This window comes from Palaemon carinicauda, chromosome 19 (assembly GCF_036898095.1).
Source record: "Palaemon carinicauda isolate YSFRI2023 chromosome 19, ASM3689809v2, whole genome shotgun sequence".
Taxonomy (NCBI): Eukaryota; Metazoa; Arthropoda; class Malacostraca; order Decapoda; family Palaemonidae; genus Palaemon; species Palaemon carinicauda.
This window is the reverse complement of record NC_090743.1, coordinates 59,680,382-59,824,560: the sequence shown is the minus strand read 5'-3', so window position 1 is coordinate 59,824,560 and position 144,179 is coordinate 59,680,382. Positions and strand designations below refer to the sequence as shown.

General features: G+C 46.2%; 1 long non-coding RNA gene and 2 pseudogenes across 3 annotated transcripts; all 3 read right to left on the bottom strand.

Moving 5' to 3' along the window:
* Positions 1 to 41,000: 41,000 nt before the first annotated feature.
* On the bottom strand, positions 41,001 to 132,997 carry LOC137658251 (uncharacterized). 3 transcript variants are annotated; one of them, XR_011047299.1, is made up of 5 exons: positions 132,295 to 132,997; positions 131,185 to 131,352; positions 66,388 to 66,493; positions 54,424 to 54,764; positions 41,001 to 44,386 (listed from the first exon to the last, which is right to left on the bottom strand). It is a non-coding gene; the product is annotated as an uncharacterized lncRNA (long non-coding RNA). The 3 variants fall into 3 exon arrangements; XR_011047301.1 differs by lacking the exon at positions 131,185 to 131,352 and having other exon boundaries at positions 132,295 to 132,404; XR_011047300.1 differs by lacking the exons at positions 131,185 to 131,352; positions 132,295 to 132,997 and adding an exon at positions 72,827 to 72,926.
* Positions 76,122 to 76,240, bottom strand: LOC137659349 (5S ribosomal RNA; annotated as a pseudogene).
* On the bottom strand, positions 81,361 to 81,479 carry LOC137659398 (5S ribosomal RNA; annotated as a pseudogene).
* Positions 132,998 to 144,179: the final 11,182 nt, after the last annotated feature.

The window sequence follows — 144,179 nt, the reverse complement described above, 5'->3', positions numbered from 1 at the left end:
CAGGAACTACTGAGCAAGAGAGTAATAAAGAAAGCAAAGTCCATCAAATTCCAAGGAAGGCTATTCTGTGTTCCGAAGAAGGATTCGGAAAAGCTCAGAGTCATTCTGGACTTATCACCACTCAACAAGTTCATTGTGAACTACAAGTTCAGAATGCTGACGCTTCAGCACATAAGGACCCTTCTGCCCAAAAGGGCATTCACAGTCTCCATAGACATGACGGACGCATACTGGCATGTGCCAATCAACCGTCAAGTTTCCCCCTACCTGGGATTCAAGCTCCAGAAAAGAAAATACGTTTTCAGAGCTATGCCTTTCGGTTTGAATATTGCTCCAAGAATATTCACAAAGCTTGCGAATGCAGTTGTTCGACAACTACGCCTAAAAGGGGTTCAGGTGATGGCCTACCTGGATGACTGGCTGGTGTGGGCAGCATCCAAAGAAGAATGCTTGCAAGCCTCCAGAAAAGTGATCCAATTCCTAGAGTACCTAGGGTTCAAGATCAACCTGAAAAAGTCTCGGCTGTCTCCAGCTCGAAAGTTCCAGTGGTTGGGAATCTACTGGGACTTACAGTCACATTGCCTCTCCTTGCCAAAGGCAAAGAGAAAGGAGATTGCAGGGGCCGTCAAAAATCTGCTTCGGTCACGAAAGATTTCAAGAAGACAACAGGAGAGTGTGTTGGGGTCTCTCCAGTTTGCCTCTTTGACGGACCCACTTTTGAGAGCACAATTAAAAAATGCCTCAGGGATCTGGAGAAAATACGCTTACAACGATCGAAGAGATCTACTAAGACCGTTACCAAATCGTCTGCGGTCGATTCTCAAGCCATGGTCGGAGACAAAGAACTTAAGAAGGAAAGTATCCTTGCAACCACCTCCTCCTACAGTCACCGTCCACACGGATGCTTCAAAGGAAGGATGGGGGTGTCATTCTCATCTTCGGAAAGTGCAAGGAACTTGGTCTCCCCTGTTCAAGACCTTCCACATCAACTATCTGGAAGCCATGGCAGTGTTTCTTTCCCTGAAGAAACTGAAACTTCGCCGATCAATCCATATTCGCCTGGTCCTAGACAGCGAAGTAGTGATGAGATGCATAAATCGTCAAGGTTCAAGATCTCCTCAGTTGAATCAGGTAGTAATAGCCATCCTTCATCTGTCCAAGAAGATGAAATGGCACTTATCAGCAGTCCACCTTCAAGGATTCCGCAATGTGATGGCGGACGCTCTATCCAGGTTCGACCCGATAGAGTCCGAATGGTCCCTAGACGCAGGATCATTCTCCTTCATATTGAGCAAAGTCCCAGGATTGCAAGTAGATCTCTTCGCAACGAGCAACAACAAGAAGTTAGCCCGGTACGTAGCCCCGTACGAGGATCCTCTAGCGGAAGCGACGGACGCGATGTCTCTAGATTGGAACAGATGGTCCAGGATCTACCTGTTCCCACCAACCAACCTGTTGTTGAAACCCCTCGACAAATTGAGATCCTTTCGCGGGAGGGCAGCGATAGTGGCCCACAAGTGGCCAGGCAGTGTCTGGTTTCCATTGATAACAGAACTACGCCTGAAGCTGATCCTGTTGCCGGAACCAGTTCTGACTCAGCTAGTACAGAAATCGACTGTCTACGCTTCATCAGAGAAAACCCAGAACCTTCATCTCATGATTTTCTCGCCCTAGCGGTCAAGAAGAGGTTTGGGATTTCCGAAGACAGCATTAATTTCTTGGATGAATATAAGTCAAAGTCAACTAGAAGACAATACGAATCTTCCTGGAAGAAATGGGTGGCCTTTGTTAAGGCGAAAAAACCTCAAGAGATTTCTACGGATTTCTGCCTGTCCTTTTTCATCCATCTTCACGGACAAGGACTAGCGGCTAATACGATCACGACATGTAAATCTGCCTTAGCTAGACCGATTCTATATGCCTTCCAAGTGGATTTTTCAAGCGAAATCTTCACCAAGATTCCGAAAGCCTGCGCAAAACTTCGGCCTGCAGCTCCTCCAAAGCCTATTTCATGGTCTTTGGATAAGGTTCTTCATCTGGCCTCTACCTTGAACAATGAAGATTGCTCGCTGAAAGACTTGACTCAGAAAGTGATATTTCTATTTGCACTAGCCTCAGGAGCCAGAGTCAGTGAAATAGTGGCCCTCTCGAGGGATGATGGTCACATTCAGTTTACACCGAACGGAGAACTAAATCTCTTTCCGGATCCGACTTTTCTTGCCAAGAATGAGCTACCCACTAAAAGATGGGGTCCCTGGAAAATCTGCCCTCTGAAGGAAGAAGCATCCCTCTGTCCAGTGGAATGCCTAAAGGTCTATCTTCGTAGAACTTCAGACTTTGGGGGAGGCCAGCTTTTTAGGGGAGAAACTTCGGGTTCAACGTTATCCTTGAAACAGATAAGGTCGAAAATCACTTACTTTATTCGCAGAGCGGATCCTGACAGTACACCCGCAGGTCATGATCCGAGGAAGGTTGCCTCGTCTCTTAACTTCTTTCAAACTATGTCGTTTGATAACCTACGTGCTTACACTAGTTGGAAATCTTCCAGAGTCTTTTTTAAGCACTATGCGAAGCAATTGCAAGAAATCAAATTTCATGTGGTGGCTGCAGGCAGTGTAATAAAGCCTGTAGTTTGATTACTGCGAAGGACAGTGCACTAATTGGGACTGTTAGTGAAGGGTGTGCATGATAGACTTAGGTATATCATGTTGATTTTTAGTGTTGACATAAACATTATAAACTGTCTTCCATAGTTAAGTGAACTTAGAAGCATAATACTTTGACATGAGTGCCAGCATATTTATGCTTAATGTCTTTTAGTAATAACATATATTTTGAAATTTCCTAATTTCACGGAGTGGCATTGTTTTCTCTTTCAGATAAAACCTTTTACCGTGTTATTACTGTTATGCTTGTTATGTCTATGTCTAGCATAAACATTTTGCTTAATCATAACTTCTGTGTTTCTTGTAAATAAACTATAGAAGGAATCTTTGCGTCTCTCTCGCCTTAAGATTATACATTGTATTCAGAGTATATTTGATCCTCTTATGGACTATGTGGGACAGAGTTTCCCTTACCATGCAATCAGGTAAGTTTAGTTGTGCTATGTTTGTCTACTGTTTTACGTTTCCCACGTGAACATAAACTCGTCTGTCTGATCCAGACCTGGACCTGGGAGGTACTGTACTCTATTCAGAACTCTAGTACAAACTATGCTTTACGTATATACGACACGATATACTTTCTGCTTGCTTGTTGTTCTTTGAACTCACAATCTCGGGTTTTTTCCTAGAGTCTATATAGACTCTTCCCTGTAGGGGACAGGAAGAGCTGGCATATGGTATGCTCAGTTAATTGATGTATTAGGGTAACATCAAGTGTCTTTGGTCATGGCGACCGGTTAGGAAATGGTCAATTCGGGATAACGGCACTATTAAATCCACAGATACATTATTGCTCTGGTAAACTTCCATCAGCACGACATGGCCTAAGCCCAAACTTCGCTCAAAAATCTATTTTTGGGCTCAAGCCATGGCGTCCTGATGGAAGGTTCCTTTTTGGTAGCTTCCTTGGGTATATAACTACTAAATATTCCCAGAGAATTTAACCACAGGTTATCACAGAATTCTAACTTCTGGAGCGAGTATCCTAAAGGTTTCCCTTTAAGACATCGTATATCAACAGGGGACGCATGTATTAACGTGCCACATAGCTATCTACACCCCAAACAGAGTTAACACTTCGATGTGTAGGGGCGGAGAATAGCTGGGGAGCCGTTCCACAGCTAATCTCGTTCGTGGCTACTTTTGGTACTCGAGACGTAAACAAACGGGCGCCATTGCTAAATGACGTCACGTCCGTCCTCATCCTTCGTTTAGTAGCTTGCCTTATTAGTCGGACTTTTCCCTGTGCGTACTTTATCGACTTGCATCTTAGCCATGTCTCTACCCTCGGCCTCGCCTTCTTCTGGAAAGTTGAGTACAAGGTTCCAGTATTGTTTAAATAAGCTCTGACCGTAAAGTAACTTTTACTTTTCGAGATATTTGATGTTTTGTGGCAGAGCTGTGCCTCGACCGGACCCGCCATTTTATGGCGTCGCTGTTGTTTTGCATGCCTTATTTAGATAGCCTCAACAGCGTTTTCCGGCCTCATTAACTAATCGATACTATTAGTTATTTAGTCTTCATAGCTAGGAACTTTTATATCGTGTTTTGACGCCTTGTTATTGGTCATCATTTGACCCCATACCAGTTGGCTAGTCTAGCCCCTAGGCCAGAGCGCCTAACATCAGTGTTCATGCATGATATATTTCAGTGATCCTAGGTTTAATTATGAAGATAGTGGCATTATTTTACAATACTATTGACTGTGATGCAAGTGTTTTCGCCTTCAGGGACCATATAGGGGACAGGTTAGATAGTGTGCCTTTCTAACCTAACCTACAAGTAGGACCCCTATATGCTTCCTTCATCCCCTGCCTTAGGGCATCCCCTCTGTGTAGCCTTGCTCCCCCTACCACGTAAGGGGATCAAGCTCTTATCAGAGTATATATCGCTTCTCTGACCCCCCTAAGGGAATGATCCCCCCTTAGGGTTGCGTCCGAGAATGAGGAACGGCTAGTCCGTCCTCTATTGCTGGGGCTAGGTCTCCGACCTTTCCTGCAATAGCGATACGTCTTCCATCCTTCCTAGTTCAGGGTGTAACATCCCTGCTCTAGGTTAGGTTTTGGGGGAGTTAGCTCTGTACCTTGCTGAAACGATACCCATGCACCGTTTTCAGACAGGCTGCCTTACCTTAGGCTAGGGAGTGTCCTCCCTTCCTTGGTGGCCGCTTTGGTACAGAGCCTCCTCCACAGAAGACCCTTCTCTTCTCCCCCCCCCCCCACCTATCTCTTGTATGGCCTAGCCTATACTTAGGTTAGTCTATACCCATCTGTCCCCTGTCCTACAACTCCTCCTTAGGGTGGAGTGATAGGGCTACCTTGAGCTCCTGTGTGCAGTCCGCTCTGGTACATATACCCTTCATAGTGTCCTATGGGGTTAGCCACTGGATGCGTTTTGTCTGCAGGGGTTCTCCCCCCCTCTTGGGTGTTCCCTAGCCCTCCCTTGGGCTACCTTGGCTCCCGGTCCTCTGCGGCCCCTGCTTCTGGTTGATAGGGCTAGCCTCTATCACGGGTACACCCACTCAGGTGGGATGTTTTTTGGGTGAAAGAGCCATGTCGTCCTGATGGACCCACCCTCCTTTAGTAAAAGGATGTTAATCCCTCCCTTTTGGTGCTGTATCTGTAAAACTTACAAAGCTACGGAGAATGGTTTGGTGGCGCCGTGCGGCGGCAGATGGCCAAACTATTGGCAGTACATTAGGAGAGTCGAATAGTTTTACCTCTTGAACGACTCTCTTATTTTCTTGCCACTTTTCCTCTCGAAGTGAAAGGCTATTTGGGGTGTAAATAGCTATGAGAGGTGTCAAGTTACGTCCTTACGCGATATCCCTTGGAGTAATTTAAGGGATACTCGCTCCAGGAGTTAGAATTCTGGATACCTTCGGTAAATTCTCTGGGATATATCACTGTAGTCACATATAACTTAGGAAGCTACTAATGAAGGAACTTCCATCAGGACGACATGGCTCTTTCACCCAACAATAGATTTTTCGCTTCGCTCAAAATCCGTTTTATTATGTATCCCCTGATGTTCATACCACTTTACCCCTGGCAAAGATTCCTATTTTGGATTTGAACGAGCAGCCTTGCCTCGTTATGAGACGGATACTCTGTTCTCTGACAGTTCTCTTTGATTGCTTACTATTACTAAGTAATTATATCAGGGAAGGGTATAACGCTCAACTTCATGGATACTTTACTCCTGAGGAGAATTGGAAGTTTGGCCTTGCCTTTTAACAAGCCGGCTACACTGCCCTCTAACGATTTGCGTCGATCTTTTGTTATTACTCATGGTAATTAGATTTTCTAGAGAGGAAGGGTATACCTCTTAACTTTTTGGAGAACTTCCTCCTAAGGAAAACTCCATATAAATGACTCAAAAGTTTGTATCTGCGTAGGAGTAAACTACAAATTTTAAACAATTCGTATTTTTCGTAGCTATACAAACCTGAGTCATTTACCAAGGGTCCTGCCTCAACTGCCCTGTAAGTCTTTGACCAGGTGAGTGTTATGAAGAGACACTGTGACCAAGTGTCCTCTTGCTCCTTGCACATCCGCTGTGTTTACCCAGGAATGAAGCATGATGCAATCAACCAAAGTTTTGATTGGCAAGTCATAGAAAGCATCATTAGTAGTTACCCCTTTTAAATAACTCTGGGTTGTATAGTTAGGAAAGATGAAATTATATAAAATTTCCAGGTTTTAGAGGTTAGAACATTACATTCCATCCATATACCAAAGGCACTTCCCCCAATTTTGGGGGGTAGCCGACATCAACAAAGAAACAAAACAAAAAGGGGACCTCTACTCTCTACATTCCTTCAGCCTAACCAGGGACTCGACCGAGTTCAGCTGGTACTGCTAGGGTGCCACAGCCCAACCTCCCACATTATCCACCACAGATGAAGCTTCATAATGCTGAATCCCCTACTGCTGCTACCTCTGCGGTCATCTAAGGCACCGGAGGAAGCAGCAGGGCCTACCGGAACTGCGTCACAATCGCTCGCCATTCATTCCTATTTCTAGCACGCTCTCTTGCCTCTCTCACATCTATCCTCCTATCACCCAGAGCTTTCTTCACACCATCCATCCACCCAAACCTTGGCCTTCCTCTTGTACTTCTCCCATCAACTCTTGCATTCATCACCTTCTTTAGCAGACAACCATTTTCCATTCTCTCAACATGGCCAAACCACCTCAACACATTCATATCCACTCTAACCGCTAACTCATTTCTTACACCCGTTCTCTCCCTCACCACTTCGTTCCTAACCCTATCTACTCGAGATACACCAGCCATACTCCTTAGATACTTCATCTCAAACACATTCAATTTCTGTCTCTCCATCACTTTCATTCCCCACAACTCCGATCCATACATCACAGTTGGTACAATCACTTTCTCATATAGAACTCTCTTTACATTCATGCCCAACCCTCTATTTTTTACTACTCCCTTAACTGCCCCCAACACTTTGCAACCTTCATTCACTCTCTGACGTACATCTGCTTCCACTCCACCATTTGCTGCAACAACAGACCCCAAGTACTTAAACTGATCCACCTCCTCAAGTAACTCTCCATTCAACATGACATTCAACCTTGCACCACCTTCCCTTCTCGTACATCTCATAACCTTACTCTTACCCACATTAACTCTCAACTTCCTTCTCTCACACACCCTTCCAAATTCTGTCACTAGTCGATCAAGCTTCTCTTCTGTGTCTGCTACCAGTACAGTATCATCCGCAAACAACAACTGATTTACCTCCCATTCATGGTCATTCTCGTCTACCAGTTTCAATCCTCGTCCAAGCACTCGAGCATTCACCTCTCTCACCACTCCATCAACATACAAGTTAAACAACCACGGCGACATCACACATCCCTGTCTCAGCCCCACTCTCACCGGAAACCAATCACTCACTTCATTTCCTATCCTAACACATGCTTTACTACCTTTGTAGAAACTTTTCACTGCTTGCAACAACCTTCCACCAACTCCATATAACCTCATCACATTGCACGTTGCTTCCCTATCAACTCTATCATATGCTTTCTCCAGATCCATAAACGCAACATACACCTCCTTACCTTTTGCTAAATATTTCTCGCATATCTACCTAACTGTAAAAATCTGATTCATACAACCCCTACCTCTTCTAAAACCACCCTGTACTTCCAAGATTGCATTCTCTGTTTTATCCTTAATCCTATTAATCAGTACTCTACCATACACTTTTCCAACTACACTCAACAAACTAATACCTCTTGAATTACAACACTCATGCACATCTCCCTTACCCTTATATAATGGTACAATACATGCACAAACCCAATCTACTGGTACCATTGACAACACAAAACACACATTAAACAATCTCACCCTCCATTCAAGTACAGTCACACCCCCTTCCTTCAACATCTCAGCTTTCACACCATCCATACCAGATGCTTTTCCTACTCTCGTTTCATCTAGTGCTCTCCTCACTTCCTCTATTGTAATCTCTCTCTCATTCTCATCTCCCATCACTGGCACCTCAACACCTGGAACAGCAATTATATCTGCCTCCCTATTATCCTCAACATTCAGCAAACTTTCAAAATATTCCGCCCACCTTTTCCTTGCCTCCTCTCCTTTTAACAACCTTCCATTTCCATCTTTCACTGTCTCTTCAATTCTTGCGCCAGCCTTCCTTACTCTCTTCACTTCTTTCCAAAACTTCTTCTTATTCTCTTCATATGACTGACCCAATCCCTGACCCCACCTCAGGTCAGCTGCCCTCTTTGCCTCACGTACCTTGCGCTTTACTTCCACATTTTTCTCTCTATATTTTTCATACTTCTCTATACTATTACTCTGCAGCCATTCTTCAAAAGCCCTCTTTTTCTCTTCCACTTTTACCTTCACTCCTTCATTCCACCATTCACTGCCCTTCCTCATGCTGCCTCCAACAACCTTCTTGCCACATACATCACTTGCAATCCCAACAAAATTTTCTTTTACTAACTTCCACTCCTCCTCTAAATTACCAGTTTCTCTTACTCTCACCTCGTCATATGCCATTTTCAACCTTTCCTGATATTTACTTTTTACCCCCGGTTTTATTAGCTCTTCAACCCTCACTAGCTCCCTTTTACATCCACCTACTCTATTCCCCCACTCTTTTGCTACAACTAATTTTCCTTCCACCAAAAAATGATCAGACACACCGTTAGCCATTACATTACATTAATATCTAATAAGAAAAGGGAGTGCAAAACTGTATCTCTTATTCTAAGAGTTATCCTCCTGCCTCTTATTGTGACCAGCTATCACTTAAATGACTAGGATTTAGTTCTTTCTTTTGTGCCATATGGTGAATATGAGTATTTTTCAAGTGGAAAGTTGGGGTAAAATGCCACTTATTTCAGAAATAATGTTATATTGCAAAGGTCTAACTGGTGAGGGACCTATGGTCGTGGTTCTATCACGCCTCAGTAACTATACCGACACTCATTGAGTGAGCGAGCTGGGTTAATTCCTGGCATTCCATGCATTCCTTTTTTCTCTAGTATATTTAGCAATATTTATACCTTAGAAATGGTGCTATAAGGAGCATTTCACTGGGCGACACAGGTTCCTTGCTTAGAAATAGATTTTTCCTTCGTCAAAATCCCTTTATTTCTTCAGTCATTATACAAATCTTTTTCACCAGAACATAACATGACCGATTTCCTTCCCCATCGTCTGCTTACGAGTCAGTCTTTTGCCATGAATGTGAAGATATTCCAGAGAAGGAAGAGTTTCAAATGAATTTCTCAATAGGAACCAGTCCCGTCAGGAGCTGGGCCTAGATCCAGATCCTTCATCATTTATAATTATCAGATTCTAAGTAAACATTTGGATCCAGATGAAGCATTAGGTTTTATGAGGATATGCGTCTTATCTGCCATAGTGTTGGCTATGGAGAACCTCTCCATGCTCAGGTGACTGGGAGGTGGTTTCTTTCTGAGCCACCCAAGTGCACGTTATATGTTAGGAGTACCACTCTCTAATCACAATATACACCATGATGGTCTTAATAAAGCAGTTTTCAGATGAAGAAAATTCTGAGGTTGATCGGGTCATCATGTCTACCTACCCTCTCTTGGCAGGGGAAGGTCTATGTGCATATGGAAACGCTAACTCCTACCTATTGAACTGGAGGAGCTGTCATAACACAGGGCATTTCTAGTGAATGATCTAGTCATTCAACATCAGCATTTACTGCCTCTTAAGTCGTAGCATCTAGAGACTGTATCAGGGTCGCCGTTCCAATCAGATAATGCTTCGATGTAGTCCATGCTATGCTTCGCTTTGTGTCTTGTGCTTTTTCTTTGCTTTCAGTACATTTGGGATTGAGTATTTCTCAAGTGAATATGAGAACGTGCCCCAATCTCGGGGGAAGGTCCTTCTGGCACCTGTCATGGTAAGCAATGCTTCTTTACCTAAACTTGTGAATTTTGCATGATTTGGGAAAAATCAAATAGGCGTCGGATTCCTCCCCTTTTGTGTCTTCTTCTGCAGAAATCAAGAAGCTAAAGCCTTCCTTCCCAACTTCTGTCCTTTCTCTTTCAAATCCATCCTTATTGGAGTTTACCGCAATAAAGATTTAGCTAAAATTAGTTCATGGTGCAAATATGGGCATGCAGTTGAACCCTAACAAAACTCAAAATGATTGTAAGTTGGTCGAGGACAATCGCTCTGTAATTGTCGTGTTTCTTTATCTGTGTATGACTTAAAATTTTAGGTGCGATTCTTGATAGCAAATTTACTTTTGAGAAACACATTCGGTCTTTCTCTTCTTCAATTGCACAAAATGTTGGTGTATTAAGAAAGTCAAGGTTTTTGGTGATCAACATATTCTGAAGAAATGTTTTAATTCTTTCATTCTGCCTTGTCTTAGTATTGATCTCCTGAGCTGCTGAATCTCATTTCAACTTACTGTCTATTTAAATGTCTTATTTCTGGTCTAAACATTGATATCTTCCTCCGTTTTTCATTTAGTTCGTGAGCCTATGCATGTTGCACAAAAATTTTTCCTAATTCTGACTATCCTTTGCAGTTAATTCTAATAGTCATGCTTTCTCCATCATAAAGCTTAACACTACACAGTATTCTAGAATTTTCTTCCTAATCAGCTAGTTGAATTGGTGAAATTAGTTCAAACTTGCAGTGAATTTTCTTATGTTGAACATGCTGACATAAATCTCTCTTATAGTTACTTGTAGTTTATATATTTCCATTCCTCACTGGGCTATTTTCCACTGTTGTAGTCCTTGGGCCCATAGCATCCTGATTTTCCAACTAAGGTTGTAGTTAAGTGAGTAATGATAGTAATAATAATGATGACCTATGCCCTTTCAGGCCTATCTACAAATGGAAATACTAATGTAACTTTTGCTATGCTTGTCCATACTGTATATCGGTTAAAGTAGCTTCAGGCGATTTTAAACCTAATCCCAGATAACTGGAGAGTTTTGAGAGGAAGTGTACAGCTGAGCCATACCCGCCATTTTCCTCGTGTCACACTAAATATGGTGCCTGCCTTTGGAAGGAGTGAGTGTCCTTGTGACTACCACAGAGTGGCGACTTTTCCCTGCTCTTAAAATATTTTATTTTTCCTTGTTTCCTTTCCTTACTGGGCTATTTTCCCTGTTGGGGCCCCAGGGCTTATAGCATCCTGCTTTTCCACAAGGGTTGTAGCTTAGCGAGTAATAATAATGATCATCATAAAGGGATTTTGATGAAGGAAAAATCTATTTCTGAGGAGAGACCTGTGACGCCCGGTGAAAAGGGTCCTTCTTTACACTTTTCTAATATAAATCTTCCAAATATACTAGAGAAAGATAAAAGCATGGAATGCAGAGGTTACAACCCTCGCGCGAACACCTTGTTGGTGTCGTGTATTTAACAAGGGCGTGTGTAAACCACTATTCACAGGCTGTCTTCCATTTAGATAATCCCTTCATCAAAGGGGAGGGCCGTGACAGGCCCTAGAGAATACAGTTGGACTACTCCACCGACACCTACTACTCGCGCTCTCCAGGTCATCCTTCTGCAAGAACATATGGCATGGCAAGGAAAGGGTGGGTCCGTACAAAAATAACCGGGAAGGGTTTCACCGGGCGTCACAGGTCTCTTCCCAGAAATAGATTTTTCCTTCGTCAAAATCCCTTTTCTGGGTCGATCTGTGACGGCCAGTGAAAAAGTACCAGAGAATGCCTTCCAAGCCCAATAAAGTAATAACATAATGCGGAGAATACAATCACCATGTACGACAATAATATAAAATAATAATGTAAGAAACGTCCAATTACCAACTACAGTAGCCAAATGACATAGGGAGCGTAAGGCTAAATAACTAAGACGACAAGGAATCAACTGAGTGTCGAATCGCAAAAGGCATCAAACCTTACATGTCTAAGCATATCTAAACCTTAAAGGAACCGTAACTACAATAACAGTTAAACCATAGGAATTAAACATGGCAAATATCATAGGGCTAACGAACTACCCGGGAGAGTGGCGACGTGGTGTGAGTGGCGGGTAGGAGGGAGAAGAGAAGAGATGGAAGAAAGGAAGAAGTAGAGATTAATGGGGAGGGGAAAGGCTCCCCGCTGCCATCGTCGGGTATTTAAGAGCCTGTAAGATCTTTAGATAGTGGCGTTTGACAACCATAGGGGATTTCCAACCCATATATTTTTTAAAAATCATCAAAGTCCCTGTTCTGGAAGTAATTGATGGAGGTATCTACTGTCCGTATATCATGAGCCTGGGGAAATGATTCCGAATTAGTATGTTTAAAGAAGTAGAGGATTTGTTGCCTGATACCGTGAATGGAAATAGTACCTCCTTGTTCCCTGATAACCAAGGGGCCAGGCGAGCGGGTGGCAGTTCTAGCTAAAAAGGCCTTGAGAGTAGTGACTGGACACAGAGAAAAGATCCTGGGGAAGAAGAATAATCTTCCGAGGGGAGCACCTATTTTGCGGATCCTAATTTTTTAGCTAGGAAAGCATTGTCTGGAGAAAGGAGTACTTCGGCTGAAGGGAGGAAATCTATGTTTTCCGGGTTCGTGAGAGAGCTGCTAGTTCTGATCTATTGAGGCCAAAGCCGTTATAAATAAAGTCTTCCTAAGAAGAGTGATAAGAGCAGGATTCATTGTCCATGTCCGGCGCAAGTTTTGAGGACACCGTTCATAGACCAGAGTCCTTTTGTGGCCGAACCGAAGGTCAAAGCCTATTACATGTTTTTGGAATAGATGAGAAATAGGAATCAGCTAGGTTAATGTTAAACCCAACAAGGAAGATCTTCTCCAAATCTGACTTGATGGTGGTTAAAGTTCTAACTGTTAGGCCTTTGCCAAATAAGAACCTCAAGAAAGAGATGTCTATATTCGGAGACATATGAGTATGGTCTGAACTCTTAGGGAGTCTGCTAGTTGTTAACGGCTGAATCATATTGGCGAATTGTCGAGTCCCTTTTGTCTGATTTGATGAAGAGATCGATTTCTGGTTCAATGTTTGCGTCTCTACGAGCTGCAAACTTCCTGTAGTCCACAAAGTCAGAGTTTTGGCTATCCTTGAGCAATCTGACACAGTGAGTTTGGATTACTGTACTTGAGTCAGTTTGGGGAACGGAATCCGGAAGGGACGGAGTTTCAACTCGAGGGGGAGAGGAAACCAACTGTTCTTGGCCAGTGAGGTGGTACTAAATCCACTGCCCCCCGGAAGGAACATAGTTTGTGTAAAAGTCTCATTAGAAGATTCACTGGGGGAAATAGGTAAACCTTCTTCTAATGGTTCCTGAGTATTCACCGGAATGAAATTATGTCTAGAGACCATTCTGACTCCAGTGGTTTCGTCCTGGCTAGTGAGTCCTCTCTCACATTCTGGACTCCCGCAAGGTGAGTTACTGACAGGCTCCAGTTCTTTTCTGTTGGCCAGGCGTAGATAGCGACCAGGATCCGATTCAGGTTGGGTGACTTGGATCCTCCCCTGTTGACGCAGTGTACTACGTCTGTGCTGGCTGACACTACTCTGATGTGGCTCGACCTCGGAGGAGAGAGTCTCTTCAGGGTCAAGAACACTGCCATGTCTTCGAGAACATTGATATGGGTCTGTTTCATGGCGGGTGACCAAGACCCCTAAAACATCTGAAGTTCGGAGTAATCCCCCCATCCACTTAGAGGCGCGGCTGTATGGAATGTCTCTTGTGGAGGTGGGAATTGTAGAGGAACCGATTGGAGAGGTTCCTCAGTTCGGACTATGGGCGTAGTCTCATTTTCAAGACAGAGTGGATCTTCGAGACTTTGTCTCTTAAAGGTACTGTAGCTCTCTTTCTCCAAACTCGATTGAGGTCTTTGCATTTTTGTTATTGAAGTGAATTGGAGAAGGCCGATGATACTTTCTAAGGTTCTTCTGGACATCTGTTTGTGTTTGAGAAAATTCTTGACCTTGGAAGCTATTCCTCTTACCTTTTGGAAGGGAGAGAGAACGTGTGCTTCGAAAGGTCCCACTGAATGTCTAACCATTCTAAGTGGCCTGATGGTTGCAGGCGAGACTTTTGGAGATTGACCCGAAATCACAGGTTGTCGAGAAATCGAAGTACTTCCTTCGTAGCTCTGTTGCCTTCTATGGCCGACCGGGCCCAAATGAGCCAACCGTCCAGATAAGCCATGATCTGTATCTCTTGGTTCCTGAGTTGTACTAACACTGTCTCTCCCAGTTTCGTGAATATCCTGGGATCAATGTTGAGGCTGAAGGGCATGTCTTGAACGCAAAGGCTTTCCTGCCTAGGCGGAAACCCAGATAAGAAGAGAAGTTTCGAGCTATAGGCACATGATAATAGTCGTTGGAAAGATCGACAGAGGTGGTGACGGCCCCAAGGGGAAGTAAGGTCCGTACCTGAGAGATAGTCATCATCCGGAACTTGTCGCAGAGAATGTAAGAGTTTAGCTTTGACAAGTCCCGGTCCACTCTCAATGCCGACAAGCCTTTCTTCGGAATTGTGAACAGGAGGCCTTGGAACTTCGGTGATCGGTCCCGTTTGATTGCTTTCTCCTTTAGTAAATCTGTGGTGTACTCTTTCAGGATGGGAGTGGATTTCTGGGAGAAGGTCACTGGTGGAGGAGGAGGACCTTGTGGCCATTTCCACCTCAAACTTTACTGCAACCATCAGTAGGTCCTCAGTAGTGTTGATGAACGACAGCATGACTTCAGAGAAGTATGTTTACAAACAAGGAGAGACTGTTATGCCTCCTTTGCTAATAGTCGATGTGAATGTCATTCACCTCTCAGCCCTCTACATCCCAGTTAAATAAGAGTGATGGGAGTAATAGACAATCAGTCAACTAGGATGATAATTACTTCTGTTTTGTCTTTGAATCGTTAATTACTGAGAAATCTCATCATTTGGGGTTCCTCAATTATAAATAGGTTTGATGATTATTTAAATCTAAAATTGGCAGCACATTATTCTCCAGTTCTGTTCCAGATGCTGGCCATCTCTCCTGGGAGGGGATGGATGTTTTAAGACTTTCCCCGGTTCTGACTAATCTGTCAGGTCCTATAAAAGGTCTGAATGCCACCAGACCTACTGGTAAGAATAGTTTCAGGTGGAGTGGTACCTTAACTTTATAGATATAATCATAGAAGTTCCAAGGAGCTTCCAGATTGGCCAATTCTGCTGCAATAACTGCACTTGATTAAGTTCCACTTTGCTGTTTTGTAAATACTGTATCTCCACAGTTAAAGTTTACCTACCACCTCTGAAAGAGGGACTTCGAGGCTGACTCCAAAGTAACTTTGAGATCCCTGTCACTGGTGTCATCTACAGAACACTGCATCATTCTAGACTACTATTCTTGATGTTTATGAGAGCATGTTTATCTTTGAGAGAAGCATCTGATGGGGTCCCTCCCGAGGCATATATAGATGGTAATGCAGCAACTATGGCTTCAGCAAGTACCTTAATGGCACCTCTTACTCCCCTCAACAAGGCTTCTGGTCGAGACCTACTACTAAAGACAGTCTTCCTTTTAGCTGTAGCCTCATCAAAAAGAGTGAGCAAACTACATGACCTATTTTTTTTTCCAAACTCTAGAGGGTGGAAAGATCTGTCATTTACTTTTGTTACAGAATTTATAGCCAAGATCCAAAATCTTTCTAGTAATGATACCAGGTTTCACTCTTCTACAGTACTGTCATTTAATAAGGTAACTGATGATTTACACAGTTTACTTTTTCCTGTAAGGGCAGTTTACTTATACAGTACCTTAAGAGAATGCTCCCTGCCAACTGTCCTTCCATATCTTTGTTTGTTAGCACAGTTCAAAACAAGAAAGGCAGGTCCAAGATCACAATCTCCTGGTCACGGGGATGCGATTATGAGAGTTTATATCTTTGGTAAAAGCCCATGACATTCTTGGCCTTTCCTCAACCTTAGCGTTATGCAATAACCACTCGGTAGACGTGGAGAGAGAGAGGCTGTTTGGAGAGCCTTCAAACCCTCGGGTTACCTAGCCCCTCTCAGGGCTCACAATATTCATGGGCTTGCTGCGAACATAGCTTCTAGCAAGATCCAAAATCCACCTTTTTGTGTCGACTAATCTGACTTTCATCACTCAAGAAGGGACTGAATTACTACTATGCCCTGTTAGGGCAGTCTCTCTCTCTATTTGATAAAGGCTGAACTTTGTCGAACCCAGTGTCCAACTTATTTGTCAACAATGGGTAAAAGAAAAAGAGTAACCAAAAATACAGTTTCTCTTTGAGTACAAAAGGCTATTATGAAGCCTCTATCCCTTTGGAGCGCTTCTCCCAGGGCTCATACTATCCGTGGTCTTGCCGCAAAGATTGTTTTCACTAAAACCACTGGGTATCGTTGCTACTTTTAGCAGGAACTTGGAAGAGGAAAACTACCTTTCTTATTTGGTAAATGGTGCATACAAGATCCTAGACACCTGCTCTCTAGGCTTTGCAGTGGTTGTCGCCCAATATTTGGTGTAGAAGCTATGCTTCAGCAGTAGTGTTATCATAGTGTCAACTCATCAGTTACTTATTAATACCTGATGTGTGAGCTGAATTTAAGGAACCTTTCGCCCCATCGTAACTCTTGCGGCTGTGGTAGTATCAGTACCTCTTTGAATCATGGGGTTACTTGAGTGTGGTGAAAGGGTTTGTGTATCGCCTTGATCAGCAAAACTGTACTAGTCAAGGACACCATACTAAGTTGGTTTGCTGTAAATACTTACTGTATAGTTGGGACCTCGTACCAGAAAGTATTTGTATTTATTGTGGGGATACCTGAATATGTTAAGTCTTGTCGAAGCTAGTCAGATAATTATACAGCACTCGTATGACATTGATAATTTGGAAGGTTTCTTTCTCCTTATGTCCCACAGTTTGTGGTGAGGACAAAGGACTTGTCAATATGGGATTCTAGCAATCAAGACGATCTGCTACTTTGTCCTGTGAGGGCGTTCAGATGCTAAGTCAAAAGAATAAAACGCTTCACACCTTGGCATCGGAGAACATTTCACAGCTGTGAATCATAAGGTTAAGAAAATGATCTCCAGAAACACTGTTTCCTTCTGGCTTTTAAAACTATCAGACATTCCTACCACTCTTTGGAGGTGCAAGGCGCTGGACCCTCGAGAGTGAGGGCACACAAAGTCTGGAGTATCCGGGTCGGTTAGCCAAGCCAGGTTTGGTCTTAGGAACTTCATCCCTCCTCAGGATAAGTCTCCCATTCAAAGTTGATGGTTTGTTACACCATGTTGCACAGCCCTCCTCAACCACCCTGCAGGCACCCAGGCCAAAGGTCAAAGTGAAGGCCAAGCTGCCTATCGAGTGGCGGCTTACCTTCCACCCAGTAAGCGGCTATGTTTACCTTGTTAAAGTTTAACAGCTGTTTAGCTCCGCTGATTGTCATGCTTCTAATAAAAGTGTCTTGGTTTGTATGGTTAGGAAACATACAAGTTACCGTAAATTTGCCATCTTTAGCTGCTCATCACCTTTCATTTTTACTTGGTTTTGTCTGACTTTTACTTGTAATACTATTATATGATGTTTTATTGCAAGTTCCCTAATTTATATTTTTCGTAGACTTTTTTATTGTTGCTTTTGCATATACTGTATATCCTAATCTCACTGAAAGGCCACTATAGTAAATCCCGTCTGTTGGTTTAGTATTCTCGTTTCCATTTAAATCATGGCCTCCATGCAGGGTCCTTTGCTGACGTGTCAATTTACAGGTTGGGATAATATTGCAGATTTCAACATTAATTCTCTGGTGCCCTTTATGCTAGGTACAGTAAGAATATTTTTTGGAATTTTAATGACAGCATCATTATTTTTGGTGCTACTCAGTCATGAAACATATTTTTAAAACTGCCGTAAAATGCAGGCATCACAATTCCACATGAAACTGGTGCCCTATTTCCCTCTACTGTCAAGTCTTAACAGTTCTCACCTTGTTTCTAAATCTTCTGTCATTCAAGAGATTGATATTGTATAGTTTCCCTCAATTTTTAATCTTTAGATTTAGATGTGTATCATGTTAGGAGAGGACCTTTCACCCTTTACCTTATGCTTATCCGATAAGATTGTTCTGAAGGCTCTGCATAGCATCGCTTTTTTTGGTCATCACTGTTTCTATGTTTCTAATTTTCAACACGATCTCTTTCGGGTCTTTGTAAATAGCCGTCCAGTCTCTGTTTTAGCCCAAGAGATGTATAAGGTCGCGTTTTCACGCCACTGTCTATCCTGTGTCATTTTAAGTGGCTAGTCTCTGCCTCCTCCTTGTACCTACTTTTTTTTTAAATAAAAAACTTCAGAAAAATTCAAGAAAATTTTTTACACTTCTCAAGTTCTCTCCTAGTTTTGAGAAATTTGTTAAGTTACAATAACACAGTTACTTTTTTTCTTTTCTGTAGTTATTTACCTGAGAAATTACCAGAAATATTATTGCATAGGTTTTTAATGTATACATACATACACCAAGGCACTTCCCCCAATTTTGGGGGGTAGCCGACATCAAACAAATGAACAAAAAAGGGGATGTCTCTTCTCGATGTTTTGTATAGGAAAATAGCTGTATTGGTTGCTTTGTGGTTCTCTTGTATTGCCATATAATTTGCTGTACCACTTAAGAAAATAGTCATCTTTTGCTGAGTGCTACCGATTAATTAGTGCTATTTGCTTGTAATGTCAATATGTAATCTGTCTTTGTACAGTAGTTTGAGATTTTATGATTTTGAGATGTTCTACTTTCATTTAGCTTATTCACAGTTTTGCTTTGATAGAGAATCAATTTACATCCTTAAGCCAAGTTTAGGTTCATTATCTATCTTTATTGCCCCCTTTTCTTTGTCATAGAAATATTTATGTAAAATTTCTTTAGACTAATTATGTTTGTCCACTTTTAAATGGTGCCAAATCTGTTGCCAAAGTCAAAATCGATTTTAATCAGTCTAAAATCCAGTAAAATATTTATTGTAAAATTTCTTTGGATAGATTTTGTTTATTCAATTTTAAATGTTGCCAAAGTCAGAAGAGATTTCTATCAAGATAAAATCCAGTGAAATATTTGTGTAAAAGTTCTAAGACTAATTTTGTTTCTATTTTAATTGCCAAAACTTTTGTGTTGATAGATTTATACTTAACTTTATTGATTAAATAACTGACTTATGGTAATAACTGCATTGGTTAGAAGGTATCTCGGTTTGCATTTTTATTTCCAAGTGTTTACATTTCATTACAAGAATAATTTGCATCACTGTACACTATGTATCATACATTTGAGTTATTAGACCACATAATTTAGCAATTCTGGTCAAAGTTTCAGATGTAAAAGCATGTTTTAATTTTTATTATTTGTACAGCTGACTGGAGAGATTAGTTGAAGTCCCACAAAAGTACTTATGAATCCCAAGGATTCTTATGGTCATCTTTGTGGGTCATTGACTAGATCTCTCAAGTCAGTTGTGCAAAAACCATTTCACATCCAAAACTTTGACCACAATTGCTAAATTTGGTGGACTACTAACTCAAATGCATGATACATAAGTGTACAGTGATACAAATTATTCTTGTAATGGACTTTTAAACACTCGGAAATAAAAATGCAAAGCGAGATACCTTCTAACCAATGCAGTTATTACCGTAAGTCAGTTATTTAATCAATAAAGTTAAGTGTAAATCTATTATCACTAAAGTTTTGGCAATTAAAATAGAAATGCAAGATACATATATCATGAAATTTATGTAAAATTGTACTATCTAAAAAATGCTTTTGTAAAAATTAACTTTGAAAGAATACAATAAAAGAAAAATTTAGAACAAGAAACTTTTATTTACCATAAAAATACAAGGGAAAATTATAACAAAATAAAAAAAATATATTTTTTTTATTAATTATTTTTTCTGGACATATTAGTGTCCCCCCCCAAATAAGGGGCTGACCTCAGAATTGCATTTGCTGGCTCTAGCTGCTGCCCAGCATACCAGAGAACCTTACAAAGTCAAAGAGTCCCGTAACGTCTCCTGTGATGAGTACGGTGACATCATTTCATTCCTCTGAATGGAGAAGTTGAAATTGTACGGCAACTGGAAGCAGACTATCGCTGGTACATCTCCCAGTTGGTTAACATTTAAGGAAATGGGTATCATAACTAGAAACTGCTGCTGCGGACAATTTTTTATCTTATTGAGAGAACACTAAGAAGCAATTCAAAGTGTTTCAGTATACCACAGTACCAAAAATATCTCTGAACACAGAATCTTAAAGGAAAAATCTGAAATTCGTAACTTAATTATGTTATTAAAGTTCCATTTAGAGTTTGTTGACTTTTAAAATCATGACTTATCTAAAGCAACAAATGGAAGTAAGGTTCTTAATTTCTTGCAGTGATTAAGAACATATTGGACATTACAGTTTCATATACCATTTGAAGAACTTTGCCAATCAAAAGTAATCCTGGTTAACCATACCCGGAATGTGTAGTTCTAAAAATTAGTACAGTACTTAGATAATTTTACCTTGGACTTAATAGTTAACTCTTTATAAGACACTTCACAGGCAATTCAGTTTTGTTAACATATCTTAACACTATAATATACTGCATAGTCTATAATCTAAGTCCAGTTTACAAAACTAGAACCTTCAGAAAGCAGAAATATTAGCCATAACTCTTCCACACATCTTTGAGCGCAAAACTATTTTATTAAGCAGAATATGTTAAACTGCGTAAAAGCAACATTTGTCAAAGTACAAATTAATCTTTAAACACATTTAATGTATAGCAAATGTCTCCCTGGATTTAAGATTATTTGGATTATATCAAAGGATTTCTCTACTACTTTTCAAGCGGATATATCTCTTTAATTTGGTCAGAATAAGAACAATTTCAGGTGTTATCTTAATTAAACTTAAGTTGTTGGTAATGTGACATTTAAAACCCCCAAAGAAACTTTAATATTTAAACTTGTATCTTACGTTACAACTGACATTAAAGTATAAACTTATCAATGCCATCATTTATTAAATGCAAAGAAACAAGACTAAAAAATTCCCATTTAAACCCCTTAATGTGAACGAATTATCATTAAAGTTCAGACATTTATAGTTCACTTTTATGTCTCAAGTCACCACTGAGGACAGGAGTCATCATTTCAAATACAGTCCAATATACCTGGATGAAAAAGCTTTATAGAAAGCAACAAGACCAAATACACCACCAAGGTAAAATTCATGCGATGTTTCTCAAATGCAAAAAAGACTCTGGAAAAGGGGATGACATCAAATGCAGGGTACTACCCCGACACCCTGGCTATGTGCCAGATCGGACTGACGTCGCATTCCCCTGCACCGACGAGTTAGCACAGGCAGCGCACCCTTCAAGGGGGCACTGAAAGACATGGCATTGGTACTAAGGTAAACCTTAAATACCAAAATGCATCTGCCAGTACTTTCCTTGGAGGGTGACTGCCTGACCTTTACATTAAATCTAAATGTTTTTACATAGTCAAGTTATTTCCTGCATATTCTGAACCAAAAGATAAAAATATGGTTGAAATGTGCCCTTCTAAACTGTGGTCTTTTGAGCAAATGGCTGTCTCTAATAAATATTTGGCCTTAATTTGTCTTATAACATGATTGCTGTCTTCATTTCAAGGGATTTCAATAACCTAGACTCTGTCAAAAGCAAACCCTGATGCACCATCAATTTTAAAAAACAGACGTAAGTTGCTCCAACAAACAAGAATCTTTCTGACTTGAGTAAACTGTTGGAAATGAAACCAGTTTTTTTCTAGACTTGTCACAATTAGATAAACTTACGCATCTTTCTGACTTGAGTAAACTGTTGGAAATGAAACCAGTTTTTTTCTAGACTTGTCACAATTAGATAAACTTACGCATCTTTCTGACTTGAGTAAACTGTTGGAAATGAAACCAGTTTTTTTCTAGACTTGTCACAATTAGATAAACTTACGCATAAAATGCCAACAACCAAAAGAAAAAATCAACAGACTAGTCGATGTGAAATAATATTGCCAGAATAATCAAGAACAGATTTCTTTTTAACATGTGCAACAAAAAGAGGCATCCTCAGCAATTTCCTCTCAAGCAAACTAAAGGGAAAATATAGCTACTCTTATTTCCTCATAGGAGGCCATGTCATTCACATAAAGCAGTTGAAAAAGGTGCTTAGGTTATAATACAAATACCTTTCTTAAATTGAGTATAAATGTACTAGGCTAATCCGAGCTCATTCTGCGTCAACAAAACCTAAGAAACGGTAATCGTACTGATGTGATACCTCACAGAACATGTAAAACCTCAAGTACTTGGGAATTACTATCAGAGCAAAAACTGATATCAAATGCATTTCATTGCTCAATGAGAAAGACAATACTTGATTTTCCGTAAAGGAGTTTTCTTAGTAGCAAAATAAATAGAGAAAAGCTAAATGGAGAACCTCATGAGAATCACTAGAGAACGACACAAGTTTATCACTTGCTAATAAGTGTGAGACCCGTGAAATTCAAATGGAAGACTAAGAAGTTTATGAAACTCGTCCAGGCTATTTTCTATCTAAGAATCATTGCACTGAAATGCACTAGCTATGCTACTGGAAACTTAAGAACTATACAAAATTCTATGACCACTAGATCAGCTCCTCATACAGCTGAACTAGAGTACTTTACTCTAAGGAAACCATAAGTTTCTTCCTCAAAGAAATAAAGAGAACAAGGGCATTATCAATAGATTAGGGATCAATTTCTGCTAAAGATTCCTGCACCACCCTCTCTCCTGTCGCTTGTTTTTCCTTCTTCCTTAGAGGCAACAGTCCAACAACTTCTTGAATGGGAGCTGAGCCAAAAGCAATTGCTTGGATCATTGTTAATAATTTTCCTACAATGACAATGATTAAACAATCCACACGAGGCAAATAGAGATAATCACAATGTCTCTAAAACCCAACTAAACACAACATAAAATGACTTGTACTTTGGATTTAGACAATCAACACCAAGAAAATGAAAGCACAATGGGATTCCAACACTTAAGAAATCCTGACCTCAACTGAGCAGGGACTAACATCATAGTCAACCCTAATTGGATATTACAAATCCAGATTCAAATCTAACACTTGTAATAATAAAAAAGCAAAATTGCGATCATTTAGAGAAGGGTAAATCCTTAGACCACATCTCATAAGAAGGGACATTCCAAGTGAGTTAGCTTGCTTGCAAAAAATGCTTGTTGAACTTAGAAACAATAAGTATGTCATAGAGTGCAGAACACTACCTCTGCCAGACCTCAAAGTTCCATCTTATCACAGCTATGATCCAAAACAAAGCGCACAGTGACAAGGACAAAGTTCTACACCATCTTACACTCCCAACAAGGATTGAGAAATAAATTTTTATTATATGCCTTCGGTGTTTAGTGAGACAAAATAATTTTTGTTTGTTCTTTCTAGAATACAAAACCTGAACTGGAACATACTGTTATAAATTCTCAACCACTGAGCATTGGTATGTACAATGGAGTTGGTGATTTCAATGTATTTCCCTCTAAAATAACATGAGTATGAAAGTACTAAGTGCTTGAGGAGAAATTTCCTAAACTCCACAATATGCCAGCTGTCAAAAGACATCAAAGTCCATCTCAATTACTAGCAAACTGCACTTATATATAAAGTGATAAAAGATTTCAAAATACAAAGCAATAGCAAATGACAGTTGTACACTAAGTACAGCAGAAATGCTGATGTAAATTCCTTGAACAAATAGTGTACTAGTAAAAATAAGAGTGACCAGGATACTGAAAATAGCTAGTGACACCAACAATCAAAGGACTGGACAGTGCTACACTGATTCAGATCAACAAAAGGGCAGATCTAATGATATCCACAGTAAGCAATATGAAGTAGAGGATAAAAGACAATGAGCCAAACAAATAATTAACAGCCTCCTTGTGCACATAAGTCAGCTACAACCAGAGCTATGGAACTCAAAAGAGAAATATGGATCAACACTCACTGTATCAATAGCTGTTCATAAAAGCATTGATACAGGTATAATAATTCCCTAAAAGCACTATGGAACTGAATTCCTTCCTTAAAATGATTGCACAAGGGAAATGTTGCAAACCAAACGATGAAAATGACTACCGCCTCTTACTGATAGCTGAAGATGAAAGTCCACATATCTCAGGACAAGCTAATAAAATAAAATGCTGAAAGTACAGTAATCAATTGCCTTTGTGCTATGTTGCATTCTGAGTTGCACTGAAAGCAGTATTCTTTTCATCAAGATACTGAACACAACAGAATAGATAATTTCTTTGGCTTCTTTAATGGAGAAATTTCCTCCCAAGGAAATATGAAAATAAGTACAAAAAGAGCAATAATAAAGAACTGTTTTCACCAAGTCTCTAAAACAGTACAATCTCAGGAAAAACTGAAAGGTCTCAGGAGAATATCCTCACTATAACAAAAGTAGCCCAATATTTAGGCATGCAGCTACAGAGAGTAGTACTCAAAACACATACTGACAGAAAGAGCAATGAACAAAGAAAAATATACGTCAAAATCAGCTATCGAATGCATCATCCAAACAAAGATCAACAAGAAGCAATTGACTCAAAGCATTTGAAATGAACAATTAAAGAAGAGTTTCCAAATACCATGATACCTAGACCAAGCATCATACTCACAGAAGCTGCTTTTATTAGAGAGCAAACAGGATGCATTTAGCTTCTTATGCCAAGTAGACTTATGTCATTCTTGGGAAAACTGAATCTTTTAGATCCTCAGGAAAAGATACTCGAATCAGACATAAAATTGCAACGAGCATACATATTCCTTAGAGAAGATAGAATGAAATCTATAATAGATTTATCAAAAGCAAGCGTCAAACGGTTGGTTTGACGCTTGCTTTTGATAAAAGTTAATCTACAAGTTTTTGTGCAAATGAAGCTCAATTTTGGCAGTATTTAAATCCATCAGAAAAAAATCAACACATCACACACGACCTGAGTGGAATAGATTTTGGTCAAGAACTAATTAAATTCTTCGAGCCAAGGAGAAAGTAATCTCGAAACATCTTCAGACTGGGAAAAAATCTAGAATGAATTCAATTGCTTGAGTATTACATTGGAAAAGGATTGACAATGACAAGTATTTTTTATATCTTTCATCCAAAAAGAAAAATACAGAATATTTCTGGATCACCAACGACAATATGGCTTCAAATGAGCTTCTGAACAGTTGAATTGATTAATAAGAATTTCTATGGCAGAACTCATTCAATGTGAAAATCTAAACTATACAGTATTTTCCAAAGCAGTTATCTAAAAGATCTCAATGGAGAAATAAACTTAGCAGTCTACAACTAGAGACTTTCAGCCCATAATATAACTCTAAAATGTGTACAGTAACTTCTCCAATGTCATTCAGTACTGAGCTTTCAATGTATATCAGCTTAACTGAAACCTTAGATGTACTGACATCCTTTACCATTAAGCTACAGTGAACCCTCGCTACTTCGCGGTTCGACCATCGCGGATTCACCACTTCGCGGATTTTTTCCATAACCCATATATATACAGTAATAATTTATATATATATATATATATATATATATATATATATATATATATATATATATATGTATGCATGTATTTATGTATATATGTAGGTATGTATATGTGTATACATATAAATATATATATATATATATATACACACACACATATATATGTATATATATATATATATATATATATATATATATATATATATATATATATATATATATATATATATATATATATATATATCTATATATCTAAAGTAGGAAGATGTGATGTAGTTCTAAGGGAAAAGTATGGGAAATATGTCTGGGTAATAAGCAAAGCTCTACCTCCAGTTTGTTTCTACATTATGATCAGAGATAAATGTAAACAAAACATTGGTTGCCATTTTTTATCGTGCTTTTTAGCATGTTTAGGAAATGCATGATATAAAATCACCTTTAATATTTGTGCCTGTTTTAGTTTAAGGTACTGTAGTACATGCATTAAGTGTTCTGTACATTAAAGGGTAGTTTGTTAACAGTACTACGTACAAGGGAAGGTTTTAAAAGTCTGAATATACATGTTGAATAAATAGGTAAATATGGTGTCACTACTTCGCGGATTTTCACCTATCGCGGCCGCGACTGGAACCTATCTACCGCGATAAACGAAGGTTCACTGTATAGCCAATATGAAAAAGCTTCATCCGGAAAAGTCTTGTAGACTAAAAACAAAACTCAACAAAATTATTTACGCTTTAAAAAGAAAATTGTCTCAAGATCTGATAATTTTTGAAAGGTACAGCCAAATTATTCAGTACTCTTCCCTACTGCAAACTATCTCCTGATACGTACTGTACATTAGTTCAAGTACTGTATAACACATCTAAAATCTCTCAAATAAAGTAGAAATCTTAAACTTCACGATCAAAGACTTTTGAACTGCTTATGATGGAGATGAAATCTGTGGTCAAAGCAAGATATTACTGTAGTTTTTGTAACAAAGATGACAGATGACTTCTGCAAGTTTAAAGATTGCTTATAAACGGCAGAGGCAAGGGACAGTAACGGTGCCCTTGAGACTGACAACATATACATATGGTCATCAGCTAAAGCCCCTCTCCACCCAAGCTAAGACCAGTGAGGGCTACCTAATTGCTGCTGATGACTCAGTAGGTAGACCTATAGGCTTCCCCCAAGCTTCAGCGGGTCTCAACCTTAATCCGAACATTTACGATTCCCGAATATTGATACAGTATTTCTATTTCACAGAAATATTCTAATGACTTTTTTTGCAATAATATGTTCATTAAAATTAGATTTCATTTTAAAATGCAATAGTTTTCAAACATGTAAATCCAGGTAAAACCTATTACTGTAAGTGTGCATCCCAGGATAACAAGAAAGTAATGAATATCCATCATCAAGTTTCATGCAATATTCCTAAATAAAAACTTTCAGCATCATCAAGCTTTCAGTTTTGACAAACTCTCTGTACAGTACATTCTTTTTTTCATAAAACAATAAGTTTTTATGATTTTCATGTACATAATTTTTTATATGAAATATGAGAAAGTAAGAGTATGAAACTAATCTTTGTTTGACACATTTAGCACTCATGAAAGTCTGTTAACCATCAACTTTCTCAGCTTAGAAACCAGCTGAAATGTGTAAAGCGATTACAAAGATTTCCACTAAAATAGTGTAAGAAACAATGAGATTATCTAACATGCTTCTTGATACATAATTTTTTATATGAAATATGAGAAAGTAAGAGTAAGAAACTAATCTTTGTTTGACACATTTAGCACTCATGAAAGTCTGTTAACCATCAACTTTCTCAGCTTAGAAACCAGCTGAAATGTGTAAAGCGATTACAAAGATTTCCACTAAAATAGTGTAAGAAACAATGAGATTATCTAACATGCTTCTTGATAACAGTTTGAACAGTTTTCGTTAAAAAATCTTGACCTTTCAGGACTCCAAAGTCTAACTGTCTACCATGTCACTTCAATCTATTTTAGAAGGTAGCCGACACAAAATAGAAACAAAAAAGGATTTTTTTCTCATCATTCCTCTTTGCCCGACGAGGCACTCAGCCGAGTTTGGTTGGTACTACTAGGGTGCCATAGCCCTGTTTTCCACCACAAATGAAGCTTCATATGCTGACTCACTTACTGCCACTACCTCAGTGGTCACCAAGAGGACCCAAGGTAGCACAACAAAGGGATAGTAGATTCTCCAAAAACACCAGTGCTTAATCAAGAAAAGCAATTGTCAATCTTAATAGATTTGGTGTAACAAAATCTACATAAAATGATGGCTTTACAGATCTAAGCTTCAAATATAAGTGTGCTCTTTGACCAATACTGAAGTAGAGCCAAACAGGACCACGTAAAGCCAAAGAATATTGAAGACAAAAATAAAAAAGAAGCTATGCCTTCTGCCTGTGATTCAAGCCTAAAATTACGAATGAGAGACACATCCAAATCAAGTCCTGTTAACAAAATAGCTCAATACAGTATGTATTAATGACCACAGCATAACAAGTATGCATGACATAGTTGGCAATATATTAGGGCAATGTTCAACTCTCTAGAACACAACTAAACTTGTTCTACTAAATACCATCACTTTGTCACAAGAATCTGACAAGGCCATTAGCTCTATCTTTTGGTACAGGGAATAACAAAATATGTAAAGATTTAAATAATGATAGGTTACCGCACCATATTTGGGCCAAAAATGACGCAGCAATGTGCATGTTGCACTTCTCCTCGGTCAATGAAGCATTCGAGAAACATAACATGCATCTAATCTTGGAACATGTAAAAGGTGATGCCGGTCGTCTCTCTAAAAAGCTATTGGAATCCCAAATATAAAGAAAAATACTGAACCTCTTCCAAGTCCATCATGGGACAAGTTACAAATGAAACTAAAAAAGCCCAACAATGAATGGCTGCATTCACATTCAGTGACATTTAATGATTATTAAGATGAAAAGATTTAATTACAATTTACTTTACTACTAATCTCACAAAAAAAATCTAACACTCCCAGCTTCTAAAGACTAATTAAGTTTACACTAAATTGTTCTTCTTCAAATCAAATTATTAGATATACATTTCAAGATATAGAGATATATTCCCATATAATCTAAGATGTAATCATAAATACAAGGGCAGACAATTACCAGAAAATATATTTAAAATTAATGAAATTTTGGCAAATTATGCATCCAACACAGCAGAAAGTATTCTGTTTAACAAATTTTGAACTTTCAAAGCCTGTGGAAGATCTACGACTCTTTCTTAAGCTTTCTGAGGATTCTATTTTTAAACAATTGACTTATCAAGTAATACAGTTACTATAAGAATTACGTTACACAAAACTGAATGGCCTGCAAAAAATATCTGATGGAGACAAAACTTTTCACATCCAGGGTAAAATCATCTAACAACTGCACTCATGTTTGGAACAATACTCCAGGTACAGTAATCTTCCATCAGCTATAATGGAATTGGAAATCATTTTGAATGGCAAATCTATGTTCAATTAGAACATCAAACTGTAGTGTCCAAAGTCATCTTAGGTCACTTTAAGAACTCAAAAACTTTAAATTCATTTGTTCTTTAGTCATGATTCTAAAAAAAACTGATTGGAACTTTATAACTCTGATTATTCATTAAGCTACAATGAATCAGGATTTTTCGTAAGAACTCTAGTGACAGGCTATTTTTGGTTCTGTGGCATTGAGTAACTCCCTCAATAAGATGAAAAAATTATGACAGCAGTTTCATATTTCTAGACTAAAATATCAAATGTTCAAGATACCTATTTAATAAACATTAACCAACTGGAAGATAATAACCCAGTGACACACTGCTTCCAGTAAACAAGAAGTTGTCACATAATTTCAAGCCTCACCATTGAGAATCATGTCACCAAAACTCATCACAGGAGACAGGGACTGTTGTAGCTTCTATATACGGCTTCTGGTGGCAAAGAAGCAGGGCCACTGCATTTCTGAGATCAGCCCCTGTTGATGGGCCTAAAGGCCTTTATTACAGTATCTTTCGGAATAGTATACAATCTACATCTGGAATAGATTAAAGAATACAGTATTGTCACAAGGTTACAGAATACACTTAATGTTTCAACGTTACAAGACGGACTTCGTTTTGACATAGGTCTGGATATATGAGGAATCCTACTTATGATAATTAACTCAGCACAAAAATAACAAGGAAAAAATACCTTTTAAAACTAGGATTAAATATTGTTACTCTGTAATGCCTTCTTAATTACATAAGCTGCTTTATTATCTCCTCAACTAGATACTGTCAATCTATCTAAGGTTCGACTCACTATACAGTATCTACTTATAAAACAAAGTTCGATTTCTTTTGATCTCATTACCTGCATCTCGCTAAAAGAAATGGCCTTAAAATCCCTTATAAACTCTCAAAAATAGATTTACCTATAACCACTTCTAACTTACAAATTATTTTGTTTATTTCTAACCACCATAATATCAATGGTTGTAAATATTTGCTCAGGAATTTCAAACTTATATGCAACCAAGCTACCTGAATAAATCCCAAAATTATTAACCTAATGCATTACAAATGCAATTAAACTTTTAAAAATAAGAATAAAAATACTTATTCTACAAGTACTAACAACTCAACCCTGCCCTTGATCTTAACTAACACAACAATGGTACTTCCTCGACTGTATTCGGAAGACGCCCTTGAAGCTGGAATATCATATCCAGACTTATGTCAAAAGAAGTTTTACAAAACTTTTCAAAAACATAGAAGTTCTCCTTAACAGTACTTCAATCACAGTTAGTACACGATTTAACCTCTAACACGAACTAAGTTGTATCATACTGCAGTAGTGGCCATGGCTATCTAATTAAAAAATATGAATTACAATTATACAGAAAATATATTCACGCTTTACAAAATAAGTGTTATCTATTAAATATTCTCATGAAATCCTAAGATTATTATAAGAACATCTTCAATATTTATTCTAGTGTATATGCAAAAGAATGTTAAGGTCATTAAAATCTAAACTTAACATTTGGAACAAGACTGAAAAGTTTCCTTAAACTTTTAAGATACAAATCTATCAAATAAAATAAGAGATGAAACTCCTTTCTGTCCAAAGATAATACAAAAGTGAATTACTGTATATAATCAAGCTTAAAAAAACAAAAGTGATCTATTTTATAGAATATCTAGTGTTTCATAAATACAACCCAACTTCAAATTGATACTTTATCACTGGGTTAGACAGAAACTAAATTTGCTATTGTGTGGTACAGCAATTAGCCGACACCAAATCTCCCTGAAGAAAGGAAAGAGTACTTTTGGAGATAATTCATTTTTATGGAGCAAAATGTAAGTTCTTTCAGTGATGACATTTTTAAAAGTTAAGTAGCCCTTCTAGGCAAATTATCCAAAGGGAATAATGTCCCACTTTCGAAGTTTGAATCTAAAAGGGAGCACTCTTACGTTGAAAACAAAATCATAATACTTTATCAGGCCAACTGGCAAACTGATTAGAGAATATAAGAACTTTGTTCAAAACAGCACTACAGAAACAATCGCATTGTTCAATACACTACTGCATACAATTGAACATCATATTTTGAAATTACAAATCCAATAATGAAGAATTTTGTACAGCACCTACAGATTTAGAAATATGTTCCCTAAGATAACCCTTTACATCCTACTTAGGCCAGTAAGCAATAATACATCGTCATTCTGGGAAGACATACTCGGAACCACCTACACAGAAATCTCTTTTGAATTTTAAAGGATTTCTGATACTTTCCATTCATGTTCCCATTGAGCCACTGTTGATGATCTAATATTATTGCAGCCTTTCCACTATGAACTAATTGTCAAAGACCTAAATAGACCTCTGAATTCTGACTATCCTTTCCATTCAGATCTTCCCGGACAGTACCATCCGGCTCATAATACTAGGTATGCAGCTAATTCTAAAAATCAGGCCTTCTCTCATGAGGCTCAATACTTCACAATATTGTAAGCTTTATTCCAGCTGTGACAAAGTTGTGGAATGATCTTCCTAATTGAGTATTTGAATTGGTAGAACTTGTAGCCAATGTTTTTATGCTAAACAAGCTGACATCTCTCTTTTTATAGTTTATTCACGAAGGATCTACTTTCATGCTGTTACTGTTCTTAAAATATGTTATTCTAATTGTTCATTACTTCACTTGTAGTTTGTTTATTTTCTTTCCTTACTGGGCTATTTGTCCCTGATAGAGCCCTTGGGCTTATTGCATCCTTCTTTTCCAACTACGTTTGTAGCTTAGTTAGCAAAAATAATCATAATAATATCAACTCTACAACAGCATGAGTAAAAAGTGTCAAAGTGTATACAACAGCGAGGATCTTGTCGCCTCCAGAAAGGGACATAGCGCCGAATGTAGGAGACTGCGGCAGTGTTTTCTGCACTTCCCTTTTTACCAGTAACGCCTAAGCCAAAATTTCCATGAATACTGCTAACAGGTCCAGATAGTTTATGTGAATGACACTCCTTATCTGTTCACATCCTGAACTGGTATGACATTGGCAATTTGTGAGGTCAGGTTAAAAACCAGAGAAAAAACATTGTAACATCAATGTAAAAAAAAAACTCTGGAAAACTGTACTCACAAATTGCCAATGTCACACAATTCCTAAGATGAATTTAAAGGTACGAAATGCAAATACCTTTATGTGTAACATATATAAATTTTATAGTAATCTATTCAAAATTCTATAGAATTTATCTTCTTTGAAGATAACTTATTCTCTGGTTACACCTCATTTTTCCTTTGCCAACATGTACACCGAATAGTCTAGCCTATTCTTTACACATTTTCCTTTCCTCATATGCCTGCTAATATTAAGATAACCAAAACATTCTTCACTCAATGGATTACATACTGCACTGTAATTATTCAGTGGCTACTTTCCTCTTGATAAGGGTAGAACAGCTATGGTAAGAGGCTCTTCTAGAAGGAGGACACTCCACAATTAAATCCTTGTTCTCTAGTCTTGGGTAATGCTTTAGTCTTTGTACCATGGTCTTCCAATGCCATGGGTTAAAGTTCTTTTGCTTGAGGGTACACTCAGGCACACTATTCTATCCGATTTCTTATTTCCTTTCCTTACTGGACTATTTTCCCTGTTGGAGCCCTTGGACTTATGGCAGCCTGCTTTTCCAACTAGGGTTGTAACTTAGCTAATATTAATAAAGGGATTTTGACGTAGGAAAAATCTATTTCTGGGCGAGGGACCTGTGCCGCCCAGTGAATAAGCTCCTATTAGCACTTATTCTTAGGTAATTTACTGCTAAATATACCAGAGAAAAAATGTAAAGGAGTGCTAGGTTAACTAGCTCGCTCACCTATTGGTGTCGGTATAGAATTGGGCGTATAATCCAGAGGTCCCGCACTATTTAGATTCATCCACGACAAAGACCCCAATAGAGGAGAGCCGTTCAACCTCACTCGGCACCACCAACTCTGCATCCGCTCAGAACCCAACTCCTTAGCACCCAAAGTTTGGGGACTCCAAGGGAGAGGAGCTGGGAGGGTTCACTGGGCGGCACAGGTCCCTCGCCCAGAAATAGATTTTTCCTATGTCAAAATCCCTTTTCTGGGCTTGAACCTGTGCCGGCCAGTGAATATATACAAGAGAAATGTCACCAAACTTGCAAAATAAAGGAAAAAACATAAACATAAGGGAAATACAAGTTGCTTTAATCAGAGATGAGTGCCAAAAACAGCTATAAGGGTATCTTAAAAAGAACATAAATCCACTTGGTACAATTGACAAAAAAGGTAAGGTATAATAATGCCGTGAGTGATGATATATACAGATACTCAGGAGTCAAAAATTTACAAATATAGTAATAGTAATCAGGTGCGAAACCAACGAATACAAATAGGGTATAAATGAGGCAGGTAAGGGGGAGAGATAAAATGACAAGGAATTAACATGTGAGTTACCTGGGGGTAACTACGCTCCCTGCAGCTACTGTAGGAAATTTAAGGGCTTCCAAATGTTTAAGGTAGTGTTTCTTGAACACTAACGGTGACTTCCACCCTGTATACCTGGAAAGATCCGTAAAATTCATGTGGTGAAAAAAGTTCACCGAAGTAGCAACCGCTCTGATATCATGTGCAAGAGGAAAAGAGTCAGGGCTAGCTTGTTTAATAAAATACAAAATTTGTTGCCTGATCCCTTTAATGGTAATGGTACCGCCTTGTTCTCTAACGAATAGAGGCCCCGAGGAGTTAGAGGAGGTCCGGGATAAATAAGACCTAAGAGTAGTAACAGGGCACAGAGACGGATCTTGCGTGAGGGGAACAATTTTCCAGGAGGACCATCTGTTCTGAGGGTCTTCGTTCTTAGCTAAAAAGAATTTGTTAGGTGAAAGAAGGACCTCTCCCGAAGGAAGGAACTCAATATGACCCGGGTCTCTTGACAAAGCTGCCAGTTCAGAAATTCTTGCCCCGGAAGCCAAACTCACCAGGAAAAGTGTTTTCCTGAGAAGGGGAATGTAATCACAAGAACTGTTAATGGTATCAGAAGCCAATTTGAGTACATCATTAAGGAACCAGGTAACCGGGGTAGGACGAGTAACCGGTTTCAGTCTGGCACAGGCTTTCGGAATTGAAGCTAACAAAGAGTCGGTTAAGTCTATGTTAAAACCCACTAGGAAGATCTTTTTCAAAGCAGATTTAATAGTGGTGATAGTATTGGCTGCCAGACCTGATTCTAATAAAGTTCTAAAGAAAGTGACTGTAAGGTTCAAGTTCATACAGTGTACGGTACGTCTGAATCTATCAAAAATTTAGCCAACTTTTTAACCGCAGAATCATATTGGCGGATGGTGGAATCCCGTTTATCTGATTCTAGGAACAGGGTGTTTTGAGGATCGATATTGGCACCATGCATGGCCGCAAACTTCATGAAGTCCATAAAGTTAGGGCGCTCTGAATGTTTGAGAAAGCGTACACAACGCGTGTTTGTACTATCTGAGACAGAACCGGATTGGGTATCGGGTGAGGATGTAGTCTCAACTCTCGCAGGAGAGGGTACCATTTGCTCTTGGGCCAGTTGGGTGCGACCAAGGCTACTCGTCCCTTGAAGGATCTCAGTTTGTCTAGGACTTTCAGTAAAAGATTCACCGGGGGAAAGAGATAAATCCTTTCCCAGATGTCCCAATTCTGTGACATGGCGTCTGTGGCGTAGGCCTGAGGGTCTAGATTGGGAGCCACATATACTCTCAATTTGTGGTTGGACTCCGTGGCGAAGAGGTCCACTTGGAGACCCGGAACCCGAGAGAGAATCCACCGGAATGACTTTAGATCGAGTGACCATTCCGATTCTAGAGGGGAGGTCCGGGACAAGGCGTCTGCAACTACGTTCCGGACTCCCGCCAGGTGGACAGCTGAAAGATGCCAACGGTTCGAGGCTGCTAGGGAGAATATGGCTACTAGAACATGGTTCAGAGGCCCTGATTTTGATCCGCCTCTGTTGAGGCAGCGGACCACCACTTCGCTGTCGAGAACCAGACGAAGGTGTTGTCTCTTGGATGGAGCGAGACGTTTCAGGGTTAGAAGAACTGCCATGGCCTCCAGCACATTGATGTGGAATAGGCGGAATAAGGGAGACCAAAGACCTTGAACTTTCCTGAGCTGAGAATAGCCTCCCCAACCTGATAGGGATGCGTCCGTGTGAATGATTAACTTCGGAGGCGGAAATCGAAGGGGAACTGACTTTGACAGATTGTTGGCCCTTGTCCAAGGTAGAAGTCTTTCCCGGAGAATGGGAGGAAGGCGGACTTTCCTGTCCCGGAGCTTCCGGTTCGCCCTCGAACGCCAGACACGATTGATATCTTTCAATTTTGCTTTCAGAAGTAGATCCGTCACTGAAGCAAATTGAAGGGACCCTAGGATCCTCTCTTGGAGTCGTCTGGAACTTACTTTGTCTTTGAGAAAGCGTTTGGTGTTCATTGCAATCTCTAACCTCTTGGGTTTGGGAAGACACAGAGTGTGAGATATAAGATCCCATTGCAGGCCGAGCCATTGGAACTTTGATTTCGGAAGAAGACGGGACTTCTTGAAGTTGATCTGGAAGCCTAGAGATTGAAGGTATTGGATGACTCTGTGAGTGGCTTTTAGGCAATTTTGGGAGGTGTCTGACCAAATGAGCCAGTCGTCCAGATAGGCTACTACTTGAATCCCTTGATTTCTGAGTTCCTGAACAGCAACTTCTGCTAACTTTGTGAAGATCCTTGGGGCGATGTTGAGCCCGAAAGGCATCACCTTGAAGGAGTAATTTTTGTTTCCTAGGCGGAAGCCTAGATACGGACGGAAGTGTCTCGCTATCGGGACGTGATAATAGGCGTCTGTAAGATCGATAGAGGTGGTGACGGCCCCACGGGGAAGTAAGGTCCGCACCTGCGAGACGGTAAGCATTCGAAACTTGTCGCATTGAATGGACAAGTTGAGAAGGGATAGGTCTAGAATCACTCTTCTCTTGTCCGAATCCTTCTTCGGGACACTGAACAGCCGACCCTGAAACTTCAGGTGTTTCGTTTCTTGTATGGCGTTCTTTTGTAACAGGTCCTGGACAAATTCGACTAGGTCCGGAGTGGAATGCTGAAGAAATCTGTTCGGTGGAGGAGGTCCTTGAATCCAACTCCACCCCAGTCCCTTGGAGATGATACTGAAAGCCCAGGGACTGAACCTCCATTTGTTGCGGAAGGCATAAAGCCTCCCCCCTACCCGCTGCACCTCAGTATTGGCTTGAGGAGTTGCCTCCACGTCCGCCTCGGAAGTTCTTTCCCTTGCGAAAGAATCTACCTCTACCTCTGTTCTGGTGTGAACCACGGTGGTAGCCTCTACCTCTGGTATAACCCTGGGAAGAGCCTTGAGCCTCATAAGATTGGTTAAAGGCTGGAGAGGTGGTGGAGGCACCGGGAAGCTGGCTCTTAGGGAGCAGAACGGTGACATAGTCGTCCGAGGAAGGAGCCTGAGAGGTGGAAGGCTGTGCAGGAACAGCAGGAGATGGAGGAAGAGGCTGCCGGAAAACGGACGAGCTACTCTGCTGTTGCCGGAACTGAGTGGAGGTATACGGGCGGAGCCTCTTCCTACCCCGGGCTTGGTAACTTGCGGGATCATATTTCCGCTTAGGAGTCAAACCCCAACGGGCTTTAAGGCTCTGATTAACTCTAGTAGCCTCTGCCAAGACCTCCTCCACAAGATCCTCAGGGAAAAGATTTGGACCCCAACAAGAGGACCGGATAAGTTTATTCGGCTCGTGCCTAATAGTCGCCTCAGCCAGGACGTGTTTGCGGCACCTACGTTTAGCAAGAGCAAAATCATACAAGTCAAAATATAACGACTGCAAAGTAGCCTTATTAAGAGACTTAAAGATACTCTCAGTATCATAAGTTAAGGCTATCGACTCCGTAGACGTGGCCAAGTTCAAAGTTCGACCAACACGTAGGCGGGAATCATACTCCTGTTTAATAAGGGATTCCGGGAGACGGGGAAGCCGTTCACTAAACATTACTGACGCACAGTCCGCTGTTAGCTTGCCAGAAGTAAAGGTGGTATGGACATTGTCCCAACACTCATTACCTGAAGGAAGAAGGAGGGAGATCGGATCTACCTCTCGGATGGGAGGCAAGGGCTTCTCCTCCAGAGCATATTGAAAAGCCAGTTCTGCAACCTTATTGACGCATGGAGTCACGGTATTCTTGTCCATTAAGAACATTGTGAAAGAACTTTTATGAGGCGTCAACATGGTATTGGTGCAACCAATATCATTCAGAAACCTAGCCCAAACAGATTGGGCTTGTTCCTTTGGGAAAATGACAGTCTCTTTGGGGACCTTATCCAGCCGAACCAGAGCTTCCTCGGTAAGCCTGGCATAACCATGAAATGGAAATGCGAGACCAGGAGGAAAGAATTCAAAGTCCTCTAGTGGACGAGTACCAAGACCTTCCAATGTTAACATCCCGTCTGAGAATGGGGAATGAAGAGCCATGCGCCAAGGGTTATTCTTGGTAAACGGCGGAAGCTTAGAGGCATCCGGGATGAGAGAGCTTTGAACTCGCTCCGGAGCACCCTGCTCTAATGCCCCAAGTCTCTGACCAATGTTAGAGAACATCGTGTCCATCTTGGCCTGCATTTCCGACACAATCTTAGACTGCATCTCCGACACAATGCGAAGCATGGCTGATTCGGAAAGGCCCGGGTTAGGAGCAGAAGTGGCGGATTGTACTCCCGGGTCGTGAGACTTAGAGGAGGAGCCGGAAGCCTTAGATGACGGGTTTGTATTTGACTTGGAACTATGGGAAGCCTTGTGGGGCTTACGAGCTTTTGGCAAAGTTCTAGATATAGACTTATCTTTGGGGGGAACCGGGTGTGATCGGTGAGACGAATCACGGTCCCCAGAAAAACCATGGAAAGAAGAGAGATCAGATGAAGAAGAAAGAGCGGGGCTGAGGATAGGAATCTCAGCGCCGGTAACACCTGCCTCACTTACCACCCTACCTGCATCCGGATCATCCAACAACATAGGTTCCACATCCAAATTCAAGGAGGCAACATTGTCTTCCAGATCTCCGGGGGCATCCAACGGATCTTGTTCCTGGTCTATGAATCCCGCAATAGTGGCATCAATGTTGGCAATGATGGGTGCCGCAACATGCCTAGCCACAGCGGCTGAAGACTTGGCATTAGGGTAGATCATAGCACAGTAGTCTTCAGATAGGACGTAAGGCTGTTTCGATTTCACGTTTCGGGCAAAGCCCCCAACCCACACTTTCAGTGTGGCCCGAGCCGCAGTCTTCTGCTCCGGGGATGCCTGAAATAATAGTGGGAATTACAGAAGGAAGATTCCCGGCGGTCCTTCAAGACCATAGAAATCTTACTAAATAGTGTATGTATACCAAAAAAAGGTAAAATAATTAGAAAGACAACATAGCCAACGGGACTCACCGGATCAGATCCGAGGGTGGTGATGAGGTCAAAACAGACCATACAATTATCAGGGTGCCAGACCACGATGTCTTCCAGCTGAACTCCGCAGAGGGCGTGAGACCTACATACAGTATGGCCACAAGGCTGGTGAAGGACAGCCGCACAGGCCGTCGTCTGACAATGCACCATCTATAAAAGAATAGTATATGAGAAACTGTAATTCTCTTAAGTAGGGGCGGGTCCGGAGGACCCGGGACTAAACATAAGTCTAACTTAAGACTAGAGCTTAACTGTAATACTCTTAAGTAGGGGCGGGTCCGGAGGACCCGGGCCTAAACATAAGTCTAACTTAAGACTAGAGTATAGCTATCCATTCCGGTCGAGCCGGGATCATAAAGAAGGATGCAACAAAGAATTAAGACACATGGTGTCTGATTTCCCGGAGCGAGGTTAAGCCCCGGACCGGGAAATAAAAGTACATCCATAAACCAATACATATAGGAACTCCGGGATAGTGATCTGTTATATATAATCATAGGAACTGTTATAAATTAAGAGGGGGGCGGAACTGTAGATAAGAACCACCAACAGAACCCGGAGGGTTTCGTATAACATAATAAAAGTGTGATAGGTGAATATAAAATAGGGTGCACCGGGATCCTACTCTGTTGACCGGTGGCCAACCCGTCTAGACAGAGACGAAACCGCCGGGACACCCGGAGGACAAAGTCCATAAACACTGAACTACCCCCTCTAAAAGGAGGGAAGGCAACGGTCCCCTAGGGGAGGGGGGAGAGAAGCCTAGCCACCAACCTAGCGAGAGGGGGAGCTTGGGGGAGGATCACGTGATACGGAGCAGCAGGGCTACCAACTGACGATCCCCAAACACTACCAAAACAGATCATACGGAGTAATAGCACAAATATTCATTATAAAAGTAATAGCGTTGAAAAATATATAAATATACACATAAAAATTTAGGGCAAGGCATGCAAAATAATAAATAAATCCCAAAGGACAACAACCTGATGGCTTATATAATAAAAATTGCCGCCCAGTAACGAAGGTCGGCAAGCCATCTACGATACGTAACCTGATATCGGCCCTAAATATGAATCACAAGGGTTCTAAACGCTAAATAATGAATATCCACAGTAAAACATATAAAATTTTAAACTAATAATAAAAATAATACACTTAGTAACACCGCGAGTGAAACTAAAAGCTCTCAAAACAGGAGTACCAACCGTAAGCGGAATCGAGCAAGACCGAGATGATCGAAGAGAATAAACTCCTATAATTTAAATATTAAACGATCTAGATTGCTCAAAACACAGCAAAACATAGCTTGGTACTTAACTTAGACGGTGTCTCCTGGGAAACCGATGAAGAAGCCATAATCCAGTGAAAAATAAGGCAAAACACGAGAGCACAAACAAGCAGGTTACCACACAGGCGTGCTAAAAAGGAGTTGAGTTCTGAGCGGATGCAGAGTTGGTGGTGCCGAGTGAGGTTGAACGGCTCTCCTCTATTGGGGTCTTTGTCGTGGATGAATCTAAATAGTGCGGGACCTCTGGATTATACGCCCAATTCTATACCGACACCAATAGGTGAGCGAGCTAGTTAACCTAGCACTCCTTTACATTTTTTCTCTGGTATATTTAGCAGTAAATTACCTAAGAATAAGTGCTAATAGGAGCTTATTCACTGGCCGGCACAGGTTCAAGCCCAGAAAAAGGATATTCAATTATGTATTTTTCAAAAGTTTAGTAGCAGCTCTAAACAATCTTCTGAAAATAAGAATAGTGTCTCATAAAAATCAAACATTACATGCTAGGGGAGCACTCTCTGGTTTTAAGATACAGTATATAAATTCTATACCAAGGAGCAAGAATATTTTATAGGCCACAAAGATGTAGGTTGTTCAATCTACTACCTCCGCTGTAGGAAGCATTATATTTTGGGTTAAAAATCTGATATTGAAGGTCTTAAATTCTATATGTCCCTGCATTTATACAGATATAGGAACCAGTTCTCAAGGAAGAAGCCTCTTCTTCATACCAACAGAAGTCAGTAAGAATGTACTGTACTGTACTTTGGGATATTTTGGCCTTTGTTTATAATTTATCTATTTTGTCCTCTCTTTGAAAATGTGAAAGTCAAACAAAAAATTCAACAATGTTTTGTGGCTTGTTAATAATTCAAAACACCCCTACTGTTTGAAACAGTCCATTCATGAAACTGAGGTTCAAGCCCCTCTCAAGCATGATGGTTTCTAGTGGTGTCTGCAACCTCACCCTCCTTGTAAGCTAAGGATGGGAGGTTTGGGGGACTCTATAGGCCTACCTGTTGAGTCATTGGCAGTCATCACCTGGTCCTAACTTGGATGGAGAGGGGTCTAGGGCACTGATCATATGTATAAATGGTCAGTCTCTAGGGCATAGTCTTGCTAACCAGGGCAATGTCTCTGTCCCTTGCCTCTTCAATTCATGAGTGGCCTTTATACCCTTTAAACACGAAAAACCAGTATGAAACTTATATTGCATAACTTGTAGCCAGTCAATATAGATTTGTTGCCAGCTACACTCAAACTGTTGAGTGCAGAATGTTTTGTTGCATCTATAGAGAGTTTGGAATCAAATCCAGACATAATTTATAATGGATTCAAGGCAGCTGGAACAGCTGAGGTACTCATAGTTTTAACCAAAAAAAAAACTGTATTTAATCCACTGTAGATAAGTTTTCATTAAAGTGAAACTGTAATTAGTTATTTGTTGATTTTACAAGTTTTTCATGTTTATTTTCTATGTGATTTATATCTGGTTTTCTGTTTAACAGTATTTTATTCCACAGTACATAATACTTCAATAATAGATTTATGCGAATCAGGTACACACCAATACACACTACGCAAAACTAATTCTGCGATAAGTTGGTTATATTTTTGCCACTGAAGCTGAAATTGGCAAAATATTAACAAGCCTAATTACAATGCCAGATATTTGGACAGAAAGGGGGAATTTTTTACAACGCCAAAATATCCCAAAGTACGGTATTTTCATTCCAAGATGACATATGGAACTTAAAAAACCTTAAGAACTGTGGAGGATTTCATTTTTTCATCATAATTAGACTGTCCAATAATGACACATTGTTAACTTTTTCCCTAAGAACTAATTTTGAAAGATCTTCAAAGAAATCTTGACTACAAGCTAATGCAAGCTGTAAAAGGTATGTACGCACTGTACTGTACGTGTACACATATGCACAGTACAGAAAACAGTGCACTTAGCCCCTTGTTGATCTGTAATAGCTCCTCCCATCAAAGTTCTTTAACCGAGTTCTACAACCATCCATTGATGCAGCCCTTAATCAAGAGAAAAGTGAGCCTTTTCTATACTAGTTGGGATCACATTAAGAACAGCACTGGAAAACTAAACTCTGAATTATTCTATTATTAGTGATTTACAAAGCCAGATTAAAAAACCCAAAACCACTGCCAAAACAATGATAAAGACATGGGGAAAACTGTAGTCATTAATTGCAATATACAATTCTTAAAATGATTTTAAAGTTATTCCAGAATAAAACATGTTATGAATAATCAAATATATATAAAATTCCTTGACAAGGTCCAAAATTGAAGAAAGTCTGGTGCCTGAGAACTGATTATTCTTACTATCCTTCTGCTTACTGTAGTTAGTTCAAATGTGAACAGAACACAGAACTAAAAATTCCAAGTGGCAAAGGGTTAGGTGCTACTCTAACACCACCTGTGCTGAAACAGGTCCAGGTCCTCTACTTACCAACATTCGTAAACAAAATTCCAACTGAAAACACAACAACACTTACCTAAAAACTAAGTGATATACAACGGCTAAAGTACAATAGATTAAGTAAAGGAAAAACTCCTTTTGATTTTATAGGAAGTAGGCTGGCCAGAGCCACCATCCACCCCTAGAGACACTACCACTAGAGTTATTGGGTTCATTGACTGGCCAAATAGTACTACACTGGATCCCTCTATCTGTTTACGGCTAATTTTTTCTTTGCCTACACATACACTGAATAGTCTGGCCTATTCTATACACATTCTCCTCTGTCCTCATACACCTGACAACACAGATTACCAAAAAATTCTTCTCACTCAAAGGGTTAACTGCTGCACTGTAATTGTTCAGTGGCTGCATTCCTCTTGGAAAGGGTAGAAGAGACTCTTTAGCTATGGTAAGCAGCTCTCCTAAGGGTGAGCGAGCTGTGTATATTCCTGGCATTCCATGCAGCTTTTTTCTCTGGTATATTTAGCAGTATTTATACCTTAGAAATGGTGCTATAAGGAGCATTACACGGAGCGACACAGGTTGAGCCCAGAAATAATAATAATAACCCACAGATAAAGATTTGTTTTTCCTATGAATATGTATATACTCCTCAGAGGAGACCATATCCACAACTAAAAACTACAAAGGGACTCTTATGAATGAATGAAAAAGTGGCCATTACTGCAGCAATACAATATCAAACCCTACAGTAATTATTAACGGGCAGAACACATTTACGGGACCTTAGCATAGTAGCAAAAGTCCTTTTCCCATCACATATGAAAGATAAAATAAGCAACACAAAATAATTAGAGAATTATTAGACAACTATTCTTAAGCGAAATACAAACCAGATCATTTGTCTTTTGATTAAATTTATCATGAGATAAAATCCCTCTGACTTTATCAAATTATTCTTTCTCAGTTAAAAATCTTTTGCCATGACTAAAATGTAATAATGAAAACATAAATTTTCTACAATAGAAAGTTTCTACCATACTGTATATCAATTTAAATTTGTTTTTAAACAATAAATTCCACAAAAATGTAAACGTGTTCTGCCTATTAACAATATTATCAAAACACAGAAGGTCCTCAACTTGCAAACCTTTGGAAATATGAACACAATTCCAAGTGAAATCAAATCTAATATTGTATCAACTATTTGTAATGAAATACTGTAAAATGAACAATATTATATAATTTAATGCAGTAAACAAAACGACATTTGCAACATGAAACGTGACTATTTGTTGATTTTTGCAGCTGAAAATCAAAGGCACGCAAGTTAGGTGATGCCTACCCCAGACCAATATTTAACAAAACTTACAAACAGCTTCTTGAAACCTATTAACTATTAAGTTTATAAGTTGAGGACTTTCTGTATAAACCTTAAAATATAGTATAATATGAGGAACACGATGCCAATCATTTTCTAATACAGAGACCAAAAAGTAAGGTAATTCCCATACAACTTTAGATGCTCTTTGTTAAATAAATAGTCAAACACCTAATAGTTTTAAAACTATACCAAACTTTTTTAGTTTTCTTAAGATCAATAAATACGATGGTAAATGAAATTGGTAAATACTGTACGGTACATTAACCTTAAAATGTGCAAATTAGTTCAAATCATTACAACTTGGATGTGTTGACTGAGTAGATCTAACTTCGTTGCATCTTTTGAACATCTTCTTGAAAGAGAAAGTTTGTCGAAGTCTTCAGTCACAAGAGGGAGACATCCTGAACGAAGGACTCCTGTAAAGGAAAATAAGGTTCTTTAGAAATGTTATAAGCTGTTAATAAGTTCAGTACAGTCAACAACAACACACACTCAAATAGCTAATCACTTTATCATATTAAAAACTATAGTTTAATAAAATAAAACATAATGAATTGAAAAAAAAAAAACAGAACTGAAAACCCTGACTAACTAAAATGTTTCATAAAACCCATTTAACTGTTACTTGGGGCTTGCATTATTATATACTTATAGGTTAAATATATAATTTTATAATTCTATAATACTGTAGATTTTTTCATCACAAACAAATTGCTTCCGGTTAGCCTATTTTGAGGAAGCAAAAACCTCCAATCACTCTGCAGAGTTGATTTGTTATCTCACAAATGCCTATACAGTAATCTCATTTCCCCAATATTATCTAAAAATTTTCCATCAACATTCTTCTAATACATAAATTCACCCATTTTTAACATTATTTGCCTCATAAATACCTTTCTAATAGGTCCCAGCTTAGGTGAAGCAGGGGCTTGGGTGCTGATCACATATATATATGGTCAATTTCTAGGGCATTGTCACTCTCTCTTGTTTCTGTCATTCATGAACAGCCTTTAAAAACCTTTAACAGGTTGGCTGAGGCAGTTGCCACCCATTGAGATAATAAAGCTAAAGTTATTGGGTCCTTTGACTGACCAAATAGTACTACATTGGATCCCTCTCTGGTAGCTCAGTTTTCATTTGCCTATATATACACTGAATAGTTTGGCCTATTCTTTACACATTCTCCTCTTTCCTCTTACACCTGACATGGGCATAACTGAAAAATTGTTCAGTGTCTACTTTCCACTCGGTAAGAGTAGAAGAGACTCTTTAGCTATGTTTAGCTATGGCAAGCTGCTCTCTTAAGAGAGCACTCCAAAATCAAACCATTTTTCTCTATCCTCTGTACCATGGTCTTCCACTGTTTTGGGTTAGAGTTCTATTGCTTAAGGAACACTCGAGTACACTGTTCTAACTATTTCTTTTCCTCAAAGGGTTATTTTCCTTTTTGGAGACCTTGGGCTTATAGGATCCTGCTTTTCCATCTAGGGTTGTAGCTTAACTAGTAATGATAATAATTTGGTAGCAGAACTTTGTCGGACACAGTAAGTTACAACAAATGTCCCCAGGCTTGATCCATTGTTTCTCTGATACCTTTAAGTCCCTTTGAGCTTCTCAAGTTTCTTGAATGGCAATATGGAAGAGAACTCAAGTCTGCAAATGGAGCGCAGATTGTACTGTAAAGCAGTATGCTGCTAAAGCCACGCTGCACAAATGGCACTGAGCTGATGCAATGCCACGAGCTACAGCAGCTCGTGATCTTGATCCATATAAACCTGATTCTGTTATTATGTATAGAGCTAGGGTCAACTTTCAGCAGCCATACGAAGAGGAAAAGAAGGTACAGTATTAGGAAACATGACAAATTTTGTAGATAATTTGTATTTTTCCTACCATACAAACCTTAGCTATTTACATGGGGTATTATTTTGGCGGAGCTGAAATGACGAGCCATTAAATTTTAACGAGGGTTAACTACCCCCTCGCTGGTTAGCGGGGGGTAGGGAAGGGGTAGCTAGCTACCCCTCCCCCCCTCACACACTGTGAATAGCTCAATTCGCTTAAAGCTAGGACTTGACTTGGGGGTCAGGGTTGGCGGGTAACATTTGCGTAAATAGCTAAGGTTTGTATGGTAGGAAAAATACAAATTATCTACGAAATTTGTCATTTGTTCCGTAACCTAATACAAACCACGCTATTTACATGGGGTGACTTACCCTTAGGAAGGGCGGAAAGTCCCCAGCCTTCTGGCTTCGGCTTTACCCGGGGACTCCAATTCCGAGTTGTAGAACTCAAGGAACGGGAGTCCCTAACCTTCGCACGTTGTCATGTTTGACCATCGTGCGGCCTACTAGGATGTGTGTGAAGGAGAATAACGTGACTCATGCTAGGAAGTTGACCTGGGGTCCTTATGTGGAACTCTAGGCTAGGACGTTCCCAATACCACCTCGTCAGGGTATGGGGGACGCGACAGTATTAAGGCTAATACTAGGAGCACAAGGAAGCATGGTTTACCTGCAGAGGTTGAGGTCAGCTGCGCAAAGACCTGGATGCTGCTATCCCCAAGAGAGGGGAGAATGAAGAAAGAAGTAAGGGCCAGACATACTCTTTTATTCACGCAGACTAAAACCGGGTAACAATGCCCTCCACCTTCTGCTACTTGTGCAATAAGGAGCCTGAGGTTAGACCAGCTGTTGTGCAGCCACCACAGGACCGATAGAAAACGTATCGAGGTTCCTGTGGGTCACGTCCTGCAGGTAGTGGGCTGTGAACATCGTCTGACGTTTCCAGACCCCAGCTTGTAGAACCTGCGTCACAGAGAAGTTTCTCTTGAAGGCCAGGGAAGTAGCAACACCCCTGACGTCGTGAGCTCTGGGACGACGTGACGGAGGAGAGTCGGGATTCAAGGTGCTGCTTATCACCTTGCGAATCCATGAAGAGATGGAGTTCTTGGTGACCCTCCTCTTTGTCCTCCCTGTGCTCACAAACAAAGCTTGTACATTAGGACGGGCTGCAGCTGTTCTTTTGAGGTAGCGCCTCAGACTCCTGACTGGGCACAGTAACAGATAGTCTGGGTCACTTGTTACAGAACGTAGACTCGTTACCTTGAAGGAGTCGAACCTTGGATCCAACACCCCAGGGTTTTGAGTCTTAGCAATGAACTCAGGGACGAACTTGAACATTACCTCCCCCCATCCCCTTGAATGGGCAACGTCGTAGGAGAGACCATGAAGTTCACTTACTCGTTTGGCCGAGGCCAACGCGAGTAGGAACACCGTCTTCCACGTTAGGTGGCGATCAGACGCCTGGCGTAATGGTTCAAAGGGAGCTCTTTTCAGAGCCCTGAGCACTTGAACCACGTTCCAAGGAGGGGGTCTGACTTCCGACTGGGGGCAAGTAAGCTCGTAGTTGCGTATGAGTAGAGAAACTTCCAACGAAGAGGAAATATCCACTCCTTTCAGCCTGAAGGCTAAGCTTAAGGCTGAGCGATAGCCTTTCACCGCCGAGACCGAAAGGCGCATTTCCTCCCGAAGAAATACAAGGAACTCCGCTATTGTTGGAATAGTGGCATCGAGCGGAGAGATACCCCTTCCACGACACCAACCACAAAAGACTTTCCACTTCGCCTGGTAGACGCTGGCAGAGGATTTTCGCAGGTGTCGAGACATCCTGTCCGCAACCTGTTGAGAAAAACCTCTCTCCGTGAGGAGTCGCTGGATAGTCTCCAGGCGTGAAGCCGAAGTGAAGCTACGGCCTTGTGGAAGATGTTGCAATGTGGTTGTCTGAGTAGCTCGTGACGTGGAGGGAGTTCTCTTGGGGGTTCCGTTAGGAGTTGCAGAAGGTCTGGGAACCATTCCGCATGATGCCATAGCGGAGCTATAAGAGTCATGGAGAGGTTGACCGATAGGTTGGCCTTGTTGAGCACCCTTCTCATCAGACAAAAAGGTGGGAAGGCGTAAACGTCCATGTTGTCCCACCTGTGTTGAGATGCATCCTGCCAGAGAGCCTTGGGGTCCGGGACTGGAGAGCAGTAAAGGGGCAGCCTGAAATTCAAGGCTGTCCCAAACAGGTCTACAGTCGGGGAACCCCACAAAGTCAGGACTTTGTTGGCTAACTGAGGATCCAAAGACCACTCGATACTCACTATCTGCGTCGCCCTGCTGAGGCTGTCGGCGAGGACATTCCTCTTGCCAGGAATGAAGCGAGCTGACAGTGAGATCGAGCGGGTCTCGGACCATCTCAGAATCTCTACTGCAAGATGGGATAGCTGTTGCGAGAAGGTACCTCCCTGCTTGTTGATATAAGGCACTACTGTGGTGTTGTCGCTCATCACCACCACGGAGTGGCCCACCAGGGTTTGTTGGAACTGTTGAAGAGCCAGAAAAACGGCCTTCAATTCTAGCAGGTTGATGTGGAGGCACCTTTCCGATTCTGACCAAAGGCTTGAGGCTCTTTGGTTCAGAATGTGGGCTCCCCACCCTTGATTTGACGCGTCTGTAAACAGAGTCAAATCTGGGGGGAGGACGAGAAGATCTGCTCCCTTCCGTAGGTTCTCGTCGTCCAGCCACCATCAAAGATCCGCCCGTTCCGAAGGTCCTATGGGAACTAGGAAGTCCGGGTAATCGTTTTCCTGATTCCATCGTGACTTCAGCCGCCACTGAAGGGATCTCATCCTGAGGCGGCCGTTTGGAACAAGACGAACCAAAGATGATAGATGGCCTAAGAGACATAACCACAGTTGGGCTGGAAGCTCTTCTCGTCTGAGGAAAGGTTCTGCTACCTTCCTCAGCCTTGCTATCCTTTCGTCTGATGGAAAGGCTTTGTGGAGAATCGTGTCTAGTTTCATGCCTAGGTATACCAGTTTCTTCGTAGGGCGCAGAGAGGACTTCTCGAGATTTACCAAGATCCCTAGATCTTGGCAAACTTCCAGAAGCCTGTCTCGGTGTCGCAGAAGGGTTGACTCCGAGTCTGCCAGGATTAGCCAGTCGTCCAGATAACGAAGGAGACGGATGCCGTTCCTGTGAGCCCACGACGAGATCAGAGTGAACACCTTGGTGAACACCTGGGGTGCCGTGGAGAGACCGAAACACAGCACCTTGAACTGGTAAGTCTTGCCGTCTAGGCTGAATCTTAAGTACTTCCTGGAAGACGGATGGATGGGGATCTGGAAGTACACGTCCTTCAGATCCAGAGTGGACATAAAGTCTTGTGGTCTCACTGCAAGTCTGACCATGTCCGCTGTCTCCATACTGAAACGAGTTTGTACGACAAACTTGTTTAGTGCTGAGAGGTTGATGACCGGTCTCGAGCCTCCAGACGCCTTCTTTACAAGAAAGAGTCGACTGAAGAAGCCTGGGGAACCGTCGTCGACCTCCTGGAGAGCATCCTTATTGAGCATGGTCTCGACTTCTGCCCGAAGGGCCAACCCCTTTGCCGATCCCAAGGCATAGGAGTTCAACGACACTGGATTCGCTGTCAGGGGAGGTAGAGATATTGTGAACGGGACGCGATACCCTTGACCGATCACAGAGACCGTCCAAGGGTCGGCCCCGAGTTGCTGCCACCTCTGCACGCAACTTTTTAGGCATCCCCCCACAGGTGGACATGCAGGGGGACTGCCACTCCTAGTGTTTGCGACCTTTGCCGCTTCCTCTAGGAGTTCTACCTCCCTTAGAGGACTTGCCGCGTTTCTTGTCTTTCGGCTGAAAGGACTGTGGCATAGACACGCTTGTCTTAGCTGCCGAAGCCTGCTTAGGTGTCTTGCGAGGCTGCTGTTGACGTTGTTGTTGAGGGGCTGGAGGTTTATAGGGCCGAGATGTCAGGGCCCTTTGGAGGAGAGAGTCTCCTCCACCTCTCAGCCGTCTGCTCCATGTCACGAGGCTCCAGTAACTCCCCTCCAAAAATAGAGGAGTGCCTGAGCCTGCTGACGTCTGCAGTGGCGATCTTCGGATGGAACCTCTCGGACACTGAATCGCGTCTTTTGAGGATCATGTCGGCCCACAGGTTAGTGAGCTGATGGGCTAGAAACTCAATAGAGCGAGTGTCCGAGAGGAGGAAGGTCTCCAAAGCTTTCCTATTGCTCTCCTTGGACAGATCCTCGGATCGCAATAGGATGCCCAGAGACCCAAGCCAGAGATCAAGCCACGAAGTTGCCTGCATGGCACTCTTCGCGACTTTTTCCAGGTTTGGGTCTCTGACGCTGCAAACGTCACCTGCCGGGTAGAGAGCTTCTCGAAAGAAGTTCCCCTTTGCTAGTTCTTCCACGGAATGATGGAGTGGAAGAGACATGCAAGACTCCCCGTCGATCTCAAAATACCTCCTCTGTTCGACTAGAGGAGGTGGGAGGAGTTTGAACCCGGCAGAAGAACGTCCTGAGGAGGCCAGCCCAGAGAGTTGAGCTTTGACCTTGTCTCTGGCGCCTTTCACCCCTTTAGACCAGAGCAAAGCCGCACTAGTCTTGGGGGGCTTCTGGACACCAAAGACCTCGTCAAGCATGGTGTCTTTCCCCTCGCGAGGGGCTGTCTCCGGGTCCTTGATTTAGTTGAGCTCCCTCATCAATCCAAGGACCTGCTAGAATGCATGTTCTGACTTGCTGTGCTCTCCTCTTGGTGGACTGGCAGCTAAGTCTCCCATCCCCAAGAGGTCTTCTTGGGGAGAAACGTGGACGTCCTCCCCAGGGATAGCTGGCTCTTGACGAATCCTCGATGAAGATTTTGGAACAGTCTTGGTGTCCTTCGATTCCCTCCTGGGAGGGAAGTAGGACTCCAACAAAGATGCCCGAGGAGGACCCTCCCCCTGTGCAACCCCTCCTCTATCCGGAGAAAATTCTCCCCTTGGTGCCAAGGGAGAATTCTACGAGTTAAAGGAATCCCCCGAGGACGAGATAAACTCATCTACAGGAGGGGGAGGAGCTGCAGAGGTTGGAGAAGGAGAAGGGGTCCGCTTGATGGGGTTCCTGGAGACCAGCTTTCCCCGGGGAGGAGTCACCACGAAGCCCACTCCTTTCCTTTTCTTCAACGGTGGAGAACCCGTCACAGGGTCCCGTCCCTGATCAGTGCTGGAAGGCTTAATAGCCTGGACCACAGCATTGATCATGTGGCGGAACCATGGTAGACGGGTAACTGACGCTGTGTCAGCAATCCCCGCTGGAGAAAAGGGGATCTCGCGACCCTTAGGAGTGGACACCACGGGGCCTTCCTGAAAAGAAAAAGATGATTGCCAAGACCTCTCTGCCGATCTTTCTTGTTCTGCCGTTGTCCTCCTCTTGCGCGGAGGTGAATCCTAGGAACGCCTCCCAGGAGGAGCGTCCTGCTGATGATCCTTGCGATTCGTATGACCCACACGGGCGGGTACGATGCCGCGCCCGGGAGAGCTCGTGAAAGAAGTTTCGCGCGCGGGCGAGGTAGCGCGATGGCGCGTAGGCGAGCGACCTGTGGGTGAGCGTTCGCGCGTAGGAGAATGGCGACCATAGGACCGCGCGTGATGGCGCGCAGGTGATTGGTGCGCAGGTGAATGGCGCGCAGGAGGGTATGCACGAGGTCGAGTAGGAGAGCGTGCATATGAACGCGTAGGAGAACGTTCCAGAGAACGAGCTGGCGAGTGGGCGCGCGACCTCTTAGGAGAGCGCTGGTGATGGTGGGAGGGAGAGAGATGTCCCCTAGAAGACTTGGTCTCCCTCAACTGGTGGCGCGCAGATCTGTCAGTGATTGTGGCGCATGAAGGAGAGGCCCCATTCTTTAGAGCCTGCAGGCCACACAGCGTGTTGGCATGAAGGGCGAGCTGTAGGAGATCGTGGGCGTGTGTGCGCCAAACTTAAGAGGCGCTCAGAAATCGAAGGGCGCGCAGGAGCAACTGGGAGTGCAGGAATCGACGAGTGAGGCAAAGGTGAACCCTTGCGAGCGTCTGAATCAGAAGATCTTGAGGGCGCTGGCGAGCATGGGCGCGCAGGGCGTGCAACAGGCACAGGCACTAGTGCGTGCTTGCGCGTGCGTGCTTGCGCGTGCGTGCGTGCTTGCGCGTGCGTGCGTGCTTGCGCGCGCGCGCAGGAGAGTGATGGCGCGCAGTGCGCCCATCAGGAAGTTGTTGCTTCTCAGGCTGGGGGCGCCCTAAGGAGCGCTGGCGAGCAGGGGAGCTCTGGCGAGTAGGAGATCGCTGGCGTGTTGGAAGGCGTTGTACCTTCTCTGGATGTCCAGGAGAGCGCTGGCGCGCAGGAGATCGCTGGCGCGCAGGAGATCGCTGGCGCGCAGGAGATCGCTGGCGCGTTGGGGAGCGTTGGTCCTTCACAGGCTGAAGAGCGCGCCCAGAAAGGCGCTGGCGAGCAGGAGATTGCTGGCGCGTTGGGGAGCGTTGATCATCCTCAAGATTAAGAGCGCGCCCAGGGGCGCGCTGGCGAGCAGGAGAGCGCTGGCGCACAGGAGATCGCTGGCGAACAGGAGATCGTTGACGAGTAGGTGACGAAGATGACCTACACTCAACTGCACGCAAGCGCGCAGGTGCGCGCACAGGGGCCAGGGACTTAACCCCAGAGTCCTTTTCCCCTGAAGGGGACGGTGCCTGTAGGATTACAGGTGACGGCAGCACTGAAGATCTGGCAGGAGTAGGGGATCGTGAACGATCCGCAGAGAGGTCAAGGGATGTTGCAGGTATGACCTTCTCCTGACGAGGTAGTTCCTCCGCAGGGGGAGGAGAAGGAGACCCAAAGAGGCGCCTCTTCACCCCTTTATAGGGAGAAGGGAGCCCCCTCTCTCAAAGAGGCCTACGGGCCTTACGTCGAATGCGACCCCTGGGTAAGGAGTCAGGGTCATCGGTCCTTCGAAGAGGAGTCTCTGAAAGCGCGCTCCCCCCGGGGGGGGGGGGGGGGGACGAGCTCGCAGGAGAGACCGGGGGACCCACCTTCCCCTTCGAAGGCTGCGCGGAAGGGAGAGGTGAGTCTTCAGCAACATCCGAGGCAGCAGGATCAAGGGTTTGACTTGTCACGTCAGAAGGGACAGTCAAAACAGCGTCGACAATGTCCGAAGGATAAACCTCCGGAATTACCGGCGACTGTTTGACTGCAGCCCCTAGCTGCAACAAGTCAAACAGGCCTTCCTTAGAGGGAGTCCCCTTAAGCCCCAAGGAAGCCCAAAACTGAAATAAACCATGGTTAGATACCGTACAGTCAAGTTCATCAAAATATAAAATATCCTCCCCCGGGGGAGGAAAGGGAACAACCTCGCTAAGGGAGGCCACGCCCTCTCCACCACCCCGAGGTTGGCAAAAACCACTAGGGCCTGCGATCTCACTCGGCGGTTTCACAGGTGAAGCCGGACGAGGGAGACCTTCGGAGGAGGTTCGGGCGGCGCAAGGGGAGTCCCTAGAGACCTCCTTCTTCAAAGTCACCTCCGAAGGAGATCGCTCTCTCTTGGACTTCTTCTTGCGCCTACGGCCAAACTTCTCCCACTGGGAGGCAGAACACTCCCTGCACACATTTTCCTTGTCACACCGTTGACCTCGGCAAAGGGGGCAAAGGGCGTGAGGATCCGTATCCATAGAGGACATAAAAGTCCCGCACGGGCGATTAGGAAGTCCAGGGCAAGTACGCATTGTTATAGAGTCGAGGCCAACTTCACACACAAACTGTTTAAAGAGAAAGCAGAAAAAGATTAAAGGCTGTCAAGCGAGGGTGAGAGCAGAAACGTCTGATCATCACCCGAGCCAAAAGTGAATTGAGCTATTCACAGTGTGTGAAGGGGGGGAGAGGTAGCTAGCTACCCCTTCCCTACCCCCCCCCCTAACTAGCGAGGGGGTAGTTAACCCTCGTTAAAATTTAATGGGTCGTCATTTCAGCTCCGCCAAAATAATACCCCATGTAAATAGCGTGGTTTGTATTAGGTTACGGAACAAATTCTGTTTAAGGAAGAAGGAATAGGGAAAAGAAAAGAAAATATGTATCAGGTGTGGAAAAAAGAGAGATGAAAATAAAAGAATTAGAATAGAGAAGACAACTAAGGAGGTGCCGAAGAAAAGGCAAATCCCTCCGCCCAGCAACGGAATGGATCACCTCCAAATTTTCATGGTTTCGTACGATGCATAACATCTGTCCATCGTTAGAATTTGGTGAAAATTCAATGTGTCAATTTCTTTAGACATAATCTTTAAAATTGTGAAAAATGCAAATCCAGATCTAAAATCTGGATCTGGTACCGGATCATCTCCAATAGTTAATGGAGTTGTCAATGGCCTAATCTCTATCTGGGGAGAAACTTTTCTTAAAATCCATCAAGTAGATTTGTCGTAATCCTGTCCACAGACACACAGACAAATAAATAAATAAATAAACTGACTCAATTTCATTACATCCTTGGCGGAGGTAATACGGGAGTCAAGAGCGTACTCCTACAAATGACGAGGATTTGTATTTGTGTAGGAACAAATTGATAGCAATATCATAATTCTAGTTATATCAATGCCTTACCTTTACATGCTCAGAATCCAGATGACGAAAAGACTTGGGTACACGCTGATGTACGCCTACACCTTATTCTTCGTTTTGTTCGTTCCATACTGCCCGGAGCTGGTCTCTGGGTGGGGCTCGTAGACTATAAGTCATAGCCCGAAATGGTCACCGTTGCAAAGTATCTATGGCCTTAGAGTATTTGCATCTTGTCAATTTTTCTTATCGAAAACCGCAGAACACCGTGCAAGGGAGGGGTTAAGCGGTAGCCCAAGCCCAGGTCTCTGAAGACCAAAATCCAGGTCACAAGTTGGAGTCGGAAGGAATGCTATTCTTCCGACTTTCGATTTCAGCTGGTCAGCCTGGAATGAAATATCAGATTAGGGGCATTTCAATCTCTTGCTATCTCAAAGGTTAATACGATAGTCTTACTAATTAATCAAAATCTATAACATCTATTAACTATTCTATTTAATGGTCTACTAAATATCTGCTATGCTACACTTCACAATAAATGTAGGTAAAGTCATCTTTCTCTAAAATTAAAATCATATTGAAACAAATTATATGATGACAACCCTCAATAAGTTCTACTTGAGACTAGAACATCTGTACTGTATTATCTAAATCACTTAAAATATCTAATTAAATTTAACATGTGGGTTGTTGCAAGTCTTTTTTTTTATATAAAAATACCATAACCCAACAATTGGACACAACTAGGGCCAACCAATGGTTGCTGATGACTCAGTAAGTAGACCTATATGCTCCCCAAATCCCCTATCCTTAGCTCACAAGGATGGTGAAGTGGCAGTCACTACAAGAAACTATCAAGCTTGAGCGAGTTTTGAACCCCAGTCCAATAGATAGTTAGTTACCCATACGCTACCGCAACCCTTGCAGTGGATTCACTCTAAAAAGCTACCTTTAGAATCCTATTAAGAACAAAATTAGAATTATAATGGTTTATCAAAACAGAAGGCAGAAGAGATGAGAAGTAATTGCTATTATTCTGAGATTGTCATACCCATCATAATCTAACACAAGCGTGAAAGCCTTCGATTAAAAGTTTGACTTTGTGAATATGGCTCTGATTACGTTCTTGAATATTGACTAATATTATTATTATAATCATTACTTGCTAAACTACAATACTAGTTGGAAACTCAGGATACTATAAGGCCAAGGGGTCCACGGGGAAAATAGCCTAGTAAGGAAACAAAGACACAGATAGAATAGTGTCCCTGAGTGTAAACACCATGGTACAGAGGCTATGGCACTAACCAAGAGAAGGGAACATTTTGATTTTGGAGTGTCCTTTTCCTAGAAGAGGTGCTTACCATAGCTAAAGAGTCTTTACCTTTACCAAGAGAAAATTAGCCAATGAACAACTACAGTGCAGAAGTTAACCCCTTGAGTGATGAATTTTTCAGCTATCATAGTGTTGTAAAGTGTATGATGAAAGAGGAAAATTTGTAAAGAATAAGCCAGACTTTTTGGTGTATGTGTAGGCAAAGGAATACAACACATAATCCAAGGTAGTACTATCTGGCCAGGCTAAGGACCCAACAACTCTCTGGCGGTAATATCTCACCAAACCGTTTTCAACATTGTCGGAATTTTCTCAATCTTGAATTGGTGAAATCACTTGAACAAACTTTTCCAAAAAAAAAAAACAAAAAAAATTCTTTCCTAATTACATTGAGTCATCAAGTTCAAGCTAAACTAAGATCAAAGTCTACAATAAGATTTTTGAGAAAATATTTCACTCATTCACCTTATACAGTAAAACTATTACACAATTTTACGGTAAAAGAACTTCAGAAGTTCTAATAAGCAGCGAATGATTTTATGTTGAACAGATTGATTAAGTCTCTCCTCATAGTTTATGTATGACAGATCAATTTTAACATTGATACTGACCTTGAAGTTATTTTATATTGATTATTAATCACTTCTCATGTAGTTAATTTGTTTCCTCTTCTCATTTGGCTATTTATTCCTGTAGGAGCCCTTGGGCTTATAGCATCCTGCTTTTCCAACTAGGGTTGTAGCTTAACTAATAAGAATAACAATAATAATCATATTTCAAACAACCTCTAAAGACGAATTAATAAACATGATAAAGACAGTAGAAATATTCTCAATATTTCCAGACTCCAAAGATGAAACTTTACAGCCATTAAGTACAAACTTCTCCCTTGGGATAAAATGTATGTGTATCCATCATTTTATGCAGACTTTTAGCTTTGTTTCCTCTGCCCAGGGGGTTATAAAATGATCTGCATTTATTTATTTATCTATCTGTTTGTTTGTCTGTTAGCAGGAATACGGCAAAACCTCCTGCGGGATTTTCACCAATTTTCACAACGGATAGGTATTTATGCTCCGAAAGAAACCATTTGATTTTGGAAGTAATCCAGATCAAGATTGCGACTTTAACAATGGATAGGTTTCATGTCCTGGAACGGATAGGTATTATGCTCTGGAAGACCCCATTAGATTTTGGAGGTGATACAGATGAAGATCACAATTCTAGTTATTACTGTTATTAATATACAGTAGAATCATTCACGGTCAACATATGAAGAAGGGAAAGCTCAGTCTGTAGACTCGAGTCAAATGTTAACAATCTTCTCATTGACGGAGATCTAAAATGTCTGAATGCTCTTTCTACTCGTTTCAAATGCATTTTTTGGGCTCAAGCCATGGCGTCCTGATGGAAGGTTCCTTTTTGGTAGCTTCCTTGGGTATATAACTACTAAATATTCCCAGAGAATTTAACCACAGGTTATCACAGAATTCTAACTTCTGGAGCGAGTATCCTAAAGGTTTCCCTTTAAGACATCGTATATCAACAGGGGACGCATGTATTAACGCGCCACATAGCTATCTACACCCTACATAGAGTTAACACTTCGATGTGTAGGGGCGGAGAATAGCTGGGGAGCCGTTCCACAGCTAATCTCGTTCGTGGCTACTTTTGGTACTCGAGACGTGAACAAACGGGCGCCATTGCTAAATGACGTCACGTCCGTCCTCATCCTTCGTTTAGTAGCTTGCCTTACTAGTCGGATTTTTCCCTGTGCGTACTTTATCGACTTGCATCTTAGCCATGTCTCTACCCTCGGCCTCGCCTTCTTCTGGAAAGTTGAGTACAAGGTTCCAGTATTGTTTAAATAAGCTCTGACCGTAAAGTAACTTTTACTTTTCGAGATATTTGATGTTTTGTGGCAGAGCTGTGCCTCGACCGGACCCGCCATTTTATGGCGTCGCTGTTGTTTTGCATGCCTTATTTAGCTAGCCTCAACAGCGTTTTCCGGCCTCATTAACTAATCGATACTATTAGTTATTTAGTCTTCATAGCTAGGAACTTTATATATCGTGTTTTGACGTCTTGTTATCGGTCATCATCTGACCCCATACCAGTTCGCTAGTCTAGCCCCCAGGCCAGAGCGCCTAACATCAGTGTTCATGCATGATATATTTCAGTGATCCTAGGTTTAATTATGAAGATAGTGGCATTATTTTACAATACTATTGACTGTGATGCAAGTGTTTTCGCCTTCAGGGACCATATAGGGGATAGGTTAGATAGTGTGCCTTTCTAACCTAACCTACAAGTAGGACCCCTATATGCTTCCTTCATCCCCTGCCTTAGGGCATCCCCTCTGTGTAGCCTTGCTCCCCCTACCATGTAAGGGGATCAAGCTCATATCAGAGTATATATCGCTTCTCTGTCCTCCCTAAGGGAATGATCCCCCCTTAGGGTTGCGTCCGAGAATGAGGAACGGCACGTCCTTCCTCTATTGCTGGGGCTAGGTCTCCGACCTTTCCTGCAATAGCGATACGTCTTCCATCCTTCCTAGTTCAGGGTGTAACATCCCTGCTCTAAGTTAGGTTTGGGGGGAGTTAGTTCGGTTCCTTGCTGAAACGATACCCATGCACCGTTCTCAGACAGGCTGCCTTACCTTAGGCTAGGGAGCGTCCTCCCTTCCTTGGTGGCCGCTTTGGTACAGAGCCTCCTCCATAGAAGACCCTTCTCTTCTCCCCTCCCCACCTATCTCTTGTATGGCCTAGCCTATACTTAGGTTAGTCTATACCCATCTGTCCCCTGTCCTACAACTCCTCCTTAGGGTGGAGTGACAGGGCTACCTTGAGCTCCTGTGTGCAGTCCGCTCTGGTACATATACCCTTCATAGTGTCCTATGGGGTTAGCCACTTGATGCGTTTTGTCCACAGGGGTTCTCCCCCCCTCTTGGGTGTTCCCTAGCCCTCCCTTGGGCTACCCTGGCTCCCGGTCCTCTGCGGCCCCTGCCACTGGGTGATAGGGTTAGCCTCTATCATGGGTACACCCTCTCAGGTGGGATGTCTTGGGGTCCGTGGCCGTACCCCTACATCCCTCCTTCTGTCTCTTTCACTATCCTGGTGCCGGTCCCTTGCCGCCTCCCCTGTCGGTGATACCCACCTCCTACCTTGGTGACATATCCCTTGCCCTCTGGGCCGTCAGTCCTCCGTGTGCCGGGGGACTGCCGCCTCCCGTCGGCGCCTAGCCGATGGCCTTCCCTCTTACCTCATAGCTTCGGTCGTCCGTCCACCGGTCCGGCCCCCGGAGTGCCAGCATCCACTGCCGGCAGTCCGGTTCTGCTATATTCATCCTTGTCCCTGTCACCAAGCCAGCAGTGAGCCGCCGCCGCTATGCCGGTGGCCGCCATCCTGGTATTACCCCTGACTTATATATTTGTCTTCCCTAATGCCAGAAACTATGCTGGAGCGGCCTCCGGCGTGCCTCCGGTCTGCCGGAGCCTTCCGGAGGCGTCAAAGCGACTTGCACCCCTTCTACTAGCTATCATCTCATGCTGATAGCCCTACATCGCAACCAGATGGTTTGATTACATAAATAGATAGGTATTATCTTACCGTTCTATTATTAACCATGCTGTCTTCTTGCATATCACAGATTTCCAGCATGCTGTGTGTATCTTAGCACGGCTGGTTGCCGGAAACCGTTACCCTATGGGATCTTCTACGTTCCCAATTCTAGGGTCTGAGTGACCTCAGTCCCAGTTTTATATCCTTGGCAATTCCCAATAGAATTCCCACTGCCTTCCTGGCATTTTATGTTGAATTCTGTCCTGTGCCCTCAGTCACAACAAATTGTCTATGGATGAGGTTACGGTAACCAGCCGAGCGGGTTACACGGAGTATGTGTCTATCTCCTTATTTTCCGCCCATTCTCTGATCATCACGCTTAATATTATGTTAAAGATTAATCATTTAATATTTAACTTTAGAATAGAAGTCATTTTTTTTTTCTGACTCCCCCATATTCATGTTCTCTTTCTCTTACAGGAGGAGCTCGTGAAGTGCGACCACGGCTTCTGTGCAGTGAAGCGCCCGCACTTTTATGGGCACATGGCGTGTAGGCCTCAAGCCCCTTGTGCCAACAAGAGAGGTGATCTGAAGTTCTGGGACCCGCAGAACTGTACGGTCTGCCAGGAAATCCTGGTCGAGGCGTTCAATAACCCTCCTTCAGCGGAGGTTAGGGACGCTTCTCGAGAGAAGCTGCGCAAATGGGTGCGTGGCTTCCAGAGGAACGCCACTGGACCGTACCTTGCCACTGAAGACTTGAGGGCCTTACTGTTCCCAAAGGCATCCCCAGACTCTATGGTCCCCAAGGATCAGATCCCCACCGTCCAGATCACGGTGGAACCCGATGTTGTCATGGCCCAGTCCATGCACGAGTGTCGTCTGGATACTGACAACGCGGAGCGTATGTCGGAGGTGTCGGAGACAACGGAGAGGAACCTCATGGCCGAAGAATTGGACTATGAGGAGGACCAAGTGGAATACGCCGAGTCGGAGCAGGAGGTCGCTCCGCCTTCCACCACTGCCCCAACTCCTACACCGAAGGAAGTATCTCTCCCGTCTACCTCCGCCACCCCAGACCTCATCCCAACTGCCCAGGAGATGTTCCGTATGCTTGAAGCCCTTATGGACAAGAAACTCCGTGAGACACACGAGTACATCAGGACCATGGGAAGTTCCAAGGAGCCGAAAAGGATTTCGGTTAAGGACCTCCCGGCATGCTCGCACGCCAACCCCTGGAGGTATGCTGAGCATATGCCCATCGCAACGGGCAGGATCTTCATCAGTGAGAAGGTCGGCTCGGTTGCCCTGGAACAAGTGGAGTTCTTCCCGAGTTTTGAGGCTTATCCGGACCTGCCTCTAAAGAAGAGACCGAACCTAAGGAGGTGATAGTGTTCGATCTCCCGAAGGCCCAGGCTATGCTGGCCAACGCTTTTAAAAGTAGGGGTTTTACCTGCTCAAAGCTTCCGGCACTGAGCAAGAAGCACCCTACCTACGTCGCACCTGATGATGCGATCCTCCCCTTCATGGAAAAAGCCTTCGCTGCGGTACACAAGGCAGTGGAAGAAGGGAAACCTTGCCCTGCACTGGAGGAGTGCAGACCCTTCTCCCTGGTGACTCCCCCCGATGTTCGACACTGGAAGGATATCCAGCATACCTTCGTGGTGGGAAAACTAGATCCTGACGTTGCTGGACGTCAGTTTAACGAAGACCTCCCGAAACTTAATGACCATCTCCTTCGTCGGGAACAAGACACGAAGGAAAGGCTCGCCACATCCATGTCCCTCCAGGTACAGCTTGACGTCATGGCCGGTGACACTAGAGTCCCCGACCACTACATGGTGCTCGCCAAAACGCATCTGGCGACTGTAGTTAAGGACTTGTACAGCTTCATGAAGGCTCGGAGAGCCTGTCGTGAATTCGTGTTCTCAAGTGCCACAGTGAGACACGAACCCCGGAGGCTGATTTCCTACAACATCTGGGGTAAGCTCCTCTTTCCCTCTGATCTTGTGAAAGAGATCACCGACAAGGCCGCCACTGAGAACAGGAACCTTCTCCACAAGTGGGGCATGTCGAAGAAGAGGAAATCCTCTCAGGACGATGGCCCTCAACCTAAGAGGAAATCCTCCAAGCCAAAACCCCAGCAACGTCAACAGAGACGGCAGTTTCCGGGACCCGCTACTCCCTAAGTGGCTGCTCAGCCACAGCAGACCTTTCAGCTGGTCACCCAACCGGTCTTGTCCCAGTCACCGGTTTTCACCCCTGCCTTCGAGCAACAGACGACTACCTTTCGTCCCAAAGGTAGAGGCTCAAGCAGAGGTGCAGGCAGAGACGCATCTCGCCGTCCCTCCAGAGGCAGAGGAGGAAGGGGAGCTAGCGGCCGAGGCAGTAAACCCTCAGGACACCAGAAGCAATGAAGTGCTTCCGGTGGGAGGAAGACTCCGCCAATTCCAGGATCGTTGGACCTTCGATCCCTGGGCACACAGCATCGTCAAGAAGGGTCTAGGCTGGAGTTGGACTCAACCACCCCCAACCTTCCAGCAATTATTCCAACAATCAACCCCCCTTCTGGAAGAATATGTCCTAGATCTCTTGAACAAGAAGGTGATAAGGAGGGTAAAGTCAACCAGGTTCCAAGGGAGACTGTTTTGCATCCCCAAGAAGGACTCCGACAAGCTCAGAGTCATTCTAGACTTATCCCCCCTCAACAAGTTCATAGCGAACAACAAGTTCAAGATGCTGACTCTTCAACAGATAAGGACCCTTCTGCCTCGAGGTTCTTACACGGTCTCCATAGACCTGGGATGCCTACTGGCACGTTCCAATGAACCACCACGCTTCCTCCTACCTAGGATTTCGACTCCAAAGGAAAAGCTACGCCTTCAGGGCCATGCCCTTCGGCCTCAACGTGGCCCCTCGGATCTTCACAAAGCTGGCGGACGCCATAGTACAACAGCTCCGCCTCCGAGACGTCCAGGTGATGACCTACCTCGACGACTGGCTAGTCTGGGCTCCATCGCCCGAGGATTGTTTAAGATCCTGCAGCAAAGTCACCCAGTTCCTAGAACACCTGGGATTCAAGATAAACGCGAAGAAATCTCGCCTCTCTCCAGCTCAGAAGTTCCAATGGTTAGGAATCCAGTGGAACCTTCAGTCACACCGCCTTTCCATCCCCCAGAAGAAAAGGAAGGATATAGCAGGGTCTGTCAAGCGACTGCTGAAATCCAAACGGATCTCAAGACGTCAGCAGGAACGAGTTCTAGGCTCTCTACAGTTCGCCTCAGTGACAAACCCAGTGCTACGTGCACAGCTAAAGGATGCCGCGGGAGTCTGGAGACGTTCTGCATCCATCGCTCGAAGAGACCTCAAGAGACGGCTCCCAAACAGACTTCGGCTGCTCCTCAAGCCGTGGTCGGAAGCAAAGGCCCTGAAAAGGTCCATCCCTCTTCAACACCCACCTCCATCACTCAACATCCACACGGACGCTTCGCTGGAGGGTTGGGGAGGTCACTCCCACCAAAAACAGGCTCAAGGCACATGGTCTCCCCTATTCAAGACGTTTCACATCAACATCTTGGAGGCCATGGCGGTCCTTCTAACGCTGAAGAAACTCTCCCCGCCTCCCTCGATCCATATTCGTCTAACCCTAGACAACTCGGTGGTAGTTCGATGTCTCAATAGCCAAGGCTCAAGATCGCCCCAGATAAATCAGGTGCTTCTGACAATCTTCCGTCTGGCAGAGAAGAAGAAATGGCACGACGCTCTATCTCGGACAAGCCCGATAGAGTCGGAATGGTCTCTAGACGCAAGATCCTTCTCCTTCATCTCTCACCAAGTCCCAGAACTTCAGATCGATCTCTTCGCAACGAGCGACAACAATCAACTTCCTCGATATGTGGCCCCGTACGAGGACCCCAAGGCAGAAGCAGTGGACGCCATGTCACTGGACTGGAACAGATGGTCCAAGATCTACCTGTTTCCTCCCACCAACCTTCTGCTGAAAGTCCTCTCCAAGCTGAGAACCTTCAAAGGGACAGCGGCCCTAGTGGCTCCCAAGTGGCCCCGGAGCAATTGGTACCCCCTGGTCCTGGAGCTGCAGCCCACGCTGATCCCTCTCCCGGGCCCAGTTCTCTCCCAGCAAGTACAGAAGTCGACTGTCTTCGCTTCATCATCGAAAATCAAGGACCTTCATCTCATGATTTTCTCTCCCTAGCCGCGAAGAAGAGGTTTGGGATCTCGAAGAAAAGTCTAGACTTCCTCGAGGAATACAAGACCGAATCCACAAGACGGCAATACGAATCATCCTGGAGAAAATGGGTCTCATCCGTCAAGGCAAAAAATCCTACGGAAATCACCATCGATTTTTACATGTCCTTCTTTATTCACCTTCATGGACAGGGCTTGGCAGCCAACACGATTTCTACTTGCAAATCGGCCTTGACTAGACCACTGATGTATGCCTTCCAGGTTGATCTGTCCAACGACATCTTCAATAAACTGCCGAAAGCATGCGCTCGTCTACGCCCAGCACCCCCACCAAAACCGATCTCCTGGTCTCTGGACAAGGTGCTCCATTTTGCCTCCAACTTGGACAATGATTCGTGCCCTCTCAAGGATCTGACTCAAAAAGTTACATTTCTTTTTGCTCTTGCCTCAGCGAAATAGTGGCATTATCAAGGGATGAGGGTCATATCCTGTTTACAGACTCAGGAGACCTTACCCTCTTCCCGGATCCGACGTTTCTCGCCAAAAACGAATTACCCACCAAAAGATGGGGCCCTTGGAGAATATGCCCCCTGAAAGAAGATGCCTCTCTATGTCCAGTAGAGAGCCTCAAGGTCTATCTTCGCAGAACTTCGGACTTTAGTGGAGGCCAACTCTTCAAAGGAGAAACATCGGGCAGCGACCTGTCACTGAAACAACTAAGAGCGAAAATCACCTACTTCATTCGCAGAGCGGATCCTGACAGTACACCCGCTGGTCACGATCCTAGAAAAGTTGCATCGTCTCTGAAAATTCTTTCAGAGTATGGATTTCGAAAGCCTTAAGAGTTTCACAGGCTGGAAATCTTCGCGTGTTTTCTTCAAACATTATGCGAAACAAGTGCATGAAGTCAAACATTTTGTGGTAGCCGCAGGTAGTGTTATGAAACCTGCACCTAACTCTGCATAGAACAGTGAGTTACTTGGGACTCTAACTCTACGGGTGCCTATGTTGACCTTCGAGTGATACGTAGTGATTTCAAAGACACTTAGTGTTTTTCATATACTGTTCTTTTCCCAGGTGAAATGTCATAGTCGTCACACGAGTGCCACATGCCTAGAGCATGATGTGTTTTAATTTTAAAGACTGACGTTCCTCTGGAACGAGTGCCTACTAATAATTTGAAATTCTCTTTCAGATTCAAGAGCACGTCTTTCATTACTATGTACATTATAATTTGTGTAAATTACTTTTACATATTTATTGCATTTCATTAATATATTCTGCAATTGTGAAATAAAATTTCTATTTTATTACTTGTGCGTCTCAATCCGCTCCTACTTATACTATGAAATACACGTCTGTCATAGTTTTATTATCCCCTTCCTCTTATATTTGATGAAGATTACTAAGGTTTCAACCCTTATTATATACTCACCTGTGCAATGTAATATTCCTACACGAATACTTACTTACTTCATATCTTAGAGACCAGACGATTCTCTATTAACATACAGTGTCTAACCACCACTTGTCTGTCCTTGAGAATGTTCCTATATGAATGCAAACCATTCAGTCTTGTCTCCAAGTTCTTCATGTTCTCCCGGCAAGGTGAGTAGCCCTTCGATGACCACTTTGTTCTTCGGCATGGCCCGTGGGGACTTCACTGCCAGGGGGGCAGGAAGCTCTCTTCCCTACGGTTCTTCTATTAAGATTACTATGCTAACCTGTTCAAAGCCCTCGGCACTTACACTAAAAGGGGAAAATCTACCACGATACATTGATTCTCTGGTATTCTTCCATCAGGACGCCATGGCTTGAGCCCAAAAAACGGATTTTGAGCGAAGCGAAAAATCTATTTTTGGGTGAGATAGCCATGGCGTCCTGATGGACTCTCCCTGCTACTTCGTCCAGTTTTTCAGGTCCCACCATGCTCTGCTGTATCATGGTGATCGGCAAGCAACTGGCTTCAGGATGAAGACGGACGTGACGTCATTTAGCAATGGCGCCCGTTTGTTTACGTCTCGAGTACCAAAAGTAGCCACGAACGAGATTAGCTGTGGAACGGCTCCCCAGCTATTCTCCGCCCCTACACATCGAAGTGTTAACTCTATGTAGGGTGTAGATAGCTATGTGGCGCGTTAATACATGCGTCCCCTGTTGATATACGATGTCTTAAAGGGAAACCTTTAGGATACTCGCTCCAGAAGTTAGAATTCTGTGATAACCTGTGGTTAAATTCTCTGGGAATATTTAGTAGTTATATACCCAAGGAAGCTACCAAAAAGGAACCTTCCATCAGGACGCCATGGCTATCTCACCCAAAAATAGATTTTTCGCTTCGCTCGTTTAGAATGTTGTCATCTAAATATTTACAGCAAAGTTTAACCATTACACCTAACAAGACTAACCAGTTGGGGAACAAAATATTAGGCTTAATTTATAGAAGATTCTCAACTTACAAACTTAGTAGGTTCCAAGAAGCTGTTTGTAAGGAGAATTATGTTACATTTTGGCCTAGGGTAGGCCTAACCTAACTCCCATGCCTATAATTTCCAGCCACAAAAGTCAATAAATAGTCAGGTTTTATATGAAATAGATATCAGGTTATTACAAATGTCGTTTTGCTTACTGTATTAAATGATATAGTATTGTTTTATTACTGTATTTCTTTATCTTATCTTTGTTATTTTCAGTTGGATTTGTGCTTTTATCTCTGAATGTTTGTAAGTTGAAAACCTTCTGTACCGCAGTTCCAAAGATCACTAGACCCCCTCTATGGTGTCACACGCCTTACCATGCATAATCAGTGTACGATGAAACAATGGTTTTACGACTTCACATTCTACAATATTTCATCAATTAAAACCTTTTTATCAAAGTAAAATCATTCTATTCAGTCCAATAACTTACCTTTACATGCTCCAAATGCATGATAAACAGACTTGAGTCATTGCCGATGGACGACATGATGTTCTTCATCTCAATCTCATTCAATTTGTGTTGAAAGATGATCCGCCTGAAAGGAAACAAAAGTATCGGGAGAAAAATTCAATTGTTTGACTTCTCAAAAAGGAATATCAGAATAATGCTTCTCAATAGGGTAATAAAAATCCTTTACTTTTCAATGAACGTCAAAAGACCTTGAGCAAAATTTCCCAAAATAAATCTAGTTATTACTTTCAGAATACAATCATTGCCTGAATAACACATTTGCAGGCCAATGTCAATTCAATAAATATCATTTATACTATAAAGGTTTAACTAAATATGACAAATTTGGAAGTATTTGTATTTTTCCTAGCAATACAGTACAATCATGGAGCTCTTTACTATCGAGTATTATTTAGGCGAAGAAGAAACCAGCCGGTAAGCTTTTTTGGCAGGGTGCAACTACCCACCGCTAGTTAGCGAAGTGGGGAGCGGGGTAGGTTAACCCTCCCGCTCACACCAGCACTAGCGACTAACCGTCACTTTTGTAGTTGCGGCAGGACTTTCAGGGGGTTGGTGCTGGCACGTCAGTCTGTGAAAAGAGCTCCAGGTTTGTATAGCTAGAAAAAATACAAATTTATTCCAAATTTGTCACTTGTTCCTGTGCAATATACAAACCTTCTATTCTTCACTGTGAAGACTTACCTAAAGTGAGTGGAAGTCCAAAACCAACTGGCAGTCAACTGTCCCGGGATGGCCCCTGTTTAGCGATATCTTGAGGGACTGTACACTATGAGGATAACGGCCTGGGCAATCATTACTGGAGAATAATCTGATGGAACATACATTGTAGCTATTTGAGCCATGCCCTCTACTAATGTATATTTCTCCCCATCTCCACCTAACAGGAGGATGGAGACATAACACTTATATACATGTTTATGTGGTTGTCCAAAGAGCGTGACATTCACCCACAGAAGAACGAGGCCAGCTGTGCCAAGCTCCCCAAATGTTGCACACAAAGAGATGGAAAGATGAAGTAGGAAGTGGTCAGTCACTGCCACATTCATCATAGACTTACTTCAAAGGTAACCTCCGCCCTTAAATCTTTGATATTTGTCCCACAAGGGAACTGAGGTGTTTTGACACATTATAAGCAGCCACCACAGGACCTATTGAGAATGTGTCTAGGCTTCAGTTTATTATGTCTTGTTGGTAGTGGGAGGTGAAAGTTGTTTGATGTTTCCACCTGCCTCCTTGAAGTACAGTACCTGCTGAACAGAAAAATTCTTTCGGAATAGTAGGGAAATATTTACTCCCCCTGACAGCATGGGCATGAGGACATCTACCTGACGTCGAGGTGTCTGAGGCCCATGCCCTTTTCTATTACTCGTCTAATCCGAGAGGCAATCGAGTTCTTCGTGATTCTCCTCTTGTCTTCCCTGTGTTGATGAACAGCTTGTTGATTTGGGGTCAAGTTCTTCTTATCCTTATGAAATACAGTATAACCTCATCATCTTTACAGGGCATAGTAACACTTGATCATTATCATCTGTTACCAATCAGACTCCAAATCCGAAAGGGCTCGAATCTAGGATTCACTAAGGACGAATTTTGAGAATTTGCAACAAACTCAGGGACGAAACCAAGTGTGACCTGCCACCCATCCCCTTGAATGGGTGATGACGTATGTAGACCATGTAGCTCGCTGACTCTACCTGCAGAGGTCAAAAGAAAACCATCTTAAAGGCTGTCCTTCTCCAATACTTGATGTAAAGGCTCATAAGGGGCTCCTTTCTGTGAACGTAAGACCCTGACAATACTCAAGGAGGTGGTCTAATTTTCGACTAAGGACCTGAACACTCGAAGTTCCGTATGAAGAGTGACAATTCCGTGGAGGAGGAAATGTTAACTCGATTCAGTTCGAAAGCAATATTCAAGGCTGAATGAAAGCCTTTCACAACCGACACTTAGTGGAGTTTTTCCTTCCTGAGGTACAGTAAAAACTTCGCTACTACTGGAATACAGGCACTGAGTGGAGAGACACTCCGTCCACGACACCCACCACAAAAGACGGACCACTTCCCCTGATACAGCGCAGACTACGACTCCCGGAGGTATCTTGCCATGCACCTAGCAACTGGCTTCGAAAAGCCTCTCTTGCAAGTAGTTCCTGGATAGCCTCCAGATGTGAAGACGAAGCAATGGTATCACTTGGTGGAAAATCTTCACACATGGTTGTCTGAGTAGCTCCGGAAGTGGAGGGAACTCTCTTGGTGCCTCTGTGAGCAGATGCAGAAAGTCCAGAAACCATTTTTCATGTTGCCACAGTGAAGCTATGAGGGTCTTTGCTGGATTTTGCAATGCCCTTCCTAGTTCAATAGCCTCCTTACTAGGCAGAAGAGGGGGAACACATAGATGTCCATCTTGTCCCATGTGTGTTGAAAAGCGTCCTGCCCGAACGCTTCCGGTTCTGATGAGCAGTGCACCGGAAGTTCCTGACGTCACAGACAGGTCGATTGTCCATTCAGAGCCAACTCTCTGAGTTCTGTTCAGATTGTTCACCCGCACGTTCTTCTTGCCCAGGATGAAGCAGGATGTTAAGATAACAAAATTTTCTTCCGTCCACCTAAGGATTTTCATAGCTAGCAGGCATAGGTTCTATAAAAAGGTCTCTCCTTATTTGCTTAGTGGGAAAATACTGTAGTGTTGATGCTCATCAGCACTATATAATGCCATGAAAGGAGCTGATGGAAGTATTGAGGGTCAGACAGGCTGTCCTCATTTTCAGGAGGTTACGTGGCACCACCATTCGGATTCGGACAAAGTTCGGATACCGTCAGGTGTAAGAGATGACCACCCCCAAGTTCTTTTAATGCATCTATGAAGAACAAAAAATCCAGGGGAGGAGAGAGAAGATTTGATCTTCTGAGGAGGTTGGTGTCTGACACCCACCAACTAGGTCTCTCTTCTGTTCGGGTCCCACCGGTACTACGGTATTTGGTGGGTCTCTGTACTGAGACCGGAACGTCATCAGCTGTCACTATAGAAACCGTGTGTGGAGACAGCCATTGGGCACTAATTTCTCGAGGGATGTTAGATGCCCCAGCCATTTTGCCACTGGTATTAGCAATTTGCCTCTCGAGAGAAAGATCTGCCGGTACTTGATTCCCTGACAGAAAGACCTTGCCTAGTGTGGTCTTGACCAAAGATTGAACAGTCTGAGGATAGTTAGTCTGTGAAGGGTAAGCTACCGACCATTCCTCTTCACAAGGGCGAGCATTAGTAAGTCGAAGGCTGATAAGGTGCGCTGGTTTGCACACCTCTTTTAGTGCATCCTGCTGGAAGTGTGTGCTCGTGAGGTGAGAGCTGGAAAAGCAAGTCTTTCTTGGTTCTTATAGGTAAGAACAATATCCCGGGATTATGCCTATTGTCCCCTCCTAAGGGTTAGCAAGTTCCATTGAGTGGAACAAGCGAACTTGAACCTCAAGCGAAAAGTCAATTCTCCCTGGTTCCTCTAAAGATTGTGTAGCAAGTAACATCTCAAGTTAATGTCAAGGCTATGAAGGAGGGGAGAATCTTGCTCCAGATGCCACAAATCCAATGGGAGTTGGCCAAGTAAGTATGTTATAATCGGTGAATCAGGATAGCCAGTACTCCTTAGAGGACGATGTTATTACAGCGAATCTCCTTAGTGATCGCTTTTGGGCAAAAGACCAGTCGGTAACAACCGATCGCACACAACTACTTCCGAAAGGTAAAATTAGACGTACAGTATCTCCAATCTATTGTTAGACAGGTAATGTATGCATAAGTCCATCTACGGACCCGTAACACAGACCAGGGAGGAAGACGAACATACGGGCATAGCCCGAACTATTAGTTGTGTCCAGAACTCAATTGGAGAACGTTGATAAACATTCGTAACCCAGACCTCCTCTTTTCAATGAACAACAAAGTTTGTATTTCTTTGTCTCTGATCGGAAAAACTGGTATAAGTTTCGAAAGTTACCTTTCAGGAAACAGATCCCTTATGTGAAGTTTCTAGTCTCAGTATTTTTTAAAACTAAGACCTCCGATCATAAATTATGAAGGAACTGCCTGGGATGAAGGGAGACTGCATATCCAGTATGCCTGGTTACAGGAGGGAAGAAGAATAATGTATAGCCTGGTTCGCCGTATAGCCATCAACACTAATGATTTATTAGAACGGAGTTCTAATTGTAAGATGGTCTATACAGTAGTCCTCGTCAGAAAAAAGATCGCTTGCCTGCATATGCGCATGTCTGTCTGCGGTTGCGCATGCATAACCTCTTTTTCTCCAGGTAAATGCTTGACAGTGAGTTTGAGCCCACTTGCAGGATTAATGTATTTGCGACGAATCGCAGCATTATTGCCCAAGGAATTTGATCGTCGACTAGCTGTAGTATTTTTAAAATGAGAGCGCATGCTCCCACAAAAACAAAACACACAGCTAGTGTAGTGATCATACCTCCGTTGGTTTGCCTGCCCTCCTTGTGGACGGAGCTTGTTAACGTTCATAAACGTAATGATAAGCTGACAAAGTTTGTCTAGCCGACTTGTGGGCAGGGCTTGCTATCTTTCATAAACGTAATGAAAAGCTGACGTTTGTCTGTCACTTTCTGGGCGTAGCTTGCTATCGTTCGTAAACGTAAGCAGAAGCTAATACTTTTTCCATGAGACTAAAGGCTTGAAATAATAACCTTGTAAAGGTATATAACACAAGCTCGTTGTGCTAGTGCGTCAAAGAGCTCTCCATTTTGTTGGGCAACAAAGCCCAAGAAAACTCGGTGTCTAACGAGAACTCGTTAAGTTCAGGGGTACACCGACGCATGAGACTGATTCAAGCCATCAGTAGTAAACCGTATTTGTGGCAATAACCCTGAGGTTTTGTCTTGGCGAGAATGCATGTGCCACAGGAGTTTGTTTCAGCCTTTTATAGAATTTGAACGAACCCCAGTAGTTGTGTAAAGCTTCTCAGGGATGAGAGTTACCCATGCAGAAGTGAAGTTTTGCATGAAGGGTTTGTTGTCCCAGAATACGAAGAGCACAAACACTAGGCAGGTTTGTATAGGCTTGCCAGCGAACTCTGGTGACCGTCCACAAACACTGGCAAGCGTTCGTGAATGCCAGCAAGAATCAATGAACGCCATCTAATACTAGCAAACGCTGACGAGTGTCTGCAAAGCGCTGGCAAGTGCTCGCAAACAACAGTGAGAATCAGTGAAAGAGAATTAGAAACAGCCAGCATTGAATATCCTTTACAGCTAGACCCAGTAGCGTACAATACTCTAGCGCTGGCAAGGAAGGTTTCACAAACCCGCCATTTGTACTAGGGCGAGGTGAGGGTCTCGCAAACCTGCCACGGGTGTTAAGGCAAGGCGAGAGTCTCATACGAGTCGAGGGTCTCGCAAAACCTTGCCTCTTCTCTTAGTACTCCTACCCCACATAAAGGGGGTGGTGAGTAGCCTTATGTCATCCCCTCGGAAGGGAACAAAAAAGGCTATGCTGGACTTGAAGACCAGCTGTTTCTTAATCGTTGGACTTAGAAACTATGAAGTGCATGTCCCGAAAAGCTTGGCCTCACAAAGCTCTAAGAGCTTTGTTTTGGGCAAAGGCATGATGTGGCAATAACCCTGAATTTAAGGCCCACAAGACTTGTTGATGGGAGAAGAGGCGGCTGCAAGCGGTCGGAAGTTGACACCATCTGCAGTAAAGATCCCAGAGGGAAAATGCAACAAGACTCAGCGGTGAGTAGGAATTGTAAGCGACAAGCGCAAGGACAGGGCATGGACGAATCCAAGTTCCACCGGAGGAATCCCCCAAAGACAGAAACCCCACAGATAAAGGAAGTCTCTCCCTCGGATAGGAAAAGCGACCAGCCCCTGTTGCCGCTGTTTGTAATTCTTCCTGCAAATGGGGAGATTGGACAGTGGCTGGTGGAGGAAAATTGCTCAACACCTGGTGGAGGTTGAAAACGAGCAGTAGGGGTAGAGGCCAAAGACCTCTTGCTATATTCCTTGCATGGGGATATCGTGTAAGGAAGGCAGCTCAAAAGAAAGGGGCATTTTATTAAGCATTAGGCCAGTTGCTTTTAACCGCAACCGGCTAAAAAGGTTTGATGGGAGAGAAAGACCCTGTTTTTACTCTACTGAGCTGAAATGAAAAGTGACGTTTAGTCGCTAATGCTGGCGTGAGCAGGAGGGTTAACCTGCCCCGCTCTCACCCACTAACTAGCGGTGGGTAGTTACACCCTGACAAAAAAGCTTATCAGCTGATTTCAGCCTCTGCCGAAGTAATACGCCACAGTAAAGAGCTGAAAGTTTTTATTTTGCACAGGAACAAATACAAATTACTTCGAAAATTTCTTTACTTAACCCTACAAGAATACTGTACAAACCATTTTCCTTTAAATAGGAGTCTCAATCTTAGGTAGGAGGTAGTAGTACGTAGAACCAGACTGCACGATTCCTTTCTTCCCCAGGTACGTCATCCTTCATGGTGCCATATGGAAGCAAGGAAGACAATTTCAGTAACCTCCTAATAGCAACACAGAGATTTAGACTCTATCAGGTACTTGGCTAGAAGTGATTTAAAGAAAAGTCAGTCCAGTACAGTACTAGATCACAGAACAGTTATTTTTCTATAAGGGAAAAATGTCAAAAATGTCAGTCCAGACCAGCAAAATAAACCTTACTGGGAAGATTCAGGCAGAATAGAAAGAACAACAAAAAATATGACAGCTGAATCGGCCAAAAATGTCCCTACGAAACATTAAACATGAAAAATTCGGAGATAATTTGTATTTTTCCTAACCATACAAACCTTAGCTATTTACATTGGGTTTACCTTTTAGCGTAGCTGAAATGGCGAGCCATTAGAATCTAACGAGGGTGTATTACCCCCGCGCTAGTTAGCAGGGAGGTAGGGGAGTGGTAGCTAGCTACCCCTCCCCCCCTCACACACCGGTGAACTGCTTCACTTCACTTAGAGGTAGGACTTGTCTTGGGGGACAGGGCTGGCGGGCAAATATATGTAAATAGCTAAGGTTTGTATGGTTAGGAAAAATACAAATTATCTCCGAATTTGTCATTTGTTCCGTAACCGAAATACAAACCACGCTATTTACATTGGGTGACTTACCCCTTAGGAAGGGTGGAAAGTCCCCAGCCATACTGGCTTTGGCTTTACCCGGGGACACAGAATCCGAGTGTCGCACTCGAGAAAAGGAGTCCCTGCACCTCACAAGTTCCTTGCTCCGCAAGGAAACGTGTGGCCTACATAAGCTTGTGTGTGAAGGAAGAAGTGTGACCCGTCCTAGGCAGTTGACCTGGAGTTCCAGAAGGAACTCTGGCTTAGGACGTTCCCAATACCACCTCGTCAGGGTATGGGGGACGCGACAGTATTGACTCAATACTCGGAACACAAGGAAGCATGGTTTACCTGCAGAGGTTTGAGGTCAGCTATGCAGAGACCAGGATGCTGCTTCCCAGTAGAGGGGATGATGAAGAAAGAGAAGTAAGGGCCAGACATACTTCTTTCGTTCACGCAGACTAAAACCTGATAACAATGCCCTCAACCTTCTGCTACCTGTCCAAAAAGGAGCCTGAGGTTAGACCAGCTGTTGTGTAGCCACCACAGAGCGATAGAAACGTATCGATACTCCTGTGGGTCACGTCCTGCAGGAAGCGGGCTGCGAAGGTCATTAGACGCTTCCAGACTCCAGCTTGTAGCACCTGCGTCACAGAGTAGTATTACTCGAAGGCGAGGGACGTTGCGATGTATCCGACATCGTGCTGTAGGGCGACGTGACGGGGGAGGGTCTGGATTCAGGTCGAGATGAATGTCCTTGAGTCCGAGCTGAAGAGGTATACTGGTGACTCTCCCCTGTGTCCTTCTTGTGCTCCCAACCCGGCTGCACGTGAGGACAAACTGCAGCTGTTACCAAAGATAACCCCTCGATTCCTTTACTGGCAAGAAGGAGAAAGTTTGGGTCATCTGATACAGAATGGTGACTCGAAATCTTGAAGGAATTGGACCGAAGGGCCGGGACCTCAAGATTCTGAGTCTAGCCAACAACTCAGGAGCGAACCTGAATGTTGCCTTCCCCCATTCCTTAGAAAGGGCGGAGTCATACGAGACCAAGCAGATTGCTTACACACTGGCCGAAGCCAGAGTGAGCAAGAGCCCCAAGACGGAAACCAATCAGAGGCCTGACGTAATGGGTCTTGAGAAGATCTCTTAAGGGACTAAAAAGTCCGAACCATGCTCCAAGTTGGAGGTCTCACTCCGACTGGGGGCAGGGACGTTCGCAGCTCCGCATGAGCGAGGAAAGGTCCAGCGGGAAGGAAAAAGTTTATTCCTTTCAGCCTGAAGGCCAGGGAAAGGCTGAGCGACAGGCTTCACTGCCGAGAGCAGAAAGGAGTTTCTTCCCGCCGAAAAGCAATAAGTTCGTTATTGCTGGAGAAGAGGCCTTAAGGGAAGAGGTATCTCTCCCACGACACCAACCACAGAAGACTCTCCACTTCGCCTGGTAGACCCCTGCGGATGACTATCGCAGATGACGCGACCTCCGCCCCGCGACTGTAGCGGGTTGTCTCTTCTTGAAGAGGAGGCGTAGTGTCTCCAGGCGTGAGGCCGAAGCAATGCCCCGGCTCGTGAAAGATGTTGTAGTGTGGTTGTTTGAGTAGCCTGTGCCGTGGGAGAAGCTCTCCCGGGAGTTCCGTCAGGGGAAGCAGAGGGTCCGGAAACCGTTCCGCGTATACAGTAGTCCCAGTGGAGCTCTCAGGGCCATCGAAAGGTTGACAGACAACCTGGTCTTGTTGAGACCCATTCTCAACAGACAACAAAGGAGGGAAGACGCAGGCGTCGATGTTGTCCCACCATCACCGGAATGCATCTTGCCAAAGAGTCTTGGGGTCTGAGACTGGGGGGAAGAACAGCGGAAGCTTGAAGTTCCAAGCTGTCGCGATCAGGTCCCCCAGGCCAGGACTTGCTGGTTACTAAAGGCCAAAGACCCCCAGGTACACTCTATCTGCGAGGCTCTGCACAGATAGTCGGAGAGAACATTCCTCTGCCCGGAATGAGCGAGCCGATAGTGGTATTGAGAGGATCTCAAATCATCTCAGTATCTCTACTGCAAGATGCGAAGGTGTGAAAATGCGTCCCTTGCTGGTCGGAATACGCCAGTACCATGAAGTCATCGCACACGGAGCGACTCGGCAGGAGCTGTAGGATCTGTAGAGGGGCCAGACTACGGCCCCTAAGCCTGCCTGAATGATGGAGAGGTATCCTTCAGGTCCTGACCATAGGCCTGAACCGGAACATGCCCCCCCCCCCCCCCCCCCTTTCTTTGACGAGTCCGAGAACAGCATAAAAAATGTGGGGAAAGGACGAGAATATCCACTCCTATCAAGAGGTTCCATAGGTCAACACCTATTGCAGGTCTAAACGTTCCGCTGGTCCCATAGGGGCCAGAAAGTCCGGTTAATCGTTGCTTTGAAACCACCGGAACTTGGGCCGCCCCACAGGGAACTTATCCTGAGGCGACCGTTCGGGACTTTAGACGGGTCAATGAGGAAAAGAGACCTAGGAAACGTTCCAAGGTAGGGCTGAAAGCTCTGCTTGACTGAGAACAGGTACTGCAACTCTCCTCAGCCTTGCCACAGTCAACTGAAGGGAAGGCTCGGAGGAGGAGGCAACAGCATCTGGCGTCCCCAGGCGGTCACTCATCCAATTACCGACCAGACCCGACGTTGCTTAACCTCGCTGGACGGACGAGAAGCGGTGTTTCCAACGTGGTAAGGCCGTTGACTCAATATCATGGCTAGATACTCTAGATGTTGAGGCAGAAGTAGAGAAGGCTCCTAGCAAATTACCATGATCCCTCACTCATGGTAAGGATCCGGAAGCTTGTCCCGGCGTTGAAGAAGGTCGAACCCAAGCCTACCGGAGTTGACCAGACCTCCAAAAGGCGAAGGAGGCGGAAGCCTGCTCCTGAGCGGCCATGAGGAAAGCAAGGAGAGTTCTCTGGGGAAAAACCTGCGATGCCGCGGCGGGATCGCCACACCGCATCTTAAGTCTAGGCTGAATTCCAAGAGCTTCCTGGAAGATGGATGGAATGGAAACTGAAAGTACCCGTCCTTCCGATCCAGGGCCAAAGGAGTCCTGCCGCCTCGTTACCAGTCTGATCGATTCTGCTGTTCCACGCTGGACGAAGTTTGTTCGACAAACTTGATCAGAGCTGAGAGGTCGACTACGGAATTCCCGTCTCAGATGCTTTCCTACGAGAAAGGATCGACTGAAGAAGCCGGGGGGGTGAAGCCGTCGACGACCCTAAGGAGGACCTACTCCTAAGGCATGGATCATTCTGCCCAAACGGGCAAAACTCTTGCCGACCCCATGGCATAGAGGTTCAGTGACACTGAATTCGCTGACAGAGACGGCAGGCGCGATATCCTTGGCTGATCACGGAGATCGTGCAGGAATCGGCATCGGGAAGCTGTTATCCGGATGAGTAACCTTAGGCATCCTTCAAGCGTGAGACCTGCAAGGGGGGGTTGCCAATCCTAGAGTTCGTGAACTCTGCCGCTCCCTCTAGGATTATGCCCCCCCGGGAGAGCCTCCCGTGCTACCTGTTCCTGACAGGAGGGGACTGCTATTGGACACCTTGTCTTAGCTGCCGTAGCCGGTCCGATAACTTAGGCCGACAAGGCTGAAAGAAAGAGGCACTGGAGGCCTGCAGGGTCTGGAAGAAAGCGCCTTGAAAGAGTGAAAACGGAAGTCGACTTCCTCCGCACAACCGCTGTCCATGTCTCTGTCCTTGGGCACAAACAAGCTCTTCCCAAGGATGGAAGAGTGTCTGAGCTTGTCGACATCCATGGATGAGACACCCGAGAGGAAGCCCTCGGTCACTGCGCCTAGATGGTCCAACATCGAGCTTGCCCGCAAGTTCGAAACTTGGCGACAAAACGCCAAGGTGCTTGAGCCCGAGAGGAGGAAAGTACCCATGATCTTCCTGGAGCTTCCTTGTACAAAACCTCGGGTCGCAACCGAGGAGGGAAAGGACCTGGTAAGCCCCTTTCACGAGATGAAGAAGAGGAAGGGGTAAACCAGTCACCCCTTGGCCGACGGAGAAATCTCGAACGGAAAGCTCCCTGGCAAAACCCTTCCAGGGAATAACGAGGAAGGGCTAACCCAGGTTCTGGAAAGAAGAATGTTGGTCAGACCTCCCTGAAGATTCTTCCTGCTCTTGCATGTGCCATGCTCTGCGTTTAAGGGGTGAGGACCGTGTTCTGGAAATACGCTCCAGAAGACTCGCCAGGCTGGCCATGTTGCGAAACCCCGACGGGAATCGCAGTCGCAATCGCCCTGGCGCTCACGCGATGGTAAATCAATGGTTTGCGCGTGGCCAAACGTGGAAGCGCCCATGCGCGGGCACGAAGGAGCGCAAACGAAAGTGCGCGAAGGAGCGCAGAAGGAGGGCGAGCGTGGTAGGAAGGGCGAGAGCTGGTGGTCGGCGAGCGATGACCCGTAGGCGAGCAATGGATACTGCAGGAATCAAGCCGACGTTCGCGCGACGGAACGCCGTCGGTTCGCGCGACGGAACGCCGTCGGTTCGCGCGACGGAACGCCGTCGGTTCGCGCGACGGTTCCTTTAAATAGGAGTCTCAATCTTAGGTAGGAGGTAGTAGTACGTAGAACCAGACTGCACGATTCCTTTCTTCCCCAGGTACGTCATCCTTCATGGTGCCATATGGAAGCAAGGAAGACAATTTCAGTAACCTCCTAATAGCAACACAGAGATTTAGACTCTATCAGGTACTTGGCTAGAAGTGATTTAAAGAAAAGTCAGTCCAGTACAGTACTAGATCACAGAACAGTTATTTTTCTATAAGGGAAAAATGTCAAAAATGTCAGTCCAGACCAGCAAAATAAACCTTACTGGGAAGATTCAGGCAGAATAGAAAGAACAACAAAAAATATGACAGCTGAATCGGCCAAAAATGTCCCTACGAAACATTAAACATGAAAAATTCGGAGATAATTTGTATTTTTCCTAACCATACAAACCTTAGCTATTTACATTGGGTTTACCTTTTAGCGTAGCTGAAATGGCGAGCCATTAGAATCTAACGAGGGTGTATTACCCCCGCGCTAGTTAGCAGGGGGGTAGGGGAGTGGTAGCTAGCTACCCCTCCCCCCCTCACACACCGGTAAACTGCTTCACTTCACTTAGAGGTAGGACTTGTCTTGGGGGACAGGGCTGGCGGGCAAATATATGTAAATAGCTAAGGTTTGTATGGTTAGGAAAAATACAAATTATCTCCGAATTTGTCATTTGTTCCGTAACCGAAATACAAACCACGCTATTTACATTGGGTGACTTACCCCTTAGGAAGGGTGGAAAGTCCCCAGCCATACTGGCTTTGGCTTTACCCGGGGACACAGAATCCGAGTGTCGCACTCGAGAAAAGGAGTCCCTGCACCTCACAAGTTCCTTGCTCCGCAAGGAAACGTGTGGCCTACATAAGCTTGTGTGTGAAGGAAGAAGTGTGACCCGTCCTAGGCAGTTGACCTGGAGTTCCAGAAGGAACTCTGGGTTAGGACGTTCCCAATACCACCTCGTCAGGGTATGGGGGACGCGACAGTATTGACTCAATACTCGGAACACAAGGAAGCATGGTTTACCTGCAGAGGTTTGAGGTCAGCTATGCAGAGACCAGGATGCTGCTTCCCAGTAGAGGGGATGATGAAGAAAGAGAAGTAAGGGCCAGACATACTTCTTTCGTTCACGCAGACTAAAACCTGATAACAATGCCCTCAACCTTCTGCTACCTGTCCAAAAAGGAGCCTGAGGTTAGACCAGCTGTTGTGTAGCCACCACAGAGCGATAGAAACGTATCGATACTCCTGTGGGTCACGTCCTGCAGGAAGCGGGCTGCGAAGGTCATTAGACGCTTCCAGACTCTAGCTTGTAGCACCTGCGTCACAGAGTAGTATTACTCGAAGGCGAGGGACGTTGCGATGTATCCGACATCGTGCTGTAGGGCGACGTGACGGGGGAGGGTCTGGATTCAGGTCGAGATGAATGTCCTTGAGTCCGAGCTGAAGAGGTATACTGGTGACTCTCCCCTGTGTCCTTCTTGTGCTCCCAACCCGGCTGCACGTGAGGACAAACTGCAGCTGTTACCAAAGATAACCCCTCGATTCCTTTACTGGCAAGAAGGAGAAAGTTTGGGTCATCTGATACAGAATGGTGACTCGAAATCTTGAAGGAATTGGACCGAAGGGCCGGGACCTCAAGATTCTGAGTCTAGCCAACAACTCAGGAGCGAACCTGAATGTTGCCTTCCCCCATTCCTTAGAAAGGGCGGAGTCATACGAGACCAAGCAGATTGCTTACACACTGGCCGAAGCCAGAGTGAGCAAGAGCCCCAAGACGGAAACCAATCAGAGGCCTGACGTAATGGGTCTTGAGAAGATCTCTTAAGGGACTAAAAAGTCCGAACCATGCTCCAAGTTGGAGGTCTCACTCCGACTGGGGGCAGGGACGTTCGCAGCTCCGCATGAGCGAGGAAAGGTCCAGCGGGAAGGAAAAAGTTTATTCCTTTCAGCCTGAAGGCCAGGGAAAGGCTGAGCGACAGGCTTCACTGCCGAGAGCAGAAAGGAGTTTCTTCCCGCCGAAAAGCAATAAGTTCGTTATTGCTGGAGAAGAGGCCTTAAGGGAAGAGGTATCTCTCCCACGACACCAACCACAGAAGACTCTCCACTTCGCCTGGTAGACCCCTGCGGATGACTATCGCAGATGACGCGACCTCCGCCCCGCGACTGTAGCGGGTTGTCTCTTCTTGAAGAGGAGGCGTAGTGTCTCCAGGCGTGAAGCCGAAGCAATGCCCCGGCTCGTGAAAGATGTTGTAGTGTGGTTGTTTGAGTAGCCTGTGCCGTGGGAGAAGCTCTCCCGGGAGTTCCGTCAGGGGAAGCAGAGGGTCCGGAAACCGTTCCGCGTATACAGTAGTCCCAGTGGAGCTCTCAGGGCCATCGAAAGGTTGACAGACAACCTGGTCTTGTTGAGACCCATTCTCATCAGACAACAAAGGAGGGAAGACGCAGGCGTCGATGTTGTCCCACCATCACCGGAATGCATCTTGCCAAAGAGTCTTGGGGTCTGAGACTGGGGGGAAGAACAGCGGAAGCTTGAAGTTCCAAGCTGTCGCGATCAGGTCCCCCAGGCCAGGACTTGCTGGTTACTAAAGGCCAAAGACCCCCAGGTACACTCTATCTGCGAGGCTCTGCTCAGATAGTCGGAGAGAACATTCCTCTGCCCGGAATGAGCGAGCCGATAGTGGTATTGAGAGGATCTCAAATCATCTCAGTATCTCTACTGCAAGATGCGAAGGTGTGAAAATGCGTCCCTTGCTGGTCGGAATACGCCAGTACCATGAAGTCATCGCACACGGAGCGACTCGGCAGGAGCTGTAGGATCTGTAGAGGGGCCAGACTACGGCCCCTAAGCCTGCCTGAATGATGGAGAGGTATCCTTCAGGTCCTGACCATAGGCCTGAACCGGAACATGCCCCCCCCCCCTTTCTTTGACGAGTCCGAGAACAGCATAAAAAATGTGGGGAAAGGACGAGAATATCCACTCCTATCAAGAGGTTCCATAGGTCAACACCTATTGCAGGTCTAAACGTTCCGCTGGTCCCATAGGGGCCAGAAAGTCCGGTTAATCGTTGCTTTGAAACCACCGGAACTTGGGCCGCCCCACAGGGAACTTATCCTGAGGCGACCGTTCGGGACTTTAGACGGGTCAATTAGGAAAAGAGACCTAGGAAACGTTCCAAGGTAGGGCTGAAAGCTCTGCTTGACTGAGAACAGGTACTGCAACTCTCCTCAGCCTTGCCACAGTCAACTGAAGGGAAGGCTCGGAGGAGGAGGCAACAGCATCTGGCGTCCCCAGGCGGTCACTCATCCAATTACCGACCAGACCCGACGTTGCTTAACCTCGCTGGACGGACGAGAAGTGGTGTTTCCAACGTGGTAAGGCCGTTGATTCAATATCATGGCTAGATACTCTAGATGTTGAGGCAGAAGTAGAGAAGGCTCCTAGCAAATTACCATGATCCCTCACTCATGGTAAGGATCCGGAAGCTTGTCCCGGCGTTGAAGAAGGTCGAACCCAAGCCTACCGGAGTTGACCAGACCTCCAAAAGGCGAAGGAGGCGGAAGCCTGCTCCTGAGCGGCCATGAGGAAAGCAAGGAGAGTTCTCTGGGGAAAAACCTGCGATGCCGCGGCGGGATCGCCACACCGCATCTTAAGTCTAGGCTGAATTCCAAGAGCTTCCTGGAAGATGGATGGAATGGAAACTGAAAGTACCCGTCCTTCCGATCCAGGGCCAAAGGAGTCCTGCCGCCTCGTTACCAGTCTGATCGATTCTGCTGTTCCACGCTGGACGAAGTTTGTTCGACAAACTTGATCAGAGCTGAGAGGTCGACTACGGAATTCCCGTCTCAGATGCTTTCCTACGAGAAAGGATCGACTGAAGAAGCCGGGGGGGTGAAGCCGTCGACGACCCTAAGGAGGACCTACTCCTAAGGCATGGATCATTCTGCCCAAACGGGCAAAACTCTTGCCGACCCCATGGCATAGAGGTTCAGTGACACTGAATTCGCTGACAGAGACGGCAGGCGCGATATCCTTGGCTGATCACGGAGATCGTGCAGGAATCGGCATCGGGAAGCTGTTATCCGGATGAGTAACCTTAGGCATCCTTCAAGCGTGAGACCTGCAAGGGGGGGTTGCCAATCCTAGAGTTCGTGAACTCTGCCGCTCCCTCTAGGATTATGCCCCCCCGGGAGAGCCTCCCGTGCTACCTGTTCCTGACAGGAGGGGACTGCTATTGGACACCTTGTCTTAGCTGCCGTAGCCGGTCCGATAACTTAGGCCGACAAGGCTGAAAGAAAGAGGCACTGGAGGCCTGCAGGGTCTGGAAGAAAGCGCCTTGAAAGAGTGAAAACGGAAGTCGACTTCCTCCGCACAACCGCTGTCCATGTCTCTGTCCTTGGGCACAAACAAGCTCTTCCCAAGGATGGAAGAGTGTCTGAGCTTGTCGACATCCATGGATGAGACACCCGAGAGGAAGCCCTCGGTCACTGCGCCTAGATGGTCCAACATCGAGCTTGCCCGCAAGTTCGAAACTTGGCGACAAAACGCCAAGGTGCTTGAGCCCGAGAGGAGGAAAGTACCCATGATCTTCCTGGAGCTTCCTTGTACAAAACCTCGGGTCGCAACCGAGGAGGGAAAGGACCTGGTAAGCCCCTTTCACGAGATGGAGAAGAGGAAGGGGTAAACCAGTCACCCCTTGGCCGACGGAGAAATCTCGAACGGAAAGCTCCCTGGCAAAACCCTTCCAGGGAATAACGAGGAAGGGCTAACCCAGGTTCTGGAAAGAAGAATGTTGGTCAGACCTCCCTGAAGATTCTTCCTGCTCTTGCATGTGCCATGCTCTGCGTTTAAGGGGTGAGGACCGTGTTCTGGAAATACGCTCCAGAAGACTCGCCAGGCTGGCCATGTTGCGAAACCCCGACGGGAATCGCAGTCGCAATCGCCCTGGCGCTCACGCGATGGTAAATCAATGGTTTGCGCGTGGCCAAACGTGGAAGCGCCCATGCGCGGGCACGAAGGAGCGCAAACGAAAGTGCGCGAAGGAGCGCAGAAGGAGGGCGAGCGTGGTAGGAAGGGCGAGAGCTGGTGGTCGGCGAGCGATGACCCGTAGGCGAGCAATGGATACTGCAGGAATCAAGCCGACGTTCGCGCGACGGAACGCCGCCGGTTCGCGCGACGGAACGCCGCCGGTTCGCGCGACGGAACGCCGCCGGTTCGCGCGACGGAACGCCGCCGGTTCGCGCGACGGAACGCCGCCGGTTCGCGCGACGGAACGCCGCCGGTTCGCGCGACGGAACGCCGCCGGTTCGCGCGACGGAACGCCGCCGGTTCGCGCGACGGAACGCCGCCGGTTCGCGCGACGGAACGCCGCCGGTTCGCGCGACGGAACGATATCGGTTCGCGCGACGGAACCCCGTCGGTTCGCGCGACGGAACGGCGTCGGTTCGCGCGACGGAACCCCGTCGGTTCGCGCGACGAAACGCCGTCGGTTCGCGCGACGAAACGCCGTCGGTTCGCGCGACGGAACGCCGTCGGTTCGCGCGACGGAATGCCATTGGTTCACGCGCGGGTGAACATTGGAGCGCATGTGCGCGGGCGCGCATGAGCGTAGGGGCGCGGGCACGTGGGCGTGCGGTCGCGCGGGCACGTGGGCGTGTGGTCGCGCGGGCACGTGGGCGTCTGGACGCGCAGGCACGTGGGCGCGCAGGCACGTGGGCGCGCAAGCACGTGGGCGCGCAGGCACGTAGGCGCGCGGGTAAGCGCAGGCTGTCGGAAGACCGATGGCGCGTAGGCGGGCGATGGCGCGTTGACGAGCGATGGCGTGTTTTGGCGAGCGATGGCCCGTAGGAGAGTGAAGGCACGTTGGCAAGCGATGGCGCGTTGGCGAGCGGTGATGCGTTAACAAAACGCTAGCGCGCAGGCGAAGAATCACGCGGGCGCGTAGGCGATCGCTAACGCGTAAGAGACTAGGGATGGTTAGCGCGCAGGTGCATCAGGAAGGTGAGCGCTGAAGCAAGCTGTTAATCAGGCGATCCTGGACGGTCAGAAAAAATCGTTGGCGCCCATTGGTGCGTGGCAGAAAAGGGCGCGCAGATGTGCGCTGGCGATTGAAGAAAGCTGGCGCACAGAAGGACAGAAGTAAAGGTGAGCGCTGGCGAGCAGGAGGAAGATCTACGGCAAGACTCAGCAACCGGAGATCGTGGTCCACAGCAGGCAAGCGCTAGATCGCTACTGAAGGTGTCCAGGGGAACTGACACGCGTGGCAGATCGATGGCGATCGTTGACACGTAGGAGATCGCTGACGAGCAGGCGAACGGTGACGCGTCTGTGGTCGCTGGCGAGCTGGTGATCGCTGGCGAGCAGAAGGCAACGCGTGGAATCCTGTGTGTAGAAGAAGAGTCCTTGTCCAAGACCTGAACAGAAGTTATAGATCGCGAGGGCGAACGTGGGCGCACAGGGCGCGTAACAGGAACCAACAGGAACAGCAGAGACGATCATCAGGAGAGCGCTGACGAACAGGAGAGCGCTGGCGAACAGGAGAGCGCTAGCGATCAGGAAAGCGCTGATGAGCAGGAGAGCGCCTGTGCGCTAACACTGAGCAGGAGAGCCTGTGCGCTAACACTGAGCAGGAGAGAACACTGCAGAAGGGCGCGCAGGGGAACCCTGACACGCAAGGGAAGCACCCCCGTGGGAGGCAACCCTTTGCCCCGAAGGGATCGTTGTCCGTCGGGAGACTGATGTCCGTCGGAAGACCGTTGTCCGTCGGAAGACCGTTGCCCGTCGGAAGACGTTGCCCGTCGGAAGACGAGGTCAGACTGCTGTCCATCTGCACCAGGGACGGAAGATCAAGAAGAAGGAGTTGTAGGCTGCATACGGAGATTAAAAAAGGCGCCTCTTAGCACCCTTATAGGGAGATGGGAGGCCCTTACGACGTAGCGGACGGTGAGCCTTACGGCGAAGGCGGCCAACAGCAACAACAGCAGAAGAGTCCTCCGAAGAGGAGTCTCTATGAGTGTACTCTCTCGCGAACGAAAGAGAAACACTTCGAAGAAGAGACAGGTCAGCCAGTGACCTAAAAAGATCAATCCTCCGAAGAGGGGCTCCTGCAGTTGCCCAGCCCCTTGAGCGTAACTGCAGGTGCGACCACTCAGCACCAAGAGCATAGTCGCACGAAAAAAAGGCAAGAGAAGAACCCCCCCAAAGGGGAAAAACTCAAGCCTGGACAGGAAAATTTCCCTCGCAAGGAAAGTTACCCACCCAAGGAGGCGAGTCTCCTGAGTGTTCTAAAATGAACTGGAGAGCTGTCAATCGTCACGGGAGTACTTGCAGGAGAAGGAGACACGCCCCTGACGAAGATCTATAGGGGAGGCAGCAACAGCTGAATCCCCAGGCCTCAACAAGACAGCCCACTCCGTTGTCACATTACAGAAACGAACTAGATTGGTAACTGTGAAAAATGAAACAAAAATCATTAGTTAACAATCATTCCCCGGGAAGGCTCCGAAGAGGAATCCCGAGGGAAAGGAACACAAGAATTACACAACAGGCACGTGCCCTCACAACCACTTACACTCATGGAAGGAGAGCTGTAACCAACACAGAATTATAACAATTATAATTATGTAACCATGTAATTATGTAATTTAAAAATGAATGAACACTAAAGAAAGAACGAAAAGCCCGAAAGGAATCGTCCTACAAAGCTGAAAAATCAACAAATACAATTAGATTCATAAACTAATTGAGACAAAACGTACGGCGTAGCAACCCCCCCACACGGGAAGGAAGCTACTAAGGCGTAGTAAAAGTAACGTAGTAAAAGGGTGAAACGACCTCAAGAGAGAGAGAAAGACCGAAGTCAAACTCGATCGCGACCCATGAAATTACACCATGGTGGCCTAACTGCCGAGGGCACCACGGAGATATCGTACACTACACACACAAGCACAAACTCTGAAAAGGAAACTTACTGATTTCTATACTCAAATATATACATAAACATGAATAAATGTTTACATATATATTGAGTAAAAGAAAAGTAAGTGATTAAGGAAGGACAAAACAAATAATGGCTGCCAAGCGAGGAAGAAGACAGACACGTCTGGCTATCGTCCGAGCCAAAAGTGAAGTGAAGCAGTTCACCGGTGTGTGAGGGGGGGGAGGGGTAGCTAGCTACCACTCCCCTACCCCCCTGCTAACTAGCGCGGGGGTAATACACCCTCGTTAAATTCTAATGGCTCGCCATTTCAGCTACGCTAAAAGGTAAACCCAATGTAAATAGCGTGGTTTGTATTTCGGTTACGGAACAAATCAGTTGTTAGTCACTCGTGCCCTTCAAAACTATAGGAGCATGCTGGTGAGCACAATATCGGGTGGGTTGCATGAAATCAGTCACCAGGTGATGATTAACTGTTCGCAATTGTGAATATGTAAAGGAACATTTTGATGATTGTACGAGCCATAAGAGCACTCCATGGAGGTAAGGTATTCACGTTCCTGATCATGCATGGATGAGATGAAAGAGCAGCTAATTTGTGATCATGTTCCTTATCATGCATGTGTGTGGGAACTGATCCAAACCGATGATTATATTCCTTACCATGAGCATTCGAGAGATAATCTTGTCATTCAATCAAGTGTATTACCGATACAGTATCTAGTTCTGATCACTTGTACTCATAAAAAGTAAAGTATCGCCGCTCTTACGAGCGAGGAGACAACCCATAGTTCCTGATCATGTGTACACATTGGAACATCTTCCGAGACCCCATGATCCACAAGGAGACCCATGATTATGTTCCTGGTAGCATGGATGCATGGAAACTGTTTCTTCGGAACCAAGAGCCACAAGAGATCTATCGCAAGGAGACAAAGGATCGTATTCCTGATAGTGATTACAAAAGAGAAAGTACGAAAAAGGAGAATGATCGTTGGTTCCTCTCACCCCGAATCCTCCATCAAACGGAAACAATAAAACCTTACTACAAATCATCTTCCTGCCCTTCAATACCGAAGTATCTTTAGGAAGATAGAGAGCAATGTTCTTCAAGTGTCCAGGAAAAGGGCTGGATGCAGTTCCCCTCATCCTGACAAATAGTGTGCGGATGCTCAGGCTGGTACGAAAACCAAGCATCGGTAGCAAGACCATAAGCCCCTGACTTGTGTACCATGATACCTTATCAGTTTGGATTACTTCTTGGCATCACACAAACTCTTTCTCTCTCTTACATAAGGGAAGAGAGATCAGTTGAGTGTCATAGATAAAGGGGGTTAGAAAGGCTAATCCCTTCTTACAGTGTGCATGCTCAGTCCAAAAGGCGACCGAGCACTGGTAAAGCAAGGGTGTAAAATCATGTACCATATAACGAAACACCTTCCCAATCTGGTTTGGTTCTTGGTACCAAAAAATCCCTCTTTCTCCTGCGCGCGCGCCCTACGACTGGTACAGGCACACGCGAACTCTCACCCTCGTGCTCAACGCCTGTTGAAATAAGTTTTGATTGGTCATCTGAAAGGTGATTGCAAATGATGTAGCTCTTGAATTAAAGAAAGTGCAAAATAAATGTCTAGATGCATATAACTGAGGATTTTTATATAAATTTAAAATGACAAATTCATAGATAATTTGTATTTTTCCTAACTAAACAAACCTTAGCTATTTACATGGGCTAATTACTTCGGCGTAGCTGAATGACGAGCCATAAGAATTTTAACGAGGGTCCACTACCCCACCGCTAGTTAGTGGGGGGTAGGGAGGGGTAGCTTGCTAACTCCCCCCCCCCCTCACACACACTAGTGAGTGCTTCACTTTGCTTAGAGGTAGGACTTATCCTGGGGGACAGGGCTGGCAGGCAAATATGTGTAAATAGCTAAGGTTTGTATAGTTAGGATAAATACAAATTACAGTGATGCCTCAGGATACGAAAGTAATCCGTTCAGGATACGGTTTCGTATCTTGATTTTTTCGTATCTTGAGTCGCGTTTTACATGTAAATAGCCTAATCCGTTCCAAGCCTTACGAAAAGACACCTTTTCTTTCATAAACACGCTAAACTGTAGTAATAAACATGCAATGCAGCCATTTCTATCATTCAATAATTAACCCAACCGTTAAAAACAGCCTAATCAATTCCAGAAACCACCATGAGATTATTCAATAATGTAGTTATAGCCTAGTTATCCCCTCCAAGCCCTAAGAAAACAGTCTGTTTTCTTTACTACTGTATAAAAGTTACGGTACTGTATGTAAAGCATTTGGATCAGTGAAGGTGTAGTTACCTGTACGTACACCTAAATTAAGGATTGATACCCTGAAAAAAAGGTTACAGTTAATTAGTGTAACAAAAAAGTGGAAACTTACCTTTTGATTGAGACGATGTCCGATAGCGAAGTCGCGGCAGAGGAGGATGGCATAAGGCAGAAAACGTAACAAGTGACAGACTACGTACAGTAATTTACACACTTTACACATTAACACTTGAACTTTACGAAATAAAAAAATGGCAGAAATAATTAACACTTAAAATTACGTATGGAAAACTATAAAATGAAAGAAAAAATTACTTTAACACTTAACGGTAACATTAAACTTAAAATTGAATTTTTTTTTTTTTGCTTTTTTATAACTACGTTTTTCATATTTTCTAAATTTCTTCTACTTCTTCATCACTTTCTTTTTTCTGTTTCTTTCTTTACTTTCACCTTCTAATTCTTCATCACTTCCTCTTTTGTTTCTTTTCTTCACTTTCACCTTCGTCTTGGCCTACTAATACCGCTGGCCTCTTTAATAAGAAACTATCCATTGAAGCTTGTTTCTGCCTACTTTTCAACACATTTCTAAAATGCGTTAGGCAAACGTCATTGCAGTGTTGAAGCGCACGGTTGGTATAAACTTTTTCTGGATGTTCCTTTTCGACGTAGTCTGCCATTTTATGGAAACATGCGAGAATTTCCTTAATGTCTGCCGTTTTCAAAGGTGTAACATCCTCCTCATCACCGCTAGAGAACTGCTCTTGAACAACACTCATTTGCATCGTCTCCAACTCCTTCAGGTCGTCCGTCGTCAACTCCTCGTGGTGCTCCTCGATAAGTTCATCTATATCCTCGGCGCTAACTTCCAGCCCCATGGACGTACCAAGATGTACGATGTCAGCCACCTCAGACTGCTGAATGGGTTCAGGATCGTCAACGATCTCGGCTTCACCTCCAGGCTTCCCGAACCCCTCAAAGTCTCGTGCAGAGACAACATCAGGCCACAGCTTCCTCCAAGATGAGTTCAGAGTACGTCTCGAAACTTCCTGCCAAGCGAGATCGATGAGTTTGAGGCATATCACGATATTAAAGTGATCTTTCCAGAATTCACGCAGAGTGAGGTTTGTACTCTCTGTGACTTGGAAACATCTCTGGAAGAGATGCTTCGTGTACAATTTTTTAAAATTTGAAATAACTTGCTGGTCCATGGGCTGGAGGAGAGGGGTGGTGTTAGGCGGTAGATACAGGACCTTTATGAAGGAATACTCGGCCAGAAGATATTCCTCGAGGCCAGGAGGGTGAGCTGGAGCATTGTCCAACACCAGCAGACATTTCATAGGGAGGCGCTTTTCTTCCAAACATTTTCGGACAGTCGGACGGAAGCAGACATTCACCCAATCAATGAAAAGTTGCCTCGTTACCCAGGCTTTAGCATTCGCCCTGCACATCACGGGAAGGTTCTCCTTGATGACTTTGTGGGCTTTGAAGGCTCGGGGATTTTCAGAATGGTACACCAGCAGGGGCTTTATCTTGCAGTCCCCACTGGCGTTTGCACAAAAAGAAAGGGTAAGCCTGTCCTTCATAGGCTTATGTACGGGTAGCCTCTTCTCCTCCGCCGTGATGAACGTCCAACGAGGCATTTTCTTCCAGAAAAGCCCAGTTTCGTCGCAATTGAAAACTTGCTGCGAACTGTAGCCTTCGTTCAGAGTCAACTCGTCAAACGTTTTAACAAAGGCTTCGGCGGCCTTCGTGTCCGAGCTGGCTGCCTCCCCATGCCATACCACTGAATGAATGCCAGTCCTTCTCTTGAATTTCTCAAACCACCCCCGAGAAGCCTTGAACTCTGGGGGTTCCTGCTGGGATGTTCCTTCTCCTGTCCCTTCTTCGGCCTGAGAACGCACGAGATCACCGAAAATGGCGGAGGCCTTCTGGCAAATTGTAGTCTCAGTGATGGTGTCTCCTGAAATCTCTTTGTATTTGATCCACACAAGAAGCAGCCTCTCCATCTCGTCATGCACGTGGGTTCTCTTGTTGGAGAAAATAGTGACGCCCTTAGAAGGTGCCGCTGCTTTGATGGCCGCCTTCTGCTTCAGGATGGTGCCTATCGTAGATGGATTCCGGCCATACTCCTTGGCGATCGCACTTAAACGCATGCCAGACTCGTACTTTTTCACGATTTCGAGTTTCGTCTCCATCGAGAGCATCGTCTTCTTCTTCTTTCCTTCGGCAACATTTTTGGGACTTATGGCTACAGTATTAAGCTCAATACGTAATACACTACGTACGTTATATACAGTACTATGTATAGTAAACACTAATACAGTACAGTACACAGTAACGAATGTTTAATAACGATAACACGTGGCGTATGAATGTACTGTATTTAACACTACGTCAAACAAGCGAAAGCGCACAATGTCTGTTAACGATACCGCGGTCGGAACGAAAAGAGAGAGGGAGAGATGAATGCCCGTGCGTAAGCAAGGTGGGATAGTTGCCGACCAATAGGAAAGCAGGATCTTATGGCGTCAGCTAGCATCTGAGTAGGGAGATAACCAATGGGTGAGCGGGAGGCTGTAAGTGAGTCTACCCAAGTTCAAAGTCTGGCGGCGCGCGCTTTTTAAAATTACTCTCAGCGACAAGTTGGGATCTCGTAAGCTTTTCGTATCCTGAAATTTTATTCGTATACTGGGGCATAAAAATCTTCGAATCGCTTTTCGTATCCTGAATTTTTCGTAAGCAGAAACTTTCGTATCCAGAGGTATCACTGTATCTACGAATTTGTCACTTGTTCCGTAACTGAAATACAAACCACGCTATTTACATGAGGTGACTCAACCCTTTAGGAAGGGTGGTAAGTCCCTGCCATACTGGCTTTCGGCTTCGCCCAGGGACTCAATATTTGAGTGTGTAAGTACTGTACTCATGGAATAAGGAGTCTATGCGCCTCGCTAGCATTGCTGTGAAACTGCTGTGGCCTACATAAGCTGTGTGTGAAGGTGAAGAGCGTGACTCGTCCTAGGAACTTGACCTAGAGTTCTTCAGGTGGAATTCTAGGCTAGGACTCTCCCAGTACCACCTCGTCAGGGTATGGGGACATGACAGTATTACTCTTAATACTAGGAACACAAGGAAGCATGTTTTACCTGCAGTGGTTTGAGGTCAGCTATGCAAAGAACCCAGGATGCTGCTTTCTCCAAGGAAGGAGCGGATAAAGAAAAGAATAAGGGCCAGACAAATCTTTTCATTCACGCAGACTAAGACCGGGTAACAATGCCCTCAACCCTCTGCTACCTGTCCATTAAGGAGCCTGAGGTTAGACCAGCTATTGTGTATCCATCACAGGTCCGATAGAGAACGTATCGAGCCTCCTGTGTGTCACGTCTTGCAGGTAGTGGGCTGTGAAGGTCATTTGATGCTTCCACCCGTTTGTAGAACCTGCGTCACTGAGAAGCTCTTCTTGAGGGTCACGGACGTTGCAGCGCCCCTTACATCATTCGCTCTAAGGCGACATGACGAAGGAGGGTCCGGATTCAGGGACAGATGGATCACCCTATGAATCCATGCGGAGATTGGTATTCTTGGTGACCCTCCTCTTGTTCTCCCAGTGCTCACAAACAAAGCTTACACTTGGGGACGAAAGCAGCCGTTCTTTGAGATATAACCTCAGACTCCTTACTGAACACAGTAGGAGATGGTCTGGGTCATCTGTTACAGAACGAAGACTCGAAATCCAGGAAGAGTTGAATCGAGGATCTGGCACTCTCGGATTCTGTGTCTTAGCCACAAACTCAGAGACGATTACGAACGTTACCTCCCCTCATCCCCTTGCATGGGCGATGTCATACGAGAGACCATGAAGTTCACTGACTCGCTTAGCCGAGACCAAAGCTAGCAGGAACACCGCCTTTCGAGCTAGGTGTCGATTGAAGCCTTGCAACGTGGTTCGTAGGGAGGCCTCCTAAGAGGCCTGAGAATTCGAACCAATTGCTCTGGAGGAGGTCTCCCTTCTGACTGAGGGCAGGTAAGATCGTATCTTCGTATGAGTAGGGAAAGTTCCAGCGAGGAAGGAATGTCCGCTCCTATGAGCCTGAAGGCTGAGCGATAGCCTTTCATTGCCGAGACTGAAAGGCGCATTCTTTCAGCAAAAACGAAGAACTTCGCTCTTGCTGGAACAGTGGTATCGAGTGAAGAGATACTCCTTCACGATTCCAACCACAAAAACTCTAGCCACTTTGCCTGGTAGGCCCTTGTGGATGACCTGCGCAGGTGTCCAGACATCCCGTTCGCAACTTGTTGCGACAATCCTCTCTTAGTGAGGGGATGCTGGATAGTCTTCCAGGCGGTAAGTCGAAGCGAAGCTACGGCTTTGAGGGAGCTGTTGGCATGTGGTTGTTTGCTTGTGTCGCAGAGGGGGTTCTCCCGGAAATTCCGTTAGGAGTTGCGGAAGGTCCAGAAAACATTCCGCGAGATGCCATAGCATAGCTATAAAGGGTCATCGAGCGAATGACCGATATTCTGGTCTTGTTGAGCACCCTCCTCATCAGACAGTACGGGGAAAAAAAGTGCACATGTTGGTGCTGTCCCACCGTTGTTGGAAGGCATCTTGTCAGAGTGCTTTGGGATCTGGGCCTGGGGGTAATACAGCGGGACCTTGAAGTTCAGCGCTGTAGCGAACCGATCCACAGTCGGATAACCCCACAAAGTCAGGACTTTGTTGGCTACTGGATGATCAAAGGACCGCTCGATACTCCTAAACTGAGATGCTCTGCTCCGACTGTCAGTGAGCACATTCCCTTTGTCTGGAATGAAGCGAGTCGATTGAGGGATAGAGTGGGCTTCGGGCTATCTCAGTATCTCTACTGAAAGATGGGATAGCCGCTTTGAAAAGGTACCTCCTTGCTTGTAGATGTAAGCCACTACTGTGGTGTTGTCGCTCATAACCCCTCAGAGTGGTCCGCTAGATCTTTGTTGGCACTGATGAGGGGCCAGAAAGAGCAGCTTTCATCACTAGCAGATTAAATGGAGGCACTTTTCCGATTCTGACCACAGGCCTGAGGCCTTGTGGTACCGAACGTGGTCCCCCCCCCCGTTCCTTTGAGGTGTCCGAAAACAGCCTCCAATTCAGGGGAAGGAACGAGGAGATCTATTCTTTCCCGTAGGATGCCCAAAGACCCCAGCCAGATGACAGGTCACGAAGTTGCCTGCATGGCACACTTCGCTACATTCTCCTCGCCTAGGATCTCAGTAGGAGAATAGGAACGTGTCGGTTGGAGAGTCTCTTTAGAGGGACTCCCCCAGTGAGTTCTTCCACGGAGTGGTGAACCGCAAGGCCCAAACAAGTTTCCTCTAGGATCTCGAAATACCTCTTCTGATGGACTCGAGGAGGAGGGAGGAACTTGTTATCGGCGCTGGATCTGTTGGAGGGGGCGCGCTCAGAGAGCTGGCCTTCAACCTTGTCTCTGGCACTTCATCCCTTGTGACCAGGGCAAAGCTGCACTGGCCCTAGAGGGTTTCTGGGTGCCCTAGATTTGGTCCAAGACCGTGTCCTTACCCTCACTAGGAGGGGCCTCTGGGTTTGGAAACCTGTTGAGGTTCCTCCTGGGGGTCAGAACTTGCCAGCCCGCATGTTCTGACTCTTGGTGTTCCCCTCCTGATGAGCTAGCAGCAAAGTCTCTCGTCCCCAGTGCTCTTCCTGGGGGAATTTGTGGACATTCTCCGAAGGTCTAGCTGGCTCCTGTATGATCCTTGCCGAAGACTTAGAAACAGTCTTCGAGTCCTTCGGTTCCCTCCTGGGAGGGATACAGGACTCCAGTAACGATGGATGCAGGCTCTTCTCTACCCCTGTGGGAAGACCTCTCAGGAAGAGGCAGAGTTTCCCCTCATGGTGTGATGGGGGAACGGACCGGCTTGTCCGACTCCCCTGAGGATAGGTAATCCTCATCCGCAGTGGAGGGGGAGAAAGTCTGGGGTAAGGGAAGAGCCTTGCGCAAGGATTTGCGAGGGGACAGTTTAGCCCTTGGAGAGGTCACCCTGGAGGGGACTCCCCTGTTCCTCTTCAGGAGGGGAGGGAGCTGCCCCTGATATGTGACAGAGGTCAGAGAGCACAGGCTTCATAGCCTGCATAAGAGCTCTGACTATGGTCCCAAACCAGGGTTGCTGGCTGACAGTCAAGCTGTCAGACACTCCCTCTGAAGGGAAGGGGATCGTTCGATCCCTTGGAGGAGTTGACAAACGAGGGTTCGCCTGAACGAAACTGAAACAAAACAGGGGCCTTGGACCTGTCCGGAAACCTCCCCTCCTCCGGCGAGGGCGCTGTTCTGTGCCTGCTGGGAGGGGAACGGGACGATGACCTGTCCGCCTGAAGCCCCGTAAAATTTCGTGTGTGCTCGCGCTTGCGATTGATGCGCAGATCGAGCTGGTGGTAGTGCGATGATTCCTGGAAGGGATCGTGCGCAGCAGGAATTTTGTGCTCACGAGCGTGCGAGATTGATGGCGCGAGCGTGCGAGATTGATGGCGCGAGCGTGCGAGATTGATGGCGCGAGCGTGCGAGATTGATGGCGCGAGCGTGCGAGATTGATGGCGCGAGCGCACGTAGGAGATGGCGCGGGTGCACGTAGGCGATGGCCCGGGCGCGTGAGCGCGGGTGCACGTAGGAGATGGTTGAAGGTTGGATGGGAGCAATCAATTGATCGCGGGTGCGCGGGCACGCGGCCACGCAGCAACCTGATGGGCACGAGTGTGCAGTAGCGCGTTGGCGAGCAGGTGAGCGCTGTGCAGTGTGCACAGGCATCTTACCCTGAGAAGCTTGTGGGTGCGCTGGGCACGCAGGAGACTTGATACTCCGAGGAGTGGTCACTATGAGAGACCTCTCCCGCGAATGGGAGAGGTGCCCTTCATAGAAGAGACTTGGAGACCCCGCAGGCTGAACCACTGGTGAGCGCCTGCGGTCCCTCAGGAGAAAAACTCCAACGATGTGAGCCGCCATCGGATTTGGGCGTACAGGTGTGCGCTGTTGCGATGGGCGTGCAACTGGAATATCGCGCGCAACCGGCAAATTGCGTGCAACCGGAACCTTGTGCGCAACTGGAAGCGTGCGTACAGGAATGCGCAATTTGGATGGAGAGTCCAGATGTACCTGTGAGTGCCCGTGCGCTAACTTAAGCACATCCTGGACTGCGCGCTGAATTGTAGAAGGGCGCTGGGGCATTGGTGAGCGAGTGTGTGCTATATCAGGAAGAAGGGCACGCAAATTAAAGAAATGCTCGCACGCGCACGCACGCAGACGATCGTCCGCGCACAGGCACCAATGGTTTCCCGCGCGCCCTCTCGCCCGCGCGGGAAACCATTGATGCCTGCGCATGGAAAAATATAGGAGCGCGAGAAGACATGCGTGCGCGCGGGAGCGTGCCGAATGCGCGCGGGAACCCACTGGTGCCCGCGCGCGGACGATTGTCGGCGCTCGCGCATATGAAGATCGTCAGCGCAGGTGTGATCGTCGGTGTTTGTGCGTATAAGAAGATCGTTGGCGCTAGCGCGTGTGCGAGTGCGTAAATGCACGCGTGCGCTTGTGCTCTAGGTTGAAGGATCAGCTGACAGGTCGAACAGGAACTGGGATGTGTCCCTAAAGGGAGAGCATCCCCTGAAGAAGACCAAGGCAGGTCTGTTTCAGCACAGAGCTGACGATCAACACTGGAAGTACTGCGCAGGAGAGCGCTGGAGCGCAAAATCAGGAACTGCTGGTGGGCGCTGGCGCGCAGTGCGGGGGCGCAGGGGAACCCTGGCGCGTAACAGGAACAGGCTGAGGCGCTAAGACTGGAATAGCAGCAGCATGAGGAGGCGCAGGTTAAACCTGGAGCTGAAGGATTAGAGGCGCAGTTTGCGCTTAAGTCCCTTGTGCGCAATGGCAGGTTTAGTCGTGGGCGCCCACAGCGCGTCAGCAGCCAGGAACGGAGATGGCAGGACAGCAGGTCTTGACTAAGGGAACGAGAGACCAAAAGGCCTAACGTAGCCTGAGTTGCGAGACCCGGAAGGGTCAGCGCAACGAGAAACCGAAGTTTCCCTGTCACTAAACACCTTAGTGTAGGAGTGACTAAAGTTACGAGAGCCCAAGGGTTCTGCGTAAATAGTGTTATGAGACCTCGCAGGGTCAGCGTAACGAGAAACAGAAGTTTTCCTGTCACTAAACACCGAAGTGTAGGAGTGACTAAAGTTACGAGAGCCCAAGGGTTCTGCGTAACTAGTGTTATGAGACCTCGCAGGTCAGCGTAACGAGAAACAGAAGTTTCCCTGTCACTAAACACCGAAGTGTTAGTGACTGAACAGCAAGCTGTTCTAATCAGGAACAATCCTCCGAAGAGGAGTCTCTATGAGTGGCCTCTCTCGCGAATGAGAGAGGTAAACACTTCGTAGAAGAGACTGGTGACGGAGTCCCTAAGGGCCGTTGGATCAGCAAGCTGATCTTATCAGGAACAATCCTCCGGAGAGGAGTCTCTATGAGTGTCCTCTCTCGTGAACGAGAGAGGTGACACTTCATAGAAGAGACCTAAGGAGCAATCCTCCGAAGAGGAGCCCTTAAGAGTGGCCTCCCTCGTGAACGAGAGAGGTCACAAAACTGACCAAAACTGACTTGTAGCTGCTCAGCCCCTTGAGCAAAGCTACAAAAGCGACTGCTCAGCCCCAAGAGCATAGTCACATCAAGTTCCATGGGCCGGCCTTGCAACTGCTCAGCCCCTTGAGCATGGTTACAAGAGAGGTCGCTCAGCACTAAGAGCATAACCGCTTAAGGACCAGGAAACCCCAGACACTGGTAATGGCGCCCCTAAGTACCGTGGAGCCATCCTCCGAAGAGGGGTCCTTATGAGTGGCCTCCCTCGCGAACGAGAGAGGTCACAAGACAGATCCTGCAGCTGTTCAGCCCCTTGAACATAGCTACAGAAGCGACCGCTCAGCCCCAAGAGCATAGTCCCTTGAAGTTCCAGGGTCCGGACTTGCAACCGTCCAGCCCCTTGAGCAAGGTTACAAGGGCGGTCGCTCAGCCCCAAGAGCATAACCACCTAAGGACCAGGAAAAAGGTAAGAAGGGAAGTTAACTAACTACCCTTGGAGGCGAACCTCCTACGTTCTAGGATGGACTGAAGAGCTGACAGTTGTCACGGGAGAACTTCCAAGAGAAGGGATAACGCCCATGACGATGTCCTAGAGAGACGGCAGCGACAGCAGACTCCCCGAGCATAAACAGGACAGCTCTGCTTCGTTGGCACACTTCAGTCAAACGAAGAAACTGCATAGTTAAAGGGAAAATAAATGTAAATAATTATTTAACAAAAATTCCCCAGGGTGGAACTCCGAAGAGTAACCCCGAGGAAAAGTAAAACATAAGAACAAAAGTTAGTTATGCGCCCTCCTCCCCCACTGACACTTGGGGGAGAAGGGGGAGGGCGGAGAACTTTAACAAAAACAGAATTATAACAACTATAATTATGTAACTGACTTTGAGTGTTCCCAAAGTAAGAAACACAGACCCCCGAAGGGGAGTGTTTCCAGAAGCTGACCAGTTAAAAACACAATTAGATTTCATAAAAATAATTGAGACAAATAAAACGGAATAGCAACTCAGCCCGCAACGGGAAAGAAGCTTCCGAGTAGTAGTACGCAGTAGTAGTAAGAGGTGAACGACTTCGAGAGAGACTGCCCTCCATGAAGAGCAACCATGGTGGCCAAGAAGTAGAAGGGCCGCGCACCATGAAGTGAAACGGAGGTGGCCTAGCGCTATGCCGAAGTTTCACTCTTCGTTGTCGTACACTACACACACCGCACAAACACTGAAAAGAAAAACTTACTATATTCTATACACAAAAATATATATAAACACCAAGAATGTTTATATATACAGTTATTAAGTATAAGAAAAAGTAAGAAAAAGAGAAAAGCATCAATGGCTGTCAAACGAGGATGGGAGCAGACACATCCGCTCGCCATCCGAGCCAAAAGTAAAGTGAAGCACTCACTAGTGTGTGTGAGGGGGGGGGGGGTTAGCAAGCTACCCCCTCCCTACCCCCTGCTAACTAGCGGTGGGGTAGTGGACCCTCGTTAAAATTCTTATGGCTCGTCATTCAGCTACGCCGAAGTAATTACCCCATGTAAATAGCGTGGTTTGTATTTCAGTTACGGAACAAACCTAGATTATTATTAGTTTATGACTATAAGATATGGCATTCAAAATAGTATGTAGTAGACTTGATTAAGTCTATTACAATCACCTCACTAATATTGGGTAAATTTATATTGTAGTACTGTATAGTACATTATCCATTATGAAGAAAATAGAAATAAGTGTTCCTGGCATATTTATAGGTCCCTTGAATTCACCAAACTTTCAAATGGGGTTCACAAGGCACTAGAAGAGTTGGAAGACCCAGACTGAGGACAATGAATTGTGAAGTAGGAGATGATGAATGGAGAAGTATTGATTAAGGTTATAACCTAACCCAACCTGAACTCGTATCCTTACTCACTAGAGTCTATGATCCCGTGCAACACTCCTTCAGACCTCCAGGTCCTTACCTTACCCTAAGACAAATCGCAACATGACAAATTCGGAGATATTTTGTATTTTTCATAACCATACAAACCTTAGCTATTTACATAGGGTATTACTTTCGGCGTAGCTGAAATGACGAGCCATTATATTCTTAACGAGGGTTAACTACCCTCTTGCTAGCTAGCGAGGGGGTAGGGGAGGGGTAGCTAGCTACCCCTCCCCCCTCACACACTGGTGAACTGATTCACTTCGCTTAGAGGTAGGACTTGCCTTGGGGGACAGGGCTGGCGGGCAAACATGTGTAAATAGCTTAAGTTTGTATGGTTAGGAAAAATACAAATTATCTCCGAATTTGTCATTTGTTCCGTAACCGAAATACAAACCACGCTATTTACATAAGGTGACTTACCCCTTAGGAAGGGTGGAAAGTCCCAGCCTTACCTAAGATGCACGATAAATACCTAAGATGCATCCCAGACCATCCAAGACTGGAAGATGCAAAATACACCGGAAGATGCATTAGCAACTCTCTGATGGATATACGAGGTACCTCACACTGAGGGACCAGGGGGAACCCAAACAAAAAATAAGGCAATAAGGTAAGGTTGGCTTTGCCTGGGGGCTCAGAATCCGATTGAGCAGCACTCGAGAAAAAGAGTCCCTGCACCTCGCAAGTTCCTTGCTCCGCAAGGAACGTGCGGCCTACATAAGCTTGTGTGTGGAGGGATGAAGTGTGACTTGTCCTAGAAGTTGACGTGAAGTCCCTTAGATGGAATTCTAGGCTAGGACGTTCGTCAGGGTATGGGGGACGCGACAGTATTATCTTAATACTAGGAACACAAGGAAGCATGGTTTACCTGCAGAGGTTTGAGGTCAGCTATGCAGAGAACCCAGGATGCTGCTTTCCCCAAGAGAGGGGAGGATGAAGAAAGAAGTAAGGGCCAGACATACTTCTTTCATTCATGCAGACTAAAACCGGGTAACAATGCCCTCAACCTTCTGCTACCTGTCCATTAAGGAGCCTGAGGTTAGACCAGCTGTTGTGTAGCCACCACAGGGCCGATAGAAAACGTATTGAGGTTCCTGTGGGTCACGTCCTGCAGGTAGTGGGCTGTGAAGATCGTTTGACGCTTCCAGACTCCAGCTTGTAGCACCTGCGTCACAGAGTAGTTCCTCTTGAAGGCCAGGGACGTTGCGATGCCTCTGACATCATGTGCTCTAAGGCGACGTGACGGAGGATGGTCTGGATTCAGGGCGTGATGGATGACCCTTTGAATCCAGACTGAAAAGGTATTCTTGGTGACCCTCCTCTTCGTCCTTCCTGTGCTCCCAAAAAGGGCTTACATGTGAGGACGAACTGCAGCTGTTCTTTAAGATAACACCTCCGACTCCTTACTGGGCATAGTAGGAGATGGTCTGGGTCATCTGTTACAGAACGGCGACTCAAAATCCTGAAGGAGTCGAACCGAGGATCCGGGCTCCAAGATTTTGAGTCTAGTAACCAACTCAGGGATGAACCTGAACATTACCTCCCCCATCCTCTTGAATGGGCGACGTCGTACGAGAGACCATGAAGTTCGCTGGCACGCTTGGCCGAGGCCAGAGCGAGCAGGAGCACCGTCTTCCAAGTCAGGTGACGATCAGAAGACTGGCGTAATGGTTCGCAAGGAGGTCTCCTAAGAACCCTAAGAAACCGAACCATGTTCCATGGAGGAGGTCTCACTTCCGACAGGGGGCTGGTAAGTTCGTAGCTTCGTATGAGCGGAGAAAGATCCAGCGAGGAGGAAATGTCTAATCCTTTCAGCCTGCAGGCCAGGCTTAAGGCTGAGCGATAGGCTTTCACCGCCGAGAGCGAAAGGAGCATTTCCTCCCGCAGGTATACAATAACTCCGCTATTGCTGGAATAGTGGCATCAAGGGGAGAGAAACCTCTCCCACGACACCAACTACAGAAGACTCTCCACTTCGCCTGGTAGACCCCTGCAGATGACTTTCGCAGGTGTGGATACATCCGCTCCGCAACTTGTTGCGGAACGCCTCTCTCTATGAGGGGATGCTGGATAGTCTCCAGGCGTGAAGCCGAAGCGATGCTACGGCTTTGTGGTAGATGTTGCAGTATGGTTGCTTGAGTAGCTCGTGTCGTGGGGGAAGCTCTCTCGGGAGTTCCGTCAGGGGATGCAGAAGGTCCGGGAACCACTCTGCATGATGCCGTAGCGGAGCTATCAGTCATCAACAGGTTGACCGATAGTCTGGTCTTGTTGAGCACCCTTCTCACCAGACAGAACGGTGGGAAGGCATAGACGTCGATGTTGTCCCACCGTTGTAAGAAGGCATCTTGCCAGAGTGCCTTGGGGTCCGGGACTGGGGAGTAGTACAGCGGCAGCTTGAAGTTCAAGGCTGTCGCGAACAGGTCCACAAAGTCAGGACTTTGTTGGCTACTAGAGGGTCCAAAGACCACTCGGTACTCACTATCTGCGAGGCTCTGCTCAGACTGTCGGAGAGCACATTCCTTTGCCCAGGAATGATGCGAGCCGATAGTGGTATTGAGTGGATTTCGGTTCATCTCAGTATCTCTACTGCAAGATGGGAAAGCTGTTATGAAAAGGTACCTCTCTGCTTGTTGATATAAGCACTACCGTGGTGTTGTTGCTCACGGAGTGACCCGCCAGGGTTTGTTGGAACTGTTGAAGGGCCAGATATACGGCCTTCATTCCTAGCAGATTGATGTGGAGGTACCTTTCTGATTCTGACCATAGGCCTGAGATCCTATGGTTAAGAACGTGGGGCTCTCCCCCTTCTTTGACGCGTCCGAGAACAGCATCAAATGCGGGGGAAGGACGAGAAGATCCACTCCCTTTCAAAGGTTCCCGTAGGTCAACCACCACTGCGGGTCCATTCGTTCCGCAGGTCCCATAGGGACCAGAGTGTCCGGGGAATCGTTGCCTTGGTCCCACCGGGACTTGAACCGCCATTACAGGGATCTTATCCTGAGGCAGCCGTTTAGAACTAGACGGATCAAGGAGGAAAGGTGACCTAGGAGACGTAACCAAGATTGGGCTGGAAGCTCTCCTCGTCTGAGGAAAGGTTCTGCGACTCTCCTCAGCCTTGCTATCCTGTCGTCTGATGGGAAGGCTTTGTGGAGATTGGTGTCTAATATCATGCCTAAATATGCCAGTTGTTGGGATGGAAGCAGAGAAGACTTCTCAACATTTACCATGATCCCTAGATCTTGGCAAAGTCCCAGAGACTTGTCTCGGTGTCGAAGAAGGGTCGATTCCAAGACTGGCGGGGTTAGCCAGTCATCCAGATAGCGAAGGAGACAGATGCCGATCCTGTGAGACCACGAAGATATCAGGGTGAATATTCTGGTGAACACCTGCGGTGCTGTGGAGAGATCGAAACACAGCACCTTGAACTGGTAGATCTTGTTGTCTAGGCTGAATTTCAAGTACTTCCTGGAAGACGGATGGATTGGGATCTGGAAGTACCCGTCCTTCAGATCCAGTGTGCACCTGAAGTCTTGTGGTCTCACTACAAGTCTGATCGACTCTGCAGTTCCACGCTGAACGAAGTTTGTTCGACAAACTTGTTCAGAGCTGATGATGGGTCTCCAGCCTTCAGATGCCTTCTTTACAAGAAAGAGTCGACTGAAGAAGCCGGGGGGAGACGTCGACGACCTTTTGGAAAGCATCCTTCTAGAGCATGGTCTTGAATTCTACCCGAAGGGCTAGCCCCTTTGCCGATCCCATGGCATAGGAGCTCAGCAACACTGGATTTGCTGTCAGGGGAGGTAGAGATGTTATAAACGGGATGGGATATCCTTGGCTGATCACGGAGATCGTGCAGGAATTGGCCCTAAGTTGCTGCCACCTGAACGCGCAACTTTAGGCATCCCCCCACTGGGGGACATGCAGGGGGGTTGCCAATCCTAGCGTTTGCGACCTCGACCGCTACCTCTAGGATTATTGCCTCCCCAGGAGAACTTCCTGTCCTTCTTGTCCCTGACAGGAGGGGGCTGCTGTTTAGACACCCTTGTCCTTGCTGCCGGAGCCGGTTCCGATGTCCTAGGCTGACGAGGCTGATGTTGTTGAGGCGCTGGAGGCTTGTAGGGTCTGGATGTAAGCGCCTTTGGGAGGAGCGAATCGTGATTCGATTTCCTCCACCTCTCAGCTGTCCGTCCCACGTCCTTGGGCTCAAACAAGCTCTTTCCAAGGATGGAAGAGTGTCTGAGCTTGCCGACATCCACGGTTGGGACTTTCGAGAGGAACCTCTCGGTCACTGCATCTCAATGCTTCAACATCGAGTTTGCACACAAGTTCGAAACTTGGTGAGCTGGAAATCGATGGTGCTCGTGCCCGAGAGGAGGAAAGTTTCCATGGCCTTCCTGGTGCTCTCCTTGGACAAGTCCTCGGATCGCAACAGGATGCCCAGAGATCCAAGCCAGACGACCAGCCACGATGTGGCCTGCATGGCACACTTTGCGGCCTTCTCCTGGCTCAAGATCTCCGAAGCCGAGAATGTCACCTGCCGGGCGGAGAGTTTCTCGAGAGAAATTTCCCTGGTAAGCCCTTCCACGGAATTGTGGAGAGGCAGAGCTAAACCAGGCTCCCCCCATAATCTCAAAGTACCTCCTATGCTGACGGCTGACAGCCGCAGTGTCAGCGACTACCGCTGGAGGGAAGGGGATCGGGTGATCCTGAGGAGTAGAGATGATGGGGCCTGCCTGAAAAGAAGAAGAATGTTGCCCAGACCTCTCTGAAGGTTCTTCCTGCTCCTGCACGTGGCTTGCTCTGCGTTTACGGGGTGGAGATCGTGACGACGATGATCTGGAAGTACGCGCTCCAGAAGACTCGTGTCGCGAAACACGACGGGAATCGCGGTCGAAATCGCGCTGGCGCTCGCGCGATAGTAAAATCGTTGGTTCGCGCGCGGGCGAACGTGGGTGCGCATGCGCGCGGGCGAACGTGGGTGCGCATGCGCGCGGGCGAACGTGGGTGCGCATGCGCGCGGGCGAACGTGGGTGCGCATGCGCGCGGGCGAACGTGGGTGCGCATGCGCGCGGGCGAACGTGGGTGCGCATGAGCGCGGGCGAACGTGGGTGCGCATGCGCGTGGAGATGAAAGCGCGGGCGAGTGGGTGCGTGGGCGCGCAGGCGAAAGTGCGCAGGTGAGGTTGAGCGCGGTTGTAAAGGCGAGCGCTGGCGGCCGGGAGACCGATGACGCGTAGGCGAGCGATGGCGCGTTGGCGAGCGATGGCGCGTGATGGCGCGTAGCGACCGATCGCATACAGGAGAGTTAACGCGTGGGCGCGTAGGTGACCTACGGTGATCTGAAGCGTGGGCGCGTGGGCACGTTGGCGCATTAAAAGACGCTTGCATGCAGGCGAAGAATCGCGCGGGCGCTTAGGAGATCGCTGGCGCGCAGGAGATCGTTGGCGCATAGTTGCGCGGCCAGAAGATATCAGCGAGGGTGCAGAACCAGATGGTGAGGTTGCGCGCAAGGACAAACGCTCGTGGGCGGGTGCAGGAGACTTCTCGTGGGCGCGCGGGCGCGCAGAAACTCGTTCAAGTCTGGAAGTGCGCACCGGTGATATTGCGCAGGCGATGGCTTGCGCGTGGGCGAGCTCTGAGGGAGCGCAGGAGATCGTCGGCGAGGAGGCGAAGGAATAATCTCCTTGCCTGCGCCCAGATCCGGAGATCGTGGGCGCGTGGGCGAACGTTGGCACGCATTGCGCACATCAGGAAAGGGCGCACCGATGTGCGCTGGCGAGCAGGCGAACGTGGGAGTTCAGCGAAGGAATAATCTCCTTGCCTGCGCCCAGATCCGGAGATCGTGGGCGCGTGGGCGAACGTTGGCGCGCATTGCGCACATCAGGAAAGGGCGCACCGATGTGCGCTGGCGAGCAGGCGAACGTGGGAGTTCAGCGAAGGAATAATCTCCTTGCCTGCGCCCAGATCGGGAGATCGTGGGCGCGTGGGTGAACGTTGGCGCGCATTGCGTACATCAGAAAAGGCCGCGCAGATGTGCGCTGGCGAGCAGGCTATCGTGGGCGTTCAGGAGACCGTTGGCGCACATGGCGAGTAGCTGGAAAGGGGGCGCAGATGTGCGCTGGCGAGCTGAAGAGTGCTGGCACACAGAAGGTTTCAGAAGCGCAAGTGAGCGCTGGCGATCAGGAGAACTACGGCGAGACTCGGCTACAGGAGATCGCTGGAGTGTTGATTCAGCAGAAGTCTGGTCTACAGCAGGAGAGCGTTTGCGCGCTACTGCGCAGGAGAACGAGGTTGCACAGGTAAAAACCTAGCACTTAAGGGACTTACTCACATTGTGAGGTAAGCCCTTTGCCACGAAGGGACCGGTGCCCATTGGAAAACGGGGTGCGTTGGCGCCCACTGCGCATCTGCGTCCAGGAACGGAGATGGAAGACAAGAAGGTCTGGCAGGTGTCGGAGATCGCGAACGATCAGCCGAAAGGTCTAGGGAAGCAGCTGCAACGGTCTGTTCTCGTCGAGGAGGATCCTCTGCGGGGAACGTCGGAGGTGAAGATGAAGACGACCACGGAGAGGAGCACCATCATCAGTCCTCCGAAGAGGAGTCTCTGTTAGTGAACTCCCCCGAGGGGGAGAAGCACTCGCAGGAGAGACCGTTGGACTCAGCTACCCCCTTCAGCAACATCAGCAACACCAGCAGGGGGAGTCCTCCGAAGAGGAGTCTCTATGAGTGTCCTCTCTCGCGAACGAGAGGTGAACACTTCGTAGCAGAGACAAGAAGAACTGATGATGGCGCCCCTTAGGGCCGTTGGATCAGCAAGCTGACCTATAAAGAGCAATCCTCCGAAGAGGAGCTCCTGCAGCTGCTCAGCCCCTTGAGCGTGGCAGCAAGTGCGACCACTCAGCACCAAGAGCATAGTCGCACGAATTCCATGGTCCGGCCTTGCAACCGCTCAGCCCCTTGAGCATGGTTACAAAAGCAGTCGCTCAGCACCAAGAGCATAACCGCCCGAGGACCAGGAAAAAACCAACCAGGAATTATTAAGGTAAGAGAAGCCCCCCCCCCCCCCCCAAAAGGGGAAAAACTCACACCTGGGAAGGGAACCTCCCTCAGAAGGGAAGTTACCCACCCCTGGAGGCGAACCTCCTGAGCGTTCTAAGATGAACTAAGGAGCTGACAGTTGTCACGGGAGAACTTCTAGGAGAAAGGAACACGCCCATGACGAAGTCCTAGAGAGGAGGCAGCAACAGCAGACTCCCCAGGCCCAAACAGGACAGCTCTGCTTCGTTGGCACATTAGGCAAACGAAAAACTAGATCGTTAACAGTGAAAATAAAATAAATAATTAGTTAACATTCATTCCCCCGGGGGAACTCCGAAGAGGAACCCCGAGGGAAAAGAACATAAGAATTACACACCAGGTATGCGCCCTCCTCCCCCACTGACACTCACGGGGAAGGGGGGGAAGGCGGAGAACTGTAACAAAAATGACAAATTCGAAGATAATTTGTATTTTTCCTAACCATACAAACCTTAGTTATTTACATAGGGTTTCCTTTCGGCGTAGCTGAAATGACGAGCCATAAAGTTTTAACAAGGGTTTAACTACCCCCGCGCTAGTTAGCGAGGGTAGGGGAGAGGTAGCTAGCTACCCCTCCCTCCTCCACACACCGGTGAGCTGCCTCACTTCACTTAGAGGTAGGAATTGTCTCAGGGGACAGGGCTGGCGGGCAAATATGTGTAAATAGCTAAGGTTTGTATGGTTAGGAAAAATACAAATTATCTTCGAATTTGTCATTTGTTCCGTAACCGAAATACAAACCACGCTATTTACATAGGGTGACTTACCCTTAGGCAGGGTGGAAAGTCTCCAGCCTTACTGGCTTTGGCTTACCCGGGGACTCAGAATCTGAGTGCGCAGCACTTCAAGAAAAAGAGACCCTGCACCTCACAAGTTTGTTGTTACGCAAGAAACGAGAAGCCTACATAAGTGTGTGTGGGGAGATGAAGTGTGACTCGTCCTAGGAAGTTGACCTGAAGTCCTTAAATGATCCCTCGCTACTCCGCGGTTCGACCATCGCGGATTCACCACTTCGCGGATTTTTTTCATAACGCATGTATATACATATATCGCGGATTTTCCGGAAATTTCGAAAATACCGCGATGTGACCGATGGTGCGAGATTGGAAAAAGTAAGGAAAATTTAATCATGATTGATTTTCAATATAAATGAAACTTTGAGGAGCAACAAAGATATCATTTGTTAGAGAGATAGGGAGAGGTAAGGAATGGGAGGTAGTGAAAAGTAGCCCAGAGAGAGAGAGAGAGAGAGAGAGCGTATGTGTGTGTTGTTTTAAATGTAATAAAACAAAAAAATTTGATAGGTTATAACACATTGGTGCTTATGTAATATCAACTGTATACTGTACTGTAGACGGTTTGAATAAGTTAAGAAATGGTATAAACGATACTTTGTTAGTGTATTCGTACACTCTCAAGAGCGGCAGCTTGACGGCAGCTGATTTAATCACAGCCAAAAGTAAAACAAAAAGAAATCAACAATACTCGATTTATAAAACACACCCGAAATTTAAAAACAAAAGTACACACTTTCTTAATGTGCAATTAACTATTTAAAGAGTAGCAATTTTCTAGAATAAAATGATGTTTCCCAAAAAATAGTAGTTTGCTGATGAAATCGGATGCCGTATTTTTAGCTACGATTGAAATGGATGTAGACTCGGCGTAATTTTTTCGTTTCGTATTTAATTGACACTAAGAAAACTAATTTTAGTTTCTTCATCTATATGTAAGTATTGTATAACACGAGAGAGAGAGAGAGAGAGAGAGAGAGAGAGAGAGAGAGAGAGAGAGAGAGAGTGTGAAGAATTTTCTTCACTCTTCTTTCAATCGTATTTTTAGCTCTCTTCTACTAATACTATAGCTACCCCTTAAATGTTCTCTTCTACATTCAATTTTCTTTAACGAAACATAGGGAGGACTAATCTAAACTTAAACTTGTTGACAGTGGCGCACGCCATGCTCGTGACGTCACAGCGTAGATACGCACAACAGAGGGCCTTAGTGGTAACCCCGGCGTATGTTGGTTCTTTCCTTAACTACATGGGTCGAGATTAAATTCCTAAACTGAATTTTAAATATAAATTTCAATACTGCTAAATTAATGCATCTTATATTTCTCAATACCAATTAAGGTTTGTTAATTTTAAGATGTATGCCCATCACACCAGTCCATTGCTAATTAATCATTTTAAATATTAATTTCTAGCAAGCCAGAATAGGTAGGATTGTTGTATATATAAACTCCCTTAGAGCAGCAAGATTTCTCTAAAGTATTTAGTACAAAATCCTGCCTCCTCTGCACTCCTTGCAACAATACATTGCCCTGTCCTGAAGTCCCGATATGGCACCCCCAATGGATTACCGCGCGCATCATGACCGTCACTTGTTTGGCAAGGTGAAGCCAGGTGATCTCCTCGACCTTAGTGTCGGGCCTATTCAACTAGAAGCTGCCCTGGCCTACTGACCTGCCTGGTCAGTGAATCCGTGCACCTCTGGCTCACCCCCATCCCCCTCTTCCAAAACGTGACTCACCAAGGAGTCCTGTGGCTGCCGGCTGGAGACTGTGAAGGAGTGGAACCTGGGAACCTTAATTACCACAAACGAGGATTCTTGGGGTGAGCCAGGCAAGAGTGCAAAGTGCGACCAGGTCAACAGCTATCACGGGCATAGGACTAATCTCAAAGGAGTGCAGGTACTACATCAATGGCCATAGTTATTCCCCCATTATTTAGCTTAGACTAATTTTAACTTGATAGGGAACCTGGCTTTTACACTATTCGGACTGTGTGCGGTGGGATTGTGTGTAAATATTTTTCCGTTATCATTTCTGGTTTGAGACTAGCATAGTTTCTGGGTCACGTGGGCCACGTGCCAGACCCCATTTTGATTTTTGATTGTTGCAGACCACGTGTCTAACCCATCATTTTTATTATTTTGAATTGCTTTTAATTTGCATTCCTTTTATTATTCCATTTTTGTGTTGTTAAGATGTCCGTTTTCTTTTAATGTAAATTTGTGAATAAATCAATATTAGGTTAATTAAACCTCTTTAGTATTTTTTGCTCCCTCATTTATTTAATGTTTAAACTGGGAATATTTAAAAAGTAAACCTAAGTAAGTCTATAGGTGGTAACAGCGAGGAACTTTGCATTAATATATTTGCTTCGAAGGTGAAGATCCTATCTTTTAAACTTTTAAACTACTTTACATCACTGCTCACATTTTGGATTTTGTCTTAATTACATTAACGTAAAATACCTGTCCAGCATCTCATTGGGGTAGCTGGGACGGAGCCGGAACAGAGCCTGAGAATGAGATGACTATAGACCTGACAAAGCTAGAGTAGGCCATAAATTATTGCTAATTCTACGTGTGGAGTTCTCCGGCCTCTGGACAGTAAATTTCCCTTTTGTATTTAAGAGTGATGGTTAGTGAATTGTGACAGTAAAGTATTAGCAGGGTGTTTGTGCCCCGAGAGTAAGTGCTCATTATCCTCCCCTGTTGAACTTTGTGTAGCCGTCATAAGGAGACTTTCCCGGACTAAGTTCCCACTCAGAACATAAATAAAAAATTCTCCACAGAGAGAGAGAGAGAGAGAGAGAGAGAGAGAGAGTGTGTGTGTGTGTGTGTGTGTGTGTGTGTGTGTGTGTGTGTGTGTGTGTGTGTGTGTGTGTGTTGTTTTAAATGTAATAAGAGAGAGAGAGTGTGTGTGTTGTTTTAAATGTAATAAACAAAAAAATTTGATAGGTTATAACACATTGGTGCTTATGTAATATCAACTGTATACTGTAGACGGTTTGAATAAGTTAAGAAATGGTATAAACGATACTTTGTTAGTGTATTCGTACGCTCTCAAGAGCGGCAGCTAGACGTCAGCTGATCTAATCACAGCCAAAAGTAAAACAAAAAGTCAACAATACTCGATCTTTAAAACACACCCGAAATTTAAAAACAAAAGTACACGCTTTCTTAATGCTCAATTAACTATTTAAAGAGTAGCAATTTTCTAGAATAAAATGATGTTTCCCAAAAAATAGTGGTTTGCTGATGAAATCGGATGCCGTATTTTTAGCAACGATTGAAATGGATGTAAACTCGGCATAATTTTTTCGTTTCGTATTTAATTGACACTAAGAAAACTAATTTTAGTTTCTTCATCTATATGTAAGTATTGTATAACACGAAGAGAGAGAGAGAGAGAGAGAGAGAGAGAGAGAGAGAGAGAGAGAGAGAGAGAGAGAATCAGCTGTTGTAATCGAATGCCGTGTTTTTGTTTCGTGAGAATTTCATCGCCACGACTATAACAACATACTGACTGAACTTTACAGTATTATACAGACTACTGTAATATGATAAAGTAAAATATTTGTAATAACCTATTTTATATGAAATGGGACTATTTTTTTTGTTTAAAATTTACATTTACGTACGTAAATTAACTCTCTCTCTCTCTCTCTCTCTCTCTCTCTCTCTCTCTCTCTCTCTCTCTCTCTCTCTCTCTCGTAAATTGTTTTCCTGCTTTGCTACGTATGTATGATTTTATATAGATACAGTAAATAATATTTGTAAAAACATATTTTCTAAAATCTTTTACTGTAATATCATTATTTATCACTTTCATCATGAGCGTTAAATGTCTTCGTTTGTTTATTGAGCGTACTTTATGACGCCGTCGTTTCAGGCGGCGTCATAAAGAAAAAAATTTCATTTGGAAGTCCTAAGAAAAATTAAGTAAAACATTGGTAATACCTAAAATCAACATACTGTACTGAATAATCAATATAATCGATGCAAAAACTAACATATACACAGATGTGTAAATGCGTTTGTTTCTTCATTATGATCAGAGATAAACGTAAACAAAACATTGGTTGCCATTTTTTATCGTGCTTTTTGGCGTGTTTAGGAAACGCATGATATAAAATCGCCTTTAACATTTGTGCCTGTTTTAGTTTAGGGTACTGTAGTACATGCATTAAATGTTCTGTACATTAAAGGGTAGTTTGTTAACAGTACTACGTACAAGGGAAGGTTTTAAAAGTCTGAATATACATGTTAAATAAATACGTAAATATGGTGTCACTACTTCGCGGATTTTCACCTATCGCGGTCGGGTCTGGAACCTATCTACCGCGATAAACGAGGGCTCACTGTATAGGGAATTCCAGGCTAGTACGTCCCCATACCACCTCGTCAGGGTATAGGGGACGCGACAGTATTGTACTTAATACTAGGAACACAAGGAAGCATGGTTTACCTGCAGAGGTTTGAGGTCAGCTATGCAGAGACCCAGGATGCTGCATTCCCCAAGAGAGGGGAGGATGAAGAAAGAAGTAAGGGCTAGACATACTTTTTCATTCACGCAGACTAAAACCGGGTAACAGTGCCCTCAACCTTCTGTTACCTGTCCATTAAGGAGCCTGAGGTTAGACCAGCTGTTGTGCAGCCACCACCGGGCCGATGGAAAAGGTATCGAGGCTCCTGTGGGTCACGTCCTGCAGGTAGTCGGCTGTGAAGGTCGTCTGACGCTTCCAAACTCCCGCTTGTAGAACCTGCGTCACCGAGAAGTTTCTCTTGAAGGCCAGGGGCGTGGCCATGCCCCTGACATCATGTGCCCTAGGGCGACGTGACGGAGGAGGGTCAGGATTCAGGGCGTGATTGATGGTCCATCGAATCCAGGCTGAGATGGTGTTCTTGGTGACCCTCCTCTTCGTCCTACCAGTGCTCACAAAGAGAGCTTGCACGCGGGGACGGGCTGCAGCTGTTCTCTTCAGATAACGTCTCAGACTTCTCACTGGGCAGAGTAGCAGATGGTCTGGGTCATCTGTTACAGAGCGGAGACTCACAACCCTGAAGGAGTCGAACCATGGGTCCGGAAATCCAGGGTTCTGAGTCTTAGCAACAAACTCAGGGACGAACTTGAACATTACATCCCCCCATCCCCTTGAATGGGCGACGTCGTATGAGAGACCATGAAGTTCACTGACTCGCTTGGCCGAAGCCAGAGCGAGTAGGAAAACCGTCTTCTAAGTCAGGTGTTGGTCAGAGGCCTGGCGTAATGGTTCGAATGGAGGTCTCTTCAGAGCCCTGAGGACCCGAACCACGTTCCAAGGAGGCGGTCTCACTTCCGACTGAGGGCAGGTAAGCTCGTAGCTACGTATGAGTAGGGAAAGTTCCAGCGAGGAGGAAATGTCTATTCCTTTCAGCCTGAAGGCAAGGCTTAAGACTGAGCGATAGCCTTTCACCGCCGAGACCGAAAGGCGCATTTCCTCCCGCACATAAACGAGGAACTCCGCTATTGCTGGAATAGAGGCATCGAGGGGAGAGATACCCCTCCCACGACACCAACCACAGAAGACTCTCCACTTCGCCTGGTAGACACCTGCGGATGACTTTCGCAAGTGTCGAGACATCCTTTCCGCAACTTGTTGCGAAAAGCCTCTCTCAGAGAGGAGACGCTGGATAGTCTCCAGGTGTGAAGCCGAAGCGAAGCTACGGCTTTGTGGAAGATGTTGCAGTGTGGTTGTCTGAGTAGCTCGTGTCGTGGGGGAAGCTCTCTCGGGGGTTGCGTCAGGAGCTGCAGAAGCTCCGGGAACCACTCTGAATGATGCCATAGCGGAGCTATTAAGGTCATCGACAAGTTGACCGATATCCTGGTCTTGTTGAGCACCCTTCTCATCAGACAGAACGGTGGGAAGGCGTAGACGTCGATGTTGTCCCACCGTTGTTGGAAGGCATCTTGCCAGAGTGCCTTGGGGTCCGGGACTGGGGAGCAGTACAGCGGCAGCTTGAAATTCAAGGCTGTCGCGAACAAGTCCACTGTCGGGGAACCCCAAAAAGTCAGGACTTTGTTGGCTACCAGAGGATCCAAAGACCACTCGGTACTCACTATCTGCGAAGCTCTGCTCAGATTGTCGGCGAGCACATTCCTTTTCCCAGGAATGAAGCGCGCTGATAGACGTATCGAGTGGACTTCGGTCCATCTCGCTATCTCTACTGCAAGATGGGATAGCTGTTGTGAAAAGGTACCTCCCTGCTTGTTGATATAAGCCACTACCGTGGTGTTGTCGCTCATCACCACCACAGAGTGGCCCACCATGGTCTGTTGGAACTGTTGAAGGGCCAGAGAAACGGCCTTCAGCTCTAGCAGGTTGATGTGGAGGTACTTTTCTGATTCTGATCATAGGCCTGAGGTCCTCTGGTTCAGAACGTGGGCCCCCCACCCTTCTTTTGATGCGTCCGAAAACAGCATCAAATCCGGGGGAAGGACGAGAAGATCCACTCCCTTTCGGAGGTTGTCGTCGGCCTGCCACCACAGCAGGTCCGCCAGTTCCGCAGGTCCTATTGAGACCAAGAAGTCCGGGGAATCGTTGCCTTGATCCCACCGGGACTTGAGCCGCCACTGCAGAGATCTCATCCTGAGGCGGCCGTTGGGAACTAGACGAAACAGGGAGGCTAGGTGACCTAACAGACGCAACCACGACTGGGCTGGAAGGTCTTCTCGACTGAGAAAAGGCTTTGCAACCATCCTCAGCCTTGCTATCCTGTTGTCTGATGGAAAGGCTCTGTGGAGATCGATGTCTAATAACATGCCTAGATATACCAGTCGTTGTGTTGGGAGCAGAGAGGACTTCTCGAGATTTACCATGATCCCTAGATCTTGGCAAATTCCCAGAAGCCTGTCTCGGTGTCGAAGAAGGGTCGACTCCGAGTCTGCCAGGATCAGCCAGTCGTCCAGATAACGAAGGAGATGGATGCCGTTCCTGTGCGCCCACGAAGATATCAGTGTGAACACTCTGGTGAACACCTGAGGTGCTGTGGAGAGACCGAAACACAGCACCTTGGACTGGTAGATCTTGTTGTCTAGGCTGAAACGTTGGTACTTCCTGGAAGACGGATGGATTGGGATCTGGAAGTACGCGTCCTTAGATCCAGTGTGCACATGAAGTCTTGCGGTCTCACTGCAAGTCTGATTGTGTCTGCTGTCTCCATGCTGAACGCAGTTTGCTTGACAAACTTGTTCAGGGCTGAGAGGTCGATGACAGGTCTCCAGCCTCCAGACGCCTTCTTTACAAGAAAGAGTCGACTGAAGAAGCCTGAGGAGCCGTCCACGACCTCCTGGAGATCATCCATCTTGAGCATGGTTTCGACTTCTGCCCGAAGTGCTAGTCCCTTTGCCGATCCCGTGGCATACGAACTCAACGACACTGGATTCGCTGTCAGGGGAGGTAGAGATGAAATGAACGGGACGCGATATCATTGTCCAACCACAGAGGTCGTCCACGAATCGGCCCCGAGTTGCTGCCACCTGAGCACGCAACTTTGAAGGCATCCCCCCACAGGTGGACACGCAGGGGGATTGCCAATCCTAGCGCTTGCGGCCTCGGCCGCTCCTTCTAGGATTTTTGCCTCCCCTGGAGGACTTTGTGCCCCTCTTGTCTTTGACAGGAAAGGGCTGCGGTTTAGACACCTTAGTCTTAGCTGCCGGAGCCTGCTTTGGTGTCCTGCGAGGCTGCTGCTGTTGTTGAGGAGCTGGAGGCTTGTAGGGCCGGGATGTAAGGGCCTTCTGGAGGAGCGAATCTTGACTCGTTTTCCTCCACCTCTCAGCTGTCCGTTCTACGTCCTTGGGCTTGAACAGGCTTCCTCCAATGATGGAGGAGTGTCTGAGCTTGCTGACATCCATCGCAGGGACCTTCGGGTGAAACCTCTCGGTCACCATGTCACGGCGCTTGAGGACCAAGTTGGCCCACAGGTTAGTGACCTGGTGAGGTAGAAACTCGATAGAGCGTGTTCCCGAGAGGAGGAAGGTCTCCAGGGCCTTCCTATTGCTCTCCTTGGACAAGTCCTCAGAGCGCAATAGGATGCCCAGAGATCCTAGCCAGACATCCAGCCATGAAGTGGCCTGCATGGCAGACTTCGCGACCTTCTCCTGGCTTAGGACCTCTGACGCAGTGAATGTCACCTGCCGGGCGTTGAGTTTCTCCACAGAGAGACCCCTGGTGAGCTCTTCCACGGAGTGGTGCAGGGGAAGACCTAAACAAGGCTCCTCCATGATCTCAAAGTACCTCCTCTGCTGTACGCGAGGAGGTGGGAGGAGCTTGTTCCCGGCAGTAGAACGGCTGGAGGAGGCAAGATCGGAGATCTAGCCCTCGACCTTGTCCCTGGCACTCTTCATCCCTTGGGACCAGAGCAGGGCTGCACTGGTCTTGGGGGTCTTCTGAGTGCCATAAACTTGGTCCAGGACTGTATCCTTGCCTTCGCGAGGGGCAGTCTCGGGATCCTTGAAACTATTGAGTTGCCTCATTAGTCCAAGGACCTGCCAGAAGGCGTGTTCTGATTCTCGCTGCTCTCCTCCTTGTGGGCTGGCAGCTAAGTCTCCTGTCCCCATTGGCTCTTCATGGGGAGAAACGCGGACAGTCTCTCGGGGAAGGGCTGGCTCTGGACGAAACCTTGAAGATGACTTAGGTAACGTCTTGGAGTCCATGGTTCCCTCCTGGGAGGGATACAGGACTCCAGCAAAGTGGTCTGGAAGGTACTTCCTACGCGAGACGTTTCTCTTCCTTGAGGTGGGGTTCCTCCCATTGGTGCTGTGGGAGTGTCTCTCACCTCGCTGGATTCTCCCGAGGACGGGAAAGGTTCGTCCACAGGAGAAGGAGAAAACGTCTGCGAGGGGGAAGGGGCCTTGCCGACGGACCTCTTGGGAGCCAGCTTAACCCGGGGAGAAGTCACCGCGAAGTCCACTCCTCTCTTTCTCTTCAGCGGGGGAGAGGGAGCCTTTGGTTTCAATCCCAGATCAGCGAGAGCTGGCTTCATAGCCTGCACCACCGCTTTAATCAGGGAACCGAACCAAGGCTGACGGCTGACTGACACAGTGTCAGCGATTCCCACTGGAGGAAAGGGGATCGGTTGATCCTTCGGAGTGGATACTACAGGACCTGTCTGAAAAGAAAAAAGGGAAGAAGAAAGTTGTCCGGACCTCTCTAAAGACTCGTCTTGTTCCTGGACGCGTGCTCAGCGCTTCCGTGAAGGAGATCGCGAGGATGACCTGGAAGTATGCGGGCCTGGTGCCTCGCAAGGTTGGGCGCGCTGAGAAACCCCGCGGAAATCGCGCTGGGGTTCGTGGTGGTACTCGCGCGATGGGCGGATCACTGGTTCGTGCTGGCGATCGCGCGACGGAAGGATCGCTGGTTCGCGCTGGTGCTCGCGCGATGGCCGACCCGTGGGGTCGCGCGTGGGCGCTGGATCGCGCGCGGGTGACCGTTGGCGCGTAGGCGCGTGGAGACAAGGGCGCGTTGGTGACTTGGCGCGTAGGCGAGTGGGCGCGTGGACACGCTGGCGAGTGGGCGCGTAACCAAGCAGGCGAGGGTGTGCGTGAAAGCACAGGCGAACGGGAGCGCCTGGGTGATCGCTGGCGATCAGGAGAGTGATGAAGCGTAGGCGAACGATGTGGCCTAGGCGATGTCAGGTGCGTTGGCGAGTGACGGTGAGCTGGCGAACGACGGCGCGTTGGCGATCGATGATGCGTGGAACGCGTGGGAGACCGACCGCGTACAGGAGAGTTAGCGCGAGAACGGGTCGGAGCCCTGTGGCGATCAAAGGCGTGGGCGCGATGGCGCGTTGGTGAGCTCTCGTGCACAGGCGAAGAATCGCGCGGGCGCGCAGGAGAATACTGGCGCGTAGGAGATCGTTGACGCGTAGGATGGCGCGTCGGGGCTGAAGGTCTCGAAGGTGAAGTCTCGTGGGTGGGCTCAGGAACTGGTTCGTGGGCGCGCGGGACCATATGCACTTTAGTGCGCGCTGGAAACTGGAAAGCAGGCGGTGGTCGTCGCGTAGGGGAACGCTGACGAAGCAGAGGAACAATGTCCTTGCCAGCGCCCAGATCCGAAGATCGTGGGCGCGCTGGGCGCGTAGCAGGAACTGGCCGTGTCACAGTGTGCTGATGCGCGGGAGGTGGGCGGTGCTCAGGAGACTGTTGACGCGCAGGGCGCGCAGCAGGGGCTGAAGTGTGCTGGCGCGCAGGCGATCGCTGAGCAGGTGAGCGCTGGTGAGCAGGTGAAAGCTGAAACAGGGGCGCATCGGCGATCAGGAGAGCGCTGGCGATCTGGCGAGTGATGACGCTCAGGAGAGCGCTGACGATCAGGAGGGTGCTGACGGTCAGGAGAGCTCTGGCAAGAAGAGTCTGACGACTCATCTGCCGTAGAGCTCTTGCGAGCAGGGTGCTGACTAGCAGGAGAGCACTGGCGAGCAGGTGAGCGCTGACGAGCAGGAGAACGCTGGCGAGCAGGAGAGCGCTGGCGATCAGGAGAGCGCTGACAAGGAGAGTCAGGAGACTCTACGGCAGGAGAGCGCTGGCGAGCAGGAGTGCACTGACGAGCAGGAGAGCGCTGGCGAGCAGGAGGGCGTTGGCGATCAGGAGAGCGGTGGCACTTGCGCCCTTCAGACGGGCGCACAGGTGTAACCTGGCGCGGAAGGGCCTCACCCACGTCGTGGGAGAGGTCCTTCTGCTCCGAAGGGACCGGTGCTTGCGGATGCAAGGGAGATCTGGCAGGCACAGGCGATCGCGAACGATAGCAGAGAGGTCCAGAGGAGCTGCTGTAACGGTCTGCTCCCGACGAGAAGAATCCTCCGCAGGGGACGACGAGGATGACCCGAAGAGTAGACACCTCTTGGCTCCCTTATAAGGAGAAGGAAGGCCTCGGCGACGAAGTGGAGGGCGAGCCTTACGGCGAAGGCGACCACGTGGCAGGGTATCAGCATCGTCGGTCCTCCGAAGAGGAGTCTCTGTTAGTGCATTCCCCCGAGGGGGAGCAACACTCGCAGGAGATACCGTTGGACCCAGCTTCCCCCTCGAAGGATGTTCGGAGGGGGAACTAGGGCCTGCAGCAGCAACAGCAACAGCAGGGGTTTGACCCGACCCGTCAGACGCCTCTGTCACAACAACTTCGTCAATAGCCAGAGGATCTACCTCTGGTATTACCGGCGATTGTTGGACAGCTGCCCCCAAATGGATCAGATCAAACAGGGCTTCCTCGGAGGGCGAGCCCTTAAGCCCCAAGGAAGCCCAAAGCTGGAAAAGATCATCATTAGACACGGTTTGATCGTAATCTACAAAATCAATAATATCCTCCCCCGGAGGAGGAGGGGGAGCTGCCTCGCTATGGAAGGCAACGCCCTCTCCCACACACCGAGTTTTGGAAACAAAAGAAGGGCCTACGCTACCACTTGGCGGCCTCTCACGAGAGACCGAACGAGTGGGAGCTTCGGAGGAGGTTCGGGGAACAGAAGAAGAGTCCTTGGAGCCTTCCTTCCCCTGGGGGGAAGAACGGTCTCTCTTAGAACTCTTCTTACGCCGCCGCGCAAACCTCTCCCACTGGGAGGTAGGCCACTCCCGACATTCCATACACAGATTATCACAACTACACCGTTGACCTCGACACTGCGGGTAAAGGGTGTGAGGGTCTGTCTTGATCGGCGACATAAAAGTTCCACAGGGGCGATCGGGAAGTCCAGGGCATTTCCGCATGGCGGAAAGCAAAGGTAGAGGCCAACTTCAACAAACACACACTAGAAGAAAAAGCAAACAAATTAAGGCTGTCAATATGCGAGGACGGGACAGAAACGTCTGTACATCGTCCGAGCCAAAAGTGAAGTGAGGCAGCTCACCGGTGTGTGGAGGGGGAGGGGTAGCTAGCTACCACTCCCCTACCCCCGTGCTAACTAGCCCGGGGGTAGTTAAACCCTCGTTAAAACTCTAATGGCTCGTCATTTCAGCTACGCCGAAAGTAAACCCTACGTAAATAGCGTGGTTTGTATTTCGGTTACGGAACAACTCACCTTTCCTATGGTGAGGGCGAACGTCCTGGGAAACGTCAGCAGGTACGTTCGAGGGGACGTTTGCTCGTGTTTTAAAGCCTCTCGTCTCCTTTTGCCATTCGACATTCCTCCTCCAGGGGTTGGGGAGCTTGGAAGAGGTCTAAGACTAGGAGAACGACAGACGCGAGCAAGCGTACCCTCCACCGCACTAAATAACTTCCCTGCACTTCTTGCACTTTCACCCTTTAACTGCTTTACATCTGACATAAGCTGCGTTCTGTCCTCCGCAAGTGATTCCACTTTAGCGCCCAGCGCTTGAATCGCTACCAACATGTCCTTAAGTGTAGGCTCATTAGCAGTTACAGTAGTGGGATCAAAATCTACCACTACAGGGGAAGGAATAGGGTCAGTGACACGGGAAGAGGAAAGGTCTTTTGAAGAACGAGAAGAACTTCGTCTTAATCTATCACTTTGAAGTTTACGCCTATAGCGATCAAACTCAATCCATTCATTCTCTGACAAATGAACACACTCATCACACCGATCACCCAAATCACATTCTTTACCTCTGCATTTAACGCAGAGTGAATGGGGATCAAGAGAAGCTTTAGCCATTCGGGTCTTACACCCACTCACACACATCCTAAAAGTTATAGGGGGGTGGCTATTTTGAAAAATTTTTAGAGAGAAATCAACAAGAACAAGCAAGGGTCAAAAATTTCTAAATCCAAACGTATCCATGAATATCCAAAAGCAAAATCAAATAAGCGGGAATCAACAACCAAAGTTTTGTACATCTCCAAAGTAATTCAGTAAATATCAGCAAACTGTCGAGCAGAATATCCACGTGTCGCCGATAGCGACAGTAGGGAATATTTGAGGGTTCCTGGAATGGTTCCTAGGTACCTGGCTAGGGCGCAGGGGTGGTACACCTGGCTATCCAATCAGCGATTGCCGCGAGTTTTGAATTTTCTGCCGTGACGTCAGGGACGTAAGCTACAGTATATATATAACTACCGTGTAAGTCTTATGTTTAAAAGTAAATTTTTCAGTCGGCTAATGACATCAAGACTTCTAATCACCTATAATAAACACACCAATAACACTTCTTATGTAGTTGGTTGGGACAGGAGTAAACTTCCAGTAGATAAGAATATGACTCCTAAATTAGGTTAGGTGGTGTTCTTGTGTTAGTTTCCCTTTTAAAATGTGGCTTTTCAGTAACGCCTTTCGGAATCTTAAAACTCGTTCTTTATAGCAGAAACTTCTTTAATATGACAAATTCGAAGATGATTTGTATTTTTCCTAACCATACAAACCTTAGCTATTTACATAGGGTTTACTTTCGGCGTAGCTGAAAGGACGAGCCATTAGAATTTAACGAGGGTGTACTACCCCCGCGCTAGTTAGCAGGGGGTAGGGGAGTGGTAGCTAGCTACCCCTCCCCCCTCACACACCGGTGAACTGCTTCACTTCACTTAGAGGTAGGACTTGCCTTGGGGGACAGGGCTGGCGGGCAAATATGTGTAAATAGCTAAGGTTGTATGGTTAGGAAAAATACAAATTATCTCCGAATTTGTCATTGGTTCCGTAACCGAAATACAAACCACGCTATTTACATAGGGTGACTTACCCTTAGGCAGGGTGGAAAGTCCCCAGCCTTACTGGCTTTGGCTTACCCGGGGACTCAGAATCCGAGTGAGCAGCACTCGAGAAAAAGAGTCCCTGCACCTCGCAAGTTCTTGCTACGCAAGAAACGTGCGGCCTACATAAGCTTGTGTGTGGAGGGAAGAAGTGTGACTTGTCCTAGGAAGTCGACCTAAAGTCCTTTAGCTGGAATTCTAGGCTAGGACGTTCCCAATACCACCTCATCAGGGTATGGGGGACGCGACAGTATTATCTTAATACTAGGAACACAAGGAAGCATGGTTTACCTGCAGAGGTTTGAGGTCAGCTATGCAGAGAACCCAGGATGCTGCTTTCCCCAAGAGAGGGGAGGATGAAGAAAGAAGTAAGGGCCAGACATACTTCTTTCATTCATGCAGACTAAAACCGGGTAATAATGCCCTCAACCTTCTGCTACCTGTCCAATAAGGAGCCTGAGGTTAGACCAGCTGTTGTGTAGCCACCACAGGGCCGATAAATGTATCGAGGCTCCAGTGGGTTACGACCTGCAGGTAGTGGGCTGTGAAGGTCGTTAGACGCTTCCAGACTCCAGTTTGTAGAACCTCCGTCACAGAGTAGTTTCTCTTGCAGGCCAGGGACGTTGCGATGTCTCTGACATCGTGTGCCCTAAGGAGACGTGACGGAGGAGGATCTGGATTCAGGGCGTGATGGATGGTCCTTTGCGTCCAGGCTGAAAAGGCATTCTTGAAGGCCCTCCTCTCCGTCCTCCCTGTGCTCCCAAACAGGGCTTGCACGTTAGGACGAACTGCAGCTGTTCTTTAAGATAACCCTTCCGACTTCTTACTGGGCCTAGTAGGAGAAGGTCTGGGTCATCTGTTACAGAACGGAGACTCGAAATCCTGAAGGAGTCGACCGAAGGTCCGGGACTCCCAGATTTTGAGTCTAGTAACCAACTCAGGAACGAACCTGAACGTTACCTCCACCTATCCTCTTGAGTGGGCAACGCCGTACGAGAGACCATGACGTTCGCTGACACGCTTGGCCGAGGCCAGAGTGAGCAGGAGCACCGTCTTCCAAGACCGGTGACGATCAGAAGCCTGGTGAAATGGTTCGCAAGGAGATCTCTTAAGAGCCCTAAGAGCCCGAACCATGTTCCAGGAGAAGGTCTCATTTCCGACTGGGGCAGGTAAGTTCGTAGTTACGTATGAGCGAAGAAAGATCCAGGGAGGAGGAAATGTCTATTCCTTTCGGCCTGAAGGCTAGGCTAAGGGCTGGGCGATAGGTTTCCACCGCCGAGAGCGACAGGAGCATCTCCTCCCGCTGATAGACAATGACTCCGCTATTGCTGGAATAGTGGCATCGAGGGGAGAGGTACCTTTCCCACCACACCAACCACAGAAGATTCTACACTTCGCCTGGCAGACCCCAGCGGAAGAGTTCCGCAGGTGTCGAGACATCCACTCCGCAACTTGTTGCGGAACGCCTCTCTCTGTGAGGGGATACTGGATGGTCTCCAGGCGTGAAGCCAAAGCGATGCTACGGCTTGTGGTAGATGTCATAGTGTGGTTGTTTGAGTAGCTCGTGTCGTGGGGGAAGCTCTCTCAGGAGTTCCGTCAGGAGATGTAGAAGTTCCGGGAACCACTCTGCATGATGCCGCAGAGGAGCTATCAGGGTCATCGACAGATTGACCGATAGCCTGGTCTTGTTGAGCCCCCTTCTCAACAGACAGAACGGTGGGAAGATGTAGACGTCGATGTTGTCCCACCGTATAGAAAGGCATCTTGCTAGAGTGCTTTGGGGTCTGGGACTGGGAGTAGTACAGCGGCAGCTTGAAATTCAAGGTTGCCGCAAACAGGTCCACAAGGCCAGGACCTGTTGGCTACCAAGGGGGGCCGAAGACCACTCGGTACTCTCTATCTGTGAAGTCCTGCTCAGACTGTCGGAGAGCACATTCCTTGGACGGAATGAAACGAGCCGACAGCGGATGAGTAGACTTCGGTTCATCTCAGTATCTCCACTGTAAGATGAGAAAGTTATGAAGAGGTACCTCCCTGCTTGCTGGAACGAAAGTCACTACCGTGGAGTTGTCGTCCACGGAGTGACTTGCCAGGGTCTGTAGGAAGTGTTGAGGGGCCAGACTACGGCCTTCATTCCTAGCACATTGAAGTGGAGGTACCCTTCTGGTTCTGACCATAAGCCTGATTCGGAACGTGGACCCCCCCCCCCTTGTTTTGACAAGTCCGAAAACAGCATCAAATGAGGGGGAAGGGCGAGAAGATCCATTCCCCTGCAAAGGTTCCATAGGTCAGCTATCACTGAAGGTCCATTAGTTCCGCAGGTTCCAAAGGGACCCGAATGTCCGGGGAATCGTTGTCTTGATTTCACCAGGACTTGGGCCGCCAACGCAGGGATTCATCCTGAGGTGGCCGTTGGAACTAGATTGGCCAGGAGGAAAGGTGACCTGGGAGGCATAACCAAGATTGGCTTGGAAGCTCTCTTCATCTGAGGAAAGGTTCTGCGATTCTCCTCAGCCTTGCTATCCTGCCATCTGATGGGAAGGCTTGGAGATTGGAGTCCAATATCATGCCTAGATATCCCAATTGTTGAGATGGGAGCAGAGAAGACTTCCCGAGAATTACCATGATCCCTAGATCTTGGCAAAGTTCCAGAAGCTTGTCTCGGTGTTGAGGAAGGGTCGATTCCGAGACTGCCTGGGATAGCCAGTCCTCCAGAAAGCGAAGGAGACGGAAGCCGCTCCTGTGTGGCCATGAAGATAACAGGGTGAACATTCTGGAGAACACCTGAGGTGCTGCGGGGAGGTCGAAAAACACCGAACCTTGAACTGGTATAACTGTTGTCTAGGCTGAATTCCAAGTACTTCCTGGAAGACGGATGGATCGGGATCTGGAAGTACCCATCCTTCAGCTCCAGTGTGCACATGAAGAGTTGTGGTCACACTACAAGCCTGATTGGCTCTGCTGTTCCACGCTGAACAAAGTTTGTTTGACAAACTTGATCAGGGTAGAGAGGTCGAGACAGGTCTCCAGACTTCGGACGCTTTCTTACAAGAAAGAGTTGACTAAAGAAGCCGTGGGGGGGGAGACGTCGATGACCTTTTGGAGAGCCTCCTCCAGAGCATGGTCTCGATTCCTGCCCGAAGGGCTAGCCCCTTTGCGGATCCCATGGCATAGGAACTCGGCGACACTGGATTTGCTGTCAGCGGAGGTAGAGATGCAAAGAAACGGGGCGCGATTCCTTGGCTGATCACGGAGATCGTGCAGGAATCGGCCCCGGGCTGCTGCCACTTGAGCGCGCAACCTTGGGCATCCCCCCACCGGGGACCCTGCAGGGGGGTTGCCAATCCTAGCTTTTGCGGCCTCGGCCGCTCTCTCAGGATTATTGCTCCCCCAGGACTTCCCGCCCTTCTTGCCTCTGACAGGAGGGGGCTGCTGTTTAGACACCTTGTCTTAGCTGCGACAAGAGCATCTCCTCCCGCTGATAAACAATGACTCCGATAGTGCTGGAATAGTGGCATCAAGGGGAGAGGTACCTTTCCCACCACACCAACCACAGAAGATTCTACACTTCGCCTGGCAGACCCCTGCAGAAGAGTTCCGCAGGTGTCGAGACATCCACTCCGCAACTTGTTGCGGAACGCCTCTCTCTGTGAGGGGATGCTGGATGGTCTCCAGGCGTGAAGCCAAAGCGATGCTACGGCTTGTGGTAGATGTCATAGTGTGGTTGTTTGAGTAGCTCGTGTCGTGGGGGAAGCTCTCTCGGGAGTTCCGTCAGGAGATGTAGAAGTTCCGGGAACCACTCTGCATGATGCCGCAGAGGAGCTATCAGGGTCATCGACAGGTTGACCGATAGCCCGGTCTTGTTGAGCCCCCTTCTCAAAAGACAGAACGGTGGGAAGATGTAGACGTCGATGTTGTCCCACCGTATAGAAAGGCATCTTGCTAGAGTGCTTTGGGGTCTGGGACTGGGAGTAGTACTGTACAGCGGCAGCTTGAAATTCAAGGTTGCCGCAAACAGGTCCACAAGGCCAGGACCTGTTGGCTACCAAGGGGGGCCGAAGACCACTCGGTACTCTCTATCTGTGAAGTCCTGCTCAGACTGTCGGAGAGCACATTCCTTGGACGGCATGAAACGAGCTGACAGCGGATGAGTGGACTTCGGTTCATCTCAGTATCTCCACTGTAAGATGAGAAAGTTGATATGAAGAGGTACCTCCCTGCTTGCTGAAACGAAAGTCACTACCGTGGAGTTGTCGTCCACGGAGTGACTCGCCAGGGTCTGTAGGAAGTGTTGAGGGGCCAGACTACGGCCTTCATTCCTAGCACATTGAAGTGGAGGTACCCTTCTGGTTCTGACCATAAGCCTGATTCGGAACGTGGACCCCCCCCCCCCCCCCCCTTGTTTTGACAAGTCCGAAAACAGCATCAAATGAGGGGGAAGGGCGAGAAGATCCATTCCCCTGCAAAGGTTCCATAGGTCAGCTATCACTGAAGGTCCATTAGTTCCGCAGGTTCCAAAGGGACCCGAATGTCCGGGGAATCGTTGTCTTGGTTTCACCGGGACTTGGGCCGCTGACGCAGGGATTCATCCTGAGATGGCCGTTGGAACTAGATTGGCCAGGAGGAAAGGTGACCTGGGAGGCATAACCAAGATTGGGTTGGAAGCTCTCTTCGTCTGAGGAAAGGTTCTGCGATTCTCCTCAGCCTTGCTATCCTGCCATCTGATGGGAAGGCTTGGAGATTGGAGTCCAATATCATGCCTAGATAGCCCAATTGTTGAGATGGGAGCAGAGAAGACTTCCCGAGAATTACCATGATCCCTAGATCTTGGCAAAGTCCCAGAAGCTTGTCTCGGTGTTGAGGAAGGGTCGATTCCGAGACTGCCTGGGATAGCCAGTCCTCCAGAAAGCGAAGGAGACGGAAGCCGCTCCTGTGTGGCCATGAAGATAACAGGGTGAACATTCTGGAGAACACCTGAGGTGCTGCGGGGAGGTCGAAAAACACCGAATCTTGAACTGGTATAACTGTTGTCTAGGCTGAATTCCAAGTACTTCCTGGAAGACGGATGGATCGGGATCTGGAAGTATCCATCCTTCAGCTCCAGTGTGCACATGAAGAGTTGTGGTCACACTACAAGCCTGATTGGCTCTGCTGTTCCACGCTGAACAAAGTTTGTTTGACAAACTTGATCAGGGTAGAGAGGTCGAGACAGGTCTCCAGATTTCGGACGCTTTCTTACAAGAAAGAGTTGACTAAAGAAGCCGTGGGGGGGGAGCCGTCGATGACCTTTTGGAGAGCCTCCTCTAGAGCATGGTCTCGATTCCTGCCCGAAGGGCTAGCCCCTTTGCGGATCCCATGGCATAGGAACTCGGCGACACTGGATTTGCTGTCAGCGGAGGTAGAGATGCAAAGAAACGGGGCGCGATTCCTTGGCTGATCACAGAGATCGTGCAGGAATCGGCCCCGGGCTGCTGCCACTTGAGTGCGCAACCTTGGGCATCCCCCCACCGGGGACCCTGCAGGGGGGTTGCCAATCCTAGCTTTTGCGGCCTCGGCCGCTCTCTCAGGATTATTGCTTCCCCAGGACTTCCCGCCCTTCTTGCCTCTGACAGGAGGGGGCTGCTGTTTAGACACCTTGTCTTAGCTGCCGGGGCTGGTTCCGATGTCCTAGGCTGACGAGGCTGTTGTTGTTGAGGCACTGGAGGTTGTAGAGTCTGGATGCAAGCGCCTATGGAGGAGCGAACCGTGATTCGCTTTCTCCATCTCTCAGTTGTCCGTTACCTGTCCTTGGGCTCAAAACAAGGTCTTTCCAAGAGTGGTAGAGTGTCTGAGCTTGCCGACATCCATTTGGGACTTCCGAGAGGAACATCTCGGTCACTGCATCTCAATACTTCAACATCGAGTTTGCCCACAAGTTCGAAACTTGGTGAGCTGGAAAACGAGAAGCCCGTGCCCGAGAGGAGGAAAGTTTCCATGATCTTCCTGGCGCTCTCCCTGGACAAAATCTCGGATCGCAGCAGGATGCCCAGAGATCCAAACCAGACAACCAGCCACGAAGTGGCCCGCATGGCACACTTTGCGGCTCTCTTCTGGTTTTAAGATCTCCGAAGACGAGAAAGTCACCAGCCGGGCGGAGAACTTCTCGAGAGAAGAACTCCCTGGGGAGGCCCTTCCACGGAATGGTGCAGAGGAAGGGCTAAAACCAGGTTCCCCCATGATCTCGAAGTACTGTACCTCCTCTGCTGACGGCTGACAGATGCAGTGTCAGCGACTCCTGCTAGGGGAAAGGGAATCGAACGATCCTGAGGAGTAGAGATGATGGGGACTGCCCGAAAGGAAGAAGGATGTTGCCCAGACCTCTCTGAAGATCCTTCCTGCTCTTGTATGTGCCATGCTCTGCGTTTACGGGGCTTCCCGCCCTAGAATATCGTGAACTGGTAGTACGCGCCCCAGATGACTCACAGGTTGCCCGTGTTACGATAACACGCTTCCCGCCCTACGGGAATAGCGGTGGAAATCACCCAGGCGCTCGCGTGATGGCAAATCGTTGGTTCGCGCGCGGGCGCGCAGGCGAAAGTGCGCGTGGGCGAGCGCGGTTGAAAGGACGAGCGCTGGAGGTCGGGAGACCGATGGCGTGTAGGCGAGCGATGGCGCGTTGGCGAGCGATGGCGCGTTGGCGAGCGATGGCGCGTTCGGCGAGCGATGGCTCGCTGGCGGGAATAGCGCTGGTGCTCGAGCGTTGGAAAATCGCTGGTTCACGCGCGGGCGAACACAGGTTCGCGTGTGCGCGGGCGCGTGGGCGTGCGGGCGAGCGCAGGCGGCCGGGAGACCGATGGCGCGTAAGCGGACGATGGAGCGCTGACGAGCGATGGCGCGATCTGGCGAGCGATGGTTCGTAGGCGGGCGAAGGCGCGTTGGCAAGCGATGGCGCGTTGCCGAGCGATGGCGCGTTGCCGAGCGATGGCGCGTGGTCAAGTGAAGGCGTGTTTGGCAAGCGGTGGCGCATAGCAACTGCTCGCGTATAGGAGAGTTAACGCGTGAGCGCGTAGGAAACCTACGACGATTGAAGCGTTGGCGTTGAGAACGCTTGTGCGCAGGCGACGAATCGCGCAGGCGCGTAGAGGATCGCTGGTGCATAAGGAGAGCCCAGGGATGCCTGTGAGGTATCTCTTGGGCGGCGGTGAAGTAGAGGCGCTGTAAGTCTAGAAGAACCTGTGAGCGCCTGTGCGCTAGCAAAGGAACTTCTTGAACCGCGTGACGAGGCAGGAACCAGGATATCGTAGAAGTGTAGTTGTGTGGCCAGCTGAGAAATGCGCGGCCAGACGTATGAGATATCGTCGGCGAGGAGGCGAAGGAAGAACTCCTTGCCTGCGCCCGGATCCGAAGATCATAGGCACGTGGGTGAACGATGGAGCGTGGGCGAACGATGGAGCGTGGGCGAACGATGGAGCGTGGGCGAACGATGGCGCGTATGCGCATACAGTATCAGGAAAATGTCTTTGCCTGCGCCCAGATCCAAAGATCATGGGCGTGTGGGCGAACGATGGCGCGCATGCGCATAACAGGAAGGTGGCGCAGAAGCGAGCTGGCGAGCAGGTGTACGTGGAGTTCAGTGAAGAACAACCTCCCTGCTTGTGCCCAGATCCGGAGATCGTGGGCGCGAAGGTGAACGTTGGCGCCCAATGCGCATATCAGGAAAGGGTGACCAGATATGCGCTGGCGAGCAGGCGATCGTGGGCTTTCAGGAGACCGTAGGCGCGCATGGCGCGTAGCCGCCGATCAGGTTGATTCAGCAGAAGTCTGGTCCACAGCAGGAAACTTGCGCCCAGATCCGGAGATCGTGGGTGCGAGGGCGCGCATTGCGCACATCAGGAACATTTGTGAACTACTCGCGCAGTAGAACGAGGTAGCACAGGTAAAAAAACCTGGCACCAAAGGGCTTACTCCCATGTGAGATAAGCCCTTAGCCCCGAAGGGACCGGCGCCCGTTTGGAAAATGGGGAGGAGGCGCCCACAGCGCTACTGCGTCCAGGAACGGAGAAGGAAGACAAGAAGATCTGGCAGATGTCGAAGATTGCAGGTCTAGAGAAGCAGCAGCAACAGTCTGTCTCGTCGAGGAGGATCCTCTGCGGCTGAAGATGAGGACGACCACGGACAGGAGCACCATCATCAGTCCTCCAAAGAGGAGTCTCTGTTAGTGAGCTCCCCCGAGGGGGAGAGACACTCGCAGGAGAGACCGTTGGACTCATCTGCCCCCTCGAAGATGTTCGGAGGGGGGAACTGAGCCTTCAGCAACAACAGCAGTAGGGAGTCCTCCGAAGAGGAGTCTCTAGAGTGTACTCTCTCGCGAACGAGAAAGAAGAACACTTCATAGAAGAGACTGATGAAGGCACCCCTTAGGGCCGTTGGATCAGCAAGCTGACCATAAAGAGCAACCCTCCGAAGAGGAGCTCCTGCAGTTGCTCAGCCCCTTGAGCGTAGCTGCAAGTGCGACCGCTCAGCACCAAGAGCAAAATCGCACGAACACCATGGTCCGGCCTTGCAACCACTCAGCCCCTTGAGCATGGTTACAAAAGCGGTAGCTCAGCACCAAGAGCATAACCGCCGGAAGACTAGAAAAAAATTAAGGTAGGAGAAGAAACCCCCATGAAGGGGAAAAAACTCATACCTGGGAAGGGACCCTCCCTCGGAAGGGAAGAACCCACCCAAGGATGCGAACCTCCTGAGCGTTCTATATGAACTAAGGAGCTGACAGTTGTCACGTGAGAACTTCTAGGAGAAGGAACACGCCCAGAGCTGACAGTTGTCACGGGAGAACTTCTAGGAGAAGGAACACGCCCATGACGAAGTCGTAGAGGAGGTGGCAACGGCAGACTCTCCAGGACCCAACAGGACAGCTCTGCTTCGTAGGCACATTAGGCAAACAAAAAACTAGATAGTTAACTGTGAAAATAAAACAATTAGTTAACATTAATTCCCCCGGGGGAACTCCAAAGAGGAACCCCCGCGGGAAAGAATAATAAGAATTACACACAGGAATGCGCCCTCCTTCCCCACTGCCACTCACGGGAAGGGGGAGGGAAGGTAGAGAACTGTAACAAAACAGAATTAAAACAATTATAAATATGTAATTCAACTAAGAATGTTACTAATCGTAAGAACGAATGAACCCCGAAGGGAAGCGTTCTACACAGAAGCTGAAAAGTTAACAAATGCAATTAGATTTAAATAAAAAAATAATTGAGACAGTAAACAGAAGCAATTCAACCCGTAACGGGAAGGAAGCTACCGTAATACGTAATAATAATAAAAAGGGTGAACGAACTCAAGGAGAGAGAGAGAGACCGTAGTCAAACAAAACTCCCAAGTTCCCCACGCTGATAGACCAAGTTCCCCGCAGGGAAGGAGGAACAGCGGAGAACATATTAGTAAGTAGAGTCCAGCGATGATGATTCCCCACGGAGCCCGCCGAAGGGAGACCGAAGGACCAAGGGAGAGATTGCGACCCATGAAAAGTCACCGTAGTGGCCTGAGACCACACGGAGAAGTTGTCGTACAATGAGTGGACTTCCTACACACACACACACACAGCACAAACACTGAAAAGGAAACTTACTGTATTTCTATACTCAAATATATACATAAATATAAGAATGTTTACATATATATAAGTACTGTATAGGAAAAGTAAGTATTTAGTAAGACAAAGCATTAATGGCTGCCATGCGAGGACGGGACAGAGACGTCTGTTCATTGTCCGAGCCAAAAGTGAAGTGAAGCAGTTCACCAGTGTGTGAGGGGGGAGGGGTAGCTAGCTACCACTCCCCTACCCACCGCTAACTAGCGCGGGGGTAGTACACCCTCGTTAAATTCTAATGGCTCGTCCTTTCAGCTACGCCGAAAGTAAACCCTATATAAATAGCGTGGTTTGTATTTCGGTTACGGAACAAATACCTATCTATATATGAAGTAACTGATGCTGAGCCCCTTTATTTGATGTAATAAGTCCTTGATACAAAGTTTTTTTTTGGCGGGGTTAACACCCTGTAGCCTTTTAACCAACATGTTACTATAGACTCCACCTTTTCCTCTTTTAATTTCAAAATTCAAATAATTTTCCTTTGATCTTTTACAATTGCATTTCAGGTACAGTAGGTTGAGCCTAGTCTACTGTCTACATCGTAATATCAGCTCTCCTATGTGGTTTTCCCTGGATTAGGTTTTAACTTTATCTTATATTGGTTTACAATTTGTTTAGCATTTTTTTCTAGCTTCCGTGATATGTAAATCAAATAGAATATCAATTAATATTTATTACTAGATATTATGATTAATACAAAAGGCAAGTGTGAATAAGTCAAGCATTAGTAAATTGGGAACGAACATACATACATACATACATATATATATACTGTATATATAAATACTGTATATTATATATATATTTTCCAAAGGGTTATCTTGTGTTTAATATGTATCCCAGACCATTAATATTGCTGCAAATCATTAGTTTTTTGGTATATGTAACGGCAAGTGGTTTAATGAGGAAACAAAATAGTTTTTTTAAATAAGGGAGGGGGGATATGGATATGAATATGAATATGAACATACAGTACTATTTTACAATGCTTTATCTGCTTTAAACTATGTATCATCCGTTGTGAGAGTACAGTAATATCCCGCCCAACGTCTTTAGAATTGGTTTCGTGAGACTCGACCCAAGTATGTTTCCGGTGTCGGACTGGATGGAAATATAATTTTCAAAATGTCCATACCTCTGACAGTGGAAGCAGGTTATCATGTGATACCTACTACGCATTCCTTATGTGCCTCATCACCATTATCATGTATAGCCTCTTGAATTTCCGCATCATTTCAGCATGAAAGTGGCAAGCTCCTTCCCCCCCAACCACCACCACCACCATGTTTTTCTTCTCTACATTCTGTATAGGATCCAAACAACGAATCTTATGAATCAAAGCATTAACTGCATTGTCTTCAACACTGAGTGCAATGCATATCATTATTTGGTTTTATTATTGATCATTGCAATATTAATTGCCAGACCATAGGAGCTTGATGCTTCTCTTTTCCCCGAGAGTGATGAAAGCGCAACGTGGATCAAATTCACTGGATTTCTTAAAGAAAAAAAAATCCCCGTTCTTAGATGGTCTAATGGGTTTTTGGTTAACTTGCAGTTGCAATGAAGGTCAAATTTAGTGAAAGCACATTATTTACTAAAGGAAAAACTAATTTTTCTGTTAAAAATGTTGTCCAATCGGTAACTATATTTCTAGTCCTTTTCACTCTAAAAAGGCCTATAAGCTATTTTTCTTTTTATCGAAACGACATTAGGCAACAGGAAGCCTTTCTATATCAGCAGCCAGATCCTCACACAATGATTAAAAATGGATATCAACTAACCTAAACTTTCCCCCCTAACCTAACCTATAAGCCGTGTCCTTACCTACTTAAAAACCGGGGGCTTACCCCCCTTACAATGCCGTATTCTAAGTTAGACATAATAATACATACAGGTGGCCGCTATAGTAAATAGACCCTGGCTACAACATATCTAGAATCAGCTTTGCTTCCCGCTATTGTTAAATGATGAGTAACATATGCTCCGTCAATTCTTGTTAGAAGATATGCATAGGCCTACATGTTAAATGGGGCGTTCTATGGGTTTGCTATACAAAAAGTCATAGAAAAACACTAAAATACGAGCACTCAAGTTCACTAATTTGCAAGTGAAGGGAAGTGAAGCCACACCAATAGATCACCAATAATCTTGGGCAGAAATGGATAAAACAATATAACCAATTAGAAAATATATGGTCCATGTACTGTATTTGCATAGAATAGAAAGTACCGTATATAATTACCTCTTAGTCTAAATCAAAGTGACTACATAAGTGTAGAGTCCGTACATGGACAAATAGTTCCTGGTTCCTGGTTCCTTATTGCTCACTCCACAAAGTAAGTTTGCGGGCACTCTATCTCGTTATAGATAGGTGCAAAGCTTCTAAGCTTATTCTTATTATTTTTATTAAGTTTATTTCACCTGTGCCTTAAATAAATTAATATCATAATGAGGTTCTCTATCTTTACTTTTATTCCCTTCTACTTTGAAATTGGATAGGATAACACCTTGCTATCATCAGTTTTGGCAACCTGTTGTGGTAATCAGTTTGGGCTTCCTAAACTCTTCTTTTATATTCATTGCCCTATCTATAAATGCAGCCAGATCTCTGCTAGGATTTTTCAGCATACCTAAACTTATTTCTACATTCTTTAGCTGTTCTAACTTTGGGCATAAAAATAAATGTTCGGTGGTGTCTTCTTCCTCTTTGCATAAATCACACAAATTGTCATCATATTTTCCCCTGAAATTTGCTTTTAAGTTGAGCATATTTAATCTTGCCTTCATCACAAGGGATGCCTTATCCAGATACATTTCTCTGATATAAGGCAGAGGGCCATTTCCTTTAATAAATCTTAATTTTTTCATTATTTTCTTTTTTCCTTCTATAGTTTCTTCTATTTTTTCTATAATTATTTTCTTGATTTCTTTTTTCAGGGTCCTTTTCCCCCAACTTCTTATTTCTTCCACTTCCATCCCATATTTACTGCAGGTTTCTTCTACGCTCTTGCTCCAGCACTTCCCATACGGGTTCTTCAACTGATCCTCAATTATCTCTCTTATTAATCTTTTTTCCTCGGAGTTTATGATGTCATGGAAGAGCATTAATTTCTTATATTCTATTCTGCAGGACACCGGCCATATTCCCGTTTCTGCAAGTATGCCCCAATATGGAGTACTCGCAGGTAGTTCATACATATTTCTTATTATCTTGTATTGTAGGTTTTCTAGATCTTTCATATCTTTGTCCCTAATTACACTCCAGGTCTCCACGTTGGCAAATATTGTTGGTACAACTACTGTTTCATATATTTTCTTTCTGACTTCCAATGCCATCTTTCCAACTTTTCTCGTATCCCCATATTTTCTTATTTCTTGGGTCATATATGCAACTCTCTGGGTTTTTTTACTGATACTCAATTCTTTGTTTCCCTTCTCTGTATACCATTCACCCAGATACTTATATTCCTTAACTAAACTTACTTTTCCGTTCTTCACTTTTGTTTCAATCTCCACCTCTTTCTCATTCTTTCTTTTGTTAATTCTTAATACACCCGATTTTTTGGGGTTGGTGTTTATAGTGAATTTCTTTAGGGTCTCTAGGCTATGACAGTTACTTATGGCACTTTCGATACCATCTTTCCTTCCTGAGGGAAACATTATATCATCTACAAATACAAGTGATTCAATTTCAATATTTCTTATCAATGTGATATTTTTTCTGCTAATGCTATTAACTTTGTCAGTTGCTATACTGCATAGCTTGGGTCCATATATTGTTCCTTGTCTCACATTTCCTTCAATCGTTATATCTTCTGTTGTACCTGCTGGACAGTTGATGGCTGCTCTACCTTTTTCAATTCATTTTTTTAACTATCAATGCTTCTTTCCATCCTATCATTTTTCCCATTTCTTTTATGCAGTCCTTAAGGTCAAGCTTATCAAAGCACTTATACGCATCACAGAACCATACGTATGTCGACCCTGCCAATTCCCAAATAGGCGTTATAGTCTATTACTGCATTTAGTGTAAGCAGATGATCGGCCGTAGATCTTCCTTCAAAGCCTCCACACTGGAATCGACTCATCTCTTCTTTGAATCTGTCCTTATATCTTTTCATCCTTATTTTCTCGTATATTTTACTAATTACGCTTGTAATAAATAGGCCTCTTTTATTTTCTAGTTCCATTTTGTTTCCCTTTTTGTGGATTGAAAGTATCCACATCTCTTCCCACTCTTTAGGGATACATATGCTTTCATCAATTTCTGTGAGTATCAGCTTCAGACTTTCTATTATTTCTTTCCCCATCATTTTAATCATAACATTGTTCAATCCTTGCCTGTCCATTGTGTATTTGTCTTTCAGGCTTTTTACGATGGCTTCTACTTCTTGATATGTTATTTTCACTTCCTTGCTGGATCTGACTCTGTCACTTCCTGACAGCCATTTATCAAACATGTTGTTGATTTCTTCTGCCAGGGTCTCTTCATCACTTTGGGGATTTTCTAGCTTAAATAAATCACTGTAGAATTTCTCATATTCTTTCTTTATTTCTTCAACATCCTCTATTATTTCTCCATCCTTTCCTCTGATTGCTGTACATTTACTGGCATTTTTTCCATCCACTTTCTTCTTGAATTCCCAGAAGGCTGTGCTGTTCATACCTCCTTTTGCTTTGATTTCTTCTACTTGCTTGATTATTCTTAAACCTTCCTCTTTTTGTTTTTCTTCTTGTATGTATAGGTCTACAAGGCTCTCCCGTACTTTCATTCTTCTCTTGACCTCATTGTTTTCCTTTCCAACGTTAATGCAATTCTTTTTTAAGGTTCTTTTAAGTTTCATTAATTTCCTTAATTCCTTGGACCTCTTGTTTTTTCTGTTTGTCTCTTTTACACTACATTTTCTTAATATTTCTTGCACTGTTTTTTGCCATTTTGAATATTTTATTCTTATATTAGCTTTTTCTTTGGCATTTTTTATGAGTTCCTTTTTATCTTTGTGGACTTTTAAATGGTTCCAGACTATTTTATATCTTACCTTTCTTTCTTTCTTGTTTAGGGTCAACCAATTCATTTCGAGTAGGATGGCACAGTGATCTGAATACACCATTTCTTTTGATATTCTGTAGGGTGTTATCAATTTCTCTTCGTCAATTACCATGCTCCTAATGCCTTCTTCGTCTTCTTCTCTAACTAGAGCATAATCTATCACTGATTTCTTCTCTTTTTCAATTCTCGTCCAAGTCCCTCTGCATTTCGGGTTGCTATTTGCAATTATCATGTTGGACTCCTCTGCTAAATCTCTTAACATTTTGCCTGATTTTGTAATCTCATTACTATTGTTTTTTATTATGCTTCCTACTTTACAGTTGAAGTCTCCCATTACAATTACTTTTTCTTCTCTGCTATTTGCTATCATTATTTCGTCTTTGATAGACTTGTACATATTTTCTAAATGGCTTGACTTTGTTTTATTTTCTTGTGGGGCATAGATTACTCCTAATCTGACTTTAGTCTTCCCATTATCAATTTTTACCCATTGAGACTCGTGACCCTGATTTTCGCTTTTTATTTCCACCGTTACATTTTCCAATTCATTTTTTATTGCAATCAACACTCCTCCTCCGTTTGATTTTCTGTTATTATTAAAGACCCTATAACCTGCTATCTTCAACTTTTCTTCCTCCTTCAGATGGGTTTCTGTGATGCAAATAACAGTTGGTTTAACTTTTTCTATTATTTCCTCTAGCGAGTCCACTTTTGATTTTATGCCCCTTATGTTAATGTAATAGATCTTGAAAGCTTTGTAAAATTTTGCTTTCTTTTTACCTCTTCTCTTTTTATTTCTTCTTTTCTCTTCCATTTTTACAGGCAACGACCTGTTCTTCCTTGACCACCCTGTGGTATCATGTAGTCCATTCCTAGGGCTGTGTTGGGGTTACCCACTGCCCTTTCTGCCCACGTCAAGTTGTGTTGACTCGGGTTGTATGCTTTTTCGTACCTTATTTCTTGTATCAATCTCCCCATTTCCTCCATTCTTGAATTTAAAAAATTTAATTGGTTTTCCATCCTTTTTCTACTTGGACCGTTGCTTACTTGATTCCTTACTTTTCCCCCCCTTTATATGTTCATACTGCTGCTCGTTTCCTCTAAATTTTGATCTGGTTTCTTTGAATCTTACATTGTAGTGCCTGAATGAGCATGTATGGCCTCTTTTGCAGGTACCATTCATATAATCTCTGCATATTTTCGATCCATCTTTCCCATAGTTTATTTTGTTGACCATTTTCTTTTCCCAGTGACCATATTTGCACTCCCTGCCTAACCTACACCTGCCTTCTTTGTAAAACTTACACTGAATATGCTTCCTCATCTCGTTTCTCTGAGGGTTATCTTCACCTTCCTGGCTGCGTCTGTGGAGGAAGTCGCATGATCGTCCTTTTTTATAGACTCCATTTCTAAAGAAGTAGCATATTTTGGGGGTCTTTTCTTTCCGTTTTTCTGAGGGAATCTCATTCTGTTCTTTCTCTTTTCCATCGTTACTTGTTTCATCTTTGCTTTCTTCATTATTTACCACTGAATTATTTTCACCTGAATTTGAATTTTCCCCCTCTGTTGTCTCTGTTCTTTCTAAACTAGTTGCCCTTTCATTTGCCAACTCCTCTACTTTGCCCTCTGTTATTAATTTTCTGTTGATTATCTTCAAGTCCTCAATTTGGGACCATTGGTTCCCTATTGTTCGTTTATGGTCAGCCAGTTCACCTAGGCACAATTCTAGATCATCTTTATAGTTCCGACACTCTTTTTTAAGCATTTCTATTTCAGCATCTCGTGAACTGATTTTGTAGCAGTTATCTTCCAGCAATTTTGACATCAAATTTATGTGGTTTCCCATTTGCGACTCTGACATTAAATTTCCTCCTTTTTTGTTTTTGTCTTTTCCGTCACAACATTTTCCCATCAGGAATTGTTTTGTTTCTACTGAGCAGCCTGCACAAAACCAGAAAAGCCCATCAATCTTTTCTGTCATTTTGATAGTTTTGATCAGAGTTTTTTGTTGGCTTTTTGTTGTGGTTGCTAAATTAATGCACTGGAGGCAGTACCACTCCTTGCATTTATCGCATTCTGCGCTTTCATCGTCCGGGCCCAACTCTAGAGTACAGCTGGCACATTGGTCTGAATCACTACACTCTTTTTGTGTGGACGTGACCATTGTATCAAGCTCTACGTCTTCCCCCGACTTTCCTTCTATAATATTCCTGCTATCTCCTATGTCTATAAGTCTACTTTCTTGTGAGTCCTGGCTGTTATCCCCTAGACTAATCATAGACACGTCCGTCTTATCTAGGCTAGCTTCTTTCATTTTTCCCACAACTTTGATTATTCTACCCCTAGTAGACGTGGTTTTGCATCCTACTTTATCGGCCATATTATTTAATTAACTTTTCTTTGCTGTTGTTTTCTCGTGTGTTTTTTAAATCAGGTATGCCGACCACGTGAGTTGCCTCGACTGAGAACACAAGATATTATCTTACCTTGTTTCAATTTTGTCCCGACTTTGAGTTATTGCTTGAATTACTCGTTACTTCACTCTCAGTTTGACTTTCACAATTTACACTATTTCCCGTTAATTTCTCACTAATTATCTTATTTTGCAGAGCACTAAACAACACAGGCACAGGCACGGGTATTATTTTCCCTAGTTTTTTTTTCTCTTTCACCAACATTTGTTGTAGTAAACTTTTCTTATTTTCAATATTTTCTTCACAAAAAAAGGAATTTTCCAACTGTTTGTGCACTATCTTCTTCGTATAGTTGTTGGAGCTCAATTGCTTTTATTCTTATATCACTATACTTTGGACAGTATAATGCACATATACACAATATATACAGTTTATATTTCCATCTTGATGTCTGATTTTTATGTTCAAGCCTAATGTGTTTGTCCTTGCTCTGAATAATAAAACTGATGAAAATGTGTTGCTATATACTTCCTCCTACTCCATTTCACTGAAATCTTTCTATCCGGAGATAGCTACCCGATGATAGCGTTATGTTCGGCTAGCAGTAAATAACTTTCTCGATTAGTAAGGCCAGGTAATAACAGACGATGTTATAGTATAGTGTCTCGATAGGATCCTAGTAGGGAAATAAGGAAATGAAAAAAAAAAAACGACATAAGTAATGAACAATTAAAATAAGATATTAACATTAAAACAGAATAGAGGAAAATTTCCCTGTTTTAAGAAAATGAGAAGAAAACTTCGAAATCAACAGAGAAAGTTTACTCGGTTTCGCATTTATGAAAAGCACGATACTTAAATGGGAGAAGCTACAAAATCTCTAACAAATAGTATTAAATTTGGTTCTATTAATGAGGGTACTAATACTCTGGTGTATATATAGCCCTAACCACTGATAGTCATAATGTGGCCAGTTAGAGGAAATTTTGAGTCCAGGAGGGTAAAAAGGGAAAAATAATACTAAAATCAATTGGGAAATTTTATTCGAAGGTTTCATATTTATGAAAAGCAGGATATATGTAAAATGAAATTGGGAGAAGACACAAAATCTATAACAAATAGCAAAAAGATTGTTTCTGTTAATGAGGGCACGAATTCTGAACAGATGGTAGTGGGAGTAGATCGACAGTTTAACTGTTATGTTGTTGCAGATTAACTATTATCCCTCCCGGCAAACAAAGGATTAACGAAGCTTTTAATCCGACCCAAAGAATTCCCATTAGACAATAAATAAGCTTGAAAACAACAGAATCAGTTTTCATGTTAGATAATTTTACTATTTATTTGGAATTTTCTCCAAAAATGATTAAAATTATGTTATCGGCATGCATTCAACACATTATGTACGTCTGTTTTTCATAACTTTATATATATTTTCTAAAATATCCATCCTCGCTCATTATCAAATATTATTTTTCTTCCTTCACACTAACGAAAAAAAAATTGGTTTTCAAAGAAATAAGAAGTTTTTCTTTTAGTAAATTCGTAACCTTTTCTTCACAAATATTTGTTTTGTATCTAAATTTCTATTATGCTATAGGCCTACTGTATTCCTATTGTTGAATGTACCCCACGTTCAGGAGATAGCCATGAACCAATTTTGAAAGACCAAAACAGGGATATTTAGTCTAGCCCATCTTACAACACTGTCACTATGCCTTTTCATTCAGACTTGTTAATGGTTAAGGGAAATATTCTTTGCACAAAGATTACTCATCTTAAAATCGAATCAAAAACGGATTTTGAGCGAAGCGAAAAATCTATTTTTGGGTGAGATAGCCATGGCGTCCTGATGGAAGGTTCCTTTTTGGTAGCTTCCTTGGGTAAATAACTACTAAATATTCCCAGAGAATTTAACCACAGGTTATCACAGAATTCTAACTTCTGGAGCGAGTATCCTAAAGGTTTCCCTTTAAGACATCGTATATCAACAGGGGACGCATATATTAATGCGCCACATAGCTATCTGCACCCCACATAGAGTTAACACTTCGATGTGGAGGGGCGGAGAATAGCTGGGGAGCCATTCCACAGCTAATCTCGTCCGTGGCTACTTTTGGTACTCGAAACGTAAACAAACGGGCGCCATTGCTAAATGACGTCACGTCAGTCCTCATCCTGAAGCCAGTTGCTTGCCGATCGCCATGATACAGCAGGACAGGGTGGGACCTGAAAGGTTGGACGAAGTAGCAGGGAGGGTACATCAGGACGCCATGGCTATCTCACCCAATAATAGATTTTTTGCTTCGCTCAAAAATCAAAAATTTTAAATAATTTTTATTTTTCCTAACATACTCACCGAGAACTACTTTTCTTGGAGACACTTGTGATCTCTCAATCTCGAGCAAGGTTTTTCCCGCCGTTACCCCCCTTACTCCGTTCTATATAGGTTTACCCCCGCCGCCAGAGAATGCGCCCTGAGGGCAGGATTAAGGCAGGTCACTGCATCTCTGGGTCAGCATCGCCATTAAGTTCGTCGTTTAGCCCAACTTGGCAATGGAAGGATGGCACTCGGGGACGGAAGGGAGGGCCATTACCCGAAAAGTAGTTCTCGGTGAGTATGTTAGGAAAAATAAAAATTATTTAAAATTTTTGATTTGTTCCGACACAAATACTCACCGAGAACTACTTTTCTTGGAGACTTATACTTTAGGAGGCGGGAGTGCCATTCTGCCACTTGACTCGGCACATAGTGCCTAGAGGGCTATGGAATGCGGGGCCTATCAGAGAGCGGAGAGAGGGTAACTGCGGAACCTTACGCTATTATCTAAGACTCACCTCTTAAATTTCTTCTGTTGATTTCCTCCTGATGAAGTAGCGAAGAATTTATTCACCGGTGGGGCCATCTTCTGGCCTACCGCTACACAGATTGGAGGGCGGCAATGACTGTCCCAATGGAGAACCCGTCCAAGGATTTTCTTGAATAATCCTTGAGGTAGTGGGCAGTAAAGGTCGACTGGTGCGACCAAGTGCCAGCTTGCAGGATCTGTCCCACCGCCATGTTTCTCTCAAAGGCCAAGGAGGTGCTCAGACCCCTGATGTTATGGGGGCGGGGAGTGCCTGGCACTGCCAATTTATCCTCTTCATAGGTTCTAGCGATGACTTGTCTCAGCCAGAAGGAAATGGTGTTCTTGGAGACTTGTTTCTTATTAACACCTGTGGAGACGAAGAGGTTCTTGGTACCTGGTCGGAGATGAGCCGTCCTTTCCAGGTACTTTCTGAGCGTCCTTACTGGGCATAACTTCAAGTCTTCTGTATTGCCTGTCTTGGGAATGGCCGGAATTGAGAAACCTTCAAACCTCGGGTCCCAGATTGCTGGGTTCTGAGTCTTCGCCACAAAGGAGGGTACGAACCTGAAGGACACTTCCTTCCACCCTTTGGAGTGCGCAACGTCGTAAGACAGACCATGGATCTCGCCCACTCTCTTAGCCGAAGCCAAGGCTAGCAAGAAGACGGTCTTGAGGGTGAGGTCTTTGTCCCCGATATCTTTCAGGGGTTCAAAGGGAGGACGACTTAGCATTTTCAGGACCTTGGCCAGGTCCCATCTGGGCACTCTCCTAGCTTGAGGAGGGCAGTACTGCTCGAAACTCCTAATCAGCATCGCTATGTGTCTCGAGGTCCCCAGGTCGATGCCTTTCAGGAGGAAGACTTGGCCTAAGGCTGCTCGTACTCCTTTAATGGCTGGGATTGACATTCCTACTTCATCCCTAAGGTACACTAGAAACTCAGCTATGTCCGGGACCGAAGCTTTAAGCGGTCTTATGTGTTTCTCCGAGCACCACTTCGTAAAGGCGGCCCACTTCGCCTGGTATACCACGGTAGAGGATTTTCTTAGGTATAGGGACATTCTCTTAGCTGTGGAGGAGGAGTACCCCTCCTTCTTCAAGAGCCGCTCGATAGTCTCCAGGCGTGAAGGCGAAGAGAGAGAGGGTTGTCGTGGAACCTGAGGAAGTGAGGTTGACGCAGGAGGTCTGACCTGGCGGGCAGAGGCCAAGGTGGTTGGCTCGCTAGGTCTTTTAGATCCGCGAACCACTCTCTCTCCGGCCACCAGGGCGCTACCAAAGTCATCCTTAGGTTTTGGGAGGCCCTTACTCTGTTGAGTACCTGCCTTATCAGCGTGAAGGGGGGAAAAGCGTACACGTCCAAGTTGTCCCACTTGTGCTGGAAGGCGTCTTCTAGGGCTGCTTATTGGTCTGGTACCGGGGAGCAATAGACCGGTAGTTGGGCGTTGAGCTTTGTTGCAAAGAGGTCCATCACCGGGGAGCCCCAGCGTTGAATGATGAGTCTGGCTACCTCCGGGTGTAGAGACCACTCTGTCCCCACTATCTGACCCATTCTGCTGAGGCCGTCGACTAGTACGTTTCTCTTCCCGGGGATGAACCTTGCTAGCAGTACCACCTGCTGCTCATCCGCCCAATGTAGGATGCTTATGGCGAGGTCGCACAGTTCCTTCAATCTCATGCCCCCTTGCTTCTTTATGTAGGCTACCACTGTGGCGTTGTCGCACATTAACGCCACGGTGTTTCCCCTTAACCGACTTGCAAAGTGCAGACATGCCTTCTGGACTGCTCTTAGCTCTAGGACGTTGATGTGGAGATGCTTTTCGCTCTCCGACCAGGTACCGCTTGCTGTCTCTTCCAGAAGGTGGGCCCCCCACCCGTGGTTGGAGGCGTCTGTGAACAGGAGGTACTCGGGGGGACAGGACCCGAGGGGCATCCCCTTGAGGGAGTTCGACTGGCAGTGCCACCATTCTAGGGCTGTTCTCGTGTCTGGAAGGATAGGAATCAACGCCTTCTGAGAGCCTGTCTGGGACCAGAGGTTCTTGAGGTTCCATTGCACGGGTCTGAGCCTCATCCTCCCTTGGGGAACCAGTTTCTCTAATGAGACCAGGTGACCTATCAGTCTCTGCCAGTCTTTCGCTCTCCTGGAATGTTCTGACAGGAATGGCTGAATGATGTGATTGAGGTTCCGTATCCTGTCTTCCGAGGGGAAGACCTTCCCCTGCACGGTGTCCAACGTCATCCCCAAGTATCCCATTCTGTAGGATGGTGTTAAGTTCGATTTTTCCAGATTCATTATGATTCCCAGATTCCTGCAGAACTGGAGGAGGTTTCTCCTTTGTTCCTCCAAGAGGGCCTTTGAGTTGGAAAGGAGCAACCAGTCGTCTAGGTATCTGATGAGACGGATACCCCGTTCGTGAGCCCACACTGAGACTGTCGCGAAGACCCTCGTGAACACTTGAGGGGCCGTCGACAGGCCGAAGCAAAGGGTCTTGAACTGCAGGATCTGGGAACCCCATTTTACCCGGAGGAACTTCCGACTCGACGGGTGGACAGGGATCTGGAAGTATGCGTCCGTGAGGTCAACCGTCATCATGTAATCCTTCTCCCTCAAGGACATCAGGACGGATTTTGGGGTGTCCATCTTGAAGTCCATCTTCTTGACGAACTTGTTGAGGGCCGACAGGTCTATCACTTTCTCTACCAGGAACAGGCGGCTGTAGAAGCCTGGGCCTGGGAGAAGGACCTCTTCCATGGCCCCCTTCTCTAACATGGAGGAAATCTCTCCTTGAAGGGTGGCCCTTTTCATCGGGTCCCTGGGGGCCAACCATTCTGTCTGGCTGGCTGGAATAAGAGGGGGTGGGTCCGCTATGAAGGGGAGCCTGTAGCCTTCTTTCAGGACGGACACCGTCCAAGGATCCGCTCCTCGTGTTTTCCATGCTTGCCAATGAGGTCTGAGGCATCCCCCAACCCGAGGCTTGGGCGGGAATAGGGGGCCTCTCCCTCTACCTTCTCCTAGAGGGGCGGCCTGATCTGCCTCTCTTCGAGGCGGAGTAACCCGACCTGAAGGAGCTGGCCGAAGCTGGTGCTCCTCTGCGGGAGGGCTGCGGAGTTGTTGTCCAGGAGGAGGAAGGGGCGTCCCTCCTCGAAGAGCTGGGGGCGGCCTGAGGAGTCACGGCGCTATCCGAGGCTGATCTCCTGTATGGCGGCCTTCTAGAAGACGCTTATCTGGGGACATTGGCCTCTCTCTTCTTGGACACTTTCTCCATTAGAATTTCCAGTTCCTTTAAAGGGAACAGAGACTCACCCCCCAAGGGTAGGCTACGCACAGCTCGGGCCTCCCTGTCCGGGATCTTCCTCGACAACTTAGATAGAACTGTGTCACGTTTCCTTAGTACCCAGTTGGCCGTCAAGGCGAGCGCTTGGTACGCTAGAAACTTCAGAGTTTTCCCCCCGGAGGTGAGAAGGTCCGTCAGGAGACTCTGCTGCTCTGGATCTTCGGGGTCGATGGAGGCTTGCACGCTCACCAACGTGGAGGCCCACCAGTCCAGCCATGAGGAGACGTTCACCAGGTCCCTCGACATCTCCTCCATCATGGCGGCTTCTGTAGGCGAGAAGGAAACCGGGGCTGAAGAGGCCCTTTCGTCCGAGCCGCCTTGTCCCAGGATGTCTAAGGCCGGGTCCACTTTACAGGGGCCTGGGCGCCGCCCTTCAGGAATGTAAACTTTCCCTTGTGTCTTGAGGCCCTGGAGCAGTTTCGAGGCACTCTGGGACTTGGGGGCTTCCGCACTGCTAGCCACTAAGTTATCTATGTACTCTTGTC